This window comes from Chinchilla lanigera, unplaced genomic scaffold, assembly GCF_000276665.1.
Source record: "Chinchilla lanigera isolate Chin_1 unplaced genomic scaffold, ChiLan1.0 scaffold00188, whole genome shotgun sequence".
In the NCBI taxonomy this organism is placed as follows: domain Eukaryota; kingdom Metazoa; phylum Chordata; class Mammalia; order Rodentia; family Chinchillidae; genus Chinchilla; species Chinchilla lanigera.
The window spans coordinates 782,529-899,476 of record NW_004955589.1 but is presented as its reverse complement, the minus strand read 5'-3'; the positions used below and the strand labels follow the sequence as shown (position 1 = coordinate 899,476).

Sequence of the window (116,948 nt, the reverse complement as noted above, 5' to 3'; positions counted from 1 at the left end):
AGACCAGCGCTTCCCACCCGTGGCTCCCTGTGCGCCGGAAGCCCTCCTTCCGGGGAACCGCTACTTTTTTTTTGGTGGGGGATTCTGGGGACTGAACCCAGGGAAGGCTGAGCTATATATCTCCAGCTGTTTTTTACTTGGAGGCAAATTCTCACTAAATTGCCCGGGTTGAACTTGAGTTTGTAATCTTCTGCTTCATCATCCTGACCAGCTAGGATTATAAACATGCGCTTTCCACTTTCCATTGTCTTTTCTTTATTTTTCTTCCTGAATGTAAGTAGATTTTAATATTTGAGCTGTGGTTATTTACTTCTGTGTTTCAGGTTCTTCGCTTAAAAATCAGAAGAGAGAGCTAGGTGTGGTGATGCATGCCTGTAATCCTAGCATTCAGGAGGCTGAGGCAGGAGGATCGCCATGAGTTAGTTCGAAGCCAGCCTGGGCTCCATAGTGAGTCCTCAGTGAACTTTCCTTCTAGATTAATGGTTTCTATGGAAAGACACATATTATCTTCTACTTCTGGGGAGTAGAGGAGAAAAGAGAGCAGTTATTTCTATAGGCTCATGTAGTGACTTGAAACCACTGAGGAGAAGCCCAGCTCTTGCTCAAGCTGCTGTCTTCAGGGGGATCTAGGTGGGTTGCCGCTGCCTCCTGGCAGGACAGCAGGGACACAGGCAAGTTAATTATTCAGCGTCTGTTGTGATCAATAAGAAAATGGGAGCCGGGGGTGGTGGCACATGCCCGTAATCCTAATACTCGGGAAGCTGAGGCAGGAGGTTCACTGCAAGTTCAAGATCAGCCTGGGCTACAAAGTGAGCTCAAGGCCAGCCTGAACTGCATAGTGAGACCCTGTCTCAAAAAGATAAATAAATAAATAAATAAATGCATACATATATACATACCTAATTAAATAAAACTTTGGCATGCTGGGAGCCAGCAGTTTCCTTAGCTTTTCAAATATCTTTTGAGGATTAGTTCTCTTGCTTAGGAGAAATGTGATGTAGACACCAGGCTGTTCCCTGTAAGTCCCAAGAAAGTGGATTTGTGACATAGGCGTGGTTACTGGTTGCCCACCGACTTCTGCTGGCACTGCCTGCAGGGAAGTTCCTGAAGTTCAGAGGGAGGACAGGAAACTGCTCCAAGAAGGACTTGTCAAGGCACAGTAGATGCCAACACAGACACAGACACAGACAGATGGTCTCAGCCCAGAAAAGATGCCTCGGGAGAGGGGGCCTCCTCAACTGAGGCTGTCCCAGAGTATAGCCTGCTCTGGTGAGGGGTAGGTTTTCAGTTTCAGAGTCAACCAGCACTTTTTTCCCCAATACTGGGGATTGAACCCAGGTCCTTTACACTAAACTACCTACTCAGCCCTTTTTATTTTTTTATTTTATTTTATTTTTTTGTTTTGTTTTCCCAGTATTGGGAATTGAACTCACGACCTTCTCAGCCCTTTTTTAAAAAAATTTTTTTTTGAGACAGGATTCAAGGTAGCCTCAAACTCAAGGCAATCCTCCTGCCTCAGGCTCCTGAGTTCTGGGATTACAGGTATGCACCACCACACCTGACTCTCCTTTTTACATTTTTAAAAATGCTTGAGACAGGATCTCACTTAAAGTTGCCCACCTGGGATTTGAACTTACCATCCTCCTGCCAGCCTCCCAGAGTGCTGAGATTACAGGTGTGCACCACAGTGCCCAACTTCAAAAGATACTTTTCACTATTGCAAAGTACAGGGTTTTTAACATCTTTAAAAATATCTAATACAGCATATTTAAAATTTTATGTAAAAGCAGATGGCCCAGGCCTGTGTTAGAATGAAATAAAATTCTTAAAATAATAAAATTCCTGGTAAGAATAGTGCTTCACTGTGGTTTCAAATATTCCGCATTACTATTACTTTCAAAGTATATTGGCCAGGCGTGGTGGCACACACTTGTAACCCCAGCACTCAAGAGGCTGAGGCAGGAGGATCACAAGTAAAGCCAGACTGGGCTACATAGTGAGACCGTGTCTCAAAAAAACTAAAAAACAAAAACATTTTTTGAAATTTTAATACAAGGTCATGTTAGTTTGCCCAGGCAACCTGCAATCCTCCAGTCTCTACACTGCCACTGACTGAGATTGCAGATATGCACCATGATTCCCACTAGGAGTTTAGGTCTTGCAGGTCTCCAGAGCCATTTGACCATAGATCTTGACTTGTCTTCCACCAAAATCTGACATCAGAAACTCTTCACTCAAATTTTGCTGGACATGGTGGTGCCTGCCTATAACCCAGCTGCTCTGAAGACTGAGGCAAGAAGATTGCAAGTTTGTGCTCAGCCTGGGAAATTTAGCTAGACCCTGTTTTAAAAATTAAAAAAATAGCCAGGCACCATGGCACATACCTGTAATCCCAGTACTCAGGAGGCTGAGGCAGAAGGATCACCATGAGTTTGAGGCCAGCCAGGACTACATAGTAAGTTCAAGGCCAGCCTGAACTACAAAGTGAGACCCTGGCTCAAAAAGTCAAACAAATTTAAAAAATAAAACAAAAAATTCTCAGGATGCAGCTCAGTGGTGGAGTGTCCCTGGGTTCCATCTCTACTACTGTCAAGCAAGCAAGCAAACAAACAAACAAATCACTGAAGTCTTGATAAAGCAATTTGGGCTAATTTTATATCTCTTTTCTAAAATGTCATATTTCCAGTAACCAATTTGTTGTGTATTTTACAAAACTTTTGGTTATGATAGGTTAGAAGGAAAAAACAAAAAAAGCTTGTTCTTCTTTACATATGGTTTGAGAAGCACTGGGTACTAGTTCACCTGTAATCCCAGCTACTTGGGAGGCTGAGACACAAGAATTGCAAATTTGCACCCAGCCTGGGTGAATTAGCAAGACTCTGTGTCAAAATAAAATTTAAAGAAGGGTGGAGATGTAGCTCAGTGATAGACTGCTTGCCCAGCATGTGCAAGGCCTTGAGTTCAATCCCTAGTTCTAGAAAAAAAAAGCCTTTAAAGTCATTCACAGTGCAGTGCCTTCCTACTTCCTCAGCCTCACCTCCCCACCATGCAAGTGTCTGATAGACCTCACCATTCCTGTAGCATTCTAGCTCTCGTGGGGGTCTCTGCTTTGTTCTTGCATATCCATGCCCTTCAGCTCTCTGCTTAAGATGACCTCACTTGTGGAGCCTTTCTTGATTCTCATTGGTTTCCTTTCCTGCATGAAAACCATATTAATTGATGAAGATTAGCCAGTTACCTCCTGAAGAATGGCTTTCTTCCACTTGGACCATGAGCTGGAGGAAGCTGGAACATGTCTTCTCATGGGTATATCTCATGGCTGTGTCTTGCATGGTTTCTGGCCAAGAGTTGGTACTCAGTAAATAGTTATCAAATCATTTGGGGTTTGTTTGTTTGTTTATTTGTTTGTTTGTTTTTTGGTACCGGGAATCAAACTCAGACTTCATGCTTGCCAGGCAGGCGCTTGTGCCGCTGAGCTATATCCCCAGCCCAATAGTTGTCAAATGAAAGAATAAACCATTTTCAACTTTTGGATCACAAAGAGAGTGATCTTGTTTGTCTCTGTATTAGTCCACTCTCCCGTTGCTGAGACATTATACCTGACACCCACAATTTAAAATAGGAAAGATATAATTTCATGTTTTAAGAGGAATCAGTCCATGGTTAGCTGGCTGTCAGGCAGAAACATCATGGCAGAAGGCTGTGCCAAAGCAAAGCTGCCTAGTTTATGTCAGTCAGGAAGCAGAGCAGGGAACCAGTGCCAGAAAAGGGATGACCCAAGGTTAGGCCTCTGTGACCCACCCCCACACATCAAGAACCTGCTTTACTAATCTGCCAGGCATTTCCTAATCAATGGAGACGATACATCAGGATGAATGGTCATAGCCCCCTAATGATGAAAGGTTTCAGAAAGATCTGACAAGAAGTGGAGACAATAACAGAGAGACTGTCAAATGAGAAGACTGAGCTTTAGGTGTCTAGGTTGGGCCGTGACATCTCAGGGCCGAAAGAGGGGTGACTGCCAGTTCCCTACTTAGCCCCAATCTTCCACATTTCCTTAGTAACAGAACCCTCCTGTTACTGAGGGTGGCAACGTGCTCCGCAGAAAACGGTATCTCGTAGACTCCATCATAGATGGGCATGGCAATGAGAGGGAGGCCAGAGCGTAGGGGTGGAGTTCTTTGGAAAGTTTATTAAAGTGGGCTGATGGCTGGGGATATAGCTCAGTGGCATAAGTGCTTGTCTGGCAAGCACAAGGTCCTGAGTTCAATTCCCAGTACAAAAAAAAAAAAAAAAATAGATACATCACCTAAAAAGGGGCTGAGGATTTAGCTCAGTGGCACAGCGCCTGCCTGGCAAGCGCAAGGTCGTGAGTTCGATTCCCAGAACCGGAAAAAAAAAAACCAAAAAAAACAAAAAACAAAAACAAAACAAAATAAAGTGGGCTGACTTTGCTCAGAGACTTTCCCTTCTACCTTTGCCTCGTCCTCCTCATTCCTGCTGCCTAGAACACGGGGTGGCATCTACAGTGGCATCTTGTGAGCAGGAGGCAACACTGGGAACGAAAGTCATGGGCTAGGGATAGCAGCGCAGAGAGCTGGAGGAGTCTGAGCACCGGGTGAGGTGGAGTCCTTCTCCCAGCCTCAGCTTGCCTACTGTGTTTGTCTTTGTTTTGTATTTTTTGAAACAGGGTCTCATTATGTAGCCCAGGCTGGCCTTGAACTCATGGCAATCCCCCTGCCTCAGCCTCCCCAGAGCTGAGATTATAGGCAAACACCACCATGCCCAGCTTCAGCTTGCCTATCTTGAACTTATTCCACAGAAGAAAGAAAAACCTTTTAGTTTCTTTAATTCACTCTGACTTAGATTTTCTGTTTCATGTAGCCAAGCTTAATGATAACTAACACAAGGAGGTATCTACAGAGTTCCTTTCCATGCCAGATGTTTTATGTGCATTACTTTATCTTCCTGCCAATACTACAAAAATTGTTCAGGTTGCCCTTTGCTAGCTATGTGTTTGGGGTAAATCGCTTCACCTCTATGCACCTTAATTCCTTATCTGTAAAATGAGGTCAACCATAGCACCTCCTCACAGAGCTGTGAAGATTGCACACGTTCATACACACCAATACTAGACCTGTGCGCTTGGCATATAGTAAATGCTCAGTGTTAGCCATTACTGGATTAGTAATGACACAGTAACATCCAGGGGCCTGGGCATAGTTCAGACAATTTCTTTTAACTTGTATAAGATGACGCAGTTAAGTGGTAGGGCCAATATTCAAGCCTAGGTTTTTAAAACTCTGCATTTCCTCACTGCAGCATGGAAGGACCCTGTGTCACGGGGTACAATGTGTAGGGCTGGAGCCCTGTGGATGAATGAAATTCTGCCTTTTACCTCTTGTGTAACTGGGTGTCTTCCTAGTGGAGGAGCTGAGTCCATGTCGCCCTCGTGTGGCCATAGGACTTGCCCGGCAGGGTTCCTAATTCCAGGAAAGCCAGAGGGGAGGCTAAAGGCAGCAAAGGCCCTGTATGGGAGAAAGACAAAGAAGGTGGACAGCAAGTTTAAAGGAACTTTACTTGGCTCAGTGCCCTCCTCCTCCCTCCTCCACCTCCCTTCTCCTCCCCCTCTCCCTCCTCCTCCTCTTTGGAGCTGCCGTTGAATCCAGGGCCTCACACATGCCAAACTGCTGCACCCCTAGAACTCAGTGACCAACTTCTGAGTCCCAAGTCCATTCTCAGAGCTGGGAGTGTCAGCTCTGCGTGAGACTAAAGCCAGAAAACTCTTGGCAGTTGGAAAGATTTTAACATGATGTGGAACCCTCCAGAGAAGTAGTGAAAAACACACCACCCCCCAATAACTCACCACATAATGAATCCCTTAGGCCAGTTATGGGGCAAAACTGATATGGTAAGAGTGTGATTCTAGTCAGTCTCGGTGTGACCTTGGGCATGTGACTTAAGTAACATCTTTGCACTTCCACTTCCTGATTTAAAGGGGATAATACTACTGCCTACCTCATAAAGTAATTACGAAGATTAAATCAGGTAACATTTGTGAAGTAATTAGAATAGCAATTAAAATAGTAATAGCAAGTACTTAAGTGTTTTTAAATACACCAAACAACTAGAGATTTTAAAATAACATATAAGTGAGGTGCTCATCATGTGGTTTAGCTCAGTAAGAATTCAGAAATGAGGGCTGGGGATGTATGAAGAAGCTCTTGGAAGTAACATTTGTCCAGAATATGTGAGGCCCTGGGTTCAATCTCAAATACTGAAAAAAAAGTTAGAAGTGAGAAAAATGGGGACTAAGGATGTAGCTCAGTGGTGGAGCATATTTTCAGCATGTCTGATGCTCTAGGTTTAAACCTCAGAAGAGAGGAAAGAAAGAAGGAAGGGAGGGAAGGAAGGGGGAGAAAGACAGAGAGGAAGAAGAAGGAATAGAAGGAAGAGAGGAAGGAGGAAAGAAGAAAGAAAGAAAAAAAGAAAGAAGAAAGGAGGAAAGAAAGAAAGAAGGAAAGAAAGAAAGAAGAAAGGAGGAAAGAAAGAAGGAAAGAAGAAAGGAGGAAAGAAAGAAAAGAAAGAGAAAAAAGGAGGAAAGAAGGAAAGAAAGAAAGAAGGAAAGAAAAAGAAAAAGAAAGGAAAGAAAGAAAGAAAGAAAGGAGAAAGGAAAGAAAGAAGAATAAGTGGAGCTTGGTGGCACACACCTGTAATCCTAGTATTCTGGGAGGCTGAGGCAAGAAGATCTCAAATTCAATCTTTGCCTGGAAAACTTAGTTACTTAACAAGACCCTGTCTCAAAAATGGTGAGGGAGAGCTAAGGGCTGGGGTTGTAGCTCAGTGCAGAGACTCTGCATTCGATCCCCAGTACCACAAAGCAGACAAAAACCAGCACAAACACACAGGTGTGGTCCTGTTCTAAAGATCAACAAGCAGATAAGTGAAGGCAGAAACCAGTACAGCTTGGGTGCAGATGAGTCGGGGAGTGAAAAGAGATGCCAGACAACGTGGTTGTGAATGGGATACCAGCAGCCACAGGTTGAAACCTCATTGTGTTAAGATTTTACAAACAGACTTGCTGTGTCAGGCTGTGAGGAAGTGTTGAGATTGTTCAGAGAAAAATGACAGGATGAAAGTGGTATTTTAGGAAGACTGATCTGGTAGTGGTTTTCCGGAAAGATTGGGGGAAAGATTCGAGGAGGGGAGGACAGTGGGGGTAGTTACAGTGACTCTGATCTGAGGTGGTTAGGACTTACAGTTGCACAGCACATGGGGATCAGGAGAACTTGAGAGATATGCTTACATTTAACTCAGGAAACAAAAGTAAGACTATATTTAGAGTAAAAAAGTGAGTAATACATAAAGATTTAAAATTAAAAGCAGCCAGGTGTGGTGGTGCACACCTGTAAACCCAGCACTCGGGAGACTGAGGCAGGAGGATCACATGAGTTCGAGGCCAGCCTGAACTACATAGTAAGACCCTGTTTCAAAAAATATGTATACATAAATAAAAAACAAAATGAAAGCAAGGTGTAATGTGCACGTACCAACATTACACAATTGTGTAATCATCATTACTACAAACATGTTCCAGTAAAAATTTAAGATTTTTTTTTTTAAAAAGCAAGTTTTCCTTCTGTTTCTACCTTTAGTGCAGCTTTGCAAAGGTGTGTGTGCATGCACACACACCCAGAGTCGACTCTTTATTGCAGTAATTATGTTTTATAAATGTGGCAAAAGCCTTGAATTAACAAATATTCCTCCGGGGGGAAATTCAGGGTTAGGCCCTTGAGCGTTCTTTCTCTGCCCTACGACTATAGACTAGAATGGTGAGCCTTCCTTAAGTCAAATACTATAGACTATAGACTAGAATGGTGAGCCTTCCTTAAGTCAAATGCTAGTTTGTATCCTTCTTTGTCAAAGGTTGACATTACCCCCACATTCGGGTTGACATTACCCACATTTCCATAAACTTTCCTTGTATTTAAGTATCTATTTATTCCAATTTTTCTCATATTCAGGGTACCAGGCAGTTTTTGTTTTGTTTTGTTTTACTAGCTAGTCTATAGTACAATTCAATTTAGAAGTTGTTCCTTCTAAAATCAAGGGGGTGCCAGGTGTGGTGGTACGCATCTGTAATCCTAGCACTCAGGAGGCTGAGACAGAAGAATTGCCACAAGTTGGCCAGCCTGAGCTACATAGCAAGGCCCTGTCTCAAAAAACAAACAAACAAAAAAAACAAAATAAAACAAACAAACAAACAAATCCAGGGGATTGCTGGATGTGGTGATGCACACTTGTGATCCCAGCACTTGGGAGGGTGAGGCAGGAGGATCACTACAAGTCTGAGGCCAGCCTGGGCTACATAGTGAGTGTGAGGCCAGCCTGGACTACATGGTGAGACCCTGTCTCGAAACAAACAAACAAACAAAAAACCCCACGGGGGTTGAGAGCTCTGTTAAGTAGAGACAGGTTGGGAAGGAGAGCTAGGGTGTACTAGGAAGGTAGTACACTTGGTTTGCCTGCATCCTGGATAAAGGGAAGATACACACGTGCAGAAATCCCAGGGAAAACTGGAGCTACAGATCTGGCCTCAGGTGAGAGAACAGTGCCGAAGAAGGTTAGGAGCTGTCAGCCTTTGGAAGTGAAAGTAGAAAGCGTAAGAGTGTGTGAGCCACAGTGGGCGCAGAGGAAAGGAAAGAGCTTTTCCACAGTTGGGCAATGGTGAAGAAGGCTACAGAGGAGCAGGGGCGGGGCTGGGGCTGGGCACACAGGGCCTGGTACAGAGGAGGAAAGAATGTGAAAAGGTGGGGCGCAGAGATTCAAGATCCCCGACAGGATGGAGGGCTGCAGGTTGAAAGGGCTCCTGTTTCTGAGCCCTAGTACAGGGGAGGCCAAGAGGACCGGGAACCCTGGGTATAAACTGCTCTGAGGTGGCCGCTAGAAAGAGCGAAATGGGAGAGCAGCTCTACACTGCAGAAGGGTCAGCAGAGTCTCCCTGTGTCTGTGCAGGCAAAAGTTACTTTCTGCAGAAGTTCCTTTGTGCAGGTGGAATTTAGTTTCTAGCTTTTAGCTGCTCTGCAAAGCGAAAGTTGCGAAGTAAACTGGCAAAGGCAGGGACAGCTCCCTGGTTTGACTTCTGCTCTATTTCCGGAGCCTTCAACAGCACCTCACTCCAGATAAGTGTCCAATAAATATTGCTGACTATTGGAGAAGAGCAGGAATTAAATGTAGAAATATAGGAGGGGTTAGAGGTTAGCTTTGGGGCAAAAGAAGGCTGGGCATGGTAGCACCTGCCTGCAATCCCAGCACTCAGGAGGCTGAGACAGGAGGATTGCTGGGAGTTCGGAGGACGATCTCTTTTCTGAGATCACAGGGAAGAGTGAGCTAGGGATCAGGAAGAAACGCATGCCCCAGAGCACCCATGACCCTCTGGGCTGACTAAGGGGGCCAGTGAAGATGGACTGCGGGAGGGGAGGACTCTTAACCAACTGAGGACCAGAATCCCTTCTGGTTCTGCATGGAGCAGCCAAGAGCTGGTCTGAGCACCAGCTGGGCATTTCCTCACCCCTTTGCTTTCCAGCTGAGCCCTGTGTACAAGAAGAGAGACGTGACAGCTTCGTGACATGATTTAACTTAATGAGCTACTGATCACCTGCCAAGTGGGTGGGAAATTGCTTTTTTTCCTGCCCACTTTTGTAGAAAATTTGTGTGTGTGTGTGTGTGTGTGTGTGTGTGTGTATGACTCATCTTGTTTCATTACTCAGAGTACACATTTGTGAGCTGATAATAAGAGGTCAAAGGCCAGGAGAAATATATCCTCTCCCTTACCCTACCCTACCTCCAATGTCTGCTAGACAGATATGCTCATTATCTTGATTGTGGGAAGGATTTCACGGGTGTATACGTATGTCAAAACTATCCAAATGTTCACTGTGGCATGCCTCAAAAAGGCTATTTGCTCAAAGGAAAAAGGAACTTTGCAATCTTTGTATCTTATATGTAGAAATTCCAGTCAGTCTCCCTCTCTCTCTCTCTCTCTCTCTCTCTCTCTCTCTCTCTCTCTCTCTCTCCCCCTCTCTCTCTCCAAGCCATCGCACATACTGCACAAGTGCTCTGCCACTGAGCTACACCCCCAGCCCTAAAATCAAAGAGTTATTTAGGGGAAAACAAAAGGCAGCCCAAGCAGACAAGATACAAAGAATGTCATTGCAGGATTTCTAGCCACACACCGGGATAAGCTAACCACTCCCTCTCCTGGGGTGAGGACTGATTAGTTGTGGTGAGAATATTGTGTTGTGGTCTTTTTGTAATTTTTGTTGTTGTTGTAGAGACTGAACTCAGGGCTTTACATGTGCTAGGGAAATACTCTACCACTGAGCTACAAACCTAACCCTTGTAATTTTTTTCTCTCCCTCCTCTTCCTTCCCTTCCTTATTTTCATCTTTCCGTTGTTTTTGAGAAGGGTCTCACTGTATGCTCTCGGCTGGCCTCAAACCTTGGAATTCTTCTGTCTCAGTGCTGGGATCGAAGCACAATCCAGTAACTCCTGCAATTTCTTACTCACCTCGTTTCATAGCCCAGAGAAAGACATTTTATCCACAGGAAAGCAGATTTCCAGCCATTCTGCTGGCCCCTGAGGTGCTACGGATTCGAGAGAGTCAGTGAGACTCACCTAAAAGAAAGATCCAGGGCCTGGCTCCCTGTGCCTGGTATTCAGCAAGGACCCACATGCTTGCTGAAGAAAATCCTCTTTAAACTTTCCTGAGAAGGTTTTAGAAATCTTTTACAAAGGAATTAAATTTAAGTGGAAAGGATTTAAATTACACTCCATTTGGTCTCTCCCATTGCAGTTTTAGGGCTTTTTATGTAGACAGTATGCATAAAACAGTAGTACTGGATGCTGTTTCTAAGCCTACAGAAACTGGGTTGGTTCTTGATACTGACTTGAAATTCAGAAAAGTGAGACTCAAGTCCCTGGGATGGGGTAACTAATCAATATTTACTTTGTAAGTTGCAACTGTTCTGCTTCCTGCAGCTTGTTCATGGGTGGGGGAGGGAGGTAAAAGTCAACTGACTCCCTAGGCCCTGAATTTACCAAACATCTTCAGAGAGCTGCAGGAGGAATGGGGCCAATGTGCCATCATTATCTTCTAATCATTTAGGCTTTGGTTCAAAAGCCACCACCTCAAAGGGACTTCCCTGACCAATTCCATGTCTAGTCACCATCATGTTACTATTTTTACAATGTCTTCATAGCCAGGCAAGAGAGGGCAGGCCTGTAACCCTAGCACTCAGGAGACCAAGGCAGGAGGATCGTTGTGAGTTCGAGGCCAGCCTGGGCTACATACTGAGACCCTATCTTCACAAGAGCTCTTACAAGAGGCGGAAAGAGGCAACACAATCAGAGCAGTGTCTGTGAACCCAAACCCAGCAGTCAGAGGATGGAGGAGATATCTGGAGGTGATGCTAAAAGCTTTAGGCAAATTAAGTTTACCAGAATTTTATTTGTACAAAGAACAATTTATGAATCAGGCAGCTCTCTAAATGAGAAGAGATTCCAAGGGCTCCACCCAGTAGCATTAGCAGTGAGCTTTTATAGGCTTGGGGCAGAAACAGAGCCATCACTGACTGGCCACAGGCAGGTGCCAGCCTTACCTGGGAGTGGTGTGATGAATTAGCTGAATGGAATTAGCTGAAATTTAGTTATTTGTCATATTTCCAAACCAAGTTTTGATTTGTTTACATACTCATGTTGGGGCTTGTTACGTAGGAACTCTAAGTATGGAGCTGACCACCTGTGAATGGCTTCCTGCTTCAGGATTTAATAGTTCTATGGAAGAAAGGTCTTGAGCCAAAGCATCTAGAGGCTTCTGGAAGCCAGAAAAAGCAAGGCAACAGATTCTCTCATAGAAACTACGGAAGTATAGCCTTGCTAAAATTTGATTTCAGGATTTCTGGCCTCTGGCAATGCAAGAAAAGAAATTCATGTTGGTTTTTTTTTTTGTTTTTTTTTTTTTTGGTACCAGGAATCAAACTCACGACTTCACGCTTGCCAGGCAGGTGCTGGGCCGCTGAGCTAAATCCCCAGCCCCAGAAATTCATGTTGTTTTAAGCCACTAAATTTGCAACAGTAGCCATAGAAGATGAACACAAATGGCACCTGAGAGATACAGTAGGTGTTTAATGAACATTTGTTGATTGACTAACTTCCTTATAGCTGAGACCTCAGCCAATAATAAAAATACAAGCTGGAGCGGGCTGGGGATTTAGCTCAGCGGCAAAAGCGCCTGCCTGGCAAGTGCAAGGTCGTGAGTTCGGTTCCCGGTACCGGAGAAAACCAAAAAAAAAAAAAAGTACAACAAAAAATACAAGCTGGATGTGGTGGTACATGCTTGGGAGGCTGAGGCAGGAAAATCACAAGTCTAAGCCCAGCCTGGGCAGCTTAAGGACTGATGAAATTCTGTCTCAAACAGTTAAAAAGGAGGAGGCTGGGGCTGTAGCTCAGTACAAAGGCCCTGGATCCATTTCCAATGCACAAAATAAATAAAAATAAAAAAGGGGTGGGGATGTAGCTCATTTGAAAGCCCTGAGTTCAACCTCCAGTGCTTCCACAAAACAAAAGCGAAACAAAGCACACTTGATAGTTTTTAGTGTTTTACAACAGCAAAGTGTATTTATAGTTTTTTTTTCCCTCAGAACTCAGGTCTTAATTTCATTTTCTTGTCACTATCATTATTTAAAACTAATATCCTTATATTCTTACTTTTGTTTAATGCATTAATAAGGACATAGAAGACTCATTTACAATCCTGTTACTCTTATGCAATAAAACTGTGATTTTTTTTTCCCCTAGGTCTTCTTCCAGGTCTTATCTACATAAATACATGCCTAAAAATTATAAAAACAAGAAGTCATTTTGTGAATGTTTCTATTCTCAGCCAAGAAAAATCTTTGCTCCTCAAAATAAATAAATAAAATTTTAAATAACTATATCATGTGTGCAGTTTTCACTTCTTCTGCTTCCTATTATTTTGTCACCTGGTAGGTTAGTTTGGGCTCTGTGGGAAGCAAAAGTTAGGACAAATTTGGGAGTGGAGGAAGCCTACGTGGATGATGGCTATGGAAAACACGGGGAGACGGAGCAGGACAGCACAGACCTGACAGTCTCAGTGAAGCTGATGTGGAGATGGGGCAGAGTTACGAGAGGAGTCCCACGTTGATCAGAAGTGACTGGGCCTGGATATGCACTCCAGGCTTAAGTGTTTGTCTGGGCCCAGCCTGGGTAGTGTGTGGTCTTCACTTGAGAATGACAATAAATTTCCAAGATGCTCTACTAGAAGTGAGAGAACTGCACTCCTGGCCGCTGAACAGAAAGTACTGCTACAGTCCACCCCTTGTGTCATGCAGGCTCATGTCTCCATATGCATTTGGTAAAGTTCCACGGGCCTCTCTTCCTATGGGAAAACTTAGAAGAGTGAGGTTGGGAAAATAATATCCAGCCCAATTACTGCATTTGACTTCAGGACTGTAGCTGGTACTCATTGTTTCCTTTTCCCTGGCTCCCAGCTATCTCTTTTCATTGTTTCTAAATTTCCCTGGCTCCCAGATATCACCTCTAACAGTCTCAGTGACTTAATGGATGTTGTGATCAAACAATATTAATTTCTCTTCTTGCCAGGAATTATCTGAAGGCTCTAAAGCACCCTTCTCAGATTAAGCATCATCAAAATCTAATCCCAAGTTTGGTGTGGTAGCATGCCTATAGTCCCAGATACTCTGGAGGCTGAGGCAGGAGGATTGTGTGGGCAATTCAGTGACACTCTGTCTCAAAAGAAAATTTGAAAAAGGGCTGGTGGATTAGGGATGTAACTCATAGAAGCCTTGCCTAGCATGTGTCAACTGCAATGGAGCCAAAAAATGGGGGAAGAATCTAATTCCATAGCTACCCCCTGGCTCTTATCACTCCATGTCAGCTCATTCTTGTCAGTGTTCTGAGATGTAGCCCCTTCTTCCAGCATGTTCTCTAGAAGATGCTGCAGTTTCCCTCGTTAAAACTCCATAGTCAGGAGATTCTGAGGAGGAGGGCTCTCTGCAGTGTCTCCCCTCAAGGAAAGGCGCTGCCAGCCCTTAGCAGGCAGGGCTGGGCGCCCTCTGAAGCTCTGAAGATTCAGAGAAATACAGACGTTTTGGAACCCCCAGATGTCTCCAGTTCTTGAGTCAGGGTCCCAGATTTTTCCAGCCAGGGCACTGACCTTGGCAGCACATTGCCTTTGGGAGCTTCACCGAGCCAGGACTTCAGTCTGGACTTTTTTTCTTTTCCACTGCTGTAGATAAAGGTCTCCTTGTAAACCTTCAAAGAGGCCCTCCAGCCTTCACAGTTAATTTTCAATGTCTGTTAACCGCTCTCAGTGTTTCATTATCTCCTGGCAGGGCTCAATGCAATTTAATCATAGGCGGCCAATTCCATTGTGCCTGTATTCACTGCTAGCCCTCTGCCTAACCCATATACCTTGAACTGTTGCCCCATAAGGGCATTTCCTACTTCATCCTTGGAGAGTTTTAGAAATTGCAGCCACCATCTCCTCCTGAAGACTATCTGTACCCCACACCATCCAGATTTGTTTTATTTTAATTTTAGAGCCAAGGTCTATGTTGTCCAGGCTGGCCCTAAACTCTTGGCCTCAAGCCATCTTCCTGCCTCAGCCTCCCAAATAACTGGGACGGGACTACAGGTATTCACTAGCACCAGATATCATCAACCAGGCAGTGAATAACACATTTCTCCTAACCCATCATTTTCTGGCCACTCCTGGAACCAGCAGTCAGTTTAAGTGGTCTGGGAAGCAGATGCTGAGACAAAGTTAGAAGTGCAAGAGGCGTATTGGGCAGTGGTGCCTGTGAAAAGCGAAGGAAGCAGGAACGGGCAGAGAAAGCCCATGCATGATGATATCAAGCTATACCTTTGAAAGGGAAGGAGATAGAAAGCAAAGCTGGGCAAGGAGACTTCAAGCAGACGATGTATATTTTTCCTAGTCGCATTTACTCAACACAAAGCTTCAGAGCCAGAGTGTCCCAGGTAGAAATGGCCAGGCCCAGGACCCACACTGTGCTGTCACTGGCTAGGGGCTGTCCTCAGCTGACAGTCCAGCAGACCCCAGCCACACTGCAGTGGAGGCTGGCAGCTAACTGCATCCTGGCAGCTGCACGACGGGTTCTATCTCACAGACAGCCGGGGCTGCCATATCAGGTATTTTGTTTTTGTGTCCAGCACTAGTGCTATGTCGTCTTAACCCTGTACCATGAGACGTGGACTTCGAAAAGAGTCCGACAAGGAACCTAAGCGAGTCAGGCAGTTAGTGAGGTTCTGCTAAAACTCTGCAACAATAAAGTGAACTGGGGAAGCTTGGGGCTTGGGGAATGCACTTGTACAGCGGTCTGCGCTGCCCAGCTCCTGTTCTCTCCCCTAACGAAGGGGAGAGACAGGAATCAGCTGTTGTTCGGGTGTGTGGAGGAAAGCCGGCTCTCTCCTCAGAATGGTGTTTGAGCAACTCATAAAAAATACCCTGGAAGGAACTTACTCTAATTTCATTGGAATGGGAAGTATGTGGCTTTCTTGATTTTTTTTTTTCCTTTTAAAAGAGATTTTTATTTTGAACATACTGGAATTTAGTCGTTCAGAGCATTAGAGGTGGGCAGCTAGGACAGCGAAAGGGTTAGAGTGAGCTAGAATGACTCAGCTTTGAGCTGAGTCTGTCCTCTGACTAGGCTGAAAAAAGTTGCTTGAGATTTCTTTGTCCCAGTTACTCTGTTATGTCCCAGATATGGTTACACTTACTAATGTATCCCGTTGATAAGGAAAGGAGATGCTGGAAGACAAAATATGACATTATTTTTTCCCTTGAGAAGCCCATAGGAAGTAATACAATTATTAAATCTGGAAATAACTTTTTTTTAGTAGGGTCTTTTATGTACCCCATGATGGTCTCAAACTCTTGATCCTCCTGCCTTGGCCCCCAAGTGCTGGGATTACAGGCATGCAGCACCATACCTGACAAGATGCATCTTAGTTCAGCCTCTGGCCCTGACTTTTCTAAGTTTCCTTTCCAGTTGTTTGCTAGGCATCCCGCCCCCTCTTCCCCCCCATGGATGTCCCACATACTTCTCCAAGATGGCAAGTTCCCAAGTCTTTAATATTCTACCTCTTCTGGGCCTCCCCAAATTCTTCCTATCTCCTGTCTTTTTTTTAGAGGATGCCTTAGCCTACTTCTTGAAGTTATCACTTTTAAATAGGTGACTGTTGAAACATACCAGGCATGGAGGCACATGACTATAATCCCAGCACTTGGGAGGCTGAAGCAGAAGGAGCACTGAGAGTTTAAAGCAGCCTGGGCTACAGTGTGTTGATGGACAGCTTGAATTACAGAGTGAGATCCTGTCTCAAAAAACCTAAAAAAAAAAAAAAAAAAAAAAAAGTTGTTAGTGGTAGTTGAGTCTTAAGAGAACTCAGGAAGGAACTTCTCAGCCTTATTTATTTATGTTTTGAGACAGGGTCTTGGTCAGTTGCCTTAGCAGAACTCCAATTTGTGATCCTCCTGTCTCAACCTGGGACAAATTTGGTGTATGTATGTATGTATTTATTTAGAGACATTGTCTGGCTATGTTGCCCAAGATGGCCTGGAACTCCCAGCAATCCTCTTGCCTCAGCCTCCCAAGTGCAGGGATTACAGGCACGTACACTCGCACCTAGCAAAAGCTAAAACATTTCTTGAACTCTGGAAAAAAATCTTGGCGCCACCTCTGCCTCCTGTGCCTAGGGTGATGATGTCCCTGAGGCTGCTTCCTTGAGGAACAGATGACAAAGATGTGACTCACTTTCCGGGTTTTTCTTTGTAACCTTTCTAGTGCAGGCTAGATCTACCCAACTTTGTATTTATTACAAATACACTAAGTATCCTAGTTGTTAAAGAGTTTATCTAGGAGAATTAAACTGTTCACTTTTCCAATTTCTGGTTCAATCAACAATCCCACATTAAAAATAAAAATCTCCTAAAAAACAAAACACCCCACCCAAGTGGTCTGGAATAACGCGATCCCAGAAGGACCCTACCTCCTCTCTGCTCTCCACCCTCCCCGAACCTTTTCTGGCCGCTCTTCCCCTGGGCCGGGAGGGTTTCTGGCTCCATCCCCCACAGAAGCTTGCTCTGGAATGCAGAGACACTTCGCAACTCAGCTGGGACCTGGCAGGTGGACTTTCCCCTCCAGGGCCCACACCTAGTTTCTGAAGGCTGGGGGAGGGAAGAAGAGAGCCCAAGCTAACGCACTGGTTGCTTTATGCCGATGCCTCTTCAATCCCGTATGTGTTCACAGTAAACATTTGTTGAACAAATAAGCCAGGGAACCATCCAGACCCCCGCAACATAAACTAAGTCTCCTTTTTCACATATCTCAACGGTGAACACCAGAAAGGCAGCCTTAGTGTTTCAGCGCAGGCTATAGTTTGAGAGCAGCCCAGATAGCTCTTTTCCAGGAACTGGGACCAATATGCCTACTTCTGAAAAGGCTGACTTTCAGAAAAGGTGGATTTGCAGCCTGGGGTTGAGTCCCCTTCCGCTTAGAATGAAGGTCATTCCAGTGCATGTAAATTCACATCCCCCGTTCTCATTCATTCAACTAACCTAAGCGTCTGATCTGTGTAGGTCACTGCCCTGGCATTCAAGAGGAAGCAGGCAGGAGACCCTCGAAGGCGGGGCTCATCGGAGGTCTGGAGACGAAATGATGAAAATGATGTTTTAAATTACACGAATTAGAAGATGGTGACTACTAAGAAAAAAGGTGTCGGGATGGAAGATAATTGTGGGGAACAGGAGATGCGGGAATGGAATCCAAGACAGGGGTTCAGGGGAAAAATAGGAGATGAGGTGACGGAGGCGCTGAGGTCGGGGGACAGCGGTGACACCCTCTGCAGAAAGTGACGGAGGCTGTGGCTGCGCGGAGGTGGATGAAGGCAGAAGGGGCTGGGGTGGAGACTGCCGTAGAAAGGCGCGAGGCTCTAGTCCCGCAGAGCCGAGAAGATGCTCGACCGGGCGGATCACGGGGTACTTGGGTCGGCTGCGCCCCCAAAATGGCCTCCATGGCCCCCAGACGCCCCGCCCCAGCGCGCCCCCGTCCGCTGGCCCACGTGACCCGGGCCCCCTCCCGCCCACCCGGCTCGCGACCCCGGGTCCAGGTCCCCGCGGCGGCCCCGCCCCTCTCGGGAAGCGGACCAATCAGCGGTCTGAGAGGGCGGGGAGGGCTGTGACCGCCAATGGAGGTGGAGCTCCGCCGGGGAGTAACAGGTTGGTGGGAGGGGGAAAGGGGAACGAGAGCGGTGGAACTGAGGGCAGGGCCGGGATCCGCGCGTGCAGCTCTGCCTCACCCCAGAGCGCGAGCCTGGAGCTCCGATCCTAGCTGCGGTGAGTGGACGGGGCCAGAGGCAAGGGCACCTGAGGGGTAGGAAGGCCCTCAGGTGCACCCCGGGGGGGCAGGGGTGCGGCAGTCAGAGCTACCCCCTTCAGGGCACAGGTGCCGTGTTGGGGCGGGGAAGGGGAGGTCAGGGCCGGGCGGCGGAACTGGTTAAGAGCTGGTCCGCACGCTAAGGTGTCTCAAGCAGGTGGCCGAGGAGGTGCCGGGCGACGGGCAGCTGAGGCTAAGGCTATTCCCAGAGCATGAAGGCGTTTCAGGGCCAGGATATATCTGGAGGTCACGCCAGCCCTGGGAGCAGAATTTCTCTTAGAGCCCAGGATGGTGGGGGAAGAGTTATTCCCAGTTGGGTCAAGGCAGCTGCTACCAGAGATTCGGAGGCGTAAGAGGGAGCCACCGCAGGTGCTCTTTTCCCGAGGCTCCTGCCCCCCACCACTGGCCGCCGGCAGGAACCGGCCACTGACACCTCCCTTCTAGCTCGGAGATGGCTCTGAGGTGGGGAGCCCTTCTCCATCCTTTTCATCTGCAGGTGAAGGCAGTAGCCAGTGGAGACACCGAAGGGCGGAATAAGAGGGCACCCTCATCTCGGAGTGGTGTGAAACTATTTAAGGCTTTCAGTGTTTGCCTTCCTTTGCATTTTTGCTGGCGAGAATCTTTTTTCCTTCTTCCCCTTAGAAGCGAGAGCGCTCCAGGGGAGGGATATGAGGAAGTGTAGATCCCCGGGGCTACAAAATTCTAGAAATACTTAGCAGGAGACCTCTTTCATTTCAACCCTTCCCCCAGCCCCACGTACTTTCTTCTTAGGGTTTAGATGGGGCCACTGGGTGAGGTTTGGGAGCCCAACCAACTTCCTCGATGTCTCCTGGAATCCTCATAACTCCCTGAAAGCTTACCAGGCATCCCTGACTCCTGACCCATGATGGCTGTCAGACTGGCAGTAGGCACCAGTGGTGCAGGAAATAGGCAGGACTCCCCGGAAGACTGGGAGACTAGGGGGATTACACCTCCAAGTCCCCAGGTCAGATGAGAGGTGCACATTGGGTTCAGACAGAATTTCTGAGGTGGATTTCCTTGCCTTAGGCAGCTGTGGAACCAGAGCCAGCTTAGCTTGGCCCCTTTGATGCCCTGCCTGAGGAAGGTTGTAGTAATTGGGAAATAATTAGCAACCGCTGTGTCTGTAGCCAAGCTGCCTACACGTGCCCACAGCACCAGTTCTTTCATCCTGGATATTTGGATGTAGGGGTCTGGCTCTGGGGGCTTGCTAAGGCAGAGATCTGCCTTACTCCGAGAGGATTCTGGCTTCCTAGATGCTTCCTGCTGTTTCTAGGCTGGCCTGCCTGCCACTGCCTTGTGGGAGGGGAGGATCACTTCGTGCCAGGGAGGTGGCCAAGGTAATTGTGGGATCAAGAATGCAACTTTGAGAACTTGAGAGGGAGTGGTGGAGGGAAACAAAGTCTTACTGTCAAGCGCTGGCCTGTGGCTCGCCTGTCACTCGCCTGATTCTTGGTGCATCTGCTCCTCTTGCCCCTTTCCTCTCTGCCTTCTACCCCCTCCTCAGAGCCTTGGTCTGGCATCCACGGTGGACCAAGCCACAGCTCTTGGTCTTGCCCCTCTGCCTCCTCTGGCGTGGAATTTCTCTGGTTTGTTTTCCAAGCTGCCACTGTCCTCTCCCTGGCCCTCCCTTTTCCCCTGCCTCAAACCAGTCAAGCCAGTTTGCAGGGGCCTAGTTCATTCTTTTATTCCCTCCACCGGCTGAGCAGCTCTAGCTTGGCTCTCAGGTTTCTGCTTTTTCTGTAGATCTAGGCTGGAGTCCACATGGGGGAGTGTTCTATTTGGAACTCTTTTTGGCAATATTGGAGATTGGACCCAGGGCCTTTGCACTGAGTTACATCCCTAACTCTTTTTACAATTTTTTATTTTGAGACAGAGTCTTGCTAAGTTGCTCGGGCTGGGCTGGAATTTGCCATCCTCTTGCCTCTGCCTCCCAGAGTCCTGGAATCATAAGCAAGGCACCACCACACCCGACTAGAAACCTTATCTCTTCAATTTTATGAGAAAAAGGGAACATAGTGTTCAAGGTCACTGAGCTGTCCTATTCTATTTTGACCATTTGTTTTCCTCATTATCACCAAGGGGGTTCTAATCTGTATTTTTCTAGTTATTTCATTTTCTAAATGTGCCAGTTATTTAGAACTTAGCAACTTGCCTGGCCTTGTGTGTATCAATCCTTCCTTCACGCAGCGGAAACCACCCCATCCTCACTTCCTACTAGGAGTCCAGGAACACTCCTTGTTGGAAGCCAGATACATATGGGTGGGTCAGAGGTGATAGAATTGGGGCAGGGCAAGCTAATGAATAACTCAGGGAGAGGTGGCGGTCTGGTACAGGTGTAGTAGAGTGCCTTTCCCCTCTTTGAAGGCAGGAATGGCAGAGGCAGACAGATAAAGCTGAATTAACTTATGTCCTGGTCTCCTCCCACGACGCAGTTGTTGAGAAGAGCCCTGGACTTAGCAGGGTCAGGCATCTGTCTGGTGAGAGTGCAGGCCTAGGACTCGGGGGTTGCCTGGCACCTGATCACTGTTTACCTGCCTGGGGCTTACGCAAGACCTTGGAGCTGCCCTGCTCCCTCGGCCCCGCCCAGCTGTCCTCTGTAACCGAAGGCGGGTAGGTTTCGGATTTTCCTTGTTGAATCATTTAGAGATCTGCTTTCTGACCCACCCTAAAGATTCCTCAACCCTCCTAACCCCTGACCCGCATGTCCTGGGACTGAAGCTGATTGAAGCTGCAGAGTCCCTGAGACTGGGAAAGCGCTAGATACCAGCTGTGTACATCTTGGCCCTCTCTCCCAAGCGCCTGAGCACTTTGCTGGGTCTAAGCGGGAACTCTTTGACCTGGATCTGGAAGATCTGTAGATGTTCTGACAGGGTAGAGCTGCAGCATGAATAAATCATTTGACTTTGGAGAGCTGGCAGTCTAGGCACATTGGTTCTAACATCATGACAAGGAGCACAGACCAAGAAGAGTCCTGCTACTTAGGGCAAAAGAGAAATAGCTGGGAGGGATCCTTGGCTAAATCTTCCTTGCCCCTGTGTGCAAATCTGCGTTGGTCCAGGATGCCATCTTTAACACATTTATTCCCATCTCTCATCGGCCAGGCACTGGGGTCAGCTTATTGCCATGATCTTTGTCCACTTCAGTTTTGCTCTAGTAGGGGAGGGGGACAGGAAACAAATAATCAGCCCAATAAATGTATAAACCGAGACAAACCCACTAAAGGATAACTGTAAAGGTTCTAACATGTGCTGCAGTGCTTCTCTGAGGAAGTGCCATCCTCCTGTGAACCCGGTGGGCCAGGACATTTCTGTGGAAAAGAGTAGCACATGTGACACTGGGCATCAGATTATGATAGGGCTTTCATGTTTAGCATCTTATCATGTCCCCATCCTTTATTAAAGTGGAACCTAAATATAATAAAAGTGCACACATTTTAAGAATACAAATTGATTTCTTTTTATTCTTTGGAGACAGGGTCTAGCTATGTAGTTCAGGCTGGCCTTGAACTCACTATATAGCCCAAGTTGGTTCCAACTCCAGGTGATCTTCCTGCCTCAGCCTCCCAAGTGCTGGAGTTACAGGCGAGAGCCATCATGCCCAGTGATCTCTTTCTTTTTTTGCTGTACTTGGGATCCAATCCAGGGGTGCTCTACTACTGAGCTATATCCCCAACCTTTATTATGGTCTCCAGTTTATAATCCTCCTATCTCAACTTCCTGAATAGCTGAATAGCTAAATAACTGGATGCTATTATACTCAGTTTATTAATGACATTTTAAGTTGTATACACTTTGTAATTATTTATTGTTTAATTCTCACAGTTAACTATCTTGTGAAGTATCATTGTACCCGTTCTATTGATGAGGAAGCTGAGGCTCAGAGAAATTATGATTTGCTCAAGGTTCTACACATGAGGTGAAGAGCAGAACTAGGATATTCCAAGCTAGATCCGTACTCTAATCTAGTGCCTTTCCTACCAGGTAAGTATTTTGAAGATCTACTTTACCCTTCTACCTTCACAAACGTTTTAAGAGTCTGTGCAAAGAGCTGAGTGTGGTGGCACATGCCTGTAATCGCAGCTCCCTACAGTCTGAAACAGGAAGATTGTAGTTTCAGCCTAGTTTGGGCAATTTATTAATTTAACGAGACCCTATCTCAAATCAAAAAGGACAGAGGATGTAGCTCAGTGCAAAGGCCCTGGGTTTAATCCCCAGTACCAAGAAGAAAAAAAGTTCTGTGGTAAAAGTTTATTTGGGCTCTCCTGGCGGGGGAGGGATGCATTGCTTTCACAATTTTCTTAGTGCAGAGCCATTCCCAATAAAGGGTCTCCCTCCCTGTTCCTTTCTCTAGAGGGGACAAGCTGGGAATGCTAAGATTGCTCTCCCTTCTGGGTCTGGTGACATGCCTGTTACCCAGTACTTTGGAGGCTGAGGCAGGAGGATCAAGGATCCCCTGGAGTTGGAGGCCAACCTGGGCTACATAGCAAGACCCTGTTTCAAAAAAACCAAACCAAAACAGAATGCTCTTCTTCTTGTTTCCCTTTCTCACCTGGAGCCCAGCCCCTCCTATCACTTCCACTCTTCTGCATCTCACCATGGTTTCCAGGCTTCCTAGCCCTTCTCCAGTCTCTGAGAGAGGGCTCCTTGCCAAGTTTCCTTGGCCCAGAACTCCATGCGGAGGCTGAGTTGGGTATGTTTGTTTTTCTGTCTGTCACATTACGGGCTCCTCCTCCACTTTGGTGCTAGGCTGTGGTGGAAACCAGCAGGAGTAGGGAAGCTGGATTTTTTTATTTGCTTAGAACAGAACCTCTCCCCTAAGTCCCAGGAGCCAGAGCATACCTGAAACACATTCCACTTGCTGACTCCACGCTTGGGCAATGTGGACCAGGGAGCTGACCTGCGGATGGCCTTGGCCCTGGCCCCTGGGTCGGATCAGCCGGTGCCCCATGGCCTGGCACACTGAAAACCTTACTGAAAGTCTGTTTTGTTTTATTTGTTTTTAATGATGCTAGAGCTAGAACCTAGGCTCTCATACATGCTAGGCGGCACTCTAACCTGACCGACATCTCCAGCCCTACATCTTCTCTTAAATAGGTAATATACTTAAGTGGTCCTGGAATCAAAAGGGAGAGGAAGATAGAAAACCCATTCTTTTCTATTTTTCCAGGGATTAGATCTTGTCTCTGTGCCTAACCTTACTGCTATTAGTTTTGTGTGTGTGTGTTTGTCTTTCTAGAAATGGGGTGTGGGAATACCACAATTTTGAGGTCTTGTATATTGTAAAGGCAGTCTGGAGGATAGGCAGGCCTTAGGGTTTGCCTCTACTGGGGCAGAAGGAGGCACATGGTGGTATATGTGTACAGTGTGCAGGAGTATCAAGCAGAATTACTAAACTCCTTCACACAAGCCAAGCTCCCCAGGGTTATGTCAGAGTAAATGGATTCTTTTAAGTCAGTGGGTTTCAAAGTGTGTTATCTCTGGACCAGCAGGGAGAGCTTGTTAGAAATGCAAATTCTCTCCAGTTGTGTACCTACTGTCTTGGTTACTTCTCTCTCATTGCTGAGACAAAATACCCGACACCCAAAATTAAGAAAGGAAGAGTTTATTTAGCTCACAGTTTATAGAGGTTTCAGTCCATACTTGGCTCCCAGGCAGAGTGGCACGTGGCAGAGGGCAGCAATTCATGGCAGTGGAAAATAGCAAAAGCAACAAGAGCAAAAAGGGAGGAAAGGCAAGCAGCCTTTTTCCCTCCCTTATATTGTATGCAAGCTACCTGCCCCAGGGCGGGTGTAGCACTCACATCCATAATCCCAGCATTGGACCATAAATCTATCATAAACTCTAGAAGCCCACTCCATGACAGCATGAGGCTTTGGGGGGGTGCATCTAGACACAAATCATGACACCTACTGAATCAGAAACTGGGAGTAGGGTCCCACATCCTTGTTTCTGCTGCTTAGATAAAGTGTGAGAAAAAGGGAGAAAGAAAAATTAAAAGGAGCCAGGCATGGTGGCGCACACCTGTAATCTCAGCATTGGGAGGCTGAGGCAGGAGGATCGCTGTGAGTTTGAGGCCAGCCTGGGCTACAAAGTGAGTTAAAGGCCAGCTTGAACTGCATAATGAGACCCCATCTCAAAAAAGACAAAAGAGAAAAATGAAAGGGGATGTAGGAAAGATTAAGATGTGTTGTGTATATATATATGAACTCCACATGAGGAATGTGACCATTATATACTGCAAATGTACTAATAGAAATAAAAAAATTTTAGGGGCTAGGGATTTAGCTCAGCAGCACAGCGCCTGCCTGGCAAGTGCAAGGTCTTGAGTTCGATTCCTGGTACTGGAAAAAAAAAAAAAAAAAAAACAAAAAAAAAAAAAAAATTTTTAAAAATCACAAGAATAGTTAAGGGGGGAAAAAAAGAGTATGAGAACCACTGTTGGCTGTAGAAGGAACGGACAGGTCAGTCAGCCCCACCAAAGCTGGGAAGCTAGAGGTTTCTGGGTCTTGACTTGAGCTTTCTCTCTGTCTTCTAGGACCCCTCCCACCCATGGAGCAGGCGTCTGCCATGGAGCCCCGGGGCCCTGTAGACCACGGAGTGCAGATTCGCTTCATCACAGAGGCAGAGGGTGGTGCCGAGATGGGCACTCTACGCCGTGGGGGGCGACGTCCGGCTAAAGATGCCAGAGCCAATACCTACGGGGTGGCCGTGCGTGTACAGGGCATCGCTGGACAGCCCTTCGTGGTGCTTAACAGTGGAGAGAAAGGGGGGGACTCCTTTGGGGTCCAAATCAAGGGGACCAACAACCGAGGGGCCCCAGGAACTCCCAGCTCTGATTCAGAATTCCCTGAGAACCCCTACGCTCAGGCCAAGGAATTTGCTGCCCCCTCCCAGGGCAGCACCTCGGACGAGGAGCCTGGGGCCCGCTGGCAAGGAAGACTGCTGCGTTCCCAGTCGCAGGCCTCGCTGGCAGGCCCTGCACCTATGGGTCCCAGCAACAGGAGCACCAGCTTGTTGGAGCTAGCGCCCCAAGAGGCATCCCCAGGCAGCACCATCGACACTGCTCCTTTGTCTTCAGTGGACTCCCTCATCAACAAGTTTGATAAGCAGGTGAGGGGCCAGGCCCGAGGCCGGACTGGCCGCCGCACTCGGACACTGCCCCGTGAACAGCGCAAGAGGAGCCAGAGCCTGGACAGCCGGCTCCCCCAGGACAACCTGGAGGAGCAGGAGCGCCAGTCCTCCGGCCACTGGGCCCCGAGCACCAAGTATGATAGCCATGTGGACAGCGCAAAACAGTCATCCCAGAGCCAGAGCCCTTTCACTGGCTTTTCCCGTTCCCGGCAGACGCAGGACTGGGTGCTTCAGAGTTTTGAGGAGCTACAGGAGAGAGCGCAGGATCCCACCTTGCTGCAGGTCAGACCCAACCCCGGCCCACTTCACACCCCAGCCCTCTCACAGCCCTGGCCCCGGTCCTGGGACGCAGTGCTAATCCAAATCACCCTGGCCACAAAGCCTGTACCTCTTGTTCTCCACTGTATCCATTCATCCACCAAATAGATGATATTCATATTCATGAGGTACTTCCTTGAGTAAAATACTAATGAAAATGGAACTAAAATTAAAAAAAAAAAAAAAGCCAGCCATAGTGGTGCATACCTGTAATCCCAGCACTCGGGAGGCTGAGGCAGGAGGATTACCCTGAGTTTGAGGCCAGCCTGGGGGTTGCAAAACACAAGCGAGACCCTGTCTCAAAAAACAAAACGAAACAAAAACCAAGAAAAGAAAAGAAAACGAAAACGGCACTAAAATTACTGGTCAAAAGCACAGAGAATTATTTGTCGTTGTTTCAGTCACTAGCCATTCCTTAGTGACAGGAAATGTGATTTGCTAGGTCTGTAGCTTTCATAAGGCAGGCGTAGGGCCGGGCGTGGTCATGCACACCTGTAATTCCAGCACTTGGGAGGCTGAGGCAGGAGGATCGTTGTGAGTTCAAGACCAGCCTGGGCTACAAATTGAGCTCAAGGCCAGCTCAAACTGTATAGCGAGACCCTGTCTCAAAAAGATACACACACACACACACACACATACACACACACACACACACACACACAAAAGAAAAACCGTAAGGCATGCATAGAGGATAGGAACAGTTCCCTGGTGCTCTTGCCAGAATTTCACTCCTTTCTCTTCCACTCAGGAACACAAGTAAGTGGGGGAGTGAGTTTACTTTGAGATAAACATATATCCATTCTAAAAGTAAGTCATTTATAAACCGTAGCACACCCATTGTCATTAGTGACAAATGACTTGTGACGTACCGCGTAGCTGGTTGAGACCTGCTTATTGAGGAAAACATGGTTTACAACAGCACAGCGTGTCCTGCTTGGCTTCCCCGAGGCCTGTGGCGTAGGCATCAGCAGTATGGTTCAGCACAATTGGAGCGCCATGTCTCCCAGCTGCTGCCTCTTCTCTGGAACCCCAAACACACTTCTGGACTAATCTTTTCTCTCTCCCGTTTCTTCCTCTTCCCCTACCCCTTCTCCTTTTACTTCTTTTCCCCCACAGTTGAAGTCAACTCCAGACCTTCTCCGAGACCAGCAAGAGGCCGCCCCAGTAGGCAGTGTGGACCACTTGAAGGCCACCATCTATGGCATCCTAAGGGAGGGGTGAGTGGGGCTCACCCCTCCCTGGAGGCCTGCACTTCCTTTCTGTTCATCTGGCCTAGTTCCCCGTCTCCCTCCCCATTTCCTTGTCTCTGTGACCACTCTCTTCTGCTCATCTTTGTGTCTGTCCTTTTCCCTCCAGAAGCTCAGAAAGTGAGGCCTCAGTGAGGAGGAAGGTTAGTTTGGTGCTGGAGCAGATGCAGCCTCTTGTGGTGAGTAGTCCTCCCTGGCTCAGGTTAGGGCCTTCACGTGTCCAGGGCCTGGATGTGGACTGACTCCCACCTTCCTCCCCTGTGGTCCCCTCATTTCTCTGGCAGATGGTTTCTCCTGGTTCTACCAAGGCCCTGGGAGGGCAGGGTGAGCTCACCCGAAAAGTGGAGGAGCTACAGAAAAAGCTGGATGAAGAGGTAAAGGTGAGAAGAGAGATTCGAGAGGCACGAAGAACCACAAGGGAGGCCCTTAGCCTGGAGGCGGCCCCGCCTGGCCCTTTTGGCAATTGAGCCAGCACTCACGGGTCCTGTGAGACAAGAGACAGCATGTGCGCTCCTTGTTCCAGCCAGAACTTTGGGGTCCTCTGGAGCCTAGGGAGGCAGAGCACATGAGGGATCCAACCACTTTGCATTCCATTTCCTTCCTCATCCTGGCTCTACCCCTTACTGGCTATGTAAGGCTTGAGAAAATTATTCAAGTCATCTGTGCCTCAAGTCATTTTTGTTGTTTTTGTTACTGGAGATTGGATGGAAGACTTTCACACTGAGCTACCATCCCTCAGCACTTTTTGATTTTTATTTTTTGTGGTACTGGGGATTGAGCTGAGGGCCTTCACACTAAGTCGTATCCTCTTCACTTTTTATTTTGAGACGAGGTCTCACTAAGATGTTGAGTTGCCCAGGCTGAGCTTGAAATAGGAGTCTTCCTGCCTCAGCCTCCCAAGTACTGGAATTATAGGCATGTACCACCATACCTGGCACATGCTCATTATTCTGCATCTTTCTGAGAGTCTTTCCCTACCCTCTGTCTGCTCTACTCTTCCCTTTTGCAGAAGGGACAGAAACTGGAGCCTTCCCGAGTAGGGCTGGAGCGGCAGCTGGAGGAGAAAGTGGAGGAGTGCAGCCGACTGCAGGAGCTGCTGGAGAGGAAGAAGGGCGAGGCCCAGCAGAGCACCAAGGAGTGAGTGCACATGTGCCCTGCCTAGGGGCCTGCTGGCGGCAGCCCCTGGGGTTGCAGTATTAAATAAAGTAGTCAGGAGAGGCCTGCAGTGTAGCGCAATGGTAGAGCACTTGTGGTTTCTGTTCTCTGCCCCTCCAAACAAAAACAATATAGATTTGAGCAAACACAGAGGGTTTAAATGAGTTAATATGTATGAGTATAATCCCCAGAAGCAGAAGCAGTAAGGGTGATTTAAACATGCGACCTTTCTCCTCCACTGTCTATCAGTAATGATGATGGTGTACATTTGGAGTTAGGTCACCTGGGTTTGCCTCTGTGCCTCAGGTCCTTAGTCTGTGAAATGGGCCTACCTCAAAGGGTTGTTGTGAAGAGTTACTCTTCCACTGAGCAGATGTTTTCCCAGTGACAGGCACTGATCTCAGGTCTTCAGATATATCAGTGAACCATGCAGATACAGGCCAGAAGCTTAGTTTCTTCTCTTTATCTTTTTTTTCTCTGTACTAGAGATTGAATCTAGGGCCTTCACACTGAGTTTCATACCCGGTGCTGTTTTCACTTTTTATTTTGAGATGGGAGTCTCAGGAAGTTGGTCAGTTGTCCAGGCTGGACTCAAACTTGCCATGCTCCTGCCTCAGCCTTCCAGAGTGCTGGGATTACTGGTGAGCACCACCACACCCAGTTCGAGAAGCTTAGTTTCTGGTGAGAGGGAACAGACAGTAAGCAAACATAGTATGTGAGTAAATTTATGTCGTGTGAGAAGGTAGCGGTAGAGCAGGTTCAGGCAGATCCAGAGGCCAGCGTGTTGGGGAGCAGGTTGCAGCACTAAGTACGGCGGTTAGAAGAGCCTCATTAGTGACCATAGGCTGGCCGTGTAGCTCAGTGGTAGAGTGCTTGCAAGCATGCACAAGGCCGGGGTCCTAGCCTCTGCACTTCAAAACAAAAACAAACAGAACAAACATGCCAGATTTGAGAAACACCTGAAGGAGGCTTAAATGAATTAGCGAAATGTTTAGAAAACTGCCCGGCATACCGTGTTCTATAATGTTACCTGTTATTATCAGGCTGCAGAACATGAAGCTCCTTGTGGAACAGGGGGAAAGGCTACGGCATGGGCTGGAGAGCCAGGTGATGGAGCTGCAGAACAAACTGAAACAGGGCCAGGGTTCTGAGCCTGCAAACGAGGCACTCGTGAAGGTAGGGAGACGGGCTCTGCACGCCCGCCTTGAGCACCCTCAAGTCTGCCCATCCACGGTTTCCCCAAAGTGTAGGGAGCAGCCAGCTTGTTAGGGGTCCCACTTAATGTGCTTTCAGGCTGACCCTAAGCTGGCTAGACTAGAGCCCAGAATGGAGATTTCCATTCTTTTAACTAAGCATCCTGGTGGGTGAGAGCATCTGGTACTGTTGCTAATCCAAGGTGCTCTGTAGATACTTTTTGACTAAATGAACGAATGATGGATTCTAATACAGTGACTCCTGCGCTTCTCCCTTCCCTTTCCTCAGGATCTGTTGGAGACCCGGGAGCTTCTGGAAGAGGTTTTAGAGGGAAAACAGCGGGTGGAAGAGCAGCTGAGGCTGCGGGAGCGGGAGTTGACAGCCCTGAAGGGGGCCTTGAAGGAGGAGGTGGCCTCCCGTGACCAGGAGGTGGAGCATGTGCGGCAGCAGTGCCAGCAGGACATGGAGCAGCTCCGCCGGAGCATGCAGGATGCAACCCAGGCATGTGATGAGCGGGGGCTGGGAGGAGAAGGTGCTAAGGGCAGGGGGCTGCCTGGAGAGTTTGCAGATGTGGGCTTTTGGTAGTTGCCCCAGGAACTGTCCCTAAAGGTCACATGTGAGATGTAGGGCCGGGCATGGTGGCGCACGCCTGTAATCCCAGCACTTGGGAGGCTGAGGCAGGAGGATCCTTGCAAGTTTGAGACCAGCCTGGGCCACAAAGTGAGCTCAAGGCCAGCCTGAACTGCAGAGTGAGACCCTGTCTCAAAAAAAGACAAAAAATCAAAACAAAACAAAAACAAAAGCATGTGAGATGTAGGGAGACCTTGGGCAAGAAACTTATAAGGACAGAAGCTAGGAGTGCAGGCCAGAAGTACCGTTAGGATATGTGACCAGAGTCCAGTGGAGGAGTAACTAGAGAGGCTTCCTGTGGATGGCAGAGGTGGGCTGTGAGTGGGGGAGAGAGAACCCTCTGCTGATACTTTACCAGGTCCCACCAAGGTGTCGGGGTACACGTGCCGCCTTGCCCTGTGGGCCTGAGCTTCCCGTGGACACAGACTCACTCTGTCTTGCAGTGAGCTCTCCCCTCTGAGCCTCCTGATCCCCCTCCCCTCCCCTAGGACCATGTAGCATTGGAGGCTGAGAGGCAGAAGATGTCTACGCTGGTACGGGAGCTGCAGAGGGAGCTGGAGGAGACCTCAGAGGAGACAGGGCATTGGCAGAGCATGTTCCAGAAGAACAAGGAGGAGCTTCGAGCCACCAAGCAGGAGTAAGGACCTTGTACCTCTTCCAGGAATATTTATCCACAACTCTTGCATCTCACTGCTTTTCTGCCCATGCTTTGCTCTTACTGTCCCATTCCCAAACTGCCCTTCTTCATATCCCCTTCCTGAGAGTGGGTGTCCAGTGGTCCGGACCATCCAGGCGGGGGGTTTCATTACCCTTCGGACTTCTCCCATGGGAGGCTTGACCCTGCTCCTTTTCCCCTTGATTTCTCCTCACTGGGCTCAGACTCCTGCAGCTGCGGATGGAGAAGGAAGAGATGGAAGAGGAGCTTGGGGAGAAGATGGAGATCTTACAGAGGGATTTAGAGCATGCCCGAGCCGGTACTAGAGATACTCGCCAGGTTGAGGAGCTCAAGAAGGTACTTGGGAGATGGGGAGCAGAATGGCAGGCCGGGGTGTGGGTTACCTGCCTCACTGTCCACACGGGCCTCTGCATTAGTGAGGCCGCCTCCCTGTGCATGTGTGCAGTCTTCTCTCTGGCACAGCAGGGTCCGTCTCCTCATGAGTGTAGAGGTCTCTAATGGGAAGGGCTCCGAGTGCCAGCTTGATGACAGCCAGAGGCTACTGGCTGCATCCCAAGAGACCTCAGGGATGGCAGAATGTAGGTGGATTTGTGAAATGCCAGGGTCATTTTTACAGGTTCAAAAACCTAATTTGGTCAGTACAGCAAAAGCAGCTCTGTCTTTGGTGATGGGGGTGGGGGGTGGGGGGTGGGGTGGCTGTTAACTACACAATGAAATGAATGTTTACGGTTAGAATCTAGTTTATGGTTTATGATAAGTATCATTGCAGGGGCTGGAATGCGGGTGTTTCTGGGGCCTGCTGACCCACGTGCAAAGGCTGTTTAGTACACAGGTGGACCTGGGGAACTAGAGGATCCTGGCCTTGCTTTTTAGTTTTTAGTTTATGAAGGATAAGAAGGGAAACATTTTTGGATAGTTTAGATAACCTGGAAAATCTTTTCATTATAGGGAACTGGCATCTGAAAATCTTTTTAGCTCTACATTTCCTTGATTCACCATCCTGGACATGTGCTCAGTTAACAAGTAATCAATGCTTGATTTTTTTTTTTTTTTTTCTTCTTTTGGTACTGGTACTGGAGATTTAACTCAGGGCTTCAGGCACGTGAGTTTTCTGCCACTGAGATATGTCATGTTTCCGTAGTTTTTTATAACACCTCTACTATAAAATTGCCTATTTGTAATTACATTTTAAATGAACAAAGAAATAGCTATAACTCGTTATTTTCCAGGTAAACAAAACCTGAGATTACAGAAAACATTTTGATGGAGAAGAAACATAATTAGATTAATATTAACCAAATATACTATGGTGATTATAATTTAGTGTTTTATAATATAAAATTTTGTTTTCTCTGAAAAAAATTCAAAAGAATAGTGAAGTGAAAATTACTCTTAACTTTTTTTTATGTTCTTTTAAGGTTAAGAAATATTAAGAATACTCTGAAGAATGTTAATTGTATTAGTTGACACAGTGAACTTGGACAGAACTCTGAGCTATCTCAGTTGATTTATTACCCTGGGTAAACTAAAAAGCAATGAGTACTGTTTTGTCTATCTTGTCTAATAAATGTATTTTATTAAGTATTTAGCTAATAACCAGAATATATATTATGAGAGTAAACTAGCCAAGTCCAACATAGATCATACTCTCTTTTATTTTTTCTTTATAATTAGTTTTGTTAGTATCTTATACTGAAGACTTACTACATGTTACATAGCTCTTCAGCCTAATTATGGTTATTTTTGAATTTCCAGAGTAATAACTAAAGAATTAGAACCAGAATTCATATTTAATTTCTTTTTAAGAGAAAGTATAGATATACCAGTATTCATTGTACCATTTTTTTGGTTTTTAATTTTTTAGATGCTGATCTTATTTTATCCATATGCTCATCTATTCTCTCTCCACATCATTTTTTTTTTTTTTTTTTTTTGTGGTACTGGGAATTGAACTCAGGACCTTGCACTTGCCAGGCTTGTGCCACAGAGCGACATCCCTGGCCTGTTTTTTTTTTTGAGACAGGGTCTCACTATGTAGTTCAGGCTGGCCTTGAACTCACTGTATAGCTCACACTGGCCTTGAACTTACGGTGATCCTGTTGCCTTAGCTTCCTGAGTACGGGAAGCTAACCATGTCCCTCCAAGCCTGGCCTGCATCATTTATTTTAATGAGGTTATATTTCACATACCATAAAATTCCTCCACTTATTTATTCGTTTGCTTGTTTGTTTTGGGACAGAATCTTGCTATGTAATTCAGGCTGGCCTTGCACTCACTAGGTAGCCCAGGTTGGCCTCAAACTTGCAACAATCCTGCTGCCTCAGCCTCCCAAGTGCTGGGATTACAGGTGTGTGTCACGATGCTTGGCAGTTTCTCCTTTTAAAGTATACAGTGCTTTTTAGTTTATTCACAAAGTTGGGAAACCATAACCACTATCTAAAAGTTTCAACCATGTAGTAGCAAGTATCTTATCCCTTTTTTGGATGAATGACACTCTCCTCTGACAGTATTGTACCATATTTTGCTCATTCATCAACTGATGGGCATTTGGATCGTTTCTCAGTGGCCTATGATGAATAATGCTGCTGTGAACATTTGCATACAAGTTTTATGTGAACTATACATTTTCAGTTCTGGAGTGGAATTGCTGGGTCATATTTTAAGTTTTATGTTCAATTTTTTCAGAAACAGCTTGCTTTCCAAAGTGGCCCATTATTTTACTTTCCCTTCACATTGTAGAACCGCCATCTGGCTCTGCATGTCCCTTTGTTAGTTTCTTTCTTGTGGCGCAGACGTAATACCCGATACCCACAGCTGTAAGGAGGGAAAGTTTATTGTAGCTCAGTGCATAGAGGTTGCAGGCCACAGTCGCTTGCCTTTAAGGCAGGGCGGCCTGGTCAAGGGGCATGGAGAAGAGAAACAGCTCCTGGCATGGCTGCAGGAGGCAGAGAGGGATCAAGGTAGGAGGCAGTCGCACCCCCAGTGACTCACCTTCTCCAGCCAGGCTTCAGCCCCAATCACATTTAGCTATAAACTCCCTGGTGGACTAATGCACTGTTGAGTATTTCACCCCCATGATCATCACCTCCCCAAAATCCCACCTGTGAGCGCATGAGGCTGCAAGATATAAAGCATGATAACCTTCACCATTCCCCTTTCGTCCTAGGAGTTGCGCCAGACACAGGAGGAGCTCAAGGAGCTGCAGGCAGAGCGGAAGAGCCAGGAGGTGGCTGGGCGACACCGGGACCGGGAGTTGGAGAAGCAGCTGGCGGTCCTGAGGGTAGAGGCTGATCGAGGTCTGGAGCTGGAACAGCAGAACCTCCAGCTACAAAAGACCCTCCAGCAGCTGCGACTGGACTGTGAAGAGGCCTCCAAGGCAAGGGGAGTGGGCCTAGGGATTAGGAAGTGGAGGCCAAGGGGTCTAGAGGGCAGAGGAGCCAGAGGGCCTGGAAGGTTCCCTGTGATGGGTATGTACCAGCAACTCTGTGGGCTTGTGTGTGGCCACAGCAAGATTTGCCAGTAGGTGGTGATAGCAACCCTGGTTACAGGGCCAGGCCTCTCAGCCGGGGCTCCCTCTCTGCTCCCACCTCGGCCGGGCCCTGGGTGGCTCTCGGAGGGCTGGCTTTCTGGGGAGTGTGTGTGCTCCGTGGCCTGGGCCGTGCGGTCTGAGCCGCTGCTTCTCACTGCCCGCAGGCCAAGCTGGCAGCAGAGAAGGAGGCCTCAGTGCTGGGGCAGCGTCGGGCAGCAGTGGAAACCACACTTCGGGAGACCCAGGAGGAAAATGACGACTTCCGCCGACGCATCCTGGGTCTGGAGCAGCAGCTGAAGGAGGCCCGCGGGCTGGCGGAGGGTGGGGAAGCGGTGGAGGCGCGACTTCGGGACAAGGTGCAGCGGCTGGAGGTCAGTGCTTCTACCCACAGCATCGCTTCCTCCCGGCCTTCAGTGCCCTCCACCCTGACCAAATCTTCCCTTGCTAAATACGCAGCCAGGTTTTATGTTGTCAGTAGTGTGCTTCTGTCTCGCCTTCCCAAGTCCTCTGTTAACCTTGCATTTATTCCCTGGAGTGTGCTTTGGTGTGACTGTTTCAGACTTTGCACTGGTATTTTTTTCTCCTGTCTCCCTTTGCTTGGTCTCTGTGTCTTGATCTCTTTGCTGCTTCCTCGGAGCCTGTTTTCATTACATGCTTTTTTCATAAATACTTATTTTTCTTCTCTGCTATCTATGTACCTCCAAGTGATTCAAGCCTCTTGCCAGTCCAACATCCCCTCAACCTCCCCTTTCTCCCAGGCAGAGAAACAGCGACTTGAGGAGGCGCTGAATGCAGCGCAGGAGGAGGAGGGGAGCCTGGCAGCAGCCAAACGCGCCCTGGAGGTCAGGCTGGACGAGGCCCAGCGGGGCCTGGTGCGCCTGGGGCAGGAGCAGCAGGCTCTGAACCGGGCCCTCGAGGAGGAGGGGAAGCAGCGGGAGGTGCTGCGGCGGAGCAAGGCAGAGCTGGAGGAGCAGAAGCGTTTGCTGGACAGGACTGTGGACCGACTCAACAAGGAGGTGGGCACGGGTGGTCCTGGGCCCTTAGGAAGAAGCCCACCTCATACAGAAGCTTGGGGGGCAGGTCCGGGGTATACCAGAACCTGCTGTTCTCCTCAAGTACATGGTTGGGAGGGACAAGGCCAAATCTTCCAAAAGTGCTGGACTTCTTACCTCCCTTCCCCCATACCCCATTCCTTTATGGTTTCATTTTTAGAGACTATCTACTGGGATTCTGCTTTAGAAGTCTGTAAGACTTAAGCATAAAGCTCCTAATTAGTAGAGTTTGCGTGCGTGCATGTGTGTGTGTGTACGCGCGTGCGTGTGCTAGGGATTATACCTAGGGACTTGTACATGATAGGCAAGTGCTTTGCCACTGAGCCCCATGCCCAGCCCTCATTAGTACAGCTTTAAGTTGGGAGTCGGGGAAGGAAAAAGGGAGATAAAATAAATCCCTCTTTTGCTAATCAGATTCTTCTCCTAATATCTTTACCAAACAAGACCACACACTTAATATATTGCATCAGTTCTAAATTGTACATTTTACCATTTGTCACTTCTTAAAATTGTGTATTTTATCATTTCTAAAATTGGGTTGTGTTTATAATTCATAGCATCTCAATCAGCAAATTCTCTCTTGTTGAAATGTGATTGTTGAAGGTTTACTTTGTAGCAGGCACTGTTGTACTTTACATAAGTAACTAACAGTTCTCAAAACAACTTGCAGTGTTGGTACTGTTGTTACCCCACGTTATAGATGGGGAACTGAGGCATGAGAGGATAAGTAACTTGCCTCTGGTTACTAGTACTAAGTGGTCGAGCCAAGATTTGAACCCAGGTATCTGCATATAACCTCCAACTATTAAACTAGGTGCCTAGGCCCAGGCAAAAGCAAGGGCGAGTTGCCTTGGCTACAGGAAGGCTCTTGGGAGAGTCTTGGGAGCTGGACCTGGAGAAGGGACAGACTTCAGTCTAACCGGTGCAGTACTGACAGCTCTTTGGTCTGTGCTTTAGCTGGAGCAGATCGGGGACGACTCCAAACAAGCCCTACAGCAGCTCCAGACCCAGCTGGAAGAGTATAAGGAAAAGGCCCGGCGGGAGGTGGCAGATGCTCAGCGCCAGGCTAAAGACTGGGCCAGTGAGGCTGAGAAGACGTCTGGGGGGCTGAGCCGCCTACAGGATGAGGTAGGAGCCTTCAGGGCAAGAAGGTGGGACCCATCCGCTGTCTTTGGGCTTGAAGATCCTTTCTCTTAACCTGGCCCAGGTCTAGGTATAGTCATGTGCAATGGAGAAGGTGGTGAGTTGTCTGCCTTAGCTACAGACACAGGGGGTACATTCTCTGTAGGGCAGTGGTTTTGCAATTCTGCTGCATATTAGTCATCTGGTGAGATGATTTTTTAAATCCCAAAGCCTAAGCTGTGTTATATATTACTTCAATTAAAATCTTTAGGGATGGGACCCAGGATTAGTATTTGTCAAAAATCCTCAAATAGGTACAGTGGCAAATTCTCTCAGTGGCAAATGTGCCTGTGAATTAGCGGCCCAGGAAGCTGAGACAGGAGAATTTCTTGAACCCAAGAGTTTAAGACCAGCTTGGGCAACACAGTAAGACCCCATCTCAAAAACAAAAATGAAGGAAAACACACACAAATAAAAACCTCAGGTTATTCCACTTATGTACAGAAGTTTAAAATAACTTTAAAAAGACTGAGAAGTCTATCTGCTTTATGCTATCACCCTGTGCCAGCATTTTTTTTTTTTTAAATGGAGACAGAGTCTTGCTATGTAGCCCAGGCTGACCTCAAACTCAAGGCAGTCCTCCTGCCTCAGCTTACCAAGTGTTGGGATTACAGGTGTGCACTGCCATTCCTAGTTTGTGCTGGCAGTTCTAAAGGTTATGAGTGATGAAATATTCCTCCCCTCAAGCCCACCTCACACTGCGATGGACTCATCCTTTTTCCTCTGGCAGACCCAAAGGCTGCGGCAGGCCCTGCAGGCCTCCCAGGCTGAGCGAGACACAGCCCAGCTGGACAAAGAGCTGCTGGCCCAGCGACTGCAGGGACTGGAGCAAGAGGCAGAGACAAAGAAGCGCTCTCAGGATGACAGGACCAGGCAGCTGAAGAGCCTTGAGGTCAGGACATGTTGTGGGGAGGAGCCCAGAGGAGAGGGTTCTGGTCCGGGCACAGCCAGGCCTTCTATGGGGGAAGCGACAGGGTGCTGCAAGTATCTTTCCTCTTACTTTTAGGATTGAATCCAGGAGCTTCATATTGAGCAACATCCTCAGCCCTTTTTTATTTTTTGAGACAGGGTTTTGCTAAATTACTAAATTCTCTGGGCTGGGCTTGAACTTGCGACCCTCCTGACTCAGCCTACTAGAGTGCTGGGATTGTACCAGCCCAAGCCCACATATGTTTCTGTGCCACAGATTGAAACTGGCACCCATGCCTAATAGGTCCTGTCAGTCTTTATTGTTTCAAGCAACTTTGAATCAAATGCCAGTGTTTAGAAATGTGTAGAAGTCACTTAAAAATTTGGATTTCTAGCTTATGTTGTACAGTGAGTCCCTAACTTACAAACGAGTTCCATTCTGGGAGAATTGTTTGTAAGTCAGATTTGCTGATAAGTGGTTCATCAGCCTAACTGTAACCCTAAGCCGACAAAGGAGTCTTATACAGTCTTATATACAATGTATATACAAAGGACTCTTATACAGTCTTATATACACTGTATATACTCCTGTGAAAGTTTGCAGCTTGAAAGTTTATAAGTCAGAGACTTGCTGTATTTGGAAAATGGAACACTGGTCTTCTGCACCTGAATTCTGCACAGCAACAGCTGGCTGGAGCCGAGCACTGACGTCCCCCTTTCAGAGTAAGCAGTAGTCTTCAACTTGCTGTATTTGAAAATAATAACAACAAAAGTCACACACTTAAGTTTCAGAATAACCCTATGAGATAGATTGTCTTGTTTTCTTCTGTGTTTTGTTTTTTGAGATAGGGTCTTACTATGTAGTTCAGGCTGCCCTTGAATTCACTATGTAGCCCAGGCTGGCCTTAAACTCCTAGTGATCCTCCAGCTTCAGCCTCTCAAGTGCTGGGATTACATATGTGCACCACCACGCCTGGCCATCTCCATTTTTCAGATGTGCTTCGGAGGAAAACAGAGGCACAGGGAGATTAAGTAATTTGCCTGTGAGTCTGCTTCTAGGGTGTAGTAGACCTGATTTTCAAACCCAGGCAGTCTGTCCTGGGTTAGTTGCTTTTCTTATCGCTGAGACACAATACCACAGTTTAAAGAAGGAAAGGTGTATTGTGGCTTGCAGTTTGTAGAGGCTTCAGTCCATAGTCAGGTGGCTCCAAGGCAGGGCAGCATGGTGGAGGGGCCTGGAGAGGGAAAGAGCTCTTGGCCTGGCAGACAGGAAGCAGAGAGAGACTCCAGGGAGGAAGGGGGAGACAGAGCCTTCTAGCCCACACCCCCAGTGACCCACCTCCTCCGACCAGGCTTCAGCTCCCGACACACATGTAAACTAACCCAGGGATGAGTGTCACACACCCATGATCCAGCCGTCTCCCAGACGCTGCTCCTGCGGGCACAGGAAGCTTTGGGGGAACCTCTAGATAGAAACCGCCACAGGTCCCGAGTCCATCCTCACAGCGTGTAGCTGGTACCGCAGGCGCACTCACTCCTCCAGTCTGTACTCTGGGGTTTCAGTTTCAGAATCTCCTCCGCTTTAGCCCCATGCGTGGGTTTTCATATCAGGGAATCGCTTCTGCAGTGAGAAACGGCTCCTGGGCTTTGCCTTCCGGCCCTGACCAGAGCATACCCCGCCCCTTCTCCCGATGCCACACCTGATCAGCAGAGGGCGCTAGCTCCTTGGTAGCTCTGGGCCGAGACAAGGACTAACAGAACCCTGGCGGTACGAGAGAGAAGTCTACAGAGGCTGAGCTTCTGCCGTAGATCTCTGGGCTGGAAACTGAATTGGATGAAGAGAAGAAGAAAACAAGACAGTCTATCTCATAGGGTTATTCTGAAACTTAAGTGTGTGGCACACAGCACAGTATGTTTGCTGTGACTGTTGTTATTATTTTCAAATACAGCAGGTTGAAGACTACTGCTCACTCTGAAAGGGGGACTTCAGCTGTTGCTGTGCAGAATTCAGGTGCAGAAGACCACTGTTCCATTTTCCAAATACAGCGAGTCCCTGACTTACAAACTTTCAAGCTGCAAACTTTCACAGGTGTACTGTATAAGATGCCTTTGTCGGCTTAGGGTTACGGTTAGGCTGATGAACCACTTACCAGCAAATCGGACTTACAAACAATTCTCCCAGAATGGAACTCGGTCTGGGTCAGAGTTTGGCATTCTTGCATCCAGCGTTTGGGGAGTGTTAACCATTTGTCCTTCTGCTGTAGGAGAAGGTCTCTCGGCTGGAAACTGAATTGGATGAAGAGAAGAACACTGTGGAGCTGCTGACAGAGCGGGTGAATCGTGGGCGGGACCAGGTAACTTCATCTTCACCACTCATCGTGTCTGCCCTCCTACCACACAACCTCTCGGCCATCTCAAAACAGTTCCGCCCTCGTTGCTTCGCTAACCTGGGGCATTCTGACCGAAGGTTTTGTCTGCCTTGGGAAGGATTGGCAGGTTTCCTCAGATGGAAAGGAGCCAAGAATTTGAATGAAAGAAGAAATCACAGCCTAGGCTGCTCTGCCCTGAGTGGAGACCGCTCTGGGATAGGAGGGATGCTGGTTCCTGGTGGGAGGAAGAACCCCTGTGTCAGTTCTGTGGCTCCTTCCTTTTGAACAGCCTCTGATTTCTTTACTGCCTGGAACTCTGGAGGTTTTGGGGTTCAGAGGCCAGTTGGGCTCTGCCCAGTTGGGTCAGGCTGCTGGCTCATTGATGGCCCTCCCCAAGTCTGTGCCTCTTGTGTGTCCCTGCTAGGTGGACCAGTTGAGGACTGAGCTCATGCAGGAGAGGTCTGCTCGGCAGGATTTGGAGTGCGACAAAATCTCCTTGGAGAGACAGGTGAAGGGAAGGGGATCTTAGGGAGGGGCTCCAGAGGTTGGTAGGATGACCAGCCGGACTGCTAAGTGTGGAGCTTCCTGTCCCTCTCAGAACAAAGACCTGAAGACGCGGTTGGCCAGCTCAGAAGGCTTCCAGAAGCCCAGTGCCAGCCTCTCTCAGCTCGAGTCCCAGAATCAGTTGTTGCAGGAGCGTCTACAAGCTGAAGAAAGGTGATATGAACCTGTCCTTCCCTCCCTCCCTCCGTTTGTGTTTTTCTCCTCCAGGGCTCCCTCCATTTCCCACCTCCGGGCTCTTGGCGTGGCAGACAGGAAGCAGAGAGAGACTCTAGGGAGGAAGGGGGAGACAGACCCTTCTAGCCTACATCCCCAGTGATCCACCTCCTCCGCCAATCTGCCCCAATCTTCAGAGAGCTCCTTTGTTCCTTTGTTTGTTTTTGTTTTTTTGAGACAGTGTCTTGATGTGTAGTTCAGGTTGATCTTGAACTCACTATGTAGTCCAGGCTGGCCTCAGACTCACAGTGATCCTCCTGCCTCAGCCTCCAGAGTGGTGGGATTACAGGCTGTCATGCCTAGCCCTCTGCTCCTGAGACAGAGCAGAGAGAGCTACAGAAATCCTGAGACATAAATGATCTCAGTCTCCTTGCTTCTTTGGCTCTTCCTTAATCCTGCCCAGGATATTGGTGGGGCTTATGACAGAGAGAAGTCCTTGGAGGTAGTAAGGGACTAAACACAGGTGTCCTGAGAAATGGCGACAGCCAGAGGCACCCCTGTACCTCACTTCCTAGGGAGAAAACAGTTTTGCAGTCCACCAACCGAAAATTGGAGCGCAAAGTTAAAGAACTGTCCATCCAGATTGATGATGAGCGACAGCATGTCAATGACCAGAAAGACCAGGTAAGAACATGCACTCCAGGGGCCATGCGGTCTCGGGCAAGCGTATAATGTGTTTGCTTGAAGGCCAAGGCAGGTCTGTATCTCCCATCGGTTTTCCAAACAGCCTTTACTTATACAAGGGCAGGGAGAACAGACTGAAGGATTAGAGCAGTCCTAGCTAGAGTATGTATTGGATACTAGTTTCTTATACTTCTTTTCAGTGTTTTGGGACAGGGTTTCCCTCTCTATGTAGCCTAGGCTGGCCTTGAATTCAGTCTTCCTGCATCAGCCTCTTGTGTGCTAGGATTATATATAGGCTTGTGCCTCCATGCCCAGCTTAGCTTCTCTTTCTAATTAATGCACGTATTAGTTCATTTAATCCTTAAGATAACCTTATGCAGCTAGGCCCATGGTCATAACACTTTCCCTGGGGCAATTATCCCTTGTTCCCGTTGTTACAGGGGAGGTCCCAGTCTATAGTAGTGGATGCTTTTCTCATGTTGGGACTTGGTGTTCTGCCCAGCTAAGCCTGAGGGTGAAGGCTTTGAAGCGGCAGGTAGATGAAGCGGAAGAGGAAATTGAGCGGCTGGATGGCTTGAGGAAGAAGGCACAACGTGAGCTGGAGGAGCAACATGAGGTCAACGAACAGCTCCAGGCGCGGATCAAATCCCTGGAGAAGGATGCCTGGTATGGGCTGCCGTTCAGCCCCTTCCTCCTTGGAGGGAGTAGAGCAGAAAGGAAATGGTCTCTCTTGAACTAGCTAAGGAGCAGGATGTCTGAGACAGGACTGTGCAGTCGTTTGTTCCTGCTGGAGTTAGTCTGGTTTTGTTAGTGTGTCCGCCCCATCCTGTACACCGTGTCCCTGGACCTCTGGTTAGTCGGGGATCTTCTCAGTAGCGTTAGTCCCTAGAAGTAGTGTTTCAGTGTGAAATTGTGGCTGTCTCAGTCTGTTACCCCTCCCTCACCAGTATTCTCTCTGACTCAGGCGCAAAGCTTCCCGTTCCGCTGCTGAGTCAGCTCTCAAACACGAGGGGCTGAGCTCCGATGAAGAATTTGACAGCGTCTATGACCCCTCATCCATTGCATCGCTGCTTACAGAGAGCAACCTTCAGACCAGCTCCTGTTAGCTCCTGGTCTAAAACAGTCCAGAAACAGGCTCTGCCTTGCTGCCCTGTCTGCCTCGGATTCCTCTTTCCTATGGGTGACCCAATTATTCAGACCCAAGACAGGGAGGGGTCTAAGTCACGGTGATAAAGAAGAAAGTAAGAAGCTGCAGGAGGGACTTGGCCTTTCCACTGGAGGAATGGGTATATTAGGCTAACTGAGTCCTACCTTTGGGTGCTGACCCCCTTTCATCTCCATGACATGAGATGGGATGAGTGGAAGGGTGGTCAGCACAGAGACTGAGGGGGGGCTGAGAGACTCAGAAAGAATAGAAATTGCCATGTGTATAAAGCTTTATTTCTTTGGTCCTTAACCTTCTGGCTCAGGGAAATACCCCCTGCTATTCTGCTCCCTCAATTCCTCCAACCTGTTTTCCTCCCACTGAAGCTGGGTGTGGAAGCATAGGTAACAGACACGCGGGCGTGGCTTTACCCATTTCTCAGATGCCTCTCTGCACAGTCGTGGGGCCCATGTGATAGTCCCCCTACCGCTCCAGTCCCTACATTTTTGTGTTCTCCAAGCTAGTAGGTCCAAGGGACCCTTCATCCCCTCCCCTTCCATCTTTACCATTCCCTCCCTGCTTCTCTTCCTCTCAGTGCCTTAGCCAGGGTGGGGAGATAAGGATGCTCTTCTTGCCTTTTATACCTGCACATTCATACCTCTTCCCAAACCAGCCTTTCCCCAGTGGAGCCCTCAACCTGCCCTGCTTCCCCGGGGACTGGTCAAGAAGGCCACCGGCTGCTCTGCTGAGGAGCCCTGGGAGAGAGACTTCAGTAGGGCTGTGAAAGTGGTGGAGGCCTGGTCCTGCTCAGGGTTTCTGTCTTGTCCTCTCCCTCCTCTGTGGCGCTGGTTATGGTTATTAGGTGGCTGCACGTGGGGACCCTGACAACTGTCTGTACAAGTTCCCAAAGCAAAAGTCTCGGTCTCTGGGGCCTTCCTGTGGCTTCTCTGGCCAGATCTCAGAAGCCTCAACAGGGAACCAAGAGACCTTCATTTTCTCAGGACCTGGGCCCTATTCAGGGTTTCACCGGGGGTTGGGAGCTGATCTTAGTGGAGATGGGAAGGGGCAATGGAAAATGTGTTCCTCTTCTGGGTTTGAGGGGGAGCCGAGCACTGGTGGGGAGGAAGCAAGGGATGATTCACCTGTCTTCCAAAGCAGGTTCTGAAGAGAAGCTGGGGAAGAAGGCTGTTTTCACCAATGACTTGTAATTTTATGATTTTTTAAAAGCCCTATATTCTGCAAATCAGAGATTCTCTCCCAATGCAATTTAGCCTTGGTTTTATTTTAAATTAAATATTAAAATTATATATCTATATTTAAATCCTTGTCTTTTTTTCCTGGCGTATTTGGAGGTCTAAGTTTTAGGAAGAAGTCATTTTAACTCTACAGCTTAGAGGCCCAGCTGGAGTTTTGGCACCTTACTTTTCAGAGGTCTTTTACTGCAGATCAGATGGGACCTAGAAAACCTGGGCGTGTTTACAGCAGCCATGTTCTTGCCAAACAACCTTGGAATAGCAAGGCCCAGAACACCTTCTGTGGGGCTTAGAGGGCAACAGACCAGACCAGGATTTTATTCCGTTGGGTCACAGGGATATCCCCAGCATCCACCTCCCAGACAGAAATCACCATCCATTCCTAATTGACAAAGGACCCCATCGCTACCTAGAAGGTGGGAAGTTTCTTCTGTCTCTGCCCTTGTTTTGGCTTGAAGAGATATCCCTTCACAAGAGCCAATTGTCAGATATAAGAGTGCTGCGGACTTAAGACTGACTCAGACCTCCTCCTGCTGTCCCTGTGGAAGATAGACAGGCAAAACAGCCATCTGCCCAGAGCACTTGGGCTGGGAAGAAACTCCAGGTCCTGTTTGGCCAACTCTTTCTCTTCTAAACCCTCTAGATTCCAGCCTAGTGTTGGGGAGTAAATGCCACCTGAGAAGTTTCTCTAGGATGCCTTTTAAGGCAGTGTGTCCCTCCTCTCCCTGCCATATAAGGATAGCTTTGGTATAATAGCTGTGCAAAACAAGCCCCACCCAGAGCCTAGCCGGCTTTGACTTTGGCCTGGGCATCTTGCCAGGGAAGGGCACCTGCCAGACTGGCTTAGGCTAGTCTGAGTGAGCTGGCCCTTGGTGCCTGCCTTTCTACGGAGGAGGTGAAGGTTTACGCAGCTCTACAAGGTCTGCAGGCTGGCCTGTGTATAGGGAGAGGAGAATGTATGGAAGTGTGTGGGGTTCCAAGTCTTCATCCTCTGTAGAGAAGCAGGCAAGATGATTACTTCTGACTGAACCTGATCTTGGAGTTAAGACAAGGCTAGTGAATACTGAGGTACAACCACATACTCTAGACAAAACTGCCAAGCAGCTCTGGGTCACCGCAAAGTCCCATCTTTATGTAAATCTAAGCCAGCGCAGATGGGACTGTCCTGAAGTCGTCTGGCACCGCCCACCTTACGCTTTCCCCCGCTCATTGGCGAACAGTGTCCTCGGGCGTGGCCTATATTCAGCCCCGCCCCTGACGCGCCTATACAAGGGGCGGTTCCGCACGCGCCCGGCTAGTAGGAGCAGGGCTGCCGGGCGGAGGGGTTGGCTCTGCTGGGATCCCAGCGGGAAGAACATGAACGGGACGCGGAACTGGTGTACGGTCGTAGACGTACACCCGGAGGGCGAAACCACGGTAAGAAAAGCGCTCACACGGCCTTCCCTGCTTGGTGTTCTCTGTTCCAGTTCCACCCTGCGCCGAGTTCGCTGACATCACCTTGTGGATTCCCGCGGTCATCCCTTCCTGGTGCTTCTCACTCTCTTGTTTTTCTTTGCCCTGAGGCGCGCAGTGGGAAGGTCAGGATGGAGGGCTGGGGGCGCCCCCGCCCCTTGGGAGGACCCCGCGGCTTCCGCCTGCGGCTGGACGCCGTGAGGCCGCGTGTGATCGTGCGCGTCCCCAGGCGCCCAGGGGCAGCGGGCTTGGGTCGTCAGAGAACGCGCTCCAGGGTTGGGGTCCTTGCGCTCTGTAGGACCTTGTGTCCCACCAGACCGGATGAAGCTTTTCTGTAGGTTCTGGTGACCACAGAGGCCCTTCAAAGAATTTTATGTTGCTTTGGTCAGTAACAAGAAACGGGCAGAGAGTAAACTTCTAGGGCTTGGGACAGAGGGCCAGAGGGCTGTGGGAGACGGTAGGACTCAGATCACTCCCATGTTCGTCGGAGACCCTGCCTTCTGCTAAGAGGAATCGAGCTTTCCACCCGGTGGCCCGGCTCCTTGTCCCTTGCAGTTCTTCTGCTCCCCTCCACTTGTTCCCGGGCGGTTTGGTAGTTTTGCTTCGTCTCCAGCCTCCAAACTCGGAGCAAGGGCTGAAGGAGATGCAGAACCTGGGCCAAAGGGGAGGGAAGCGACGCGTTTGAGAACTTGCAGGTTTCTGGGCCGGGTGAGAGTTGGAGAAAGGGGGCATAACCCAGGGAAGCCTGTCTGCCCTGCTTCCCTCGTTCTGTGGTCCTTAGTCCCTGTCTCCCAGGCTCCGTGTGATTTCGCCTGTCTAGAGACAAAGGAGTGTAATTTGTGGCGGTTTTCTAGGCTTGCTGGGGAATGTAACCCAGTATAGCTGTGAACTATTTTATCGATTTCCAAGAGAGTGAAGTGCAAGCCAACATGATGGGGAGTTTATGACACCCCCCCTCCACCTCCACCCCGAGCAGATTCCCCGGCCCGCGCCTGTCTCAGCTTGCCCCTAAAGTAGAGCTCACTCCGCTGTAGCTATATTATAGCTCTTCTTCAAAGAATATTTGTAGAATAGGTGCTCATTTGAAGTTTAGAGTACAGACGATCATTTCTTTTCACAGTCCCCTGGCTATTTTTGCCACATTACAATACAAGTCTCGCTACTGCCTAAACCTGGCTCCCCAACCTCCAGTCTTTTCCCCCAGCCATAGGGTGCTGAAGAGAGGGAGAAAATCCATCCTCTGTCTTTTGTTGGGCCCAGGCCGTACTCCGTCTTCTCGTTATTTTGGAATGATTCAGACAGAGAAAAGGAGTGTGAGATAAATAAAGGAGAGAGGTGTCTGGACTTTTTCAGAAGTCTAAGACCATGACCTTGGCAGCACTGAGAATGAATTGACGTCCTCTAATATCCCTTGATGTTTTTACTGTTTGGTGACAGAGAAGGAATAAGTAGGAAAACAGTGAGCAAGGAATTCATAGTCTCTGCCACAGGTATGTTTGAAGCTAACCAGAGAGACACCTCTGGAGCAAGCAAGACACAAATACCCTTTTACTCCTTCTTTCTAGGCTGAACTTGAGACTTATTTTACTCAAAAGCTGGGAGTGAAATAACTATGGCTCTGGTCTGATCTTGGAGATGTTCCTGGGCTCTTTAAGAGGGGGAGGAGATGGTAAACAATCAATCAGTCAGGAGACATGCATTGTCCTGGATTCCTCTCCTCTGAGCCAGCCTGCAGATAGAATTTATGGCTGGACAATCCGAAGGAGCCTGTCATGTGTTCATACCATTGAATGAATGCTCAATGTGTGTGCAAGGTGGGAGTGAATAAAGAACGGAAGAGATGTTTTTTTCTGGAGCTGCCAGTGTGGACAGTTGATTGGAGTGTTCTAGAGGGGCTAGAGTCCTGGGACTTTTGGTGTTTTTCCCCCAGCCAAGCAATGTGTGTTACTGCTCTAAACACGGACATGGAAGTAGGACCAGTACACCTACTAGATTATTTTTATGATTGGGCACACATGCAGCAGATATAATGATCCAGTTTTTCAAAACTGCAGACCATAGCCATTGGTGGGCCCAATGCTAATGTAGTGGGGCAGAACCAGCACTAAAAAAGTAGAAAAACTTGCTCTCAGGATGTTAGTGAGGGTAGTCTCCCCCATCTCTCACCCCTGTGCTGGGGATTGAATTCAAGGTGTTCTAGGTAAGTGCTCTACCACTGAGCTATAGCCCCAGCTTTTTTTTTTTTTTTTTTTTTTGAGGCAGGATCTTGCTATGTAGTTTAGGCTGGCCTCAAACTCAACAGTGACCTCCTTCCTTGGCCTCCCAAATGCTGGGATTACAGGTGTGTGCTACCACACTTGGCTGCCCAGCCCTTTTCATTTTTTATTTTAAAACAGTTTGAGACAGGATCCTGCTTAGTTGCCCAGACTGGCCTCAAACTTTTGATCCTCTTGTGTTGGACTCTTCGGTAGGTAGTATTATATGTTAAGAATTATACCCCGCTAGGATAGAGTTTTTGGCGAAATTTTGTTTGATGCATACATATAATATATGTGTGTTGTTTATGGACTGTGATGTGAGATAGACTTAAGGTCAAAAAGTTGGCAAACCACTTTGGTAAGTTATATCAGCGCATAACAGTACAAATAAGCCTCAAACTCATTTTTATTAGATATTTCCATTAACTGCCTTTGATCATAGTAAACAACAGAAAGTGACTATAGCTAGCTTAAGCAGTTCAGATTGAGGGAGTCTTGGGGCCTGGTTAGGTGGAGGGAACTAACAGAGGCTTTCTAATTCTGGGTGAACTGATTCCAGCTGTTTTAGTCATTTTTGCCATTCTGCCCAAGATTCCAGGAAGGGAGTACCATTGTCCTCCTTCCGCTTTCTTTGCCACGGGAGGACAGGGTTCTTTTATGGATAGGCACATAAGATCACCCAGTGAAGAAGGGAGACTCTAAGGCAGAACCCCAGTGTTTTTACCAGTGAAGGACAGTGAAAGCTATGTGGTCAAAGAATAGGTGTCTATGACATTAGATATTGGCCTAGAAGATCTCTGATTTTCTACCTCTCTTTCCTTCCCTCCTTCCTTAATCAAAATAATATATGTGCATGGTTTTAAAAACAACTAATATGTTAGGCATGGTGGTACACTCCAGTAATCCTAGTTCCTCAGGAGGCTGAGGCAGGAGTATTACAAGTTTGACTCCCAGCCTGGGCAATTTAGGAGAGCTTATCTCCCTGTGTAAGGGGTGTGGGGAGGAGGAGAAATCTAATAATATCAATTGGCTTTTAAAAGAGTATAGCAGTCCTCTATTTCAAGTTCTGCTTCATGGAAGTGGCCATTTTCCTCATTTTAGTTGCTTTATCTGGTGTTTAATTTCATGTTTCAGAATAATTTGCTTATAGTAGTATTTCTTGATTTATTGGTATTAGATAGCTATTAAATTCTGTTATAGGAGTTATGGGGAAATGTATCCTCCTACTCCTTACAAGCACATTTCCTGTGATCCTGATATAATTATGACAGTCTTTAGCTAAACTGTGATTTCTGTTAATAGCCTTGTGCCTAAGAGCATGATTGGAATCTAAGTAAAGTGAGCAGTAGCTCCAACATTTGTTTTGCCCGAAATTACTTTGGTAAATTAATTTGTCCATTCTCAACTTTCCTCATCTGTAGAACAGGGATGCCAATTGCATCCTTCTCATCAGGCTGTTGTGGGGATTAAGTAAGATAATACACAGGAAGCATCAAGCACGGTGCCTGGCGTGCTTAGCTGTCCTTTCTATTTGCTACTGGCTTGGCTGAAACTGTTTTACCCTGCTCTGGCTAAGGGATGGAGGACACATCCGGGAACTCTGGCTCAGTCAAGGTTTGCGCCTTCTCATTATGTGGACATTTGTTTATTCTTATAGACTCCTTTCCTCTTTCTTTGGTGATCCAGGTCCCTCTGCCAGTGGAGGCACCTAAGGGTGAGACAGGGCCTATGAGTGGACTGCACAAAGCTCTGAGTGACCTCTTCGAGTCCTAACTCACAGGGGACTGCTCTTACAGGGGGCACCCATCAGGGTTCAGATTTTGGCATCCTTTGCTGGGCCCTTTCCCTCCTCTTTCTTTTTCTGATCTCATAGCCAAGGTAGCTGGTGTGCTCTGCTGCCCTGTGCTCTCTGATAAGATGATTTAATTAATAAGTGTTGCTGTTCCTCAGGATGTGTGCCTTTTTTCATCTTCTTTAGGCCTTGTTTTTGTTTTTTGTGTTTGTTTTTTTGGGGGAGGGGTGCTTGTTTTGATCAGAGAGGGAGACTCTCTCAACACCTGGGGAGGTCTGAAACCTAACATTTTAAAAGGCTAAAATAGTTCACTGCTATGTCTTCCCTGAGTCTCACTCTTTTTTTTTTTTTTTTTTTTTTTTTTTAACTAGAGCTGTGACTTACTGGAGGCTCACGATGAGCTTCATATACATATATGAATTTAGGGCTCTGGAAGGATCAAAACCGAAACTTATATATTTTTATAACAGCTTTATTGCAATATAATTCTTATGCCATGCAATTCACCTATTTAAAATATACAGTTCAGGGCCGGGCTTGGTGGTGCACATCTGTAATTGCAGCACTCCGGAGGCTGAGGCAGGAGGATCACCATGAGTTCAAGGCCAGCCTGACTACATAGTAAGGTCAGGGCCAGCCTAAACTAAATAGCAAGAAACCTGTCTCAAAAAACTAAAAATAAGGGGGCTGGGGATTTAGCTCAGTGGCACAGTGCCTGCCTAGCAAGCATGAGGTTGTGAGTTCAATTCCCGGTACCGGAAAAAATAAAAACAAACAAACAAAAACTAAAAATAAATAAATAAAATATATAATTCACTAGTCTAGTATTTGCAGAGTTGTGCAGTTATCAGTAAATTGATTTTAGAACATTTTCTTCACAAGGAAATCCTGGGCCCTAAGCAGTCACTGTGTATTTCCCCCATCTCTCCAACCCTAGTCAAGTACCAGGCAACTTACTTTTCCTATGAATTTAACTGTGCTGAGTATTTCATATAAATGTAATCATTGCAGTGATCCTGTGTGACTTAGCTTCTTTCAGTTATACTAGCATGTGGTTTTTAGCATTCATTTACATTGTAACGTATATCAGCACTTCATTTCTTGTTTTTTGTTTTTTGAGACAGAGCCTCACTATGTAGTTCAGACTGGCCTTGAACGTACTGCATAGCCCAGTACGTTCCTCTGTATGTTTGGGGTGGGAGAAGGACAGGATTGAGGGACAGAGTGATAGAAGAGCAGACTATAGGGTGAAGATGAATTAATCTCTGTCCTTGAATTCACTGTGACCCCCTTGCCTCAGCCTCCTGAGCACTGGGATCACAGGCATACGCCACCATGCCTGGCTCATTTCTTTTTATGGCTAAATAATATTATATTGTGTGGCTATATTATCATATGATAAAACCATCATGCATAAATATCAGTGGACATTTCAAGTGTTTCTCTTGTTTTGGCTATTGTGAATAATGCTGCTATGAACTTCTGTGTACGAGTTTTTATGTGGATGAATATTTCATTTCTCTTGAAGAGAAATCCCTGAGAGTGGAATTGTTGGGTTAGGATACGTGCAATTTAAAAGAGGATTGATCTGGAATCATTGGTGCTCACCTCCAGACGTTAAACCTGGGTAGGGGAGGAACTCTTGGGCAGAGGAACCTTTCAAGTTTGGTGACTGTCTTTTTTCACTGTGAGACAGGTCTCAGCCTCAGCGCATACAGTTCCCCTTATACCTTTCCATCTGCCCTATTCATTGTGTCTCCATACTTTCAGGAGGGCAGCTGGTGGTGTCTCCAAGCCTGCCAGGAATTTGGGGAATGCTGGGCTTTTGCTTGTGGAGGGAGGAAGGAAGGTCTGAGGGAGGAAGTTTATCCACCCAGGCACTTGGCACCGCCAGCATTGCTGGTGTTTCCCAGGGTGGAGGGAGGTGTGCACTCGGATGGTTTCGATTCCAGACACCTGTGCTCAGAGCGGGTGGGACAAGCTTCCTTGCCAGTGGTAATGATGGTACGTGCCTCTCTGGGTCACAGCACAGCGTCTTGTGAAATTCTTTGGTTTCCTAGGGGTAGGCTGTTTAGCTGAGGGGATAGAAATGCAGTAGGAAGAGAAGGCAAATATGGGAGAGCACGATGAGGCTGGGGAGATGAGGAAAAGGGAGATGATTACCTTGTGTTTGGGACACAAAAGCAAAAACTCACACAGCGAGGTGGTCAGAGTCTGGCGAGGCAAGGTCACTTGCCCTTTAGAGGTGGGGCGGGTCCCTGAGGAACTTACCCCTTCCTTGCAAGCTGGCTGGGCCCCAGCAGGTGTCCTGAAGAGAGACAGCTGAGCAGAGGGTGTCTCCTTCAGAGCTGGAGTTGAGGAACCTACCTCCCTTTACCCACGAAGTCTTACTGCCAGGCCTCAGTGTGGGGCGCCAGGTAATGAGAAGGGCTGCCCCATTCAGGTGCCACCTCCTAATCCCTCTTTTCATTTCACCTCCCAGTCACCTGTCAGCCCTCTGCTTGGACCTTGTCCAGCCCATGCCTCTGGGTAGGTAGCCAGATGAAAAGCAAACACTGTTTTGTTGGCTAATCTGTGAGGCGGAACAGAGGCAGCGATTCTTTGCGTTATATTCAGCAAAGGTCCTCCCTGGCCTTGAGAGTTCTGTAGGGGGCAGAACCAAGTGTCCGAAACCTGTGAGCGAGGCTCTTCCCCAGGAGAGGGTGGATGCCTAACCTCTCTCGTGGCCCTGTTCTTTGCTTTTATGGGGCCTCCTCATTATGGCAGCGATTGTTTCACTGGAGTATTTCCCTTTTCCCAGAGTGGGCAAATTGAGGTGGCTGCCACTGCAGCAACTTGAGAGACCATGTATGTTTGGGGTGGGAGAAGGACAGGATTGAGGGACAGAGTGATGGAAGAGCAGACTATAGGGTGAAGATGAATTAAGGATGCTGTTTTCCAGCTCCAAGACAATCTCTGCTTTTCTCTTTCCCTTTAAAAGCAACCTTACCCTTGATTCCCCTGACACACACCAGGGGCTGGTGGGCCCTGCAGAAGCCTGGGTGGTGGGTGCTGGGGAAATGCAGGCTCTTGCCTGTTTGCAGAAGCCTGTGGTATGAGAACCCCTGGGGCCAGTCCGTTTATCTCCTATCACTTCTTTTTGACCGTCTTGATCTCTGGAAGCCCTCAGCTACGTGTTTACCCACTCCCTGCTTTGAGGAGTGAGTCACTGCTAGAGATTTGTTTGAACAGACTGTTGAAGCTGCCTGTAATTTGGAGGTAGCTGGGCTCCCTGAGAATGTTTACGAGGTTAGAGGCAGCTTACCTTGTGATTAGTGCTGCTGGTTTTTCCCTAGAGAAAGCTCTCCTTCCCATCTTGCCTTTCAGAGTCCCCGGACAGGACCACCCTGCCAGACATTTTTGGGTTGCTTTTAACACTTCCAAAGGGCTGCTCATGATCCTGAACTCACTCCAGCCCTTGAGACCAGCTACTCACATGAAGCAGAGAAGAGCCCCAAGTGTCCCTTCTTTTGCTCTGGGTTGGAGTTCTGGGGCGAAGGCTCTGCCAAGTGGACTAGACAGCATCTCTGGTTCTGGAGGATGAGGTGCCAGAGAGTCCTAGATTTTCCACCGATTCATTTAGACAGTTTGCTTTACCCTCCCTGTCTTCTTGCAGACTCTCTAGAGCTATTTGAGGAAGTAGCACAGCCTCAACTTTATGAAGTAAATCATGGTCTGCAGAGCACTTTCTCATTGTTCTTAGGCATCTCCCTACCCTGCCTGAAGTGTCAGCAGGATGTATGATCTCCCCACTCACTGAGGCCCAGATAGGTCAGTGGGTGTCAGTCACTGCACTTCTGACTCTGCTTTTAGTGCTCTTTCTTTCCTTTTCTTTATTTATACACGCAGTGTGATCAAAATGTACAGTGAATGCTTTTAAAAAAAATTATTACAATAAAAGACACATTGCCATTAATCCCCCTCAAAATCTCTCCCTCACTTTGAACACATGTGTGCTATTATTCTTGCCATTTTCTGAAGTAGTTCTGGAAGTCTTCTTTTGTAAGTGTCTTTACAAGATATGATTAAAAATATAGTAAAAGTTGCTTTTTGCATGCTGTCCAACAGAAAATCAGACTTATTTAAAACATGGTGTGTCTTCATCTACCTTACTCACTGGATCTAGCACTGTGTGACTTCTGGCTCTTCCCCAAAGACAAAATGACCACGAAAGGTAAATGTTTTCATTAGTTTTGGCATTGAGGCAGCCACAGTAGTACAACTAAAGACATTCACAAAAGAAGACTTTCAGAACTGCTCCAGGAAGAGGCAAGAACGGTGGGATGAGTATGTTTGAAGAAAAGGGGATTAATTTAATACACTTTTAAAAAAAAATTTAAATATTCACCATATTTCTCAATCACTCCTTTTTTTTTTTTTATATAGGAGAGTTGCGCAAATTCATTTGTTGCTAAAGTTTACAATACCATAGAAGTATATGGAACAAAAAGGCCCTTTTCTCCCTTGTGCCTCTTTTGTTTAATGAGTTCAGCATTCTTCCTGTGTGTTTTCTTTCAAGACATACCGTGTGGCATTGTGTGAGGAGCCCAGATTGGAACTATAAGGCCTGGGTTTGAATCCTGATTGTGCGTCTTACTAGTTGTATGGCCTTGGAGAAGATACTGAACTTCTGCGCCTTAGTTTTATAATTCATCAAATGGAGATGTTGATATTAGTACCTACTGTATAGTGTTGTTGTGAGGATTAAGTGAGTTAATACACATAAAGAAAGCCTTCTGAACAGGACCCAGCAGGGTCTGACACATAGTGAATGGTATGTATAAAAATTGGCAATTACCAATACTATGAATATATATATATATGTACTTAAATAAACGAGAAGTCATTTTCCAAGTTGATGTCTGATTTGCTTTTTTTTTTTCTCACTTACTGTATCTTGGAGATCTTTTATTGTCATTTCTTGGAGATTCACCAGCTATGCAATAGCTTCTCATTATACACGTGTTGCCTTATTTATTCATTCACTTGCTAGAGAAAATTTATATTGTTTCCAGTCTTTAACTGTTGTAAATAGTATTGCAGTCAACAATCTTCCGTGTGAATCCTTGGGCAGATGTGCATGGATTATCACAGGGCATGTTCTTAAATGTAGAATTACTGAGTCAAAGGGTCAACAAATTAATGTGAACCCTTTTAGTTGATATTGCCAAAATAACTTCCAAAAATATTATTGTATTATACTTCTACTCTTTCCAATAGTATATGAGATTATTTTTTTTTCCCTGCATACTCTCTGGTTCTGGATATTAAGCAAGCAATAAAATGGACACCTGTGTTTTGAATACCTGGTTTAAGAAATAGAACACTACTGCCAGAAATGGGGGCACACCGGTAATCCCAGGTATGCAGGGGGTTAAGGCAGAAGGGTCACAAGTTCTAGGCCAGCCTGGGTAACCTACTGAGACCTGGTGATCCTTCTGCTTTAGCCTGTTGAGTTCTGGGATTACAGATGTGCATGCACCACCATGCCTGGCACCAGTACTTTTTAAAGTTCCTAGGGTCTCTTGGAGATCATAATCCTGTGACAGTGACACAGAAGTGACCACTGTCTTAAATTTTGTGTTTATTTCCTTAGTTTGTAGTAGTTGTTATTGTTACTAGGAGTTGAACCCAAGGCCATTTCACTGAAGTACATCCCTGGCCCTTTAAAAATATTGATTGATTGATTGATGGATTGATTGAGACAGGGTCTTGTTAGGTTACCAAGTTACCAAGGCTGGACTCAAACTTTCAACCCTCCTGCCTCAGCCTCCCAGAGTGCTGGTATTATAGGCATGTGCCACCATGCCTAGCTGCTCTTTTTTTTTTAATGGTAGCAAAGTTTATTTGAAAAAGTAAAAGTGAAGTGTGAGGGAGAAACTGGCTCTGCAGAGCAAGTTTGGGCCAAGTAAAAGAGGAAAAAGGCAGATAAAAGTACACCCTGAAGGACACAGGGCAGACTGTCATGTGTCATTTTATGCTGTTCCAGGAAACTGACTAGAATTTTTACATAGGGGTCCGAAGAGGTGGTGCTGGGGTCCCAAGCCTCAGACTGATGTCAGGTGCAGGCCATCCTATTGAAAACCTGCTTGAGTTCTTGTGAGAAATCCACTGCAGGATTTTGGGAACTGTTCCTGTGTCCACAATCTTGTAATTAACAGACCTTTGGCTTTGTTATTCTTTTACTACATGTTCAAATGAGATATTGCATACTTTGGAATGTTTTGAGTTTTATAAACATACCATTTGTATTTTATAGGTTGTTTCCTACTTAACATAATTTGAGATTTATTCATGTCATTTTACTGATTTATTTTCATAACTGAATGATAGTTCATTGTACTAATAACACACTAGTGTTAATGAATTCATTTTCTAGTATTTTCCCATTGCAAGCAGTTCAGCTGTAACCATACTTATTTTTATTTATATTTTAATGAATTTAATAAAATTTCCCCTCATTATCCTTTTTTGGGGGGGCGGGGTTCCGGTACTGGGAATTGAACTCACAACCTTGTGCTTGCCAGGCAGGCTGAGCTAAATCCCCAGCCCCCTATCCTTTTTTCTTCTTTATGCAATACAGGGGATCAAACCTAGAGCCTCTTGCCTGCTAGCTAGGCACTCTACCACTGAGCTATACTCCCAGCTCCCTCCCACCCCATTTTTTGGTGCTAGGGGGTTGAACACAGGCCTTGAGCACACTTAGCATATGCTCTACCACTAAACTCCATTCCCAACCCCCTCATTAGCTTCTTTTTTTTTTTTTTTGAGACAGGATCTATGTAGCGCAGGCTGGCCTCAAACTCTCTTTTTTGAGGTAGGGGCTCCCCGTGTTGCCCAGGGTGGTCTTGGATTTCTAGGCTCAAGTGACTCTCCCACATCAGCCTTCTAGTGCAGGGATATAGGTGTCAGTGTGTTTAAACCACTTACTATTAATGTAACTGTTGTATGGTAAGTCCGCCATTTTTTTTGTATTTTGTTTTCTCTATATTTCATTTCCCGATTTTTTTCCCCTAAATTCCATGGGTTACTTGAATATTTTTTAGAATTCTATTTATGTATTTTATGTATTTGTGTGTGTGGTGTTTGTAGTAGTTGCTCAGGGTATGATGTTATATACATTATATAACATTACATTAGACTGCATATTAGACTGTAATATACATTACAGTCTATTAGTGTCATCATTTTACCACTGTGAATAAAGAGAAACCTTTCCTTCTTTTCCATCCCTTTGCACTCTTATTTCTTTTTCTTTTTTTTTTTTTTTTTTTTTTGTCTTTTTGAGACAGGGTCTCACTGTGCAGTTCAGGTCGGCCATGAGATCACTTTGTAGCCCAGGCTGGTCTCGAACTCACAACGATTCTCCTGCCTCAGCCTCCTGAGTACTGGGATTACAGGCATGCGCCACCACGCGCGGCCGACTCTATTTCTAATATTAATTTAAATATTTCCTCTGCGTACAATTTTTTTGGCAGTGCAGCAGGGAACTGAGATGACCAGTTGTTCATGGGGAATAAAAGGCCCTGAGGCAGCCGGAACCTCAGTATTTATTGTTCACGTTTGCATTGAGAATGGCGAGGGGATTATCGGATAACTGAGAGGGTGGTGGACATAAAAAAACACATCCAATGGTGTCATAATTCCATCTTCAGTCCTTAGACATAATTTAGAAAATCTAAGAGAAGGAAATCTATTTACTTGTATCTTGTTTTCTGTTCATGTTTCTTTGCAGTGTTTGAAGGTTTATTTATTGTTTCCTTTCTGTGTAGAGAACTTTCGAAGCTGTGCTTCAGTGCAGGTCTCCTGGTGAGAACGCTTCTGCATCTTCCTCCCTCTGAGGGTGTCGTGGCTTCGCAGTCCAGATAGCTGCTTTTCCTGGGTATAGGGTTCTTCGCTGACAGCTCTTCTTTTAACTCTCGAAAAACATTATGCCACTTTCTTCTGGTTTCTGGCATTTCTGATGAGAAATTTACTGTCGTTCAAATTGTTTTGCCTCTTTAAGATTTTCTTTTTTCCTCTGGCTGCTTTAAAGATTGTAAAAATTTCTCTGTAGTTAGCAGCAATTTATGATGTATCATGACGTGAACTTTGGGTTTTCTTCTGTTTGGAGTTTGCTTGGCCTCTTGGATTTGTAGACTTCTAGTTTTTGCCAAGTTTGGGAAGGGAATTTCTCAGTCATTGTTTCTTTGAGTATTTTTTTCAGTTCTTTTCTGTACTCCAGCTGGAATTGTGATCCCCTAAATGGATGGGATAATCTCTCAGGGCCCCCACCCAGCCTAGTTGTCTGTGCTTTCCAGCTGGGCTTCCTGGAACAAACTGGACCTCCCTGTGGGCTTGAGCCACCGTTGGTACCTGCACGGCTCTCTCCCATCGGCCGCTTGTGCCACTGGTGGTACAAATGAACCTAACCACGTATATTGGTCTTTTTACTAATAAAATTAATAAAAAAGTCTAGATCAGCTGAACCTAGTCAGGTGCTTGAATTTGAATAATTACTGCCCAAATATAAATATGTATTTATAACAGTTATACCACTAATTAGCTTAAGAAATTGTCATATGATGGCGTTTGGTCTGCTAAATCAACGCCTTTTGCTGCATTATTGTAATCAAAATCAAGGTTTTATGTTTCTTATGGCTCAGGCCACCTGAGGGGGTGGTCATGAGTGCGCCATTCGTGGTTCAAGCCAGTGGGACATCAGATTCAAATCAGAACCATTCACAGTGAGAATAGAGAATTGGGGGGCATTGGCTAATGACTCCTTTCTTGTAAGATGCCCTGCCCTGACTTCTCAGCTGTCTGAGGTATGAGAAACAACGTTTGTGTTTGTGGTACTGAGGATTGAACCCAGAAACATTACTACTGAGCTATTTCCTCAGCCTTTTTCATTTTATTTGTAAATTTTGAGACAGGATCTTGCTCAGTTGCCCAGGCTGGCCCCAAAACTGTGATCCTCCTGCCGCAGCCTCCCAAGTAGCTGGATTTATAGGTGTGTACTACCATGCCCAGCAAGATAGATAGTGTTTTAATGAAAGTGTGTCCTGGGAGAGGAGAATTGGCAGACATCCTGGCTATTTTGAAAGCATTTCCTCTCTCTGTTTGTAATGTTCTCTCAATATAAATGTAATGGAGTATTCGCTTCATTCAGAAATACTTACTGGTGCAGAGGGTTAGCTTGTAGTAGCCTTCAAGGAGGGACAATGCCTCGGACAACTGCAGGGCTGATGTCATGGGAGGCCCGTGGTACTGAGGGAGTTCAGTCTGGGGAGCGTGTGTGTCCCGCAGGAGACAGGGCAGCGTCATGGAAGACGTGGCTTTGGAATAGAAGCTCTTGTGGGACTTAGCGATGCCCGTGGTGAATGTGGGAAGGTGGAGTCTTTAAGGCAAAGGAAGGGATACCAACAATTTAAATTGGAAAGCATGGGATGTATCGGTTGGGGAAGGAGGGGAGAGAAGGGGACAGTAGCAGGAGAGATGAGCTGGCCTGACCATGCAGAGCCTTGTCTGGATCTCTGTAAGGATCTTGCATTCATGGGAGGATTTAAGTGTTTTCCTAAAAATTAGCCAGTTGGCTAGGATTGAGACATTTGTGTTCATTCCAGGAAGTGGGAGGAGGCTAGTGTTTGAGAGTCTCCCTCCTGCTTGAGAGAGAACAGCCCCAGGCATTTCCAGGTCATCTTCAGAAGCCCTCTTGGGTGGTAATAGTCCATTTGATGGTAAGAGCATGAAGAGGGGTCTCGATCTGACTGCACTGAGAGTTAGGTACATGATCAAAGACTGGCTTCCTCCAACAAGCTGGTGGGTTGTCTTCTCCAGATACTGGGAAAGTTCTGAGGGGCAAATGGCATTTATGGTGCTGGGCCTCTAGATGGGAGATGACCCCATGACCCCAATGTTACTTTCATCCTTGAATAGCCTGGTGCTTATCTTCTCTTCAGAGCTTGACGAGCCATAGCCTTTACCCTCATGCCGTCCCAGTGTGGAAGGAGGAAAGAGCCTCAGAATTACCCATCCAAACCCTTATTTTTCTGGTGAGAACCAGAAGGCAAGAGTAGTTAGCCGGCATGGTGGTGCATGCCTGCAATCTCAGCACTCGGGAGGCTGAGGCAGGAAGATCACCAGGAGTGCAAGGCCAGCTTGGACTACATAGCAAGATCCTGTCTCAAAAAAATAAAAAAGAGTAGCTGGGCCCCTTGTCCACCTGCACATACAGCAGAGGTTATGGGCAGGGTTTGGCCCACTGTGGCTTCCTGGCCCCTCAGTGTTACTGTCTTCCCAAATCTCTAGCTGCCTGTTATAATTTGCTTCAGGAAGGGTATCCTAATCTTGTAAAGTTCATCAATAACTTCCTGGTTGGCTTTCAGGTGCAGAATTTCTGTACTGGACGTGACCAGTCCAGGGGTGACCCTACCTCATTTGGGGGAGGGATAGTCTGTGCAGTGTGTCTCTTGTGGTCCTAGAACCGGGACAGCCCCACTGAGGCAGAATGGCCAAGGTGCTGTATAGCCTGCAGTGTGGAGGAGAGCACTGTCAGATGGCCCCGTATGCATGACAGCACCTCCAGTGAGCTGATCTTGAGCAAGCTAATGCCACCTTTCTGGGTGCCAGTTCTCCTTGTCTGTGACTTGGCGGTAGATAATAAGGCCACTGCACAGTGTTGGCAGAAGCACTCCTGCTCCGGGAGCACTTTGTACCCACAGACAGTAAAGGTAAGGGGTTACTGTTGCTGTCATTGTCATTATTAGGGCAGCGTGGACATTCTCAGGCTGACTCTCCAGCATGAACTAACAGGAGAGGAACTTGAGCACATAGCCCAGAAGGTATTGAAGTTTTTGCAGGGAGCTGTTCTCCTTCCTTGCTGCTGGTCCTCACCCCGGTGCTTGCTGGAGTCACCTCTGCTGCCGCCAGCTTGGGAGCATTGAAAATGTACCCAGCTGCGCTCCCCATTGTGTGTTGCTTTGTGGGGCAGGGAAATTCCCCCACTAAAACTATTAACTAACCTACAGTTTCTACTAATGCTCCCCACCCGGTGTTCCTGATGCTGTGTGGTTTTTGTTAGAGGTTCTCAAATGAGTTTTTGGAGGGGGAAATCAGACTAATGCTTCAGGTCTTTCAAGGGTCAGAAGAGCAGGAGCGCTGCCTTGCTGAGTGGTTTGTGAGCCACCTCTCTCTCTCTGGCAGGCGGGCAGGAAGACCTACGCCATGGTGTCCGGCCTCTCGGCTGGTCACGCTCTGGCCTCGGAGCTGGTGGAGTCCAACGATGGACACGAGGAGATCATAAAGGTAAGCTTCGCTCCCCTCCCCATTTTCTCCCTCCTTTCTTCCTCCAAGCACGGGAGAGGGCGCAGCTGAACTTCACCAAAAGGAAACTGCAGTTTGACCAGAAGGAGCCAGCCCTGAGATGCTCATTCCTATCCTGGAAATATCTTAATACCAGGAGACCACAACTGGCCTGTAGCGACTTTGGTACAGTCTGACCTTGGGGAATAGGTGTGGACAGAGTGACTTTTCTGAGTGCCTGGCCACTGTGCTCCCTTTTTAAATTTTATTTTGAGACAGGCTCTCCTTAAGGTGGCCAGGCTGGCCTCAAACTCTTGACCCTCTTGCCTTAGCCTCCCAAGTATCTGGGATTATATGTATATGTATGTCACCATTCCTGGCTATGGAACTCACCTATAGAATAGAGAAAACCTTTTATTCCCAGCATGGTGGTTTCCACCTATAATTCCAGCACTGGGAGACTGAGGCAGTAGAATCACAAGGTTCCTAGCCTGGAACTACATACTGAGACTCTGCCTCAAGAAAAAAAAAAACAAAAAACCCTTATATAAATAAATAAATAGAATTTAAAATGATGATTTTCATTATTTATTTCATTTCTTTATGTATGTATGTATGTATGTATGTATGTATGTAGTACTGGGGATTGGACCTAGGGCTGTATACATGCTAAGCAAGTACTCTATCACTGATTACATCCCCAGCTGCAAGGTGTCTTTTTTTTTTTTAGATGGAACTTGGGAATCGAACCCATGGTCTTAGCACCCACTAGGCAGGTATCTTCTCCCATTGAGCTATATCCCCAACCCTTATTTCTTTTTCTTTCTTTCTTTTTTTTTTTTTTTTTGTTGTTGCTTGTTTCTTTTTAAAAATTATCATTTTGAGATATAATTCACATGTCAGACAACTGACCCAGTTAAAGTATACGATTCAAGGTTTTTATTATAATCCACACTTTCTTTTAACTTTAAATTTATAATAATTTTATTTTACAAAAAAGTAGCAGAAATAACAGAATACTCCCATGCCTGGCACCCAGCTTCTTCTAATGGTGACGTACACTGTAGTACCTGTAGTACACTGTGTTATTTTTAACTCTTCTGATCTGAATCACCAAACTGCTAACCAGTCAATTGGTAATAACAGTGTACTTTCCTTCCACCAGTATGTGAGGGTGTTAGTATGAACTAATTTCCCTGGAAGTTGCTTAACTCACTAGTGTTTTCCGCGTTTCAGGTGTACTTGAAGGGAAGGTCAGGAGACAAGATGATCCATGAGAAGAGTGTTAACCAGCTCAAGAGTGAGGTCCAGTACATCCAGGAGGTGGGCTCCCCTTTCCTATGCCATTTCTCTAAACATGGCATTTGGGGGAGGGTCTCTTCTTTTATAGGTTCTCTTTTACTCTTCTTTTTTTAATATCATTGAAGTGCCACCATTCCCTCTTGTGTGTCATAGGTCATTTTTGACCTTTTGAATCCAATCCATTCATCAACGAGTGCTTATTAAGTGCCAGCTGCTGCGCCCTCCCAGCTTTGTACCAAATACCTTATTTCAGCCACTTTCCCAGCACCTCCCAGCCCCTCCCTGTCTTACATTTCTCCTTGGCCCTTCTTCCCATATAACATGCCATACATTTTTCTTATTTGTCCCTTGTGTTGGGTGACAGTACTACCAGGGCAGGCGGTTCATTTATTTTGCTGCTTGCGTAGGAGCAACTGGGCCGTTGCCCGTGTGATCCTGCAGCCAGCCTCATGGTGGCATGGACTAGGGATGGGGATGGGACACAAAGGTGGTTCCCTTTCCTAACCCAAAGCTCAAATGTCGTGTTTTCCCCTCCCAGGCCAGGAGCTGCCTGCAGAAGCTCCGGGAAGATATAAGCAGCAAGCTTGACAGGGATCCAGAAGACTCCGTTCATCAACAGGAGCTGCAGGTAACAGGGAATGGTGTGGAACCCCGCACCATGCCAGGAGGGCAGAGGATGTAGGGGGCACTGGCTTCTCCAAGAGCACATAACCTGGCTGGGCCCCAGCAGGTACACACTTGCTTTACATTTATCAGCCTCCACATTAGTGCACCTGTTCTTGGAACACTGCTCAAAATTGAACTTTTAAAAATCATATTATTATAAGTTATTGGCAAAACTTTGCTTTGTTTTGTTTTGTTTAAGACAGGGACTTACTATGTATTCTAGGCTGGCCTTGAACATACTGTGTAGCCCAGGCTGATCTCAAACTCACAGCATTCCCCCTGCCTCAGCCTCCCAAGTGCTGAGATTGCAGATGTGTGCCACCACACCCGGCAAAACCTTTTATCTGTAAGGATTTTGTGACCAGTGGTCTAGTAAGATAGTCATAGAAAACAGAAAACCACCTATACATGCAAACTTCTTGTAAGCTGGTCTTGCTAAATTTAGGTAATGCCTACTCACGTAAACTGAAGCCTTGGTCCTCACCTGCAGTTCATTGTGTTTATAGCAGTCTTTACTCTGAGTTGAGAAAACCCATGAACTAGAGGTTCACTACTTTGTCCCTGTATCCCTTTGCCTGGCCCAGGGTGTGGGATACAGAAGGCAACAGTAAATGTGAAAGTAACAGACTGGATAAATCTTTTTTTCTTTTTTTGGTTTTTTTTTTTCGCCGGTACCGGGAACCGAACTCACGACCTTGCGCTTGCCAGGCAGGCGCTTTGCCGCTGAGCTAAATCCCCAGCCCCTAGACTGGATAAATCTTAACTGAGGTGGATAATCTATGATCCTGCTTTTGAGCTTTTTCAGAATTCAAGGATGAGATTGTCCTGAGGAGAGTGGAGCTGGCTCTTGGTCATTCACTGCCATCCTTTGATACTCTGAGCTGTGTCTACTTCCTTTGTCTTTTGGTTTGGGCAGGCTGGCCCTTCTCCAGCAACCCCCGTCCTCATTCAGTGCCCAGGAGGGAACTGTGGCCTAGCAGGGTGTCAGGAGGGCGCCTCTCTGTGGCAGGCATGCGCTGGGCGTCTGGGGTGGCCTTTCTTTCCCTGTTGAGTTTAGCTTTGGCTGGAGGCAGGACTTGCAGTGTTTGTTCTCCCCTCTCGCTGGTGGGAGGAGCTTTGTCAGTACTGGAGCCCAGCCTGGGACCTTGTTTGCACGAACCAGCGATCACAGGATGAATGATCAGACTCTGAGTTGGAAGTAATTGTAGCAAAAGCTGCTTTCCCTTTTGATTTATGCTTTGTCAAACCTTGTCAGGATTCTTATGGGCAAGACAATCACTGGCAAGCGGCTGCTTGTACCCTAGGAGGAGTGAGCCTCACATATTTTCCAGTCTGCTGGAAGTTTTGGCCCAAGGTTTCTTTCTCTCTCCCCACCAGGTTAGAGAATTACCCTTTAGGGCTGATTTCCTGCCCCTTTTGGTTTTTCTTTCCCATAGAGCACTGGAAATCTCTTTCTCCCTTTTCTTCTCTCCCTTTCTTCCCTTCTTTCCTTTCTCTTCCTTCCTCCTGCCCTTCTCTCCCATTTTACATGCCTCTCTCCCTCCTTTCCTCTCTCTCTTCTGTCTTTAATTTTCTCTCCTTCATACTTTCTTCCTGCGTTTCTCCTCCCTCTCTTTTGCTCTAAGAGTAGAAAGCTTAGGAATATGTATTTTGACATTGGTTGCTTGGTTGGTTGGTTAAATTGTGTTAACTGGCAATTTTGTTTTTGTGAATAGGTGGTGCTCGAAAAGCCCAATGGCTTTAGTGAGGGTCCTCTGAGCCTGTACAGCAGGCCACCTGAGGTAGGTAATGGGGGACGCACCAATGAATGCTGCTTAACTGCCCCCAACCCCTTTCTTTATTGTTTCTCCTGCTCACTCTTAATACAAGAGTAATACTTAGTGTAAAAATTCAAATAATAGGGAAGTAAAAGATGGAAACTCCCCTTCCCCAAACCCCTGCTTGGCAGATTGAAGTGGCTAGGTAGATCCTTCTAGAGTTGTGCCTCCACCTCAGCTGCCCATTGCAGTGATCTTGGGGGCCATAAAGAGATGATGCCAGGTCCCATCCCCAGAGATCATCACTGTCTGGATCCATGACCTGGGCATCAAAGCTTTTAAATGCTCTTCAGGGTGGAGCGTGGTGCCACGTGCCTACAGTCCCAGCACTGTAGGAGGTTGAGACAGGAGAGCCCTAAGTTCAAGCCCAGCCTGGGCAACTTAGTGATTTATCAAGATCTATCTCAAAATTAAGAAGGATTGAGGATGTAGCTTAGTGCAGAGACCCTCAGTTCAAGCCCCAGTACTGGAAAAACAAAAAGAAGCTCTCCAGTGTTTCTAATGTTTAGCCAAAATTCAAAACCAGTGTTTTATTTCTCTGTGCACAGATACTCTGCATATTAAACATACTACCTGTATATTGGATAAACTTAGGTACTTTTCACAAATACAAGGCCCTGATAAATACATCATTCTTTGCTTGCCTTTATGTTTTTCAGCTGATGAGTATGCTAGAGCCTTCTTTCTCTCTTGGTACCCATAGATTTTGCTCATACATGCACACATATTCACATATATGCTTTTTGTGGTACTGGGATCAAACTGAAGAGTGCTCTACCACTGAGCTATATTACACCCCTTTTTATTTTTCATTTTGAGATAGGATCTTGTTAAGTTGCTCAAGCTGGCCTCAGATTTTACAGGACTGCCTCACTGTACCTGGCTAGATTGGTTGTTTTTTGTTGTTGTTGTTTTGGGTTTTTTTTTTTTGAATAATTGTATGGTATGGCCTTCCATGGCTATAGTTTTTTGACAACTTTGTTTTTATTTTTGCATTGCTGGAAATCAAGCCCAAGCCTTCCCACATGCTAGGCAAGCACTCTGCCACTGGGGTACATCCCAGCCCCCATAGCTATTTTCTAAAAATGATGCTTGTTATGGTTTTCATAATTATATAAGAAATGTTTACTGTAAAATTAGGGGGCATTTCAGAAAAACAGATAAATGAAAGAAGAAAACGTATCAATTTTAATCTCTCCAGAGGGAAAATCATAGTTTGGTGAAATTGTCTTTTTCTGCAATGCAAATGCGTATTTACAGTATTATTACCATATATAACATTTCTTTCTATTGGTTTTTGTTTGGTTGGATTTAATTTAACTTTTTTTTTTTGGTGTTGGTAATTGAACATGTTAAACACAAGCTCCTTGGCTGAGATCCATGCCCAGGCCAAAGGGTGTTTTTTGGGTTAGATGTTCGGCCCTCAAGTGTGGAATTGAGTCATATCCACCCTTAAGCCATGGCTCATAGCACCCTGTGTTCCATGCGGACCTCTTAGTAGTTTTATTATTTTTTTTTACTTCAAACATGATTATAAATGTTTTCAGCTTATATGATGGACTTGTGCTATATTTTTTGTTTTTTTTTTCTTATTTACTCAGCACCATGTTTTTAAGCTCCATTTATGTTACTGTATTAAAACCTACTTTGCTGTTTCTCCTTCATACATGTAAAGTTCTATAACTCAATTTTTTTGCTTCATATTGTATCATATGATGAGACAGCTTCAGGAAAAATTTCCAAGTTGTTAAATAGTCTTAGGAGAACACTGTTTGAAATTAATATATCATAGATAAGTTCTAGGAGCCTTTTAAGCATTTTCATTTGCCTAGCCACTTGGGCAAGAATATAGAGGAACTGACAAGATAACTTAATTGATGTCTAGATTTTAAATGTTGTAATTCTAACCACTGGCCTTAGACATGCAGTTTGGATTTTTCCTTTCCCCTGAATTATCATATTTGGCAAGTATGTTGTTGGCAACAACTTACAATCTTGATAATATTTGTTCAAAGTCTTTCTTCTCAAAGCCCACCAACCAGATATTATCTTACCTGCTTTCTTTTTGAGACAAGGTTTCACTATGCAATTAAAGCTGTTCTTTAACTCATTTGGTACCCCAGGCTGGCCTTGAACTTGTAGCAATCCTCCTGCCTCAGCCTCCTGAGTGCTGAGATTACAGGCATGTGCCACCATGCCTGGCTATCCTTACCTACATTTGAGGCAGCCTGTAAGGCAGGGTATGATGTCTGCTCCACAGATAATGAAACCGAGGATCCAGTAGTAATGCAGTCACTGGGAAGCTGTCTGCCTCCTCCCCTCTGCAAGCGCCATGCTCTGGGGTGAAGGCGTTGCTGCTTCCCACTGTGTGAGACAGGGAGTGATTTTCTGTCCAGCTGCGAGGAAGCTGGGAACTACAGCATCTTCCAGCAGAGGTGGGGGTGAGACCGTGCTCATCATCTCAGCCCTAACCCGAGGTTGGGTGCCTCTGGGAGAGACACTGAGCAGTGACCTTGATTAAACACCTGTTTTGGTATCGAGTCAGATTCCTGCTCTCCTTAGGTGCTTTTGTCCCAAACCCATCCATCTGTCAGTAAGCCTTTATGTGCTCATCTCTGTGCCAGGTGTTGAAGATGGTAAAATATGGGTCTTTGGGCCACTGTCCTGTGATGGGGGAAGTCTAGCCCAAAGGAGAACACGGTTCCTGCTCTGAGACAGCTCTAGTCTGATGGAGGGAGAATATACACATAAAGACAACATGCAAATACCTATTAAGAAATCAGCCCATTAATAAATGTATTTTAGGGGCTGGGGATTTAGCTCAGCGGCACAGCGCCTGCCTGCCAAGCACAAGGTCGTGAGTTCGATTCCTGGTACTGGAAAAAAAAAAAAAAAGATAAATGTATTTTAAATATGACAATGTGTCTTTTTAAGAATAACTGGATGATTTAAGACTTACCAAGTTCTTTGGGGTATAAAGGAAGAATATTTTTCATGAGAATAACTACTTAAGACCAACTCATTTGTGTGATGTTAATTCTCTGGCGAGGGCTGTCCCACAAATGATCCAATCCAGCCTGTGGCAGGGAGAGGAGTTCATAAACATAGTGGCTTCGCCTTCCCCTCTTGTTCTGGTTGTAGGTAGAGACCTTCATAAATGACGACGTTGAGAGTTTAAGAAAAACTGTGCAGAATTTGCGTGCCAAACTGCGGGAGGCAGAGCGGCAACAGCAGTCAGACCGGGCAGCTTTCGAGGTGAGATTTGGGATTTGGAAAAAGCTGCCTCCAGGGATGGGCTACTGGATGCAGGTGCCAGACACTTTCTCAGCATGGACTTCATGCTTTTCTGGTTGAGTCCCACCAACTGGAAAGGCAACACTTTGAGGCCTGGGGCACTTTCTGTCTGCTTTTCCCTCTGGACATTTAGAATGTTCACCTTCCAAGTCTGGCTCATAGTTCAAAGGTCAGATTATTTTTTATTTTTTTAGTTTTTTTGAGACAGGGTTTCATCATGTAGTTCAGGCTGGCCTTGAACTCACTATGTAACCCAGGCTGGCCTTGAACTTGTGGCAATCCTGCCTCAGCCTCCCAGGTGCTGGGATTGCAGATGTGTGCCACTCTGCCCAGTTTCAAAGGTCAGATCTTGACTCTGCTCTGCTGAAGTGGAGTAATAGTACTGGTTTTATGGGCTGGGGATTTAGCTCAGCAGCACAGTGCCTGCCTGGCAAGCGCAAGGTCATGAGTTCGATTCCTGGTACCAGAAAACAAACAAACAAAAAAATAGTACTGGTCTTTGACAGCAGGTAAGTGGGAAGTTGTTTGGGGCTCAAGGTATAGCTCAGTGGTAGAGTACTTTCCCAGCATGCTCAAGGCCTTGGCTCTGCTCTCCAGCACATGTGCACACACGCAGGAAGTCCTTTTCTGTATGTACCTTGATGAGAATCACTGGGCTCCAGGGCTCTTTATAAGCCAGGACTGCTGCTATTGTGTGTACCATTGAGTCCCCAGCATCTGGCAGGATGCCTGGCATTGAGTGTTTCCTAAATGTGTACTGAGGGAGTGGGTAGATCTGCGTTGTCATAGAACAGTGTCTGTGGAATCAGAGGGCTTTGTGATCTGGAGCGAGTATCTTAATTATTCTTACAGTTTTGTTTTTTTTTTCTGGTACTAGGGATTGAACCCAGGGCTTTTGCACTAAGCTATACCCCTAAACCTCTCCCTCTCTCCTTTCTTCCTTCCTTCCTTCTTTTCTTCTTTGTTTATTTGAGATATGTCTTTTTAAGTTGCCTGAATTTGTGATCCTTCTGCCTCAGGGTCTTTCTATGTATTCAAGATCAGCCTTAAACTCACCATGTAGCCAAGTCTGGTCTCTATCTCAAGATCTTCCTGCCTCAGCCTCCTAAGTACAGAGGAGGCCATTGCCTCTGGCTTACAGTTCATTTATTTAAAAAAGTAATACTGGACCTGGGGATATAGCTCAGTGGCACAGCGCCTGCCTGGCAAGTGCAAGGTCCTGAGTTCAATTGCCAATTACTGGCACACACACACACAAAGTAATACTAGATTATTATAGAAGAGTAATAAAAATACAGAAGTCTACAAATAGAGAGTGAAAGACCCCCTTCTGTCAAGAGTATGTGAAGTCTTCCATGCTTCCTAGAAAATTCTTTGAATCTGAAACAGGATGCACTGGGTAGTTATCTTATTACTCTGTGTGAGATTAACCACCTGTTACCTACTGTTGTTCATCCACAAATAAAACATTTTCATGTCATAAATATGTTATGATAGGATTGTACCCTGTGTGCCCATGCTGTGAGCTAGGGAAAGAGGAAGGCATCTGCGGCTCCGAAGCCAGTGTCCTGATAGCTGCAGCCAGCCAGAGTTTAGAGGGTATCTGTCTCTTCCACTTCATCTCCCTCTCTCTCTGCCAGTACTGGCCTTGAACCCAGGGCCTTGTACTTGCTTTGTCACTGAGCTACATCCCCAGCCTTCTTTATTCTTATTTTGAGACAGGGCCTCACTGAGTTGCCCAGACTGTCCTTAAACTTTTAATCCTCCTGCCTCAGCTTCCCATGTGGCTGGGATTGTAGATGTGTACCTGGCTTGAACCTTGTGGTGAGCAGCACCCAGCTACAAAAGGAGGTGCCCCGAGGCTGTTCCCACTATTGGAAAGTGTTGGCTCACCCTCTTAGAATTCAGAGGTTGATTTATGGGCAGGGTTTCTGGAGCTACAGATAGGGGAAGGGAATTTATATTTTTTCTTTTCTCTTTTGTACTTTTGTGATTCTCTGATGGGTGTTTGAGGTTTGAACCATGGCCCTGTTAACAGTGTTCACAGGGTACACGTCAACCTGGTTGCAATTTTTCTGTACTGAGATGAGAGACCTTTGCTTTTAAGTTTCTGCCCCATGGAGTTGGCCCATTTCATGCTAAAGTAGGTTATTATTATCCTTTTTTTTTTTTTAAATTTTTTAAATTTTTTTTTATTTTAAAGAATAAAAGAAGGATGACATAATAATAGGGGGGACTTAGCAAATTACATACAAAATGGTAGGAAATTATCAATGGTTATCGTTTTACATATTATCATCTACAAAATAGTTTCTCAGGAAAACAAATAGACAAATAATAGTGAGTTACAGACAAAAGAGGTAGGAGATTATCAAGAGTTGTTGTGCTATACTTTGGTATCTTCAAAGTGGCTTCTAAAGAAAATAAATAGAACTATACATGAGTGACCTATTGAAAAATCATTAACTATTCTCAATGGTTGTTGTAGGAAACACATAATAATAAACATACATCCATTTATGAAATAGGATAGGAACATTACAAACTTTACACAGTTATGGATAGATTAGTAGGAAAATATCAATGGCTGCTGTAATACGTGGTGGTATCTTCAGAGTGGTTTCTCAGGAAGACAGAGATATGCAAGAGGGACCTATTAAGTAGTTACAGCCTAAGGGTTGTCAAAAATAGCATATTACCTCCTCACCAGTGACTTCTTTCACTGAGGTATGATGGCTGGAAGGAAGGCCAGGATTGAAAAGAAGGACTGAGAGACTTGCACCTGTGTCTAGCAACAGGCTGTTTTCTTGTTCCTCCATAGTCATGATTACCCAGGGATTTTTTTTTTTTTTAAACAGAGTTTCACTCGATATTCCCGGCTGGCCCTAAATTCACTGTTTAGCCTAGGGTGGTCTCACTCTGGGGATCTTCCTGCTTCAGCCTCCTAGAGTACTGAGATTATAGCCGTGTGCCACCATGCCCAATTAATCCAGGTGAGGGTATTTCTCAAGCTCTCCTAGTGAGCCGGACTTTCTGGTGCACTTTTCTGAACCTGGGGGTAGGAAGGGAAGATCATCAATTGCTGTGAAGGTAACCTGCTTGGGTTTCATACTCTACTAGCTGCTTGCTGTCAGGAGGGATTTGGGGTGAATTTGCTCTGGACGGGCTGCTGTGCTGATGCATCCCTTCACCTGCCGTGCTGAGCTCTCTTCTCCTCCCTCATCCCGATGCTAGGAGGAGCCAGACACACGGGCCTCTGGCATCTGCTTTCCCAGGACTGTGCAGGCTTTCCAGAGGTTACCCGAACTCTTACCAAATAATTCAGAGTCAGAGCGGGTACTTGGGAAGCGGTGGAGTGGGCGCTGAAGTAACTGCATGGCAGTGTTGGCTCCGTCGTTCCCTGTCATGAACAGCTCAGTTAAACTTTGCAAAAAGGAGAGGATTGGCGTGAACGAACATCAGTCTCATTCCCAACCTTAGTGAGCAGCTGCTGTACATGAGGCACCATGGGAACTCGGGAAGTGCCCTGGGCTTGAGGCTGTGCCAGCGGGAGCCTTCATCCGCTCGGGTGCGCACACAGGAGCCTGGGCGACATCTGGCAAGTGCCATGGGGGGAAGGGCTGTGTCCCCTGTGGGCCCCTTCCCAGGCCCTGAATGCCCTTCCAGATGTTGTGTCGCCTTCTGTACTTAAGCTCTGAAATGTCGCTCGATGTGAAGGTGAAGGAGAATCGGGAAATGGAAGATGTGGAGATACCCGCCCGGGTTATGTGCTTTCGAGTCAATAGGAAAGCGACAGTGTCGGGTGAGGTGTGGGTGGCGTTGGAAGATTCCTAGGGGCACTGAAGAAGGCAGCCCCCTGTCAAGTGGTGCTTCTGGAGTCCAGGTGCCACTTTCACGTGGAGCTGGATGAACTGCAGGTGCCAGCTAACCCTGGAGGTGGAGTTGCCCTGCATGAGTCCTCTCGGGGGCGCCTAACAGGGCTGAGAGGTGGTGATGTGCTTGTCAGAGCTGCCTCCTTTCCTGCATCATGGCTCCAAGCTACCCAGATTCTAAGTTTTTTAATCCATGTTTGCTTTTTCCCCTCCATTGAAAACATGCCCATCCTGTGTCATAGGTCACACTCAGCCACTACCAGCGAGAAGCAGAACAGAGTAATGTGGCCCTTCGGAGAGAGGAGGACAGAGCGGAGCAGAAAGAGGCAGAAATTGGGGAGCTGCAGAGGCGCCTGCTGGGCATGGAGATGGTAAGGTTGGAGTTCCCTGTTTCATTGCCTAGGCTTGGGGTCTGGAAGGGGGTGAGGACTGATGGAAATATTGAGGGTCTCCTTTTTCAGAAAAGCACACTTCGTAGCTTTGGCACATCCTTCTTTTGTTTTGGTTTAGTTTTTTTTGAGAAAAGGGTCTCACTGCGTAGTGCACGCTGGCCTTGAACTCGCTTATGTAGCCCAGGCTAGCCTTGAACTCACAGTGATCCTCCTGCCTCAGCCTTCTGAGTGCAGAGATCACAGGTGTGTGCTACCACACCCAGCAATGGCACATCCTTTTTTTTAAAAAATTATTATTATTTTAAAGCGATAAAAATTTTTTAAAAACAATACTAATGATATAGAATTTCAAAACAAGATGATAGGAAATTAATAATGGTTATTATATTGCATATTGTCATCTTCAAAGCAGTTGTTCAGATTACTAGATATAGGCATGCAAAATTGATCAAACAAGCATTCACTTCTCCTTGCAATAAACCAATAGAAATTAGTAGTACAATTATTTTAGCTATCTTGTGTATATATATATATATATATATTTATATTTTTCCCCTACCTTCTTCCTTTCTTTGCTCTTTACCCCCATCCCAGTTGTTCTTGCCTTTTGAGCAGTTACTTTCCCTTTCACAATATCTATTGTACCTTTCGGATTTTATTTACTCTTTCAGATTCTTGCACTAGGGAGCCAATATGACGTTTACACATGCAAGTCTGATTTATTTCACTTATGAGTATGGTCTCTAGTTACATCCATTTACCTATAAAAGCCTCAAGTTTATCTTTCTTTATAGCTGAGTAATACTCCATTGTATAAGAATACCACATCTTTTTGTCCATTCCTCAGTTGATGGACATTTGGGTTGTTTCTAAGATTTACCTATGACAAATTGCGCTGCCGTAAACATGGGTGCGCATATATCACTGTGGTATAATGTTTTCAATGCTTCTGGAAAAATGCCGGAAGGGGAATAGCTGGGTCGAATGGGACCTCTAATCCTAGTTTCTAAGGAATCTTCAAACTGATTTCCACAGTGGTTTCACTAGTCTACACTCCCACCAACAGTGGAGTAGGGTTCCTTTTTCCCCACACCCCTGCCAAGATTTGTTATTGGTTGATTTCTTGATGACAGCCATTGGTTCTGGGGTGAAATGGAATGTCAGTGTTGTTTTAATTTGCATTTCTTCAGTGAGCAATGATGTTGAATATTTTTTGTATATTTATTTGTCATTTGTATTTCTACATTTGAGAAGTGTATATTCATCTCAGTTGCCCATTTTCTGATTGGGTCTGTGAATTTTGGGGGCCTAATTTTTTTTTTTAATTCTTTATATGTTCTAGATAGAAGTCCTTTGTCTGAGGGTCAGTTGGCTAAAATTTTTCCCAATTCACGGGTTTCTTTTTACTGTGTTGGTGATTTCTTTTGATGTGGCACATCCTTTTGAATACCCTTTAGGCTTTAAGGAATGGGAAGTCCTTTTCATTATCCAGCTTCAGTTACTGCCTCGCTCCCCGCCTTCTCTTCAGTACAGTTTTTACACAGATGCCTTGTTGGGCTCTTGAGGACTATTCCTTAGAAGCCACTCTGCCTGGTTTCTCTGGGGCTGGCTGCCGAGCTGACAGGTGGGCTTGCATAATAGCAGGCCGGGTTCTCCCTCCAGGCAGCTGGGTGAGGCTGGGAAGTTTCTGTGTGCTGAGGGTGGGAAGGGTTATCCCTGACAGGGGAGGGCGCCCCATCAAACCAGCTTGGCCTGCCGCTCTTTGGCAGCTGTCCCAGGCCTGGTAGGGGCAAAGCTCCTGGTAGTGCCCATCTCACACAGAAGCATTTGCTGTTCACTCACACTAGATGTCCTTTCCTTTGTCCTCCCAGGAGCATCAGGCCTTGCTGGCGAAAGTCAGAGAAGGGGAGACAGCCCTGGAGGAACTCCGAGGCAAGGACGCTGACTGCCGAGCGGAGCAAGAAAAGTAAGGACCTTTGTTCATGCTGAAGTTGGGTGCAGGGCAGGCTGTGCTGCCTGCAGCTCCCATGGTGACCAGGCCTGGGGAGAAAGTTGGTGCTGACGTCGAATCTTCCAGCTGTGACTCACAACATGCTTGCTAAGGGTGGGTCCCCACCCAGGGAAAGATTGTTTGGAAGGCCGCCATGTGCTGGGAGCTCATTTTTCCATGGGCTGTAACCCTAAGAAAAGGTTTTTATGGTTTTAGAGCCAAGGTCAAGGAAAAGCTGGTAAAGCACATGCTGATCCACTGGGTGTGTCGCCCCGTGGTTCCTTCCCTTAGAGCAGAACCTACTGCAAGCTCCTGAGGGTCACAGAACTTCCTTTCCAGTTGTGCTGATGAAAGAGCGAGCCACTTCATGAGCACTTCCTGCTACAATCCAGATAGAAACCAAGAATCCCTCCCTGCAGTAGCATTTAGAGGATCACTGAGCTCTTCCTACCTGCAAGGTTAGGGGATTTACAAATTCCCTCTGAAGAGAGGGGGACCAGGGCCTCCTGACCAATGAAACCTTGTAGGTCTTCAGGAATTTGAAAATTCTTTATGCAGTTGGGGTTAATAAACAAAATCTCAAATAGTAAATTAATTTTATTGTCAGCATTTTCTAAGATAGACATTGTTTGGGTTTAGTAAACTTTATCTGAAGGGCCTTCTAAGAATTTCTAAAATTAATAGACACAATCAGAAATCCTCAGTCTTTGGGGGGCATATTTTCTCTGTTTTAGGATAACCTAGATTTGGCCTTCCTGGCATAAAAAATACAGGCATGTTATTGTAGCTTCCTTTCTAATTTTACTTTGTATCAGAATTACTTTAAATTATAGTTGGCCCCCTGTATCTGCAGATTCCACATCTGCAGATTCAACCAAGTAGAGATTGAAAATGTTCTGGGAAAAAAAACTGCATTTGCCTGAGCATAGTGACACAGGCCCATGATTCCCCCACTCTGGGAGGCTGAGGCAAGAGGGTCGCAATTTAAGCCCAGCCTGGGGAACTAAGTAATTTAATGATACCTGTCTCAAAATAAAAAATAAAAAGATCTAGGGATGTAGCTCAGTGCAAAAGCTTTGGGTTCAATTCCCAGTCCTCCCCTACGCTTCCCCAAAAAACATATATACTGAACATGTACAAATTTGCGCGCGGGGGGGGGGGTCATTGTTTCCTAAATAATACAGTATAACAACTATGTAGTACAGTTTTTACATTGTTTTAGGTAGTATAAGTAACCTAGGGATGTTTAAAAATATATGGGAGGAGGGGCTGGGGATTTAGCTCAGCGGCAAAGCGCCTGCCTGGCAAGCGCAAGGTTGTGAGTTCAGTTCCCGGTACCGGAGAAAAACCAAAAAGAAAAAGAAATTAAAAAAAAATATATGGGAGGATATATACAGGCTGTATGCAAGCACACCATTTAGATAAGGTATTGAGCATTCCTGGGGGTCCTGGAGCCAGTCCCCCTTCAATACTGAGGGATGACTATACTCAGTACTCCCTCTTTCTCTGTGTCAGAGGTGGACATGGAGGAGAGGGAAGGAGGAGGAGGAACAAGAGAAACAGATGCGATAATCCAGCCAAGGTTTGGGGATAGCAGCTGATAGCTGGGCATTCCCAAGGCTGATTTCCTAAATAACAAGAGACTGAGAAATAGGACATTGGAGAGCCGAGAGTGGAAACTAGAATGTTTGAAGTTTAGGAAGGATGTGGGGTGGCCCAGAATACACTGTCCCTCACCCGACCCAAGCCCTGCCCACCCTCAGCAGGCTGCAGTCTCTGCCTCCTTGGGCAGAACCGGGGAGTAATGGGCATCAGCAGCTCAGGTCTGAACCCCTGGACACTCCTGAGTGGCCTAAATGAAGGGAAACTGTCCCTTTGCTCACCGTACTTGTAACACCAGGCGTGTAGGTCCCCACACCAAGCAATTCTCTGGTTCTATGACACCAGCTAGGTGTCCCACAATTTCCTTCAGCTGTGAGGTGCAGCCCCCAGAAGTTGAAGGTTCAGTACCATAAGAGCAGCCCCAGTTCAGATGTCAGTCACAGTTAGTGGACCCAAGGGTACCCGCACTTTTCTCCTACTTCACTACAAAGTGGGGATTCCCACGATCGCTTCCTCTGGTTTGATAAAGTGCTGTAATGGCTCATAGAACTCAGGAAATGCTTTCCTCACTGTTACTCGTCCTTTATAAGGGATGCAAATGGACAGGCAGATGAAGAGGTATGTGGGGTAAGGTCCAGAAGGCTGCTGGAGCTGCTGTCTCCAGGAAGTTGGGGTACACCACTCTCAGCACATGGATCTGTTCACCAGCCAAGGAGCTCCCTCAACCCCTTAGTTAGGGCTTTTAGTGGCTGTTTCGTTATGTAGCTGGGATTGAGTTAAATCACTGGTCACGGGTGATTGGTCCAGTTGCCTGCCTTCAGTTCCTGTCACCTTCCCAGAGTTTGGGGCTGGGGCTGAAATCACCAAACCTTTAATCGTATCTTGGTCTTTCTGGCCATTGTCCTACTCCTGGGGCAATTTATAGACCCCATCCACCAGGGACTTTCTTCACATACAAAAGACACTTCACTCCCAGAGATTCTTCCCCACTAGATGCCAGCTGCAGTTAGTGCCTCCAAGGGTACCCACACTTTTGTGTCAGCTGACTACAACTAGGAGTTCCCACAATCACCTCCTCCATTTAATAATGTGTTGTAATGGAAGTTCTTGTCAGAAATTGTCAACCAAGATGAAATATTACAAAAAAACATGCCTCTATCACCTATCTACTTAAGAATGTACAAGAGTTTTAGGAACTCTGTCAGGACCTGAGGACAGAGACTAAATATATATTTTGTTTTGTTTTGTTTTGTCTTTTTGAGACAGGGTCTTGCTATGCAGTTCAGGCTGGCCTTGAGCTCACTTTGTAGCCCAGACTGGTCTTGAACTCACAACAATCCTCCTGCCTCAGCCTCCCAAGTGCTGGGATTACAGGTGTGCACCACCACACCCGGCCAAATATGTATTTTGTATTGGGGATCTTGGCTTAGTTTGCTTAGAATGCAAAGAAAGCAACAGTGGTTTAGGAAGCTTAGAAATAGAATTGTGTGAAGAGGCTTTAATCATCTTCAGATCTTATTTCCCTCCTAATATAAAATCCCTGCCAATAGCTTGATGATTTTGGATATAGTAATCCCAGTTCCTATTAGAATCTTCCCAGTAATGAGAAGCTCATTACATATGCAGCCCGTTTTCTGACAGTAATAATACCGAGTTTTCCTGTACTAATGCACAAACTGCCTTCTGGAAACATCTGCCTATTTACTCTCTAGAGTTATCTGGAATGACGTACACGTCCCAGCCTTTCAGGAGGGACTTAGCCTCTCACACTTGCCTCATTTGGACTGGGTGACAGCTGCTGGTGCTTCCAGCATGATGGCCTGTCTCCCACCACCTGTTCTTTAGGGCCCACTGCTGAGGTGTCAGGTGGAGGTGGTCATACTTGGGGGACCCTCCCGAGCGCAAGGCTCTTCCTGTGACTAAGTGGAGAAGGGATCTTTTTCCCTTGCTTCAGCCTCTGGTCTTTATCCCCAGGGCTGCTGCCTTGGAAAAGGAGGTGGCAGGGTTGCGGGAGAAGATCCACCACCTGGACGACATGCTCAAGAGCCAGCAGCGGAAAGTCCGGCAGATGATAGAGCAGGTGAGTTGGACTAGCTCCAGGCCCACCCTGGGTGGGGCCCCAGTCCATGCACTTGCTTATCGTACTCCTAGGCAGCTTGGCTAACACTCAAGTGTTTCCGATAAAACGTTTATCGCTTCCAATTACTAGGGTTGGGATTATGAGGATTTGCTTTTCATCTGTCTTTCCCCTACTTTTTTGGCTATTTGGCTTCCTCTTTTCTTTTTTCTTTCTTTCTTTCTTTTTTTTTATTTTTTTGAGGCAGGATCTTGCTATGAATTCAGACTGGCCTTGAGTTCTCACTATGAAGCTGAGGCTGGCATCAAACTCACTGCAAACCTCCTGTCTTAGCCTCCTGATTGCTGGGATTACAGGCATCTACCACAGCCAGTTTAGGCTTCTGCTTTCTAAAAGGGACAGAAGGGAAAGGTTAATCTCTCTTTCACTCTGAAGAGTGCTGGTGAATGGATAAGTGGATCATAATAAACTCAGTTATCTGTGTGTAGATTATCAGTCTGTGCCTCATGGCAAATTTTCCTGCCTACCCTACCTAAACTCCAGGGTCACACTTTCAGGGTCCCCCAATTTGCAGATTGAGAACATACAACTGCCCCCCTGCAATTCTTCATATTGTATTTATATCAATTTTGCTTACTGCTGTTTCCCATTTCATATTTTGAATAGGACCTTCCATATCATAAGCATTAGATAAATTTCTTTTTTTTCTTTCTGCTTTGTTTGAGTACTAAGTATTGAACTCAGGGCCAGGGCCTTAGCACTGAGCTACATCCCCAGCCCTTTTAAAAATTGTTTTATTTTGAGACTGGGTCACACTAAGTTGCTGAATTGCTCAGGCTGGGTTTGAACTTGCAATTCTCTTTCCTCAGCCACCCACAGTGCTGGGATTGCAGACATGTATTGCCATGCCCAGCTTCAGTAAATATTTCTTGAGTGAATACATAATTTATATATTCTAGAACCAAATGGAATGGATTTTGAATCATCCCCCATGTATTTTGGACTATCGGAGTGATGTTCTCCTCATACTCTCCTATCCCCATGCCTGGGATTACCAAGAGTTTACTGTTGTCTAAAATGAAACTTGTAGGGGCCAGGGATATAGCTGAGTGGCACAGGACCTGCCTGGCAAGTGCAAAGTCCCGAGTTCGATTCCCAGCCTTCCCCACAATCAATCAATCAATAAAACTTGTAGACTAGCTAATGAATCATGGAAAGGTTGCAGAGCTCTGCTTCTCATCTCTTCCACAGCAGCAGGGTGAAGTTTGGTGAGTATCTGTAATGACTCATTGCAAAATAAGCCTGAGTGTCGTCTCTATCATTGCAGCTCCAGAATTCGAAAGCTGTGATCCAGTCAAAGGATGCCACCATCCAGGAGCTCAAGGAGAAGGTTGCTTATCTGGAGGCAGAGGTGTGTATGCTGGGTAGGTCTGGCAGGGAACAGGGCTCTTGAGCAGAAGACCAGATGTAGAGAGGGAGAGGCGAAGGAGGGCATCTTGGTCCTGTCCAGCTGCTGCTCAGAAGTGAGTATCTGCAGTGGCTGCTCAATGGACAGTTTAGTTGAGGAACATTTTCTGAGAACCCTCGGGAATTTGTTGACAGTGGTAAAATCTGCCCCTGCCCTCAAGGGGCAAACATCGTGGGTGCGAGCCACCTGCCACAGCGTATTCTGAACCTGCGGGCTTTGCAGGAGAGCTGACTATGAAGCCAGCTTGGAAGGAGGAGGCTTATTTGTAGTTGGAGTCTTTCTTGTGGCAAGTGAGATGGGCTTAATTAGCTAATGAATTGTCTTCCGTCTAATGTCCACTTTGCTACAAAGCCCTTCCTGACCCTAGACTGCCTGAAGATCACTTTGCAGCCACTGTGTGATGATCCCTGTAGTGGAGGAGACAAATGGGAGATAAGACTGTTTATCTTTAGAGAGTATGTAGTCTAGAGCTAAAGATAAACTGCATTAAGAAAAAAACACAAACCTAAAATGGGTGTGGTGGTGCATGCCTGTAATCCTAGCACTCCAGTAGGCTGAGACAGGAGGGTAACAGACTTAGCATTTCAGCAATTTAGCAAGACTCTGTCTTAAACCAGAAATATAAAACAAGGGCTGGGTATGTAGTCTGGGTTCAATTGAGATACTGGAAAAAAGGGGGCAGGGAAAGACAAAGGGTAGTATTTAGTAGTATAGTGTACAGAAATGCACATAGAAAAGATATGGGAAATGATCCCTGCTGTGCAGAGTTAGAAGAGAGCAATCTATAGTGATGAGGACGAGAACGAGGGTAGAAAGCACCCAAGTTGTGGTGTAGACGCAGCGCAGATGCAGAGGTGAGAGGCCAGAGGAACTAAGTAAGTGTGGCATGGATGGCCATTGTCGGTATTACAGAATTTGGAGATGCACGACCGGATGGAACACCTGATAGAGAAACAGATCAGCCATGGTAACTTCAGCACTCAGACCCGGGCCAAGACGGAGAACCTGGGCAGGTGAGCGCGTGCATAGAGTGGGCCCAGTAGGAAAGAGGCAAGGAGGGTCAGACCTGTGCAAAACCTTTAGTGCTGAGGCAAAGACAAGACTCTTTGAAATCTAACTTTGCTCTTTTATCTTCTGATCTGACCCATTTTCCACCAGATCCATTTTCTAGCCTATTTAAAGCCTGAAACTGTGAAGCTAACAAGGTCTAGGAAAGGACCTGGGCCATATGGGGTATGAACCCTCTGAAATGGCATGCAAAATGTATTTGTAATATTTTCATGCTGTAAATAGGTGTGTGAGCTGGGGGTGGTGGTGCACATCTGTAATCATAGCATGTGGGGGGCTGAGGCAGGAGGATCACTGTAAGTTCAAGGCCAGCCTGAACTACATAGTGAGACCCTGTCTCAAAAAAAAAAACAAAACAAAAAATAGGTTGTGTAATATCTGAATGTTTCTGGAAAAGGTCCTTTTCCCCCAGTAGATTCCCAGAAGGGCCCAAACTCAAAAAAATCTAGACTCACAGCTACCTGTGCTTCCCAGGGGTTCGCCTGCCCCTCCTTTCTCCACCCTTGCCACTGGACACATGCATCATGCCCCAAATCTTCTCTGAGATGTTACAAAACGTTACTGTCTCAAAGCCTTGGAACCCTAGAGATCAGGCTGCACTGAAATGTAGGATTCTGGAGGCAGAGGTAGAGGGAAGGCTTCCTGAAGTGTGGGCAATAACAAATGCTGAGCTTTTCAATTTCTCTTTCAGTGTCAGGATATCTAAGCCCCCCAGCCCCAAGCCCTTGCCTCTCATCCGAGTGGTGGAAACCTGAGCTTGAGGAGACACACAAGGATATGTATGCTGCTGGTGCTGCCACCTCTGGCCCGTGGAGAAGCCACCAACCCGCAGGGTGTTAACACTGACTTTGACTTCTGCATTGTTCCCTGGCTGCGCTAGGGCCTGGGGACCGTGTGTCTTACAGGTCCCTAGCTCTAGCCCTCTGTTTGCTGGGTGCATGGAGCACGAGCACCTCCTCTGGACACTGCAGCCCTTGGGAGATGGTGTCCTGCCAGCGGGAGCCGGGCAATGTCTTTTTCCCGTAGTTGTATTTTTCTCTGTAGCAGAGCCTTCCTTCTGTTGTATACTGGAATCCAGCTGTCCCTGAGGCCCAGCCCTCCTCTGGTTGGGAGAAGTGTCAAGATTTGTCTCAGCCCTAAAAGCCGAAGGCACAGATGTCCGGAGCGATTGGCGTGTGTCCTGGGGAATGGAGTTCCTTCTACAAACACAGCTCGGCACTCAGCAGCTCTCTCCCCTCAGTCCGTACTGATCTGGGCCTCTTCCAGACGGTTGGGCGGCCTGTCTGGGCCTGGCCAGAGCCAGGAAACTAAACTCACTGCAGAGCCTTGTCTTTCTGGGACAAGAGAATGTAGCTTTTAGCAGGACAGTTCTCTGGGGCTGTGGACAGTGATGTGAGACTTCTCTCTGCTGTGAAAATTCCCACAGTCTCCTTAGGGTTTTCCCCTAAGGTGCACCGCAAGGCACACCTCAATCTTCCAGACCCAGAGTATAAAATCTGTGTTTTTACTGAGTTACATCATTCCCAGCAGAACTCTCATTGTATTTATTTTGCTAAGTTATTGGTGTTTTTGCTTACATCTCATAATCAATTCCATACCAGAGTGCTATAGTCTTCTGTTGTGGTACATGGATTTGCTCGAAATAGAAAAACATTCCCATTGGCCCTTTTTATTATCAAATGACATTGTGATAGATCTTCCTCTCTCTTTTTTCTACCTGTTCCTTTCCCTTCTTCCTCCAGACTCGGTACCTCAGGCAGGCAAGGGTACATTCCTTGAGGCGGCGGGTTCTGGGTTCATGTTGTTTAGGGAACACTGTGATCGGGACTTTTTATAGAGACAGGACGTGTTCTCCTAACTCCTCTGAATCCCTCTACTCCGTAGTTGGTCTTTGTATTGTATTGTATTTTATTTGAAACAGGATCATGCTATATTGTCCAGGCTGGCCTTGAACTCTTGATCCTCCTTCCTCAGCCTCTCCAGGAGCTGGGATTATAGGTGTGTGCCACCGTACCTGGATCCATAGTTGGTCTTTATCTTGGCTTTGACTATCCTACAACTCATCATGTTTTCTGTAGGACTTTCCTACAGCCTTAGGAAGTACACAAGCAGCTGAGTGTGCTACTATAGGAAACAGGTAAACTTGGGCTGAGTCTTAGGCTGTATTTGGCTGACAACTGGAAGCCGTAGTCTGTTTCTGTGGGTCAGGACTGAGCTCACCATCTGGCTTCGTGAATAATGGTGCCCTGGGACCTCAGGCAGTCTCCTCATTGGTAAAGTGAAGGTGCTGGGCCTGATCATCTCTGTGTCTCTTCAAGTTCTTGTATTTTGTTTCTGTGGCATATTCTTTGTATAATGAATTTAATAAATTAAATTATGCTAATGTGTCTCTTTGACCTCTTGGTCTGGTTTTCTTTCACTTTTCAGGGAGGAGGAAGGAACATAACTTGAGTGCCTCTTGCAGTCAGGTGTCCTGTCCACACCTGCAAGGCGTGGTCCAAGTACCCAAACACAATGACAGGATGGTGCTGTTAGAAGCAGCGCAGCCCTGTGGTCCGAGTCCTCCCTGTAGGAGGTGCCCTGGGCTTTAGCTTTAACTCCATCTGAGGCAGTGATCTTATGGGACCCTAAGCGGGGTCACTCTGTGTCCTCATTTGGAAGAGCTGGTCAGAGGTGGAGGTCCACAGGTGATGTCGCGATACGCCATGGTGCTGGAGGTAGAGGAGCAACTTCACATGCTCTGCAGAAATGAAAAGTGCTCTGGAAATGCTGACTGCAGCACTTCAAGGGTTTTGTTTCTGCCCGTCTCTGCGCATCATTCAATTAGTCCAGTGAATTTTTTCTTTCTTTCTGCCAAGAAAGCAGTTGACTGCAGGGCCAAGCAGGACACAGCTGGATTTACACCAGTCCTCTCTGGAGGAGGAAGCACAACCCCCATTCCCTGGCCCTGTTTCATTTCTAGTTCCCCTTTCGCCTGCAGTTGAGAGTGGAACTTTTCCAATTTTCTTCCCTTTCTGCTTCTCAGCTAATTCACATTGTACACTACAAAATGCATCAGAGCTAAGCATAGAGACGCATGCGTATAATCCCAGCACTTGGGAAGCTGAGGCAGAAGGATCGCCACAAGTTTGAGACCAGCCTAGGCTACATAATGAGTTCAAGACCAGCCTGAACTATGCAGAGAGATACCCACATACACACAGTGTATGGGAAATCTTGCATGGACCTGGGGTTATCTTCTGGCAGCTGTGGTTCTCTTCTTTTCCTGGCAGTCTTGTTGGCCTCGGTAGATCTAGACCGTGCTTGTCTTAGAATATTAACAGGGTGGCAGCAGGGTGGGGTTGGCTAAGGTGCCAAGAAGACCAGCCTGGCTGGAGTGAGTGTGCTGCCATACAGGAAAGGGAGGCTCATCCCCAGCCTCCTGGGCTTTGTGGGCGGGGCAGAGATTTAGGCTGGAGATAGTGAAGTGTCTGGAGACACTCTGAGACTGGAACCAGGGCTCTACAACGTCCCTTGGACACAAAGTGCCCCTGGTGTCTAGTTCCCACTGCCAAGAACAGGGCCTTGCCCCAGGGGGTTAGGAGGGCGTATGAGGAGAAAGTCCCCTCAAGAGTTATCTTGTCAATCTTTTCAATTAGAGATGGAGGAGAATGAGAGGGGGGAAGAGAGGGTGGAGTGAGCTTAGTGCCTCAAGGGCAGGTCAGCTGCCCCTGGCGTCAGTGGCCTGTTTATTGCCTGTGTCTTGTGATTTTTTTTTTTAAACCAACCCCTTAGTGCTGTTAACATTTCATGGAGGGAGGACTGAGTCTGTGTGTCTGGGGCCTCGGCGCGGCGCGAGGGCCCGTTTCCCTGAGCTGGGTGTTTAGAGCTGCCCGGACTTGCAGCTGGCATCACCAGCCTCCTGGAGACCTGGAGCATCAGCCCCAACGTGGGAAGAGGAGCTGTGGAAGCGCTCCGTACCGCCCAGCAGCTGCCTCCATCTTCAACCTCTTCATTTTTCCCTCTCCTGGACAGAAAAAAGCCTGACTATGACGTGGTATTTCAACCAAATGGTGCACAGGTACTTTTTTTTTTTTTGGTCTTTTTGAGACAGGGTCTTGCTATGCAGTTCAGGCTGGCCTTGAGCTCATTTTGTAGCCCAGGCTGGCCTTGAACTCACAAAGATCTTCCTGCTTCAGCCTTCGAGTGCTAGGATTATGGGTGTGCCCCACCACCTCTGGCTTTTTTTTTTTTGAGATAGGGTCTTGCTATGTAGTTCAGGCTAGCCTTGAATTCACTATAGAGCCCAGGCTGGCCTCGAAGACAAGGCAATCCTTCTGCCTCAGCCTCCTGTGTGCTGGGATTACAGGTGTGTGCCACTGCATTTCACACTGAGCTACATCCCTAGTCCTTTCCCTCCCCCTTCCTTTTCCTCTTTTTCTTTTTTTAAATTTTGGGACAGGGTCTTGTTAAATTACTAAATTGCTCAGGCTGGGCTTGAACTTGGAATCCTCCTGCTTCAGCTTCCCCAGAGTGCTGAGATTACAAGTCTGCACTATCATATTTGGTTGCACTGGAACTTTTTGAAGCTAAATTTCTAAGCCAGAAATTGATTGGCTTATTTTTTATCTCTATGAAAAGTACTTCTCACTACAAAATGTCCCAGGATGAAATATTTCCATTTTGGAAAGCTGTTTTGACATGACACAGATTTTAAAAACTTCATCAGACTGAGGAGGATAATATTCTCTGGGCTGGAAAAGCAGCTCTGCCTCCCTAACCAGCTGTGCACTGCCATGTGTGGCTGTTTCTATGGGGCTCCTAATAAGCTGAGCTTCTTCATCCCTCCATGCCAAGCTTCTGAGCTTGGGCCTGAGCTTGTGCGGGCTCTGACCCAACAGCAGATGTTTGCCTAGAGCCCTTGGCCTCTTTTCCACGCTTCAATTTAGAACTGTAGTAGCTTTGTAAGGAGTAATTGTTTCCTCTCTGTCCTGCCCCAGTTCTAAGGACCATGGCCTTGAAACTCCAAGGTTGGAGACCTAAATAGTCTCTCGCCCCTTGCTCCTGAGGAAAATCCTTGGTCTGGTGGAGGAGGAAAGAGCTGTTTCTTGAAGGTGAGCAGCTTCTAGCCCAGGTGCTCTGTTTTGGACTGGGACCTACTTTGAACGCTAAAATGTGCACAGCCTTTCTGCTGCAATCTCTTTTCCCTGGAGTCCTCTGGAACTTGAAATTGAAGGTAGATAGTAGCAGGGTAATTAATTTCCTGGCAGGGTGTTGGTCACCAAGTCTTAGGCCACAGGACCTCAGCCAACTGAGCAAAAGGAAATCAATAGTCCCTGTGACTTAATCTATTAGTTCAGTGCTGCTTGTATTCCCAGCCCTTCCTGCCTCCCACAAGGGCTCCAGGCCCTCTGCCTGCGTCTGAAGGACTCTGTGACCCTCATGTCTCTTTTGTATCTTTTGGTTTGTGTCTGTGTTTTAACTGATCTGCTGTGTAAAGTATATTCCTCAGTTAGGAAAAGTTTTTGAACATTGGTCTATAAACCAGGCCTCTTTCCTTGGTTATATTCTTATCTCAAGATCAGGAGGTCCAAACTGACTTCCTTCCAAGCTGTCTCCCCTTTTCCATCTCCCACTTCCTCTTAGTAGAGGCGTCACCCTTCTTTGATCTAGACTCGATATTTTCAAGCCATTTTTGACTCCTCTTGCCATGCCTTTTTCCAATTATATTGCTCATGACCGTGCCCTGTTTCTCTTTTCAAATGTCTCTCAGATGTGCCCCTTTCCGTATGCACAGTCTGGCCTTAGCCCACCTCTTAAAGCCAGGATTACCACAGACGCCAGTCCTTGCTTGCCTTTTCTCTGCCTCAAATCCACCCTTATCAAGGTTTGTGGAATCCTTTTCCCACGGTTTCATCCTATCAGTTGGGGCTATTTAGCCAGGACGAAGGAGGGCTGATGGGAAACCTAAGTGTCTCCAAGGAGCTGAAAGACTGTCCCTTAGGAAGAGCAGTTTTGCTTCACTAGCTCCAGAGGGCAAGAAAGTGGACCAGGAAGGTGCATTGTCTTTTCAAGTGGCAAGTTTCCCTACGTACAGCAACATCCCTGATGGGAAACAGTATAACATGGTAAGGACAAATAGAAAGCACCTAGAAATAACCTTTATTTGAGATGTGGATGATCTCTGAAAAAAACTGAACAAATTTTCTTGAAAAACATGGGAAAATTGGAAGAAAAATTTCCCTAGATATGAAAATTAAAATTGTAAAGATCTCATTCTGTGGTTTTGTGTAATTACCATAAATTGCACTGTAATTCAATAGAGTCTGTTTAGAATTGGATATAGCTATTTTAAAATTCATCTGGAGGAACAAACAGAAAAAAGTAAAGGAAAAATTTAAAGGTAGAGCTTAACTGGGAAGAGTATTACTCTTGGCAACCAGTAAAACATTATGTAATTTATACATCAATTTTACAGATTAGTTAGACAGAAATAGACTCAATTTTATACAAGCATTTAAAAAGGATAAAAAAAGCGTTACAACTCAATGGGGGAAAATGTTGGTTAAACTTTTGGTGAAAAGGATGCTAATTACCCTGATTTTATCACTGCATATTGTATACATGTATTGAAATATCACTCTGAACCTCATGAATGTATACAATTATTTTATTTTAGTTTGTCTTTTTTTGAGACAGGGTCTCGATATGCAGTTCGGGCTGGCCTTGAGCTCACTTTGTTGGCTAGGCTGGCCTCAAGCTCCCACTCCCAGCGCCACGCTGACTCGGTTCAGCTGGGTGTTACAAGTTGCCCACCAGTCGTCAGTCCACCACATATACTTTTAGAGCATTGTCTATGTTGGATTACAATAAATTTTTTTCTCTCTTTTTTCCTATTGCCTACAGGGATTATGGAAAACAGTCAAACAGATGGTTTTGGAGTTTCAGGCCACAGTTGGCTGGCTCCAAGGCAGAGACAGCACGGTAGGATATGGTGGAGGAAAGCTGCTTACTTCACGGCCACCAGAAAGAAGAAAGCTAGAACTGTAATATTAAAGGTCATGAAAGAAAAAAGAAATTTTTTTTGGTACCAGGAATCAAACTTAGGACCTTGTGCTTGCCCAGCAAGCACTGTGCTGCTGAGCTATATCCCCAGCCCATGAAGGAAAATATTGCAGCTCATACAAATGTAGACTTCCTGAATTAAAAAACTATAAAGAAGGGGCTGGGGATTTAGCTCAGCGGCAAAGTGCCTGCCTGGCAAGCGCAAGGTTGTGAGTTCGGTTCCGGTACCAGAGAAAAACCAAAAAACCAAAAAAAAAAAACCAAACCAAACAAACAAACAAAAACTATAAAGAGGCCAAAAGAATGAGGAGTTAGGAGAGGTAAGTGGTTGCAGAGGCAACATTTTTATTGATAAACAAATTGATAGAAATGCTAGTATCCCACTAAATCCATGGTCAAGAAAAGAAGGGAGAGTTCAAAAGAGTTATTAAGCGCCCCACTCTTCAGGCCACTGTGCCTTTCACCTAAGATTCGAGTGGGGCTGCCGCAGGGAGCAAGACAAGTACGGTCCTGCCCTGTGAGATCTTGTGCTGTGTACGATAATGTCGGCTGCAGGTCAGAGATTATGCCACTACCATTGGATCCGTCTTCCTGGTGCAGGTACCAGAACAGTCCAGAGACTCCAGGCTTGGCTGAGGCCTCATTCAAGCAGCTGCAAGGAGGCTCATCAAAGACCCAGTTTCTTTTCACTTCTCAATATACAACAGGTTTGCTGTGGTGCTTATTATAACCACATGAAATGCTAAGCAACATGTGTCCAGCGATAGAGGAATGGGGAAGCGCACTTTACTAGGAGGCAGCCGCTCTGGGATATTAGGCGTTTACTACAAATGGCTGTTATGAAGCCTGTGTCACACCAGGAACAGTGCCCAGAATGTTAAGTGTGGGAAAGTGGGACACAAAATTTTATGGAGCCTTATTCCAGCTTGACAAAAGGAAGAAATGTTTCTAAAGAGACTAGAAAAGTACACCTAAATGTTAATCATGTTAGTGGGGTTGGTTGCCATTTATTTATTTGTGCATGTATGAATGTATTACTTTCAGTCTTTGTAAAGAATGGCGCAAGGTGGACACCAGCCAAGACCACCAGGCTTGTGTGAAGGCAACATGGTGTGGAGTTTATTTTTATTTTTTATTTTTTATTTTGTTTTTTTCCGGTACTGGAGAATCAAACTCACGATCTTGTGCTTGCCAGGCAGGCGCTGTGCCGCTGAGCTAAATCCCCAGTCCCTGGTGTGGAGTTTATTGTGCCTGGGGATAGGCAAGCAGAGAGTGAGAAGTCCATCTGGTGGGAACAAAGAGAAGCGGGCTTCTTTATAAGACTTGAAAGAAGGCAAGGGACCTTAGGTGGGAAGAGCTTAGTAAACATCAGTGGTCCAAAGTTCTCTAAATGTCCGGTGCCTCAGTGGGCAAAGTCCTGGTGTAAATGTTTGGGTGTCTTTAGATGTCCTGGTGCTTGGAAGATTCCTTGTTCTATCTTATCTTTTTTTAATGACATCCTCTCCGGTGTTTGCCGAAGGCAGCGCTTGTGGGATTGTAGTTTTTGCGGGGAACAATTGCTGCTGACAAACAGGTTAGTGCTGGGAGAGTCGTGTCTGAGTTGAGCCTGACAGTCTTTGTATCCCAAAAGTCTCAGTGTCCGCTCTCCTCTGCAGCGAGGCACATCCCCGTTGCCTTCCGCATATCCTGGGATTGTTCCCCTTGGTTTTTTGTTTTGTTTGGGGGTATTTTTTTTATGCTTGCTGGTATTATTATTATTTTTTTTTCTTTTGTCTTTTTGAGACAGGGTCTCGCTATGCAGTTCAGGCTGGCCTTGAGTTCACTTTGTAGCCCAGGCTGGTCTCAAACTTGCAGTGATCCTCCTGCCTCAGCCTCCTGAGTGCTGGGATTACAGGCGTGCACCACCACACCCAGTACTGATATTATTTCCAAGATTACAGGCGTGCACCACTCTTCCTGGTGGGATTAAAGTGTCTTTCAGCTCAGCTCTAAAATTACAAGTGTCTGTGGGAGAAGAAGATGAAGTTTTCTGAACACTTTTAGTCAACCAGTTAACCGGAAAACAAGATATTTTTCTTTTGCCAAGAGAAAGCACTCCTTCACTCCCAGGTTGCAACCGCTAGAGGGCAGCAGATCTACGAGCACCTGGGCAGGTGGCCATCCCAGGCCACGCAGGAAGAGGCGTTGCCTGTCTCCTCAGACCTGTCTGGGTCTCTGGAGTTTTCCTACTATAAATCTCAAACTCAGCTTTTGCGCAAAGGGCAGGCAGCCAGGTGAGGAAGATGAAGGAGTAGTTTTGCAAATTAGGCCTGACACCGGAAAGATAAAGGGTAGACCTAAAAAGAAATTAGATTCCAGGAAAGTAAAAAAAATCTTTGGTATCAGGAATTGAACACAGGGCCTCACACTTGCCGGGCAGGCACTGCACTGATGAGCTATATCCCCAGCCCGAAAGTAAATATTTTACGAAAAATTGAAAACATATCTCTGTTCTAGTTTAGGTTGCAAACAGCTCATATCACCAGAGGCAGAGATCTGGGAGGATTTACAGAGTAGTAAAATTTTTGGTAAACTGAAAGATGATTTTAAAAACTCATTTGCAAGCCTTGTGCATAAGGCCCACAACTTCAAGCACCATTGCCTCTCCCTACATTTTAAGCGGTGATGCCTCTCCCTGTCTTGTCTTCTCATAAAAACAGGGAATTCATTCCTAATTTCTCCAAGTTTGGTGTGTGTTTAGGTAAAAGACCTAATCTCTGATCTTCAGGCTCCCTCTTAAAAGAAAAGTAGAGATTGGATTAAAGTCTCTCTCTTTCTCTTTCTTTTTTCCCTTTGCACTGAGCTACCCTCATCTCCCCTTTATTTTTTATTTTGAAACTGGGTCTTGCCAAGTCATTAAGTTGCCCTGGCTAGACTCCAAATTTTAATGCTCCTGCTTCAGCCTCCAAGATTACAGGTGTGCACCACTCTTCCTGGTTGGATTAAAGTGTCTTTCAGCTCAGCTCTAAAATTACAAGTGTGCATAAGGCTTATGTGTATGAGTACTCCTCAAGTTCCCTGAGAAATTTCAGCTCATTTTGCTCATGCTTAGTAAATGCTTACTTGAGAAATAATTGGTTCTGAAAGTCTGTAGAAAGCTCAGCCAAGCCCTGCCACTAATTTTTATTTTTATTTTTTTCTGGAGAGGATGAAATAACTAGAAATACGCTGTGTCCGCTGAATGAAGAACACTGTTCTGGGCATCTGAAGGGGAAAAAGGAAAGAAAGGAAGATCGGCAGGGGTGGTCTGGAGTGCTGGGTGCTAGTGTGGCTTATCCTGCCACCTTGAGGTGGGTGGGCCTTCACTTCTCTGAGGCCTGCTTCGCTGTTCCTTCAAATACCAGGTTCCTCATAATCCAGTCCCAATCACATTTCAGAGTATCACAACTGCTTGAAGATTCAGATGAGCCTTCCAGTGGCTTTTTCAAACACACGGGACTTGGATCCTTTGAGACGACAGTTTGTGTCAGTAGCCTATAATCATGCAGAACACCCGGCGCACCTGCAGGACAGATGAGGTTATGATCTCTACGTAGAAACCTAACCGCGCTTACTCAGGGAGCTGCAGAGCCAGGGCTTTGAGGGGCGATGGTTGGGAGAAGTTGCGCCCTTTACTTACTTAGCCTCCTTTCTGGACGCTGCTACCTGGCCATTTGTCTCTGAGCCACGCCATGCCCTCCTTCACCTCTCTGCTTTCCCATATGTGGTTCTTTCTGCCTGGAATTAATTCTTTCCCTTGTCTTTATCTACTGGGAAGTTTTCGGTCATCCTTCCAACCCCCACTCAGATGACACCTGTGTGGTAAGGCCTTCCCTGCTTCCCCCAGAACCCCCCAGGCAATGTTCATTGCTCTGGGCTCCCCAGTGGCTTCTACAAGACTCATCACACTGTACAGTACGTGTTTGTTTTCACGTCTGCCTCTCCCCGCAGACCTGAGAATCCCCAAAGGGCAGGAGTTGATTGCTTACCTCCCTGTTCCCGACTCTGGCCCATGTCTGGCAGGTTGTGGGTCTTTCATCGATGCTGAGAGGATAAAGTGATTCCCTTTCCTGTCACCAGCGAGATGTTTTGCCAAGTAGTTGACCAGGATCATTGAAGAAAAGACCATCACTCCTAAAGGAGCCCTGGGGCAGGTGCCTGGCATCAGGAGCTAAAAGCAGATAATTGGAGGTTAACACTTAGTGTCTGTGTGCGGGACAGCATACCTCATTCAAAACCTGTCTGAGGCCGTCTGTTTTGTTTTTATGGTCCTGGGGATGCAGCCCAGGACCTTGCACGTGCTAGGCAAGTGCTCTGCCACTGAGCTAGGGGCCCAGCCATTGGAGGCTGCTCAGGATCTATTTTAATCACAGAAGAGGGTTACATGGAAGGAGAAACTTTCTGATGTGTGATTAAGCTCTGGGGCAGGAGCTTGGGGAATGGTAGCCTCTTGTTGAAGATCTTCATGACTTTTTCAGAAAACCTGTCTGGAGCATGTAGGTTAAATACGAATAGATGACTTCTGATTCAAGTTTATGTAATGGATTGGAATGGCTCTTGCTCAGCTCTGAGCATGGGACATGCCGTTGGGCTTTGGTACCAGGAATCAAACTCAGGGTGGGATGACCTGGCCCTGCCTGCTGCCCAGTTGCTCTCCAGCTCCTCTCAGCCTTGCCTCATTTCCAAACATCTGATAGGCCTAACGATTCCTACAGTGTCAGTAGATACAGACCTTGTGAGGGCTGTTAACACCCAGGGGTGCTCAGCACGCGTGCTTCTCTTGGCCTCCTCTCCCAGGGCTCTCGGGGATCAGGGGAGCCAGCAGGTTGAAGTAGAAGACAAAGGAAGAAAGGCTCAGGTGGCCTTCAAGGGCAAAGGTAAGAGGGTAGCAGTGGACTCCATTCTGAGCAGTGGCTCCCTTGCACAGAGGGAGGTTTTTTATTTTTCTTCTGGTACTAGAGGTTTAACTCAGGACCTTCTCACTAAGCTACATCCCCAGCCCATTTCATTTCATTTCATTTCATTTCACAGAGGGTCTCACTAAGTCACCAAGTTACCCATGCTGGGCTCAAACTTTTGATCCTCCTGCCTCAGCCCCTCAAAGGGCTGGGATTACAGGTGTACACCACCACCCCCAGCTAGTATTGGGGATTGAACCCAAGGATGTTCCATCACTGAGCTACATTCCCAGCCCTTTTTAAAAACATTAATTAATCAATACTTTGAGAGAGGATCTTGCTAAGTTGTACAGGCTTCTCTCGAACTTCTGATCCTCTTGCCTCAGCCTCCAGAGTTACTGGGATTACAGGCAAGTGATGCCATGCTTGGAAGTAGAGTTTCTTGAATAGCACTTGATTCAAAATAGCTGTGGGTACAGACATGATGATGTGCACCTGGAGTCCCTGCACTTGGGGAGCTGAGGCAGGAGGTTCGTTTGCACTCAGGAGTTCAAGGCCAGCTGGGAAAATATAGTGAGATCCTGTCTCAAAACCAAGAAAACAAGCAAACAAACAGTAAATTTGAGGAAAGCAGGGAGGGGAGGATGGAAGTGATAGTCAAGGCTGGAAAATGGTTATCATCCAAAATAAATAGGCCGCTGGGGATATAGCTCAGTGGCACAAGTGCCTGTCTGGCAAGTACAAGGTCCTGAGTTCGAATCCTGGTACCTAAATAAATAAATAAGCAAACGTTCCAACATTATGGTGATTACAGAAAGCCATGAACTTACATTTTTTAAAGATGAGCACAATTTTGTTGCTCTATATCTTAAGTAGTCTTGCTGTTTTAACCTTTGTTGTGGGGAGGTTGAGACAGGGTCTCCCTAGGTAGCTCAGGCTGGCCTTGAATTCATGGCAGTCCTCCTGCCTCAGCCTCCCAAGTCCTGGGATTTAATGCATGCACCACTATGCCCAGCTGTTTTAACATTTTTTTTATTGTGGTAAAATATACATAAAATAACATCATTTTTACCATTTTAAAGTGTATGGTTCAGTGGCATCAATACATTTACACTGCTGTATAACCACCACCATCACCATCCATCTCTGGGACCTTTCATCCTTGAGGTTTATTTCAGCTCACAGTTTTAGTCCGCTGGGGCAAGGCAGGCAGACAGGCTGTAAGACTCTGGTGAAGGAAAGCAGCTCACATCATGGGGGCCAGGAAGCCAAGAAAGGAGAAAAGAGCCAGGGGCTGTGCCCTTCCTGGTCACACTCCCAGTGACCCACCTCTTCTGACCAGACACCACCTCCCAGCAGCAGTCTGCTCAGGTGTCTCATGGTTTAATCACTTTCCAGAAGCCGATGAGCCCCTGCGGCTCTTGGAGGACATCTAGATACGAACCACAACAGCTGCTTTGTGAGCCACATGGAACATCTGTCTTTCTGTGGCTGGCTTGTTCATTTAGCATTATATCTTTAAGGTTCATCTGTATTGTAGAATGTGTCTCAGTGTTTCATTAAACTGTTTTGATGACAGTGACCTGTGAAGTCTTATTTCACCTGGGTGATGAAGTGGACACCATCATTTCTAGAGCTGGAGAAACCAAGCTGAAGAGAAACACATTGGGTACATTTAGCTGCGTGGCCAATCCACCCTGCCCTACCCCTCTCTGTTTCCACTTTTGTTTTGGCAGAGCCCTGTTTCGTCCTCCTACTCACTGGCGAGGAATGAGCACAAGGACAAATCTAGTCTCAGCCCCACAAGTGAGTCTTGATTAGTTTGTCAATCATGGTACTTTTGGTTCCTTTGCCAGTAACTGGTTTAACAGATTAGCAGATGAAATACTTCTGGCTCATGAGACATGAAAAAGAGCAGACTCAAGGCTACTATGCAGGGTTTATCTACAAGTGGGCACGAAAAAATTTCTATTTTCCGTTTTCAGCATTGAGATCGTGTGTGGGGGTGGTGTCTGGAGCTCAGCAGCCACCTTGACACCATGACAGGAGTTAGCCAAGTGGCCCAGATGATACACGGAAGATGTGCATCCTCTATGTGACCGAGATGCTGAATGAACTGTCTGGCACTCCTCGCTGTTAGTCTTGCTACTTCTTTGAGGTCACACATTATTGTTTAAACTACTTTTGAATTTTCTGCAGTCAAAAGCCTCCTAGTGACATATTAGGGTTAAAATTAAACAGAAAGAATGCAGACGACTCAAGCCTCACATCTTTCCCACTGGATGACAGAAACAACTCAGAACTCTTACTGGTTTTCTGTCTGTTTGTTTGTTTGTTTTGTTTTATTATGGGAACACTTGACCTATACTTATTTCTCAGCTATTGGCTTGAGTTTGATTTTGAGAGAGAAAGAGGGAGATACTGGGGAAAACAGAGACACAGCTAACAGAGTGACAGCTGCCTAGGAAGTTACCCTGGAAGGATGGAGTGCAATGGTATCTGCGGTGAGGAGGAATGACATAATAAAGCAGAACAGGGTGGCTCTCAGGGCCAGAGCTCGGCTCTCCGATGGGAAACCCAGAAAATCTCAGAGAGTGGTATGTGGCAAAGTGAAAGACAGGTGCGTGGTATGAAGACCACCAGGTGAAGAACTCTGAAGTTCGACAGTGGCGGAACGCTGACAGAGAGCTGAGAGGATTCGGTGTGCTGGTGCTCACTGAAGCAACGCATGGGCACCTGGCAAGCCTTCTCCTTGCCGCGTGCCCTGGGCCTGTGACCCAGGTTTGGATCATCACATTCACTCAGACAACTTGAATCAATCCAAGGGGTTGATAGACAGACCAGCGATCTTTGGGAAACTACACAGAAGCTGAGGAAAGTAAGGGCATTTTTGCTGAGACAAAAAGAAGCAGAGATAAGTAAGAATGGGAGGCAGAGGCAAAAGAGAGAAGTAGCCCTAAGTCCTCCACGCCAGACCCTAAGCCCTTGGCTCTGTCACATTTGTTTTAAATCTATGAATTGCCCAGTGTGGCCAATTATAGTTCCCAACCACAGCCACCACCTCATAGCTCATCCCACGTGCTCTAATTATAATGCAGCACGGACACTCCTGTCACCAGGTAATGGTGTTTATGTCCTCTCCCCTCACAGCTGGGCAGAACCCTGTGACTTGACTGTATGGTAGAAGCAATGCTATCTGACCATCAAAGTCATAAAGGCGCTTTATTCTCTCTGGACATTCTCTTGGGTCCTCTCCACAAGCTAGAAGAAGCTGACAGGCCATGTAAGGAAGCCATGTGTGGGCTCAGACAACAGTCGGCTTTGGCACCACTCACATTTCCAGATGCTGCCACACCCCAGCCATGTAGTTGCCCTTAGCCTTTGTATCTTCCCGAGGGCATCATGATGCACAGACAAGCCGTCCCCACTGTGTCCCATTTGAGCTTCTGAGCCACAGAATCCCTGAACATAGAATGGCAGGATAAGTCATATGTGGCCTGTTCCTTGTTTTTTGTTTTTTTTTTTTCTTTTCTTTTTGAGACAGGGTTTCACTATGCAGTTCAGGCTGACCTTGAGCTCACTTTGTAGCACTGGCTGGTCTCGAACTCACAACAATCCTCCTGCCTCAGCCTCCCGAGTGCTGGGATTACAAGGGTGCACCACCATGCCTGGCCTGTTCCTTGTTTTTAAGAAGCTTATGTTCAGATAGGAAAAGTAAAGTTAAACTAAATTTTATGATATTGTGGCCTACACTGAGTGGTGCTGATCATAAATGCACTAGGAGGCTCATTAGTTATTGTTGTGTAACAAATCACTACAATTCAGCAGTTTAAAATGTGCATTCAGGCTATGCCTGTAATCGCGGCACTTGTCAGGCTGAGGCAGGAGGATCACCTTTGAGGACAGCCTGGGCTGCATAGAGAGTTCAAGGCCAGCCTGAACTATATATCGAGACCCTGTCTCAAAAGACAAACAAACAGTCAAACAGCACATTTAGGATCTCACAGTTTTGGTTGATTTCAGGAGTCAAGGTACTGGCTGGGCTGTCTTCTTCTTTCCTCCATTTCTTTTTTTATTTTTATTTTTAAAACTGTCTTAATAAGTTGCCCAGGCTGGCCTCAAATTTGTGATTCTCCTGCCTCAGTCTCTGGAGAGCTGGGCTAACAGACATGTGCCACCATGCCCATGGTGGAGTGCTCCTCTGTGGAGCTCAGGATCTTCTGAGATCACGCTGTTGTCAGCAGGATTTCGTAAGGGTACCGGGCTGAGGGCAAGTTTCCTTGTTGTCCCTGGGGGCCGCTGTCTGGGGCACCCCGGAGCTCTCTGCCTCCTGGTGTCTCCATAGGCAGCTGGGCCAACAGAAGACCCTCTTGTCTGATCGACTAGGAAGCAGTGCAGGGTTATGTGGTGTGACAGAGCCGTGGGGGTGACGCATCATCACCTTTGCCATATTTTATTGCCCAGAAGCATGCTTCAGTTTCCACTCGCCCTCAGGGGAGGGGATTGTGCAAGAGCATGACTCACTGGAGGCCACCTGGAGGGGTATGTGCCTCTGAAACTTAGAAAAGAGAGATGTCAGAGTGAATTGGAATCCTCAGGGGAAGCTGATGGAGGGACTTCTGTGAGGGCTTGGAAGGGAGGAGATTTCAGACCATTAAAGAGGAAGTGGAAAGAGGAGGAACCTCACAGGCCTTGTGAGTGCAAGTGCAGACGTTTGGTTCTCACCTAAGCAGTTCCTACGCAGGAAGGGCTGGGAAACCTGCTGACTCTGTAGACCAAGAGCACAAGGAATTCTTTCTTATTTAACCAAAAAGAAGCTTGATAGTGAAGAAGCAGTGTCCTGGCCTTGAGGTCAGAACATCTGGGTTCAAAGACCAGTTTTGCTATTAATTAGCAGTGTGATTTGGGGCCTGCTGGTTATCTGAGCCTGGTTTCTCATGAATGCTTCTATTTACATGGTTAATTGCAACAAAAAACCAGCTCTTGGATGGAAAGCACTCTGCAAACCATCCAGTCCTATTTCTGAAGGCAGCTTCACTGTGTGCCAGGACAGGAGGGAGAATCACTAGAGCCCAGGAGCTGAGAGCAGTCAGGGCAAAACAGCAAAAGCTTGTCTCAAAAACCAAACCACGCTGGGGATATAGCTCAGTGGCACAGCACCTACCTGGCATGTGCGGGGTCCTGAGTTCTATTCCTGATGCAAAAAAAAAAAAAAAAACAAAAACCAAACTAAACCCTCTCAAGATTCCCTGGGTCCCCAGTTCTCTGCTCCTAATCTTCCCCCCGGTGTCTCCTAAATGGGGTGGGGGAGACTCCCCGGGTCCTGGCCTGGGTGCCCCTCTCATTCCACTCCATGCTTTTCCTTGATCTCTCATCTGCCACTGCCTGGAGCCAAAGGCTCCCAAATCCATGTGGCCCAGACCACTCCCCGAACCACAAGATTCATGCACCCAGCACATTACTAAACAATTCCTCTTGAATCTCCTACAAGCCCCTCATAGCCACAGGCCCCAAACTAAACTCAGTATCTCCCCTGCAAACCTCTTCTTCCTTTTCAGGCCTCGTCTTGGGGAACCTTACATCATTCCTTCCTCCCCCACCCTCACACCTGAGATCCTAAGTGGTCACCAACTTCCTCTCCTCTGTGTCCCCCTCCTTGTATTCCCACAGCTACTGCCCTAGTTTGAATCTCATTAATTCTCACCCGAATCACCACTATTGCTTCTTAAGTGATCTTCTTCCTACCTCCATTCATTCTCCACACATTCTGCAGAGGGAACTTATTGAAGCATAAATTTGATAATACTGCTGCTGCTCTGTTTAAAAGCAGTTAGAGGCTCCTAAATTCTTAGAAATGAAATTCAAACTCCTGGACACTACACTCCATATCTGAAAACCTCGCAGATCAAACTCTTGCCCACCTCCCCATCTACTTCCTGCCCTGTTCCCTCCACTCCCATCCTACTGACTGGATGTCCTCATACCGTGCCGTGCTCTTTCAAATGTCTGCATACGCCATTCTCCTTGTCAGAAATGCCGTAACTCCCATCCTTCTCTGCCTCAGTGACTCCTCTCATGGATGATTCAGCTCAGCTCTCCCATTTCACAGAACAGCTTCCCTAACTCCTCCCGCTCTGGGCTTGCAGGGCCCTGCTCCATGCTGTCCGGCAGCCTGTGCAGGCCTCTGCCACCATGTCCTTATGCTGAATTGCGATTATTTTGTCTTTTACTGTCTCTCCTGCTAGACTATGAGTTCTTGAGAACAGTAATGGTGTCTTATTTTATGTTGTAATTTTGGTGATCTACTTTTTCTTCCAGTTTGAACTTCCCTGTATATTTCCTATATTTAATTTTTGAACAGGCAAAACACTCATACAACTGAAAATTCAGAGGTTAGAGAACAGTAACAGAACAGAACAAAGTGAAAAACCTACCTGGTCCCTGTCACCAGCCCAGCTGTCCAATCTCCCTTCTCAGTAGCTCTCAGTGTGTGAATGCTTCTAAAGATATAAGCACACACGGTTCCTCTTACACACAAATGCTGCTGTGGTCCATAGTCCGTGCTGTACCTTCTTTCACTTAACCATGCACCACCTCCGTGAGCTCATTCTGTTCCGGTGCACGAAGAGCTGCCTTATTTTTTGTTTGCAGGGACTCAGGTTTCCATTGTGGATGTATCGTAATTTAACCAGTGACTGTTAGGTCATTTCCATTCCTTTTTGAATAAAAAATGACTTCACTTAAGGTAACTTCACAAAAACATCATTTCACATGTGTGCAGTTGTAACAGTGGAAGGAACTCCTAGAAGGGGAGCTGCCAAGTTTGACCATGTACTATTGCCTTTTGGAAATTTGTAGATGTTATTTATCTCTGCATCCCTAGCCACTGTTACAGAATAGAACAGACATTCGGTATATTTTTATTAAATAAATAAGTGAAAAAGCTAGCTCTTTCAATGAAGTTTCCCCCTTCTGTTTTCTTTGTCTGACACCTGATTAGGTAAGCTTCTTCACATCCCAGTTACACCCAATGATTCAGGTTCAAACCAAATTTCGTTATTATTTTGGAGCTAAATTCTTATTCCAATTTATTTGTGTAACTAATCAAGATCCTTCTTCTTTAGGTTGATTGTAAAATAAGGTCATATTCATTTTTATGCTCTAATTATAATGACTTTGAGTTCGTATCCCACATTTTGTGAGCGCTCCTAAAATTTTTACTAGGTCCATCTCCTCCGCCCTCTGGCAATTCCTGGAAAGACTTACATAGTCAATAAACTCTTTCAGGGGGTTTCCTATTGATTTTACAGGTCATCAGACCTATGCTTCTCCTGGATTCATTATTTATTGGTTCTGTAACTTCTCTATGCCTCTTTATTCATCTATAAAATAGAGAACATTATAGGGTGGTAAGGATTTAATGAGATAATAGATGTAAAGTGCTCGGAGGAGAGTTTGGCCAATAGTAATTTTTGGCCAAGAATGGATGGTTTTACTGCTATTTACTAGGGTCTTTACTCAGGCTTGTGGGTTGTGTTTGTAGTAAGCAACCTTGAAAGATGAAATAATATCTCCCTTCAGGACACAGAACAGGTTTTCTTACTGCTTCTATAAAATGGCAGCTTCCCCATGCTCAGTGTTCCTTAGCTGTGATGTAAATCCACTAAATAACACTTACCTGCGATCTTTATTCACATGGTACCTGGTAGGTAAGAGGAACTGACACAAATATGCAGATACTCATGTTACTTCCTGTGTTGTGAATAATAGTCCTGTGTCTCTGAACCAGGAAACTTATGTCTTCTACAGCATCCATGAAACAGAATTAGACTAATTTATTACCTATCAGTAGGATAAACTTAAATGCCAGATCTGAGTAGTAATTGCTTAAATTATAGTATTTTCATTATTTTTGTTCTCACTCTTTTTACTTGCCTTTACCTGGTACTGTGTATAACACCCATTTTTGTGTTTTCTTTTGTTGTTGTTGTTTTTTTTGTTTGTTTGTTTTGGTTTTTTTCTGGTACTGGGAATCAAACTCACGACCTTGCGCTTGCCAGGCAGGCACTGTGCCACTGAGCTAAATCCCCAGCCCCTCATGTTTGTGTTTTCATAGATAACCAAAAAACATTCATTGGGGCCATGTGTCAAGAATTCTACTGTACTACTGAAGGAAACGAATTTCAAATAAAAGTAACTTTGTAATGATTGCTCAAATGAAATTAATTGACTACTGAGACTGTAGTTTCCTCTGTATATATCCTTCGTGTATAGCTGGGGCATACTTCTTATGTAGGTACAATACATGAAAAAAAAGTTGCACAAAAATAACTGGGCTTTAGTTCCTGTTACTTAATAGCTGGGTGACTTTGGCCACTGTAAGATTTGGTTTCCTAATGTTTGAAATAAGGAAACTAGTTTGTGATCTAGTTGTTTCCCAAGGTTGCTGGGGCTCTGAAATAAAATGAACATACAAAGCCAGGCATGATGGCAGAGATCTGCAAAATGCTGAGCCGGGAGAATCAAGCCTACCCTGGGCAACCTCACAACTTAGTGAGACCTTGCTTCAAAACAAAGAGAAGCACAGAGAGAGTTACCTAGGTTCAGTCCACACAAAAATACACAAGTTACTGAGCACATTTAAGACTGTGTTGACTCACAGGCACCAACTCCCCCTAACATTGTTGTGTTTGTGCATGTGTGCACAAACACATGTGCCAGAAATTGAACTCAGGGCCTCGTGCATGCTAAGAACTCAGTCCAACTCTGAGCAGCACCCCTAGCCGACATTACTGGTTGTAGACCTTATGAAATCAAGTGGAGAGGAAACTTGTCCTGTGTCAATAGGGGAACCTCTTGCTAAGCTTGGAGCTGGGGTAGAAACTCACCATCCATTAACAGAACTGCCTAAGAGCAGAACCACAACTCCCAGCATGCCTTGCTCCCGAACGCGTAATAGGACCCCCTCCCCTTCCCCACTGCCCAGAAACTACAACTCCCAGGAGGCCTCGCGGCGCCCCACCATCCGCTTTCTCCCGCCCCCGGCTGCCTCCCTCCCTCCCCCCGCCACCAGAGGCACCGTGGCCGGCTCGGTCCCGCGGCCAGCCGAGCGGGCGCGCGCGCCGGGGGTCGCGCGGCTGCCAAGGAGGGCGAGTGCGCGCCGGGAGGGAGTGGAGGCGTAGGGGGGCGGGGGTAGGGCTCGCCTGCTCGCAAGATGGCGGACGAGGACGGGGAAGGGATTCACCCCTCAGCCCCTCACAGGAACGGAGGCGGCGGCGGCGGTGGGGGGTCTGGGCTCCACTGCGCCGGGAACGGTGGCGGCGGAGGCGGCGGCCCGCGGGTCGTGCGCATCGTCAAGTCCGAGTCCGGCTACGGCTTCAACGTGCGGGGCCAAGTGAGCGAGGGCGGGCAACTGCGGAGCATCAACGGGGAGCTGTATGCGCCGCTGCAGCATGTGAGCGCCGTGCTGCCCGGGGGGGCGGCCGATCGGGCCGGGGTGCGCAAGGGGGACCGCATCCTGGAGGTGTGAGTATCGGGGCCACCCGCCGCCCCACCCTCCCCGGGCCCCTCCGCCTGTCCCTGCATTTGCCCTCCGCCCCTGTCACCCGCAGGCCGCACCCCCGCCCCGGGACCCCGACCCTGCAGGCCTCCGCTGCCCCGCACCTCCTGTGGGTGGACCCCCTCCCGGGTTCCCGCGGCTCCCATCTCCCTCGTAGCCTCCGGTTTAAGTCCTTGTGTACTTTTACCCCTGCCCACATGCCTTTGGCTGTTTTCTGCCCCTTTGCCTCCCCCCTTTTATCCCGCTGTTTCCTGCTCTCCCTGCCCCTCGCCTGCCTTATAATGAACGTCTTCTGCTCCTTATTGATGGCACCTCCTTTTCTGATCCGGCCAGTAGCGGGTCCTCCCCAAGTTCTCGTCTTCAGCGTCGTAGTTTCCTGTTCTCCGCCACTCCCCTCAGTCCCTGTGGACTGTCCCTTCTGCCCTCTAAACCAAGTAAGCAGAACCTCGGGTCTGCTCGCACTTTTGCTCTGGAAACACATCCCTCCCCATTCCACTCCTTTTTCTTAGGTATGTTTTCCTATCGTTAAGCACCCCCTGTATTTTCCCGTCTACCGCTTGTCCTTTGCTCTCCTCCTTGTGTTCATCCCCTGAAGAGTACGCCTTCCTTTCTGATCCTTGCTTACCTTTCGCAGGGAGGGCTTGGCACTAGTTTCTCTTCTCCCTAGAACCCGGTATTGCACCCTGATTTTGAATATATTGTTTCCATCAACATATCCCTCCGAATGCACCACACTTACACTTCTTTTGAGTCAGGTTGACGGTGAAGCTCTTCTAGCTCCTACTTCCGCCAAAGTACAGCCCTCTTGTGGGTCTTTGACCTCCACGCTTTTTAGGACATACCCAGCTACATTTTCTCTCCTCTGTGCTTCTGTGAGCCCACACTTCACTTTAGCTCATTGTTTTTCTGCTGTAGGCTACTTTCCTTATTCTGCTGCAACACACCCTCTTGCTGCTGCAGTTATCTACCCCCATCACACTTACTGCCCCACCGCATTCCTTAAGGCTTGTAGGATGTTGCCTTGTCTTGCAGTTTCTAGGTAGACCTCTCTCACTACCTTAATCTAGGTGTTACATTTGTATTTTTGTACTTTGTATTAAAATTCATATAGTGGTTGACTTGTAGGTGGTGTGTGCTGGCATTGTCTCCATTCTTCTTAGCAGTCTTCTCTTCTGTATTTGTCTTCTTATTGCATCTGTAGTGTATATTGTTTTTTTCCACATTTTTGTTCTAGCCCGTATGAAGTCTTTCTCATTTTAAAAACATTTTATCTCCATTGTAATTTCCACAACTACAGTTTTCCCTCTTGTAAAACTATACGTTCATTGAAGGTTTTCCAAAGGGGTGGTATCCTAAAAGTCTTACGGAGTCTATTCTTTCCCATATCTTGTGCCCCTTACCCTTTTATCCTTGACAGTCTTAGTCTGTGGCATCCACTCATTGTTTCCCCTTTTCTTATACATCAAGAAAGAGTAACTTGCTAAGTGTGTGTTTAGAGATTTTGTACCTCTTTTCTGTCCTTTCTGTAACAGATGCTTACTTTTCTCACTGTGTCCTACATACTGTTTTCTGGTACCCTCTGACAATATGTTCTTAGTCTTTTGGGGGCAGGACATTTAGGTATAGAATACAGTAAATACTTTTTTTGATTTCTTGTACCAGGACACCTAGTTATTTTCTTTCTAGATAAAATCTGAAATCTATTGCTAATATTTTCTTCTGATAGAAGCTCTTGCTTGGAGTTGTCATTTTTCTTTTCTTTTGCAAGTTAACTTTGGGTCTAACTGTTCATTTTTTTTTTTTGTTTTGTTTTATTTTGTTTTGTTTTTTTGAGGCAGGGTCTCGCTATGCAGTTCAGGCTAGCCTTAAATTCGCTTTATAGCTCAGGCTGGTCTTGAACTTGCAACTGTCCTCCTGCCTCAGCCTCCTGGAGTGCTGGGATTACAGGCATGCACCACTATGCCTGGCCTAGCTGTTTATTGTTAGACTTAAAATTATTTAGAATTATAAATTTATAAAGTGCCAAATAATTTATGCTTTATAGGCTCTAACACAACTAAACTAAGTAATTCTGTAGGAAACTACAGCTAGCCTAGTTGATGGCTCCTTTCCTTTATGGCATTTTGGCAGCCAAGCCCAAATATAAACTAGGTCCTGTAAAGGAGCTCTCAGATGATCTCATAGGACAGGGAAAAGAACTTGCCTCAGGCCCAGGTTTCAGGTTAGGAACCTGGGAAGACTTTTCCTTGTGTGGAAAAGGTGTTGCTTTTTGGCACTCCTCAGTGGTGAGTGGGAAACTGTGTCTTTGAGAGGTCATCATCAGCTATGTTTATTGGTACAACACACAGTAGATCATGTTAGCTGTTGGTCTCCTACAGAATTATTTGTTTTAGTTTTAGTTTAGGAAAAAAATGCTCTGCCTAGACGACCTCTCCCTTGAAAGTTGTGGTAATTAGAAATCTTCCTGGCATTGGTTGCTCACCCTTCTAGATGTATCTATTTTGATTTGCAAAGTCTTTAAAACTTCTCTAGTATTCTAGGGGAAGTTGTGATAGTTACAGCACAAAGCTGAGCTAATTGGTAGATTCTCTGAAACCTCAGTTAGGGGGTCCCTCTCTCCCTCCAGTCTCCTGGCCCTCTTTCCTCCATGCCTGCATCTTACCTCTTTCTCTCTGTCCCTCCTTCTTCCTTTTTTTTGTGGTGTTGAGGATTGGATCCAGGACTTTGCACATGCTAGGCAAGTGCTTTGCTATTGAGCTGCACCCCAGCAGAAAATGTGATTCTTTCGTTCTAACTACTTGTTTTGATCTGACCTGATTGATGCTAGTTTTCCAGAGGCATCCTTTAGGCAACACTCCTTAGAGCTTTTCTTTGTCTTTCACTCAAGTTCTCCCTGTTGTCCCAGTAAAACTTTGCTTGCTGCTGAAGTGCCCAGTGGGGTCAGAGGTAAGGATAGGTGGGTTATCACTGTGTAGATGTATCCTTTGTATCATGTGGATTTGTGAACCTTGATAATTGCTATTTAAGACTTTCCCGTATTTTAGACCTTTTACCTCTACATAAAAATTGTTTTTATTCAAATTTTTATATATTGTAGTTGCTTGGATGACTCATAAAGGTGTGAAAGAACAGAATAACTTTGAGATTAAGGGATTTACAAGCTTGGACACAAGAGCATCAGTTTCTTGGTTTTTTAAGAGTCTGAGGTCTGGGGATTTAGCTCAGCGGCACAGCGCCTGCCTGGCAAGCGCGAGATCGTGAGTTCGATTCCTGGTACCGGAAGAAAACCAAAAAAAAAAAAAAAAAAAGAGTCTGCTTAGCAAGACACTGATCTTACTGAATCTTGGAACAATCATTAAACTAAATTGAAGCTGGTGTGATTTAGTTTGTCTTTTCTCCCTCCAAAAACGACTATAAATTGTAAGATGCTTTGGAGAGAGTCACATTGCAGGGCTTGATACTGCAGTATGAGAAGCCCTCTGGGCTCCAAATTTTACTGCAGATGGAAAGTTTTCTTGACTGGCATTTTTAGTCACCATCTTACAATTTTTCCCAGTGTAAGGTACACTGTCTTCTCTTTGATGTGTATGTACCTGGAGGCCAATAGGTCCAAAAAAAAATAAAATAAATGTATTTGCACTAATTATATAGTATGGAAAGTAACTGGCGTCAAGTTAACTTTTTTAAGGTTGCAGTAGAGACCAAGTCTCACTTTGTAGTGCAGGCTGGCCTTAAACTCACTACGTAGCCCATGCTGGCCTCAAACAATGATCCTCCTGCCCAAGCCTTGAGAGTGCTGGGATGGCAGGCATGCACCACCTCACCTGGCAGTAACAAGGGCTTTTGATTGATTCCATGAGAGATGCCTTTTGGAGAGTTTCAGTGTGCAGATTTGGATTTGTGACTGTTTTTGAGGGATTAATCTGTTGGCTATTTCTTTATCTCTTTGGCATTTGGTAGTATGGTCTTTGAACATAGTTCCCTAAGGTTAGCTTGGAAGCATTCAAAATTACTGTATATTTATGCTGGCCAGAGAATATGTGCTTTCCTCCTTGATAGCAATCTGGTAATATACTGACCAACTTTCCCTTGTTAAACTATAAGATAAATAGGGAATATGTATATAATTGTTCATTGACAGTTTTTATTCTTTCTCTCTTTTTTTTTTGGTATCGGGAATCAAACTTACTACCCTGCACTTGCCAGGCAGGTCCTGTGCTGCTGAGCTACATCCCCAGCCCTGAGAGTCAGTTTTTAAACTTCATTTTCTGTGACAGTTTGGAAATAATTGAATAAAAAGAAGCTAGTGTCACAGGTATTTTTATAAGTTGTGTGAGTCATGTAACATTGACTGCTAAATACCTTCTCAAGAGCTGCTTTTGTAATTGAAACTGAATTCTATTTGGTTCAGATTTTCAGGTAGATTTTGATAATAGTATTTGAAATGGTTGTTGATCAAAGGAAATTTTTATGGCAGTGGTTTTCAAGTTTTAGTATGTATTAGAATCACTTGGTTGTGCTTGTTAAAAATATAGATTCTCAGGCTCACCTTTTAAGGGTCATGATTCAGGAGGTCTTGTGTGAGGCCTAGACATCTTTAATTTTTACTCTTTTGCCAGGTGTAGGGAGTGCAACCCACATACTGGGGCACATGCCCAGAGCAACATTACAGGTTATATGCCTGTATTCTTAATTTTATCATTATAGTTATACAGTATTGAGAGTCATGAGCTGAGACTATGAAAATAAATAGCAATTTTTTAGGGTCCTGAATACCAGCCTAAGTGGAAAATCAGTTAAGTAATAACTTTTCTATTTGATTATTTATACTTTATTTATTGGATCTTGTTAAGCTTTGGAATAAAGGTGGGTGGTTAAGAAGTAAAACAAGTAATCAGAATCATTATACCTCTATGCAGTGTGTGTGGTGTATGGTTTGTAGTGTTTTGCATTTGAATTTCATAAAAGCCCCATGAGATAGGGAAATTATAAGCACCTTTCAAGGCAGGAATGACATCAAATACTATATGTATTTGTTAAACCCTAGCCAAATGTCAAGTGGCACATAGATAATATTTTTCAATTAATACTTAGTGAATATGAGCAAAATGATCCCTTTTATAAGAGTGGAAACTGAGTGTTACAATAATAGTGAGTGACAACCAGAATTAAACCTAGGTCTTTGGATTCTAAATCTAGTATATTTTCCATATCTTTGATTTTTTTTTTTTCCCCAGCATTGCTTTTTCCCCCTTTAGTACTGGGGATTGAACTCAGGGCCGTTGCACTGAGCTACATCTCCAGTCTTGCTTAATTTTGATACTAAAATCACAGTTGGCTAGGCTGGACTTGAACTCTGAATCCTCCTGCCTCAGCCTCCCAAGTACTAGGACTATAGGCATGTACCACCACGCATGGCAATTTTTCAGCTGTTCTTTATTGTTAGTAGTCAGTTACTCTTAACTGTGAATAGTTACTTAAAGTTGTTAAAATGTGATTACATGCCCATAAACTAGCAGGGAGTTTTTTCTGCCATTGTGAAATATAACCATCTTGTATTTTTACCCTTCATCTCTCTGTTAAATTGGGTGAGAGGTGAGGGACTAAAGCAGGCATTCTTTGTCCTTACTGTTGCTACTTGCTGTTGGCTATCAGCAAAGAGAGCATGATGAACATAGCTGTAACTTCAAAAATACTTTTAATTTTTTTGTAGTTTGGGCTTGGAAAGTAGCATTACCTTTTCTTTAGAAATCACTTCTACAGATTACTGTCACCAGAAAAAAGATCTTTCATTAGTAAGCCCAGTGATTTTTCTGGGCATTGCAAACTGTTGTCTTTCTGGCTACCACTGACTAGTTTGTTTTAGGTAAGGGCTTGGTTACCATGCCCTCAAGGATAATTACGTATTTTTAAAGATAAGTCTCATTGGGAATAATTCTTATGATCTGGTAGACAAGCAGGCATTTTATAATGTATGATCACAGCAGAAGTGCTTTGCAAGCATGATCTGTGATCTGTTCATTCATGAGGTGATGGCAGTACTCACAAAGGATATCGTGGCTAATCACAATGGTTTAAATTAGGGCTGGTGATATAGCTCAGTGGCACAGTACCTGTCTGGCAAGTGCAAGGTCCTGAGTTAAATTCTCAGTACCAAAACACAAAACAAAACAAAAACAACAAAAAAGAACCCCAGAAGACAAAAACAGTGGTTTAGATTAGAGTCAGTTAGGTTCATTATATTTAACTGTCATCTACATAGATGCTTTCTGCTTCACACAGGGAACCCGGTAAGAGCCTATGCCTGGGTGATACGTTTGGAAAAAAATCATTAGGCAATTTAAATCTTTTTTGTTCTTTTTTGGGGCGCTTTGAGACAGTGTCCCATCATGTAGTCCAGGCTGACCTTGAACTCGTGATCCTCCTATTTCAGTCTCCTGAGTTTGGGCTAGGTCTATAGGCATGTACCACTGTGCACAGCTAGAATATTTTTTTAATATTGCAACTTAAGTTTTTTATTTGTTTGTTTTGGTTTTTGAATGCTGATGGTTGCCCACTACATTAATTTCACAATTTGTTAGGTTGTGATCCACCATCTGAAAAACATTGATTTAGGCCTCATTTTTCCTCATGTTGGCTCACTACTATTTTATATCCAGTCTGGCTGTGTATAAAGCGCTGCAGGACTTGTGAGTCAGTATTCCTGCATCACTGCCCTTGAGAAGCTTACACTGCACTGGGGAAGATAATTTACCATGTGTAAAGGAAAATAAAGTCATGGAGGTAAATGACAAACAGTGTGAATTTAGTAGAAAGAGTCAATATTCTTAAGATTGTTGGTGAAGTATGGTTTAAGCTGTCATTGAAGGACAATTATAATTTAAGTAACAGAGAAGAGGGAAAGATTTCACTGGCTGAGGAAACTGAGCAAAGAGCCAGGAAATTGTACAAAATTCTTAGGAGAGCAGGGACCTGAAGTTGCTGTTTGTATACAATTATGAGATAGAAACTAGAAAGTAAGGCTGAAATATGATAAAAATAGCTTTGAATGCATTGTTAAGAAGTTTGGATTTTGCTTATTATGAGCTCAGAATATAATTGTATGTTCCTCGATACTTAGGACTTCTGTGATTTTAGTTTGTATTATTTACCAGAAGAGGTTGAATAACTTCCAAGGTCAGAGAGGAAAGTCACTAAAAGAACTAGAAGAATTGCAGAGCATCTCGTCTCTTAGACTGTCTTGTACTATATAAAGAAAGAAACTAAGGACAACTAAGCTCTAACGCCCAGACCGAGTAACAGCTGATGGAAATCTGGCTGCCTTTAATTAGTGTATGAATTTTCCTTCATAATCCGCTCTACCTTCTCATATATGCTTCTCTTTATCTTATGTTTTAAGTGGTTATCTTATGTTTGGGTTTATTGTTGATAAGATTTTTATTCTTACATGTGGCAGGCACTCTTTTGCTCTGCCCTAGTTATGATATTTTGTTTTAGCTGTACTTTAAGTCTGTTTCTCTAATTTGAAGACGCCTCCCTTAAATCTTTTATTTTGGCACACAGCATGTTGTTGGGAGTTGAGGGGACTAAAGATAGGGAACTTAAAGTGGTACTAAAATTTATACCTGAAAGCTACCTTCATAGTGAAAAAAGTGAATTTTTGCTCTTTGAGTAATGGGAGGAGTACCTCACGATTAAATATTTTGACACACTGTTAGTCAATACTAAGCAATATGTATGTAGTCCTTTTATTACTTATTGCCCCTTACCAACTAAATATGGTTCTCATAATAGATGAGGAATTGACTGTGTCTGCTAGATATTTGAGTTGCTGAGTTAAGGAGCTATGTTTGAGTATGTTTATATATTTGTACTACCTTTAATGAACTTTCATTTTTATGAAAACACTTGTTTTTTTGGTGGTACTTGATATTGAATCCAGTGTCTTTGCGCTGAGTTATATCCCCAGCCCTCCTTTTTAATTTTTAGAAATCTCATGTGCTATCCATTTGCCACAGTCTACCTGTATCCTTTTTTTAATTTTTAATTTTGAGATGATCTCCCTAAGTGACTAAGTTCCCCATGCTGCTCTCAAATTTGTGATCCTCTTGCCTCAGCCTCCCAGAGTGCCAGGATTATTGGTATGTGCCCTCATGCCTGGCTTATGAAAGCATCTTTTGAAAAAATGATTTATTTTTGCTTAAGCTAGCTGAAATCTTTTTTGTTTTGTTTTGGTTTCTTTTTGTGTGCTGGGGATTGAACCCAGGGCCTTAGATATGCTGAACTCTACCTCTGCTATACCCTGGTTCCTATCTGAAACTGTTTAGATTCTTGATTCAGACCTTAGAGTAAGATTAGAATGATAGATCTGTGTATTCTGTAAACTCTGTGCACAGTGATTAGCTTACTTCCCTTTGGAAAAGTACAGAGCCATCTGCAGAGAGTCAGCTGCTGATGTGGATACTCTCCCAGCTGCTTTCAAGAGACTGATTATTCTTATAGAACTATTCAGTGAAATTAATTAGGAGGTTTCACCATCCCAGTACTGCAGTATCTGTGTGTATCTAGTTTGGGTTCTATTTATTTAGAATGTTTAAAAAATTAGGAGATAGCTTAAATGGGTATTTGGATATCTTGGGAAATATGGTGACCTCTAAAAGTTTTGAGAATGTTCTCTTTTTCTTTTACTGCCTAGTTTAATCATCTAGAAAAGTTGTCATTTACAAAGTTTGTCTACTAAATGTACTTTGATGGTTATTTATTTTTTATGGTCATCTTGAATCTGATAGGGTTAGAGTTTTTGGATCTGTTTTTCTGAGATGCATACCTGCATCTGTCTTTACTTGAAAACAGTGGTTTTGTTCTCTCTACTTGGTGCTCAGAATTCAAGGAAATGTGATGCTGAAGTTTCCTTTATGAGTTATGTAGAGAGTTATTTTATCTTAGGTTTCCCTGTCTTATTCATTTGGTTTTTATGTTACCAATATGGGAAAGATCCTACTCTTTCTTCTTTTTTGATATGTTGAAATAGGGTACAAACTTACAGAATTTGTAGTCAGTGTTCCTCAACTTCCAAAGTAAATCGCTGTGTTTAATTTTGTTGAAAGGTGATATTTGATTGCCAAAGGGGCATTTTCCCTCAAAAGTACATTATTACTTTTCAGAGATTATCTTTCACAGATGAAGTTTGAGTTATTTTTGTAGTAGAGTGATAGATTTACATTATTCACATTCATGTATAATGTCTTTTAGGATGAATTGAACAGTTAGAAAATGTGTGCTTTGGTTCAGGGTGCAGTCTGTGGCTTCGGAGCAAATTTATCAGATCACATGAAGAATAATGCTTTTTGATTGCATTGTTTGGTATTTAGGAAGTGTAGTGAACTGGAACTTCAAATAATTGATTCTTTCTGTGGTAATTTACCTCACTTTTGCAAACCAAGATTGTTGATGAAGTAAGATGTTACTCTTTAACTTTCATGTGATAATTTTAACAAGTTAAAAACATTTGGGGTTTACACTTAAATTGGCCATGTGTAGGCAATTATTCAAAGTGTAGCAGATCTCAAACTCTGAGTTGGTGTTGGAAAATTAGGACTAGTTGTATTAGTTTTGCTAGAGAATATCTTAAGGGAGGGATTTTCAGAAATGATTTCTGTAGAAGGCTAATGCAGTAATCAGGTTAGGGAAATCATCATGGCTATTAGTAACTTTTATCCCATTTCTAGCATTCGTTGTCATATGTGTGAAGAAATAACTCATTGTCACATCCAGCCTGTTTCTCTTTTTGAGTTTTTATATGCTGCTCAAGTTTTTAAAGCTGAGGTATGGGTGATAGTGCACTTCTGTAATCCTAGCTACTCACCTGGAATCCCAGCCCTGAAGGCGGTTGAAGCAGAAGGATCTCAAATGCAAGGCCACCCCTAGAGAATTTAGCCAGACCCTGTCTCAAAGAAGCAGGGAGAGAGGCTGGCAATGAAGCTCCATGGTAGAACACTTGTCCTGGCATGTGCAAGGCCCCAGATCAAACCCTGGTACTACACACACAGTTTTTAAAGGCAGAAATTGAAAAAACAAAATATCTTGGCAAAATAAATCTGTTGTATACTTTCGGAGTTTAAGTATCAGAATGTTAAGAGTTTACTGATAGTTCTTTAGCTTCTAATATGTGAATAAAAGCATTTTGCTTAAATTTTTTAATGCCAAATATGTATTCAGCTGTCAGGAGATGAAACAATGTAATTACAATAGATTATTGTTGGAATTTACACAAAGTAATGGCTTCATTTTTATTTTTTTAAATTTTTTTTGGTACTAGAAATTGAACTCACAACCTTGCACTTGCCAGGCAGGCTGCTGAGCTATATCCTCAGCCTGTCTCAATTTTTAGACATCATTAAATCTTTCTTTTTTTCTCTCTATTATTTTTTCTACTAGTATGTATTAATTATCCAGAATATTTGGTTTCATATGGCTTTTTCATGCATATAACATGTTCATTAAATGTTTATTTCTTATTCCTTCTTATCTCCTTTGTTATTCTTGGACTCAGTGTTTATTATGTTACTATTGCATTTTGAGTACAAAGAAAATATCTTCATTTTGAAATTACTCACATAATTGACTGTCTTTTTTTTTTTTTCTTCATTTTTTTGGTATTGGAGGTTGAACCCAGGACCTTCGTGATCCTGGGTTATACCCACCCCTTTTTATTTTTTGGGACAGGGTCTCACTAAGTTCCCAAGGTGGGACTTGAACTTTTGGTCTTCCTGCCTCAGCCTTCTGGAGTCCTGGAATTAAGGAAGTGTGTCACCATGACTGGCCATTTTCTATTCTTTTATATCAGTTCTACTCACTGCCTTAGTAGAAAGCAAAATGACTAGTAGTACTAGTGTTTGAAAAATGTGGAACATGGAAAAAATTTTAATACTATTCTCTAAATAATGAAACTAGTTTAAAAGTTAAAAATAAGGAATGCAGTTATAGAAATGCATGAAAGAAAAACATTATTGTGTTTGTGTGCTAATCTTAGTTTTTCTATTCATTCAGGAAAACATTTTAATGAGTGTTTAGTATTTGACAAACATGATAATACTACACAGTGGGTTTGGAAAATTGGCTAACAGCCTTTGCTGTTTGGAAACCTAGGATCTGACAGGGAATTCAGCAGATTGACAAACTATTGCATTCCCAGAGCAAACCCTGGGAACGCAGGAGAGGACAGATGATGGTACCTGACCAGGCAGGGATTAGTAGGGGAGTAAGAATAGGGACCCCAAGTTTTCCTTAAATCCAGTTGACTTTGAAGTCTCTCTCTACCCCTTACCCCATGAGTAAATGCAGGGAAAGTCATCCAACTTTCATAAGAACTTTTCTGCCTTTAGTTGGCTAAACTAGTAAATACAAGTGCATACGGACTGTGTGTATCTTAGAAGTTCCCCAGAGACAAAATGTACCAAAACTAGGACAATATAACTTATCACCCAAATGAAGACACTTGAGAGTCGAAAGGGACCTTGTTGTGCTGTGACAACAAGTGTAAACTAGTTGTAATTTGACAACTGGGAGCAACATATATAGCTTTATTTTTAGTATGAGGGTATTTTTAAATTAATTAATTAATTAATTAATTATTTTGTCATTTTGAGACAGGGTCTTGCTATGCAGTTCAGGCTGGCCTTGAGTTCACTTTGCAGCCCAGGCTGGCCTCGAGCTCGCAATGATCCTCTTGCCTCAGCCTCCCAAGTGCTGGGATTATAGGTTAGCGCCACCACGCCCGGCTAAGAGGGTATGTTAGAATTCTTGGACTGGAATTTTCTATTCTGCTGAGGAAAGTAAATGAGTTTGGTTTTATTCTTGGTAACAAGTGATTATGTTGCTTCACAGGTAATTATCAAATGAACTTTTTTCTAAATAGCTTGATTATAGTTTTATATTTATTTTATAAATATCTTAACGCTTATTATACTTTTCCCCCAGAATGACAAATATGATTCTTTTATTCAGAAATAAATCTGCTTGAGGTGATTGTATACTGATTGCCTTGGAATTAGAAAATTTCAGGAATCTACCACTCCTTCCCACCCTTATTATTTCTGGTGGGAGGTATTAAGGTTGAAAACAGGTGAGAATTTTTGTACTTTTCCTGTCTTGGGCAGCATTCTTTGTTGAGTACAACAGGCAGCCAAAGGTAAAACATCTCAATGATATCAAGCAGCTTATTTAACAGGTTATTTATTCTCTTTTCTCCTTCTGGTATGCACCAGATGTTGATTGACACACTTAGTTTTTCAACTTTGGCAGTGCCAAACTTTACTATTATTACTATTCTTTTTTGCTCAACGTTAAATTTGTGAATGTAAGTATTTTATAAATATTGATACACAGCTACTTGGAGGCTGAGGTAGGAGGATCACTTGAGTCCATGAGTTTGAAATCAGCATGTGCAACATAGAAAGATCCCTATCTCAAAACAAAGAAAACCCAACTACGTTATAAAGATTGAATATTGCTTTTGATACTTGAAGAAGGGTTAAAAGTATTTGTGAATTAGGGCTTTTCACAGAATGTTGGAAATCTGTTTGGTCTACATGTAATTGATGTTTGTTTCTCCCTCATTTACCAAAAATGATTTCTAATTCAAATAAGATGAGGTGTTTTGTATATATTTTGTATTTATTAATTTTTCTATTGTATTTATTTCTGGTTATAGTTTGCAGTAAGATACTTTTGTATTGTTTTTTCCTAAGATAGAATACAGTAATGTGTCAGAATTACTGCATTAAAGAATGTTTGATGGGCTACAGGTAAAACTCAGTGTAAGGTGCTTGCCCAGCATGCTAGGTTCCTGGGTTTGAACCTCAGAACTGCAACACACACACACACACTCCTTTCATGACAATCAAGAAGAGATTACTGTAATTTTGAGACCCTGTGGCTTTGATATAATTCTTTTTTGGAGGGGAGGGCATGTTGGGTATTGAACCCAGAGTCTCATGTCTGCTAAAGCTATACTATATCTCTGAGCTATACCATTAGATCACTTGTATTTAGGCAGTAGGTCAGGCTGGAGAATGGTTATACTAAACCATGAGCAAAAATAGGCAATGTTTTGTGGAGGGTTTTTTTTTGTTTTTGTTTTTTTTTGGTGGACAGAGAAAGAAACAGATAAGTGTACAATTAGTAAAATTATTTTGTGGATCTAGCTTTCTTGATGAAATAAAAATGCCATTTAACTCAAACATATGACATTTTTCAGACTTGAAAATTTCAGATCTTAGTTTTATTTTCATAGCAGAAAATGGAATAGTGCTCTCATTATTGAACTATTTACTAAGAAATCATAATGGAGTCCTAGTTCTCTGATTGGGAAATTTAGTATTTAAGAGAAATCAGTGGCACAAGTGCCTGCCTGGCAAGCACAAGATCCTGAGTTTGATTTCTGGTACCAAAAAAAAAGAGAGAGAGAAATCACATCAATTTTGTTTTTTTGGAGATTCTTTTATTCTTAGTTTTTATTACTTTAAAAATTTTAAAAATTAAAAAAAATTAAATCCCCAGTACCATTTTGCACTCAGGGAGCACTGAGGTACATCCTCTGGCCTTTTTAAAATATTTGTGTTGAGGTAAGGTCCTGCTAAGTTGCTCAGGTAAGGCTAGAACTTGGGATGCTCCTGCCTTAGCCTGTTGAGTACCTGGAATTACAGGTATGTACCACTGGTCCTGGCTAACTTTTAAAATACTTTTGGTAATTTGGCTGTTTTGTTTCTGTTTTGGGGACTGCGTATATACATATCTATAAGTAATTCCATATGTAACCATTGATCTATAAGTTAAATGAGTTCTTACTGATTCTTTATCTTCACTCCATTACTACGTGGATCATTCTGGCCTCTTCTCCTCCAGTAGTGAGAAACTTGGCTAACCCCATCTGCTGTCCATTTTTGTAATTGTTCACTTCCATTATTTGTGCAGAGCAGTATCAGAATTTTTAACGTGTATCACTTGGGCATACAACTTCATTGGCCAGTGTGCAGTACTTACATGCAGTTCCTTTTAGCTTTAGTCTTGTGGACTCCATTTATTTCCATTTATTTAACTCCATATACCTTTCCTTCTACCCTGTTTGGTGAGGTTGTTTAAAATATATTCAAGATGAAATTAGATTTTTAGTCATAGTTTAGGATTCCTCTCACCTCCTAATTTTCAAAAAAGAATTGTGTACATTAAGGTTCATTCTTTGTGTTATAAAGGTTCATAGGTTTTGTCAGATGCATACGTTATGTATGAACTGTCACAGTGTTACACTGAATAGTTTCACTGTCTTAAAAATCTCCCATACTTCACATACTCATTCCTTCCCTCCCTCACACCCATGGTAACCAGTAGGTGCTCATCTTTGTCTTTTTTGAAATGTCACATAACTGGAGTCATGCAAGAGGTATCCTTTGCTGACTGACTTCTTTCCCTTAAAAATATGCACTTAAAAGTTTCTCAATGTCTTTTTGTGGCTTGAAAATTATTTCTTTTAGCTGAATAATACCTTATTGTATGAATGTTCCACAATTTATCCATATACTTATTGATGGACATCTTGGTTATTCTAGACTTTGGCTGTTTGAATAAAGCTGATCTAAACATTTGTGAGCAGGTGAAGTTTTTGGTTTAGTGGGTAAATACCTAGGAGTGTGATTGTTGGATCCTGTGAGAAGACTGTGTAAGAAACTGTCAAACTGTCTTCTAAAGTGAGTGTACCATTTTGTATTCCCATGGCAAAGTAAGGGTGTATTCCATATCCTCACCAGCATTTAGTATTTGGTATGAGCTTTTTTTAAAATTTTGGACAGTCTGATAGCTGTTTAATGGTATCTTGGTGTTTTAACCTGAAATTTCTCAATTATGAATGGTGTTGAACATCTTTTCATATGATTATTTACCATCTGTATATCTTTTTTTGGTGAGGTGCCTGTCCAAATATTTGCCCATTTTAAAATTAGGTGGTGGTTTTCTGACTGTTGAGCTTAAAAGTTCATTGTACATTTTGGATACAGCTCCTTTGTCAGATATGTGTTTTAGGAAGTATTTCCAACTCTGTGGCTTGATTCCATTCTCTTATCAGTGTCTTTTGCACAACAATTTTTAACTTCAGTAAAGTTTAATCAGTTTTTTCTTTCATGAACCATGGTTTTGATGTTGTATCTAAAATGTCATCATCAAATCCAAAATCACATAGATTGTTTTCCTTGTTCTTTTAGTTTTATAGATTTGCATTTTTAATGTGTGTGTGTGTATGAGAAAGAGAGCAAGGGAAGGAGAGAGAGAGAGAGAGAGAGAGAGAGAGAGAGAGAGA

The 116,948-nt window shown here is 45.4% G+C and overlaps 3 protein-coding genes and 1 long non-coding RNA gene across 11 annotated transcripts in view; 3 read left to right on the top strand and 1 right to left on the bottom strand.

The window, feature by feature from the left end:
- The first annotated feature begins 18,353 nt into the window (after positions 1–18,353).
- Positions 18,354–43,762, top strand: Cgn (cingulin). 4 transcript variants are annotated; one of them, XM_005414571.2, is made up of 23 exons: positions 18,354–18,458; positions 20,952–21,129; positions 22,341–22,499; positions 25,054–25,931; positions 27,084–27,184; positions 27,324–27,393; positions 27,499–27,594; positions 28,224–28,351; positions 29,413–29,545; positions 29,852–30,064; positions 30,682–30,830; positions 31,073–31,205; positions 34,036–34,245; positions 34,563–34,769; positions 35,157–35,414; positions 36,408–36,578; positions 37,363–37,524; positions 39,806–39,895; positions 40,335–40,418; positions 40,509–40,627; positions 41,203–41,311; positions 41,814–41,977; positions 42,276–43,762. In XM_005414571.2, exons 4-23 carry the CDS (start codon positions 25,068–25,070, stop codon positions 42,415–42,417), a joined length of 3,603 nt encoding a protein of 1,200 aa, XP_005414628.1. In that variant the 5' UTR covers positions 18,354–18,458; positions 20,952–21,129; positions 22,341–22,499; positions 25,054–25,067; the 3' UTR covers positions 42,418–43,762. The 4 variants fall into 4 exon arrangements, with proteins under 4 accessions (XP_005414628.1, XP_013365412.1, XP_013365410.1 ...); XM_013509958.1 differs by lacking the exon at positions 20,952–21,129 and having other exon boundaries at positions 27,499–27,588; XM_013509956.1 differs by lacking the exon at positions 20,952–21,129.
- Positions 43,763–44,984: 1,222 nt separating this feature from the next.
- On the top strand, positions 44,985–82,476 carry Tuft1 (tuftelin 1). 2 transcript variants are annotated; one of them, XM_005414569.2, is made up of 13 exons: positions 44,985–45,124; positions 59,998–60,072; positions 60,434–60,535; positions 61,769–61,855; positions 62,373–62,462; positions 64,216–64,281; positions 67,459–67,572; positions 71,726–71,854; positions 73,747–73,841; positions 77,442–77,547; positions 78,872–78,955; positions 79,925–80,025; positions 80,772–82,476. In XM_005414569.2, the coding sequence occupies exons 1-13, from the start codon at positions 45,065–45,067 to the stop codon at positions 80,833–80,835; spliced, it is 1,173 nt and encodes a 390-aa protein (XP_005414626.1). In that variant the 5' UTR covers positions 44,985–45,064; the 3' UTR covers positions 80,836–82,476. The 2 variants fall into 2 exon arrangements, with proteins under 2 accessions (XP_005414626.1, XP_005414627.1); XM_005414570.2 differs by lacking the exon at positions 59,998–60,072 and having other exon boundaries at positions 44,988–45,124.
- A 7,804-nt stretch (positions 82,477–90,280) lies between these two features.
- LOC102018786 lies at positions 90,281–100,078 on the bottom strand. 2 transcript variants are annotated; one of them, XR_001232533.1, is made up of 8 exons: positions 99,307–100,078; positions 98,475–98,755; positions 97,205–97,234; positions 96,046–96,598; positions 95,376–95,502; positions 93,113–93,690; positions 91,132–91,313; positions 90,281–90,665 (listed from the first exon to the last, which is right to left on the bottom strand). It is a non-coding gene; the product is annotated as an uncharacterized LOC102018786 (long non-coding RNA). The 2 variants fall into 2 exon arrangements; XR_001232534.1 differs by lacking the exons at positions 96,046–96,598; positions 97,205–97,234 and having other exon boundaries at positions 98,475–100,078.
- Positions 100,079–100,109: 31 nt separating this feature from the next.
- Snx27 (sorting nexin family member 27) overlaps positions 100,110–116,948 on the top strand; it is a 79,476-nt gene continuing 62,637 nt past the window's right edge. The window contains exon 1 of one of the 3 annotated variants that reach the window (XM_005414567.2): positions 100,110–101,565. In XM_005414567.2, coding sequence (XP_005414624.1) covers positions 101,255–101,565 — 311 coding nt within the window. In that variant the 5' untranslated portion in view covers positions 100,110–101,254. The remainder of the gene's footprint in view (positions 101,566–116,948) is intronic. The other 2 variants (XM_005414566.2, XM_005414568.2) reach the window with 2 other exon arrangements.

Excerpts from the sequence above, each read along its gene's own strand:
- Cgn (XM_013509956.1), top strand. The coding sequence starts at position 25,068 with ATGGAGCAGGCGTCTGCCATGGAGCCCCGGGGCCCTGTAGACCACGGA. Across the intron at positions 28,352-29,412 it reads GCCCAGCAGAGCACCAAGGA|GCTGCAGAACATGAAGCTCC; the intron begins GTGAGTGCACAT and ends TGTTATTATCAG. Across the intron at positions 30,065-30,681 it reads GCATGCAGGATGCAACCCAG|GACCATGTAGCATTGGAGGC; the intron begins GCATGTGATGAG and ends CCCCTCCCCTAG.
- Tuft1 (XM_005414569.2), top strand. The coding sequence starts at position 45,065 with ATGAACGGGACGCGGAACTGGTGTACGGTCGTAGACGTACACCCGGAG. Across the intron at positions 62,463-64,215 it reads TTCATCAACAGGAGCTGCAG|GTGGTGCTCGAAAAGCCCAA; the intron begins GTAACAGGGAAT and ends TTTTGTGAATAG. Across the intron at positions 78,956-79,924 it reads TTGCTTATCTGGAGGCAGAG|AATTTGGAGATGCACGACCG; the intron begins GTGTGTATGCTG and ends TCGGTATTACAG.